This window comes from Pteronotus mesoamericanus, unplaced genomic scaffold, assembly GCF_021234165.1.
Source record: "Pteronotus mesoamericanus isolate MK-2021 breed Mesoamerican mustached bat unplaced genomic scaffold, CSHL_Meso_final scaffold_507, whole genome shotgun sequence".
Taxonomy (NCBI): Eukaryota; Metazoa; Chordata; class Mammalia; order Chiroptera; family Mormoopidae; genus Pteronotus; species Pteronotus mesoamericanus.
Genome location: NW_026555319.1, coordinates 12,480,327 through 12,588,676, shown reverse-complemented (window position 1 = coordinate 12,588,676; position 108,350 = coordinate 12,480,327). Strand labels below are relative to the sequence as shown.

General features: G+C 52.0%; 2 protein-coding genes across 3 annotated transcripts; one reads left to right on the top strand and one right to left on the bottom strand.

The window, feature by feature from the left end:
- Nucleotides 1-31,734: 31,734 nt before the first annotated feature.
- Nucleotides 31,735-35,329, top strand: LHFPL7 (LHFPL tetraspan subfamily member 7). The gene is made up of 3 exons (XM_054594092.1): nt 31,735-31,935; nt 32,741-32,882; nt 35,062-35,329. Exons 1-3 carry the CDS (start codon nt 31,735-31,737, stop codon nt 35,325-35,327), a joined length of 609 nt encoding a protein of 202 aa, XP_054450067.1. The 3' UTR covers nt 35,328-35,329.
- Nucleotides 35,330-36,329: 1,000 nt separating this feature from the next.
- On the bottom strand, nt 36,330-103,098 carry SGSM1 (small G protein signaling modulator 1). 2 transcript variants are annotated; one of them, XM_054594020.1, is made up of 25 exons: nt 103,015-103,098; nt 102,876-102,919; nt 84,877-84,952; nt 82,970-83,132; nt 80,734-80,886; nt 77,975-78,042; nt 77,543-77,697; nt 77,288-77,419; nt 74,562-74,686; nt 70,017-70,084; nt 68,760-68,923; nt 68,455-68,587; nt 64,173-64,311; nt 62,599-62,663; nt 60,623-60,768; nt 56,837-56,965; nt 54,091-54,273; nt 52,751-52,819; nt 50,510-51,100; nt 48,442-48,566; nt 47,849-47,931; nt 43,192-43,301; nt 41,878-41,974; nt 40,632-40,799; nt 36,330-38,379 (listed from the first exon to the last, which is right to left on the bottom strand). In XM_054594020.1, exons 1-25 carry the CDS (start codon nt 103,031-103,033, stop codon nt 38,291-38,293), a joined length of 3,294 nt encoding a protein of 1,097 aa, XP_054449995.1. In that variant the 5' UTR covers nt 103,034-103,098; the 3' UTR covers nt 36,330-38,290. The 2 variants fall into 2 exon arrangements, with proteins under 2 accessions (XP_054449995.1, XP_054449997.1); XM_054594022.1 differs by having other exon boundaries at nt 77,552-77,697.
- Nucleotides 103,099-108,350: the final 5,252 nt, after the last annotated feature.

Genomic DNA, 108,350 nt, shown 5'->3' with positions numbered 1-108,350 from the left:
TCCAGACACCTAAAAATAGACCCTAGGTTACAGCAGCAAATGGCAGTTACGTGCCAACCCTTGTCCTCAGGGAGCTCACAGACTAGACTAAGGGGAGATGCGGCAGAAGTCAAAGAGAAATGCAAGAAAGGTTTCAAAACAAACTGTGAACAGATTGGGGGGGGGGCAGCAGAACAGCCCGTGCAAAGGCCCTGAGGCAGGGGGCCTGTGGAGGACCTGGAAGTGCACAGCGTCCTGGGGCGGAGGACAGCAGGGCCACACGGCTGGAGAGAAGGCCCGGAACTGTGAAACAGTCTAAGAGTCCAATGACCAGGGGCCGTGTCAACAGGCCGTAGCACGCTGCTGTGGCAGTGCGACACACTTGTCCCTAAAGAAGTTCACAAACACGGGTGATGGGAGGAACCGTCAATGGCATGATGTTGAATGAAAAGAGGAAACTGCAAAGCTACATACATCTGGGGTTTTGCTCTCCCCACCCCACAAAAAAAGAAAAAAAGAAAAAAAGAAAGAAAAGTGATCAGCATAATCCATCTTCATGAAAAACAAACGCCTGTCCCCCCATACAGGCCCCTTCCCCTGCCAGCATTTCACTGCGCTCCTCCAAGGGGTGCAGGCTTCTGGAGGGTATTTCTTCTTCCTGCAGTCGGGCATTAATAACGTTTAATCAAGAATTTTATTTTATTTTTTTGATACTTAACAAAGACTGAGAAAGGCTCCCTGCCCTCTTCTGTCCGGATCCCCACGCCCTAATGAGTTTTCTGGAACTGCAGTTTTAAGACAGGCTTTCTTTTTTTTTTTTTTTTCTTTTTGTTCAAATCTCAAATAAACAAAAGCCCATTTGGCAGAGGTCCCGGTTGGGGGACGTTCACCCCACACCCTCCCGGCACCACTGCTGCAGCTAAGACAACAGCAAGTGTTTTCTCGGGGGGCCGTGGGGAGGGGGCTCTGGAGCCCTTGCTAAGCCTCGGGAGCTGGTCCCAGATAGTTTCCTCCCCACCCAGGGACCCTCCCTTCCTGTGGCTCAGAGTCAGCCCTCCTCCCACACTCCAGCTTCGAGCCAGGGCGTCCCCCCCACCCCGAGCCCGGACCAGCCCTGAATTCCTGGGGCCTGGAAGTCCAGAATCTTCCAGAAAGACCACGCAGCCCAAACTCCCAAGTTACACCCATTAGAAGGGACTGAGCCCAGAGAGAGAGGCCCTGAGTTGCCCGGGGGTGTCCAGGGAGCAGGCAAGGCCCGCACTTGAACTTCGACCTTCTCACCAGGACCATTCACTTGACAAATACGCCTTAATGTAGCCTCTGGGAGGTGCCGGCACTGCTCTAAGCACTGGGGACACGGCCACGAAGCAAACTGACAGTGTCTCTGCTCTGGGAGGTAGAGCTTTCAGTAAAGGACAGGATGGAACAGTTTCTGAGCCAACCAGGTGTGCGAAGGCAATAAAGCAAGATGCATGGGGAGCAGGAGTCAGGACTGGGAGGCGGGGAGGGCGCCCCGAGGGGGTGATGTCTGAGCTGAGGAAGAATGTCCCAGAACAGAAGTCACTGCAGGGCTTTAGCAGCACTGTGACCTGTCTGGAATCGCCCAGGGGAGAGTCAACAAGCTGGAGGGCAGAAGTGGAGGCGCCTGCTGCTTCCCAGGCGGGGGACAGAGGTGCCCCGGGCCAGCGAGGAGGCACCCAAGGGACTCCAAATAAGATCAATTCAAAATGCCCACCAAGCAGAAGTGGTAAGCGAGCCGGTTGGCCTGCTAATTCAAGCGCAGAGGGTCAGAGGCGTGGGTTCAAATCTAGGCTTCACCACTTCCTAGTTGCATGACCTTGGACCGGTCGGTGTTCCTCCCAGCCTCAGTTTTCCTTGCCTGTAAAATGGGTGGAACAATGCTGGGCCCAGATGCGCAGGGAAGGCCCCAGTGCACGCGGGTGCACGGCAGTCATCCCTTCCCCTTCCCCTCTCTGTCTTCGGGTGGGATCCCCAAGGGCCCTTCTCATGCGAGTTCAATTGCCCCAAAGCCTGTTTTTGAAGAACTAATATGAATAGTGACTTTCTTCCCACAGTGCCATAGGAAGCAGAAATGGGAATCCTTCCCACCGAAGGGAGGTCAGGACAGAGACACCCTTAAAATAACAAGTATGCACCCAGTTCCAGGACTGGGGCCGCCTGGGAGCCTCCGCAATCCTGAGACCTGCAGCTGGAACTTGGCAGGGCAGGGACAGCCTGGGACACCTGCCTCTGGCTGCAGCATGTCCCCCGCACAATCATACGTGTCCTTGTAAGAGGGAGGCAAAGGGACTACAGAAGAAAAGAGGCAAGGCGACAGCCTCAGCAGAGAGACACTGGAAGAGCTAAGCACCGAAGGTGGAGGAAGGGGCGTGGGAACGTGCGCAGCCTCCAGAAGCTGGAAAAGCCAAGGAAACGGATTCTCCCCGCAGAGCCCAGCAGGGCCCGGCACCTTGGCCGCTGCTCTGTGAAACTGATTTCAGACTCTGACCTCCAGGACTGCGAGAGAATGCACGGCTGCTGTTTGAAGCCACCGGGTCTGTGACAGTGTTACATCAGCCACAGGAAACTAACACAGAGGTCTTTGCCATTCCAAGCCGGAAGGCGCGGATCGATACTACAGCCAGATGCAGTGCTGGACTGAATGAGAATTTCTGCAGGTGGAAGCCAGGCGTGGGCGTTTTTTAAGAACTCGCAGGGAGATCATCCTGGAGTGAGAAGCATGGGTCTGGGAGCCAGAGGGGCTCTACTGCACAGCCTCCTGTACGCGGCCTCCTGGCACTCACCCCCTGGGCCACGGACACCTGTCACTCGCTCCCTGTCCCCCAGGACCGTCCCCCAGGACCGTCCCCCCTGACTGCCCCTAACTCATTGTCACCGGATATTGCCTCAGCACCCACTACGCACCAAGTCCTGCGGATACAGACCTGAACAAGACGCGGTCCCCACCCAGAGCCAGGAGGAATTACAGCAGGAAGACCTACAGGACTCGGATGGGGGTCCACCCAGGGGGGCTGCGGGAGATCAGAGGCTGCAGGAGGCACGTGGGGAAGGCTCCAGCAGCGGAGACACCGGAGCCAGGTTTGGCAGAAGGTACAAAACCCCAGTGCGACAGACACTCTCCGTGCCCCACCCACCATCCTGCACACTCCAATCGTTTCCGAAATACCTCCCCCCCGCCCCCACCTCTTGAGGAGTGAGTTCTGTACCGTCTGAGAGGCCCCCGTGGGGCGCAGCCCATGGTCCGCAGAGGCAGCCTGGTTATGCACACACCCAGCGGCGGCCTCCTCCCTCCCCTGTCCCACCATCCCCCTCCCAGAGCCGCCTTCCCTGGGACCACCTCCCACCCAAACTACCCACACTCCAAACACTGCCTCCGGGTGCGCCCGGGAGCCCACGCCCCAGCAGGGGACGGGTTCCAGGCGGAAGGCACAGAGGGAGGGGAGGCCCATGACACAAGAGAAGGATGTCACCATGACCCCCCACATCACTTGTCACCGCTCACATCATGCGTCAGACGCTGCCTTAAGTCACCTCTGTGTTACCTTGTAAGGTGCTGGCATCATCCCTTTTTTACAAAAGGGGAAACTGAGGCACAGAGCGGGGAAGTCATCCTAAAAATTTAAAGTGGCTTGTGTTCCGCCCCTGGCTGGGTAGCTCGGTTGTTTAGAGCATCATCCCAACACACCAAGGTCGTGGGTTCCATCCCCAGCCAGGGCACATGCAAGAATCAATGAACAAATGCATCATTAAGTGGAACAACAAATCAGTGTTTCTCTCAAATCAATAAACAATAAATTAAAAAAATAAAATAAAATGACCCTTCTCATCTCTGGGACCTCACCGCCCATCCCTCTCCACTTCGCTGATTGTGCTTCCGCCACACAAGCCCTTCTGTTCCTTGAACTGGCTGATGCCTGCCACCCCCCCGCCCTCGTCCACCACAGCGACGTTCTACCCCAGGACCTTTATCAGGGCTGTTCTCCTGCCTGGGAAGAGCGGTTGCCACCTCTTCCTCCCTCAGTTCCCTGTTCAAATGTCATTTCTTCCAAGGGGCTTTCTCTGAACACCCAACAGCAGTGCCCTGTCTCACTGCTCTGCCACACTTGCACTCTCTGCGTGACCCTTTTCACGGACTGAAATGATCTACTTTATCGGTGTACTTACTTTATTATCTGTCTGGAACAGAGGCTGGCAAACTTTGGGCCACAGGCCACGACTGGCCCACCACCGATATTTATATGGCCTGTGATCCAAGGGTGGCTTTTGCGTTTTTCAAATCATTGTGGGGGACTTGAGACAATAATATTTCATGACACAGGAAAATCAAATTCCGGTGTCCATAAATAAAGCTGGGTGGGGGCGCAGCCGCACCCGCTCGGTTCGCTGCTGTCGCCGCCCGCGGGTGCCGTTAAGGGAGGCCAGCAGTTGTGATGCGGTCACTACATCCAAAAATATTTACTATCAGGCCCTTTATGGCTGACCCTCCCCTAGGGTGAGGGCTGTGTCCGTCGCTTCCATGGGCAAGTCCCGCCAAGACAGGCGCTCAAACAGCAAAGGGGGTGGATGATGAACACAAGGACCCACGCCCGGTAGGGGCCTGGGCCTCACCTCAGTTTGCAGTGGGAAGAAAGGGAGGAAGGAAGGAAGGAAGGGAGGAAGGAAGGAAGGAAGGGAGGGAGGGAGGGAGGCAGGGAAGGAGGGAGGGAGGAAGCTCAAAGGGGAGCCACCGGCCCCATCCCTTCGATTCCTCCAGGGCCCTCCACAGAGGAAGGGTCTGACATTGCCTGGGCAGGCGTCTCACCAACAGCACCAGCCTGGCCTTGACATTCACTCTGTGAGCCCAGAACTCTAAAGAGAGGACGTGATTCATTCCAAAGGAAGGAAACCAGCCCTCAGATCCGCAACCAAATTTAACTCCTCTCCTCCCTGCACCTCCCCCCAAACACACACAGGCACACGCACACATGCACGCACCAGCGCGCAGCATCTCTCCACCTTGCTGCGGGAGGAGGTAGGGAGCCCAGCCCAGCAGCCCGGGTGGGGGAGGCCATCGACAGTTCCCAGCTCAGCTTTGTCCTTCAGGAGCACCCACAGCTCTCTCAAAACACAGAAAATCCCCCATGGGAAGGCAGAGTTTTAGAAAATTCTCCCCCCCTCTTCCTCCCCTTTCTCCCTCACCCTCTGTGTCTGCGCACGGAGACAAAGAGCGAACTAAAGGAACAAGAGGTTGAGCAGGAAGTGGGGACCTTGCCCTGCACTGGGAATTTCTGATCCAGCAAATAAGCTGGTCTCTTAGGAGGATAATAGCGTCCTTGACACCTGGGAGATGGCACCTAATTTATGCCTTAATTCCCAGCAGGGGGGTGGAAATTGATATGCTCACACTCTGGAATGTGTCGTCTGAATAGTCAGGTGTTTTTATTTCCCAAGATGAATGTTCTCTTCCAGGTGCACGTACATCCCAAAAGTCCAAGAAACAGCAGCTCAAAGGTTCTAACACAGTCGTGATTCTTCCGCCACAGCCTCTGGGTCTCAGCCCACGACTTTTTATCACCACCCTCCAAAAGGCTCCTGGGTAAAGAGGCCAGTGTTTCCTGCTCTTTGCCTGCTCCTTCTCTGCTGCAGCTCCGTTCTGAATGGGAAGGACCCCAGAAGCTCGTGTACAAGGCAACCAAGGCCGCACTCACGAAGTTGCTCAACCTACCCCGTGCGTGCGTGCCTGTCCCGCAGCTAACCTTCCCTTGGCCTAGCAAACCACACACACAGGCAGGGGTTAAATCAGTGCTCCCTGCTCAGCTGTCTCTGAAGGTGGACCCTAAAGATCCAAGGACCTTCCCCTCCAGGGGCATCAGAGGTTCCCAAGACAGAAGACAGCGGCGAGGGCCCTGAGCGCTCTTCATCCTAGCCATGAGCTCCTGGGAAAAGTGCGTCACCCGCCTACGCCCCCAGTTCCTCAGGGGATACTGGGACTGCCCTACCTACCTGCCTGAGCTCTGAAGATGGAAACGCTCCAGGGAAGTCAATGTGCTTGGGGTTAAGCCTTGATGCCTGTGCCCTGTTAGTCATGGCCACGCCCCTTCCCTGACTATCGTTAGAATGACCTTTTTCCCAAAAGGGACTCCCATCACATCATGCCCCTGTTTAAACCCCCCAGAGGCACTTAGAATGAAATCCATCCCCTTTCCGTGGCTCTGTGTCCCGGCCTCCCTTGCGTCTTCTGCTCCCGTCACACTAGCCTCCGCTGTGCTCCCACCAGAAAGCCTTCGCACCTGCTGTTCCCTCTGCCTGGAACGACCCTCCCCACCCCCCAACCTCCACCCCCCACACATCTTTTAGGTCGCAGCTTTAATGGCCCTTCCTCAGTGTAGTGGGTTGAATAATGTCCCCCTAAAAGTCATGTCCAGCTGGACTCCTGGAATGTGACCTTATTTGGTCTTTGCAGATGTAATTAACTAGGTCTCAGCGAGGTCACACTGGATTAGGGTGGGCCCTAATCCAAGGACTAGTGTCCTTGTACGAAAAGGAGAAGTCGCAGATTCACAGGTTCAAGCCAAGGAGCACCAAGGATTGCCAGCAGCTGGAGGAAAGAAAGGGAAGGTTCTCCCCTTCGGCCTTCAAGGGAGTGGGGCCCTGCTGAGGCCTTGGTTTTGAACTTCGAGCCTCAAGACGGAGTACCTGTCCATTGTTTCGAGCCACTCGGGTTCTGGTTACTTGTCAGAGTCCACTCCGAAAAGCCCATCACCAGCCGAAATCCATCCTCCAGGCCTTCAAAGTCTCCTGCTCCTCTTGCATCACTGCAATGTCCACATCCCCTCCAGGCACAAACTCCCAGACAGAAGGGTCACCGCCTGCTGGCAGCTCGGGGCCTGGCTCACAGCAGGCACTGACAGGATTTTCCAAATGGATTAACCTGACAGAAGCACCTAGGGAAGCTCAGAGGCTGAGAGGATCCCTGAGGGCCACACACCAGGAAGAGGCAGGTACCAGCCTGCCGACCACCAGCTTCCACACGGCGGGGCGGGGGAGCCACATGCGGACACCCACCCTGCAGGCGGTTGGTCCCTGCAGGCGAGCCTCCTTCTCCCGCTTGACTCCCAGCTGCCAGCCCGTGCCCTCTGTCTGGGCTCTATACCTGCTCAGGAACCTGACCTTGGCAGAGACCTGTCTCAGCACAGTGAACCCACAGATAAAGCCTCTTCGCTCCTCTGAGGTTCTGGGGCCACTGTGGGGCAAGGGGTGCACTGGACCACCCTCCCTCTCACCCCCACCCCGACTCCACCCCCACACACCCTCATTGCCTGGCTCTGCATTCAGGAAGCATTTATGAAGGCACACAGTCCAAGGGCTGGGCGTGAAACAGCGCTGACGCATGGAAGACAAGCAGTCCCGGGCGGAGGACATCGCTGCTGGGCCCCAGCCTGCCCTTCACACTCTGCAAGGCTTGCTAATCACCCCAGTTTACCCGCGTGAGAGCCCAGTGGGGGTCAAGTCCGCAGGGCCAGCAGCATTTATGTGGCGGGAACCTGATGACACCGTTTGACTTCCTTGGTTTGTATTGCTAAAGGAAATTTCTACTTATGGTCAGAGGTGCTGATTTTTCCCATTTATAGTAATGATACATAGGTCTGTATTAAAGTATTAGGTGAATAATAACATAGGAGGCATATAGACCTGGCAAGAATCAGAAAGATGGTGTGAATGACGAGCTTGGGGACTCTGCATTCATTCATTCATTCATTCATTCATTCGCTTACCCACTCACCCACTCACTCCAGCTAAGAGGCACAAACACACCCTTGGGTGGTTCTGTAATAAATTCCTCAGTTTCAGCCAGAATTGAGTAATATGTTGTATGGCTGGGCCTCTTGGCCAGGGGCCCTTCAGAATCATCTGGGGAGATTTCTTTTTTAATACTGATGTTTAGGCCCCCACCCCAAACCCGGTGAGTCTGAGCCTCCAGACAGTGGTCCCAGCACCTGTATTTTCTGAAAGCTCCTGGGAGGTTTGTTCTGAGCAGCCAAGTCCCAGGGACTCAGCTGCTGACACCTCCCCCGTGAGTGGGGAGCTGGGTGCATGGTGTCCTGAGAGCATCCTGGAAGAATTAGACCCAGGCCTGAAGTGTTTTCCCAAAAGGACACATGCCAGGGCATGCCCTGGGCCAGTGAGAAGTGGTTCTTTAGTATTTCGTTAGCATCTCAGGCAGGCCAGCCCTCTGCAGGGCCCTGGGGTATGTCCTGAGAAAGTTCACAGGCGGGCGAGGGAGGCTGAAATAGTTCCAGAAAACACACCGTGATGCAACAGATGTTCTAACAGGAGCAGAAGCCAACAAATACAGACCCTAAGAATCTCCCATAAAAATTAGCTTTGGCCAGGTAGCTCAGCTGGTTAGAGCACCGTCCCGATACACCAAAGTTGTGGGTTCAATTCCTGGTCACAGCACATACAAGAATCAGCTAACAAATGCATACATAAGTGGAACCAACAAATCAGTCTCTCTCTCTCTCAAATCAGTAAATAAAAATTAAAAAAAAAATCTCCCCTAAAAATTAAGCTCCAGCCACACCTGAGGATGGCTGGTATCAAAAAAACAGAAAATAACAAGTGCTGGTGGCCACGTGGAGAAACTGGAGCCCTTGTCCTCTCGAGATGGATGGTGGGAATGTAAAATGGTACAGCTGCTGTGGAAAAGTCTGGTGGTTCCCGAAATAATTAAAAATAGAACGATATCATCCAGCAATTCTAGAGTCTATAAAAGAATAGAAATCAGAGCTATCCGTGCAGCCATGTTCATAGCAGCATCATTTGGCAGAGCAGCTATAACGTGAAAGCAACCCATGTCCATTAACAGACGAACGGGTCAACAAAATGTGCTATCTCCGTACAATGGAATATTACTCAGCCTTAAAGAGCAGGGAAATTCTGACACATGCTACGACATGGGTAATACCATGCTAAGTGAAACAAGCCATGCCCTGGCTGGTGCGGCTCGGCTGGTTGGGCGTCATCCTGTAAACCGAAAGGCCGTGGGTTCAATTTCTAGTCAGGACACATGCCTGTTTTGTGGGTTCAGTCCCTGGTTGGGGTGCATGCAAGAGGAAACCAGTCAATGTTTCTCTCTCACATCGCTGTTTCTCTTCCTCTCTCTCTCCCTCCCTTCCACTCTCTAAAAATAAATAAATGAAATCTTAAAAATATATATATTTTAAAAAAAGGAAATAAGCCAATCACAGGAAGACAGATACTACCTGATTCCACTTACATGAGGTACATAAAGCAGTCAAACCCAGAGAGAGGAGGTAGAATGGGCGTTGCCTGGGGCGGGGGGAGGGGAGTTCGTGTTTAATGTGGACAGAGAGCTTCAGTTGTGCAAAAAATTTCTGGAGATGGATGGTGGCAATGGTAGCCCAGCAATGTGAATGCACTTAATGCCACTTTTACACTTAAAAGTAGTTAAGATGATAAATGTATATTATGTATATTTCACCACAATTTAAAAATAAATAATTTTTTCCCATTCATTTTTTTTTTTTTTTAAATAGGGCTTAGACCCAGCCACCTGGGTACAAATCCCAATGCCACCATGTGCTAGTTAGGTGGCCTTAGGCAAGTTCCTTCACCCTTCTGTACCTCAGTTTCCTCCTCTATAAAAAGGGTGTAAAAAGTAACAGTACCTGCCGCATCGGGCCACTGGGAGGATGAAGAGCGTTCAAAGGATGAAACAATGTGCTCATTTAGCAGAGTGCCCGGTTCACATACGTGTTCATTGTGTTACCAGCTCCGTTACTGGGGTGGTGGTTACCATTATCATGCTCCTCCACATCCTGCTGGGGCTCTGAAGTTGGGGAGGACACCCACCTGAATATGTGGGCCCAAGGGGATGGATTTTGGCCTTGTGGTTTGTTTAACACCAGGTGTCACTGATGAGTAAGGAGCAGAGACTTCCCACATGCAGGGAAGTGGAGAAATTAAGCCCATTGAGGACAGAGGCTAATTCAGCCATAAATAAGGTGGCCCTGCTCAGAGCCAGGGCCAGAGGCCCTCTGTCCTCGGCTTGCTGGCCGGCGCAGGCCAGGACCCCGCCGCCTCTGGGCTTCAGTGACCCCTGCTCCCCCGTGAATCTACGGGTGAGAAGCCAGTCCACGGCCCCCACTATCAACACATCAGGCCCCGGGGCCCCACCAGAACCCCAGGGGCGGGCTGAGGGGAAGCAGATATCCCCAGGTGGCCACAGGGTCCAAGGGTCTCCGACACACTCAGGCTCTTCCGCTCTTGACCCACAGGCAGCTCGGTGAGGCCAGACCCGGGAAATGCTCCCCGGGGGGGAAGGTGGGGTAGAGCCTGCCCACCATCCACCACGCGCCTCCCCAGGCCACCGTTTAGTGAGTGCCCAGAGCAGGCAGGGTCCCTGGCCTTGGACCGCACATTTTTTCAGGATCCCAGGACCGGAAGGGCTCCCAAGGGATCACGTTGCCCGCCCACCTGCCTTCGCTGCCCTGCCGGCTTCCGTTTTTTAAAGAAACACTCTCCCAATGTCACAAGGTTATCCCATAAACATGGACGGAGATGCCTGATGTCGACACGGGAAGATATCACTATTACCTTAATAATAATCATGATAATAGGTGCCAAAGACAAGCCTAGGGCTGAGCTACCAAGAACTGCAGCCTCGGTTAGTCCTCTCCTGCGGTTCTGCTGTTGTTCCCACGAAACAGAAAGGGAAGCGAAGGCTGAGGGCGGAACTCGCCCCGAGTCACACGAGCAGCAAGTGGCGACGCCAACAGCCTGAACCCGGGTTTTCCCGACAGAAGCGGCACCCTGCTCGGGTCTAGCCTCTCTCCCGTAACAGGGCTGTGCACTGAGCACCCACTACGTGCCCAGCCCTGACGAGTCCTTCGAAAGGGCACCACTGTTACACCTGTTTTGCGGATAAACTGAAGTAAGAGGTGATTGATGTGACTTGTCCAGGGGCAAGACGGGAACTCGGGTCTGTCTCTTTGTGGAGCCCGGTCATCCTCACTGGGCTGAGACTTCAGAGGGTCCCCTTGGCCCATTCTGCCATCCCCACCTCTGACTGGCAGGGTCCCCATGAGGCTTTGTCCACCCAGGGAGTGGCATTTCTCCTGCAGAGCCCAGCAGACTTAGGCCCAGGCAGCGGCAGGTGGCCCACGGGCTGAGCCAGGGCGGGGGTTGAGGGGGGGTCCAGCATGTGGGAATGAGCAGAAAAAGGGCCCAAACCTGTTCCTCCACCCACTGGGGTGCTGGGTGCTGGGGCATCTTCATGTCACAACCTGCCCTGTGGGCTCTGTGTCACCCATGGGAGTGCCTGGCAGGTGGCCAAAGGGTATTTGTGCTCCACCCAGAGCGCCCACATCCCCAAGCCAGCTCGTATCTGCTTGGGAGGTGGTGCAGCGAGGACAGGTCCCTCCAAGGGGAAGGGGGAGCATGTCACGGGGGAAGAGGCACGAATTAGGAAGCAGGAATCCAGCTCCCAGCTGGCTGTGTGACCTTGAATGAAACACTCACCCTCTCCAAGCTTTTGTTCCCTTCCCTGGAAAGGAAAGCTTCCAAAGGAGAGGCACAGACATCCAGACAGCCTGGTGAGGGCCAGGATCCAATGCCCACCCCTGGGGAATCTGCCGCCTTGCTCCATAGACAGGGAACTGCCCGGTGTGAAGCAATCCTCCCCAGGGGCGTGCGCCTGGCTCAGTGTTCCTGTGGCAGCAGGGCCAAGAGCCCCAAGCCTCTGGCGCAGGACAAGGGGAGGGAGCCCAGGCTGTCAAGGGCCCCCGAGACCAGCGATTAGTGAGCTTGCTCAGGCCCCAGCCAGGTGCCTCACCACGCGGCCGCCTCCCACGAGGCAGGCTGTGCGGTGAGCCCACTCCGACTCCAGGGGAGCGGATGCTGCCGTGAAGCCATCCCCACTGCTGAACAAATATGCCAGAGCTCCCAACCTCTGCCGGTGAGTCAGCAGTGTAAATGCCAAGTGCCAAGGGACATCAGAGGCCAGATGAAAAGAGCAGGGACTTTGGATCCCAGCTCTCCCTGTCCTGCCTGCATTTCCTGGTTCACTGCCCTCTTCCGAGGCTCAGTGTGCTCATCCGGAAAAAGGACTCAATGCTGCCTACTCAGTGGGGTCATCCGGAGGCGATACCAAGTGGAAGTACAATATCCTACCATCGTTGACCGACAAAGACAGCAGTTCCCCATGTTTCAACCCAGTGGGTGGATGGGTGTGGCATCCAGCAGGGGGGCAATAAATGCCAGTCAAAGCTGAGTGCAATGGCCAGATTACTGTGCGCAAGAGGCAGCAGGAGCAGAATCAAGGAGGGGCAGGTCTCTCTTCTGTTCTAGCAGAAGAGTGCGTTTCTCATTCACAGCACAGAATGCAAAACGCCTTGCTGCATACGCATCCGATACAACCACCACGCAACAAAGCAGTTCGCCTGGGGGCGGCCCGTTAGTTGACAAGGTAAGGTCCCCAGTCCGCCAGGGCACGGGGTGCGTGTGCCGTGGTGGAACACTGATAACTGGGTATTATAAGCGGTGCATGTCCCTGTGCATTAATCAAACATAACCAGCCCACTGACCATCTGCTAAGATGTTTTTTTAAGTTTTAAGAGATGAGTCCTATGTGGTCTGTCCCTACAACGGAATATTATTCAGCCAGGAAAAAGAATGCAGTCCTGACACACATTATGACACGGATGAACCTTGAAAACATGATGCTAAGTGAAAGAAGTCAGTCACAAAAGACCGCACACTATGTGAGTCCATTCCGATAAAATGCCCAGAACAACCCATAGAGACAGGAAGGAGGTTAGTGGTTCCCAACGTCTGGCATAATCAGAAGGAAGGGGGAATGAGAGCTAATGACCACATCAGTCTGGGGTCATAAGAACACTCTAAAATCAACTGCGGCGAAGGCTGCAGAGCTCTGTGAATATACCGAAAACCACTGGATTGTACACTTTTCTAAAAATGTACAATTTTTTTATTGAACACATTTATTGCGCACTTCTAAAAGTGTACAAATTTTTTATTCCAGTGTAATTGACATATGACATTATGTTAGTTTCAGGTGTACAACATAACGATTCAATATTTGTAAACATTACGAAACGGTCACCACAATAAGCCTATTTAACACCAGCCACCATACGTAGTTCCCCAAAAATATTTTTCTTGCAGTGAGAATTTTTAAGATTTACTATCTCAGCAACTTCAAATATGTAAGACAGTATTATCATCATCACCATACTGTGCATCACATCTGAAGACATTTGTAACTAAAAGTTTGTACCCCCTTTACCCACCTCTCCGACCCCCACTCCCCACTTCTTCCAACCACCTATCTGTTCTGTGTACCTAGGAGCTTTTCTAAAAAATTCTACATATAAGTGAGATCACACTGTATTCTTTCTCTGGCTTAATTTAGCATAATACCTTCTAGGTCCATCATACCGTTGCAAACGGCAGGAGTTCATTCTTTCTCATGGCCGAGTAACATTCCTTTGTACGTCTGTGCCACGTCTTCATCCATCGATGGATACTTAGGTTGTATCTGTATCTGGGCTATTATAAATAACGATGCAATGACCATGGGGGTACTTATATCTTTCTAACTTATTGTTTTCATTTTCTTTGGCTAAATACCCAGAAGTAGAATTGCTGGGACATGTGGGAGTTTTAGTTTCCATTGTAAATTGAACTGTATACTTTAAATGGATAAATTGTAGGATATGCAAATTGTATCTCAATAAAACTGTTATTTTTAAAAAGCGAGTCAAGTTCAAGGAAAAGGTTAACTGAAGAACAATGCAGGGGGTACACGAGTATGAAAAATGTTCAAGGTGACACACGAGCAAAGGGAGTTTGGGAAATGCCGAACTGGTGTGTTAGACCCTCAAAGCGCAGGCTCTCTGTGGAGTCGACTGCACGCCCTCCATGGCCGCAAGGCAGCGACTTTACCTCTGTGGACCTCAGAGGTACCCCACATCACCCCTCACATCAGCCAGATGGCTCATCCCCAAATTTGGGAGAGACATTCAGGGTACACCACGTTGTGGTACAGCCTACAGCCTGGCGGACCCCAGGGGTACCCCAAGAGCTGAAACAGATGAACAGGGTGTTCTGGGGGCCCCCTCACGGGGGGTGATCTGGCACAGCATCGGTGCCACGGGACGAGCAGCGGTTTTCAAGGTCAGCCCCGGGAGAAGACTCGCAGGCAGACGCTCCCGATTACGGGGGCTGGGCTGGCGAGGGGGCTGCTTCTCGTAAGGACAGCTCTGTGTAGCACCAGCAAAAATAAGACTAGTTACCATGGTGGCTGCCTTTCCTTGATCACCTACTGTGTGCTGAGTGTTTCATCACACACTCAAGCATGAAGTCATGGTTAAACATGCTCGCAAGCAACGCGGAATCAGACAGCAAGACAAAAGTGTTATTAATAGCAACTATGATGTATTACGAGGATTCTACAAGATGACGCAAAGCAAGTAGTGAGCATAGGGTCTGCTCAGTCAGTGTTATCATAAACGAGTGGAGGAGGAGGAGGGGGACGGGGGAGGAGGGGGCAGAGGCCCTGGTTATGTGTCTGCGTGTGCTAGGAGCCTTTATGTGCTGTGCCACAACACCCTCATAAGATGAAGCCTACTGTTGAGGCCCCGTTGTAAGGAAACTGAGGAGGGATGAGGTTGTATAACTTATCCACGGTCACGGAGCTAATTAAAGGCAGTATCACTGCCCCCACAGATGTCACCAACCCCAGACTCACTTCTGAAAACCAGGTTCCATGAACCCCTTCCTCTCTCTGGCAGCTCCAGGTCCCCACTGGAGTCCTGGTGACTTCCTAGTTTACAGACCTTCCTCGTGGTGGCCGGCTGACCCGCCACTCTTCCCAGGTGTGGCTGAGACTCCTGGAGCCACTGCTGCAGCCAAGCGGGGAGGAGGGGGGCGCCCCATGGGCTCACCTTACAGGGGCCATCTCCAGCCCGCTGGGCCCTGTGCGGCTTTACCTTGGAGAACACCCAGGCCTCAGCAGGGACAGGAAGCATCTGCGAGCGATAAAGATCAGGACTTGCGCACGCAGAGTGCTTGGTGTGGGCCCAGCTACCTGACCAAACCCCTGTTCTGAGCAGCCCGCACCCCTGAAACAAAAGTGAGCAGCTTCAGGCCCTGCCCCGAGAAGGTGGTCCGGGTCCCCCCCAGCCTAACATCTGCCTCCACCAGTTGTAAGTTACAGCAATTCCCAGAAAGGGGCTCATCACTCAAAACGAGAAAAATGACACAGATGCATAAAACGCTGGTAAGACTTAAGCATCTGCTGCGTGCCTGGCACCTCTCCAAGCACTTCGCTAATTTTAACTCATTCGACCCTTACAACAACCTCATTTCACAGAGGGGAAACTGAGGCTCAGACAGGGGGAGGACCTGCCCAAGGTCACACAGCTAGAAGTTACGGAGCCAGGATCTGAATCCAAGCCCCCTGAGGATACAGCCCAAGAGGCAGGGCTGGCATCTCTCAATCACATGCATGGTGGATTGACAGCTCTAAAAATCATATTCCAAAATATGAGCACTGGTTATCTTTACAAATGGGATCATGAGACATTTATCTCCCCCTTTCTGTTTACCTATATGTCTACATGTTCAACAATGGAAATGTATTATCATGTGAATGCACTGCAATGAGGATAAAAGGAGAATAAAACTATTAATTAGGAAAAGGAAAGGAGTCAAAATGTGCCGGGCGTGGAAGTGCCAGTGGCTAAAGCGGGAGGGCTCATCAAGTGCACACAATGCACACAGTGGGGGCTTTACCCCACATCGCCACGCCATTCGCCCCAACATTCACTCCTGTAACCTCGGCCAGGCTGGCCGGCAGGCATCAGCACCCCCAGTCCGCAGGTGTGACCCCCGAGGCAGAGGGGAAGCCAGCCCCACGGCTGGGGAGAAAACGGAGGCAGGACACGCTCCCAGGGCTGCCGGCTTCAAACCCAGACTTCAGCAGCTGGCAGCTGCTATGGGCCACAGAAGATCCACCTTCCTAGCGGTGACTCAGGACTCACTCAGAACAGGAACTGGATGACACCCAGAGAGCCCCTGAGGACACCAAGCTGACCCCAACTAAAGCCAGGGTAGATGGCTCACACTTGCTCTGCTGGGTCAGCCAGCAGGCTGGGCATTCCAGAAATTCCTCCAAAGCTTTCTGATGCCTCCAACCATCCCCTCTTCCTCTTAATGAACTAAAAGAAGTAAAGGCCATGCTTGGAATCATGATCGCTTCCTTTCTGGCGTTCCATCCGACAGCAACCAGGCACCTCTCGCCTCCCCAGGAAGAAGGGAGTCTGCCGGCTGCCAAAGCTTCCAGTCTCATCCAAATCCTGGGCGTGGCAAGGGAAGCGGTTTGCTTCCAGGCTGGCAGAAGGCGGAACCTGGAGAGCTTGGTCCCACCCCAGTGCCCCCTGCATCACAGCCCTGGGCCCGCTGCTCAGTATCCCCTGCCATCTCTCTCCATGAGGGCACGAGCTGCGTCCCAGGCAGCTCTGACACCGGGGCCAGGCTCAGGCCCTGGTACACAGTAGGTGCTTAATGAATAACAAAAATGAACATGATCGATGAACCCAAGAGAGGAAAGAACACGCTGCACGGGAAGTTCTGTGCGGGGAGAGTATTTCTGGGTGAGTTGGGAGGAAGAGAACTGACTGTGTGAGTTACCACCAGGAGGTCTAGGTCGGCATGAGGCAGACCCAAGTTCAAGTCCAACCGCCGCCACTTCTTCCCTCAAGCTGAGTGGCAGGAGGAGGGCTTTCTGTCTCTGAGCCTCGGTTTGCTTGTCTGTAAAGGGCGTTAGTAACAACTGTCTGAGGATTGACGAGAGGATGTGCACACAATACCTCCCTAGAAAGGACCTGGCACACAGTAGGCCCTTGGAGAACGGTGGTTTTCTTGCCCTATCTTTTAAAGGGCTGACTCTGATTCTTTCCAGAAGCGGTAGGCAGCAGGAACAAGAGGCTCTAGGACCCACTCATCCAGTTCTCCTCCCCCTGTGGAAAGGGCGCAGAGCGGGGAGGGGGCTTGCCCAGGGACACAGCAGAGAAGCCGGACCCAGCACTCAGCAGTCAGGACTTCCGGTCCAGACCCGCTCTGATACCCTCTACGTTCTCTCCCCATGGCCCCTTCGCGTGTCCAGCACAGTCCCTGCAGGCAGGCGACAGGTCTAGAATCGGAGACAAGACGTTTCCAGCGCTAGGGCCTAAGTGAAAGGGAGACACACACTTGGCCAGCTTCCTAGGCCAAAGGGCCCTGGGAGTTCCCCAACCAAGTCACTCCCCGGCCCAGCCCAGGGCACTGGGCAGGGCTGGGCGGGCACTGGGCCCGCCGAGGCCCAGGCTTCGCGTCCAGGCAGGAGGGGCTGTGTGAGCTCACACAGCGACCTCGGTGTACCCCGGGCACCCGCTGGCCCCCCCTCAGCTGGGAGGCCCCGCACACTCCGAGCTTCCTTCCCCCTGCCAGAGCCTCAGCATGCCACACCACGGGTAAACAGGACGGTCCCCAGAAAGGGCTTTTGTCACTGAGGAAGGAAAACAAAAAAGAAAAGAAATATCAACACAATCGGCTGGGAGCCTCAGCCCTGACCTGGAGCCTTTGAAAATACAGCTGTGTCTCCAACAGGCAGGACTCACGCCCAAGGGCCCCCGGGCTCCCTGCCTGTCACTAGCTGATAAGTTGGGCAGTCAATGCCTTTGACCTTTTGGGGCCTCAGTTTCCTCATTTGTAAAATGGAAACAACACTAGCACCTGTCTTTATAGGATGAAGAAAGGATTTGATAAAGGATTGGAGCAAATGAATTAACCCGCGTGTCAAGGGAGCTACAATATAAGAAGCAGTTTCTCAATGCAAATTATTATTATTTTTAATTACTGCCACTATTTCTGCTGGTACTGCAAACAAGAAAGATTTATACTGTGATTTATAGAGCGATTCCTTGGCATAACTCACACATTTTTTTTTAAACACTAAGCTGACCTTTTTACGAAGATGGGCTCAGGGAGCTTCGTATGCTGTTCACTCACCTCATCCCACAAAGACCCCACAGACAAAAACCTCAGCATCGTCTTTCTGCAGATGAGGACTGAGGCTCAGAGGGGCAAAGTCACTTGCCCTGAGTCGCACAGCAATGGCACAGTGGAGATGGGACGCAGTAGAGGAGAGCCCGGCTCTGCCGGCTTCGCTGCCAGGGAGAGAGACTCAGGGCACCGGCGCTGCAGTCGGGCTGCATGGTCCACACCCCCTTCCCGGTTGCAGCCCTGGGCTCACAACTCCCTCCCTGAGCCTCGGTTTGCTCATCTGTAAAATGGGGACAAGAGAATCAAGTAAAATAATGATGGGCACAGCACCTAGGACAGAACGAACACTCTCCATGTGTAATGTTTATCTGTCACGGAGATCAAAAGGAAACGCTCGGGGAGGGGCAGCGGTGGCCCCGGGCTCACAGGGGACCGCCACACCTGTGCTGCTCCACACTCCCAACCTCCCGACTCAGCTTCCCAGAAACCAACCCCTGACGTCCTGCAGCATCCGTTTCCCCACAACCAGCACAGGGTGTACCGCGTCGGCACAGGATAATCTGCTGTCAGACGAATGAATGAAGGCGTGAGCAACTTCTAACCCTGTGCCCAGGTCGGAGGGCGTCCAGCAGATTCTCATAACCATGGGCCCCCTGAAGCCTGCTGGGTGCTTCCACCTCGGAGCAGTGTGCATGGTCCTTAAACGCAGAGCTCCCCTGACTCGGCCTGACCGGCCTGGAGCAGCTTTAGGTTCAAGGGTGCGGAGTGGTTGGTTGAGGCCCTTTGTCCCTCCCTGGCTAGCAGGCTTGCTCTGGGAAGAGAATCAGGAAGACAGTGACCCGTTAGGAGACGGGCCCTCCAGTCACAGCAGAGGGGAAAAGTACCTGCTCTAAAAGCACCTGGCTCTGTCCTGGCCAAGTGGCTCAGGTGGCTGGAGCGTCATCCCGTACAGCAGAAGGCTGCAGGTTCGACTCCCGGTCGGGGCACACACTTTGGTTGTGGGTTCAGTCCCAGGTCCGGATGGAGATGGGAGGCAAGTGGTCGATGTTTCTATCTCACATCGATGTTTCTCTCTACCTCTCTCTCTTTCTCTGTCCTTCTCTCTCCTTTTCTCTCTCTCACAGCCTTTGTGGGAGTGCAAAAGGCACAACCACTCTGGAGGGAAACTGGGCAGGTTAGATCAACATTCTCAACAGGCTTCATCCCATCCTGAAACCTGTCCTCCAATCGACCGCAATGAGCGTGCAAAGATGCAAACGGGAAAGTTTATTGCAGCACTACGTGTCGTAGCACAACAAAACAAAACAAAAAAACAAGACAAAACTCAATGTCAGCCAACAGGGGATCTGTGTAATAGCTAACAGCACCTTCATGCTTCGGAGCTTTTTTAAAAGGGCGGGGTGAGCCAACACATCCTGAAATGGGAACGTGTCCAAATCTATTTTTAACTTATATGTCAAATTTATTGTTTTACGATTGTTATTAAAAGTCTTTGTCTACCTATGTTGATTCATGTGTTTATTCCATCGCTATTATGGAGGAAACGGCAGTGAAGACAGACAGGGTCTCCGCCTTTTGGAGCATAAAGTCCAGAGGGGAGAGAGGCAACAGTAGCAACCCCACTAAGGCCACGCCAAGTTAACAGGGATAACAACACCTACACGCACATCCTGAGCGCCAACCACGTACCAGTCCCCTCCCATTTACTCCTCCCAGCAGCCCTCGGAGTTAGGGTTCCTTATTATCCCCATTCACTGACAAGGAGACTGTGGCTCAGAGAGGTTAAGCCACCTGCACAAACTCACACAGCCGGTAAGGGGTGGAACCCAGATTCAATTCCTTCTGTCCGGCTCCAGAGCAGATGCAAAACTAATTCGGACAATTAGCAGAAGGTGATAAGGGCTGGGTTGGGAAACTCCCTTTTCACTTAATACAGTATCATTTTGCCATCTTTGAAGTGTTTGGTATGTTACATATTATTTTCACAGTGTGTGTGTACATCTCTGACTCGGTGATGTAAACATCCCAAGTTCACGCTTTGGGGACATAGTACATACTATTTTCATAATATAAGATAGATAGACAGACACTGTGTGTGTGTGTCACATCTGACTCAGCCATGTAAACACCCAAAGATCATACTTTGGGAATGTATTTGATATTCTTAATGGAGATGAGGCCTTAGAACATTTCAAAGGTCGTTTCACTGAGCAATTAACAAAGGCAGCCATGATAACTACTTCCCAGAGGTCACGTGTAATCCACTGCAAACTCTCGCACTCCGCCTTCCCCCTCCCTTCCTCCCTCCGATCGGCCAGAGTCCTGAGGAGAGGGTTCCTGAGGACAGGGGCCCTTTTGACTTGCCCAGGTAAGATGTTCAATCAAATATTCATCACACCAAGGAAAACCACGCGAGTGTGTGTGTGTGTCCCTCAGTTCAGCCTGTTAGCTTCCTTTTCAATGACCACCGTTTGAGTGGTGTAGCGGGAGCAAGAAGACCACTTGAAGCCTCGGTTTCATAAGCTGCAAAATCAAGGGTCCCAAAAGCAGGTATCACCTGGGTTTGTCATGAAGAATTTTTAAAAGAACAAAATGTAATAAATAAATACAATTTTCGAAAGCGCTTCAGCTGCAGCTGGGTACACATAAAGGGTTCAGTGAAAAGTGGCTGTTCTGCTATATTACGCGCTTTACCCATATCCTCTCCAATCCTTCCATTTTACGGAAGAAGAAACTGAGGCTCCAAGAGGGAAGTGGCTCATCTGGGGTCACACTGCCCACATCTGGACGGGTGAGTGTGGGACGGAACGTGACCTCCTGGACAAGAATCCTCCTCCTGTCCTCCTCTCTGTCCCAAGCCGGCAACAGCCCTCCTGCCTGGGAATTTAGGGAAGGGTAGGGGGGGACAGGGGTGTGTATAGAGAGTTCTGGGTAGACCAATTAACATGCAAGTCTCCAAATGGGCCCTGCCTCTGCCTGTGCTGCTCCTTCTGCCTGGAATGTTCCTTCTCCCCTCTTTGCCTCCTCCTCCTCCTCCTCCTCCTTTAAGACTCAGGTCAAGTGTCCCTTGTGGTCATCCCTCCCTCCACCCAACACACACACACCAGGTTGGAAGAGGTTCCACCTGCCTGAAACACATCCTGAAGACAGGCTATAATAATCATCATACCCATCACTTAGTGAACACAGACCGGTGCAGACACTGCGCCTGTTATTTCCAGGCACCGGCTCACTGAGCTCACAGAACAAGCCTTTGAGGGAGAGGAGTATCCTACCCTGAGCCCATTTTACAGATTTGAAAACCGAGTCTCAAACCAAGTACCATCCCCAAGACCAGAGCCCACGTTTGGCCCCAAATCTGCCTGGTTGGCTCCTCCTCCTTTGCGCCCCTGCTTTCTCCTGGAAGCCTCCCTGGGTTTATCTCTGCTGCCACCACACCCTCACCACCCTTGTGGCTTCACTACTCAACCTCACAGACTCCAAATATCTGCAAGCTGCAAATTGGAAGAGAGTTCAAACCCCTTCTCTGCCGCTGCTGGCTGGCAAAGACCTCCCATACCACTAAGCCCGGCTCTGTGAATCCCAAGGAGCCCCACCCCCACACTCAGGAAGTGTGGAGTCCCTGAGGGTCTGGAGGTTTGTGACCCTCCCTGGGCAGGCAGACAATGGTGCTTAGGAAGGTTTGCTGAATGGAATAAAATACTAACACTGACAATAATTAAGCTACTTCCCCTGGGGGGTTTCCCAGACAAAAGGCTAGGCCTCCAAGGGCTCTTCAACTGAGTGGCTCTCTAAACAGAACACTGACCCAGGTCTCTACCCAAGTCCAGTCCACCATCAGGTCTCCTGGATTTTCCCAGCAGCCTCCTCACTCGCCTCTCAGCTTCCTTTCATACCCCATCCCGTCCAGCCTCCCACAAGCGCAGGGCAAGTTTCCCAGAACACGAATCCGACCTCACCTCCCTCCTGCAGAAAACCTTCGACAACACCCACCCCACTGCCCTGGAACAAAGTCCAAGCCTCCAAGAACGGCTGGCCTGGCCCCTGTCAGCATCTCCTGCCGACACCCCCGCTCCCGCCTATGTCCAGGCCGGCCTGGCTCCCTTCCTGCCCAGACCACCACCTCTCTCCAGGACAAGCTCCAAGAAACGAACCCCCTGACCTCTTCCCTCCCCAGGCCACCAGGAGTCAGCCCCTCTCGCCATTACAACTCTCCCCATGGAGACAATTGCCTCTTCTCACAAAGGCATGACCCCTCCCTTAAGGATGTGATTACCAGTGTCTTGAAATACTTGAATGAATGAATGAGTGCATGAATGAATGAATGAACATTTAAACTATTCTTCAGTGGCTCTTTTTCTCAGTTGGCTGGAGATGTATTCAGGTGATGCTTACAGGGAAGAAATGCTCAGGGCCAGACAGCGGGCTGCTCCAATCTCCTGCCGAGGTCAGTCAGGAATAAGCCAGCCTCCTCCAGCACCTCCAGGGGGAACGAGGCCCCTCCAGCCTCAGAATCTGTGGTGAGAGCTGCACCCCTACGTGAAAATCCAGCACAGCTGCCTCACGGGACAGCTGATTGCTCCATAGCTAGAATGTAATGGCAGGAAGACAGGTCTTCCACTGCCTTGGCCATTTCTCTAGTGCCAGCCATGTAGTAGGGGACACACACGCGCGCGCGCGCGCACACACACACACACACACACAGAGTGACTCAATAAGCCAGGTCACGTGCCCAGTGAAAACATGTGCCCAGACACTGTACTGAAACCCAGCACCTCTCTCAGGTAATTGCACCCTTGTCAAGCATGCAAATCCTTTAAAAAGGATTCCCCCTAAAAGCAGCAAGACGGGCGTTAGTGTTTGCCCTGCTTCCCGGGAACTGTCCCAGGGCTGAGATGCCAGTGTCTGGGGGCAAATGCATGTTTGTCCAGGAGCCTCAATGGATGTGCAAAGGGAAATTTGGGCCAAGGGAAAAGCCTGGTCCGAATGCCCTGGTTACTGATTAGCCAAGCCCCAGAGCCTCTCTCTGCAAGGAGCCGGGGTGGGGGTGCAGAAGAACAATTAACCCCTTTGGAAGGAAGACAAAGTTAAACCTCTCCCTAATCCTGCAGTAAAAAGGCAGTGGGTTCCTGGAGCCTTCCCTCAGATGCTGCGGGGGAAGGACAAGGGCTGGCATGTGGGAAAGGAGGGGCCACAAAGGAGGGCCCACTAGTATTTGCAGAGCTCCTACCTGCTCCATACCCAGCATGCCTCCTAGTCTCGCCAGCCAAATAAGAGGGTGGGTTGTGACCCCCACCCTCACCCCACTTTGCCCAGAGGGGAGACCCGGGCTCAGAGAGGTTAAATGTTTTGCCCAAGGTCACAAAGAAGCTGCAAAGAAAAAGCTTTCTCTTTGTGCAACAGGTATAGCCCTTTCCTTTCCAAAAGGTAATGGCTGCTCCCGGCTAGAGAAAAGTTCAGTGCTGCGGCAAGAAGCCCTGACCACCTAGGCGGCTGGCGGAGGTCACACGCTCCACAGAGCACTCAGCGCAGGGTATCAGGGTGCGGAGCCCCAGCTCCTAAGCTAGAGCTTAGCAGGAGGGTGTGGAAAGGTCAGGTTCGGGTGGGGGTCAACGCGGCGCTTCCCCTCCCAAGCTCCCCGCCTGTAGCCCCAGGCGGCGCCACCAGCAGGGTGGGGACAAACCAAGCTCGCCTGGGAGCCGGGAAGACTGAGCCCTAAACCCATCAAGGTGCCTCCACCCTGGGAAGGCGTGTGGAGCGGAGCACAGGCCAGGCGGGGCGGGCGCGCCCACAGACCGGGTGCCCCGGGGCCCAGCGCGCAGTTCTCTCCAGCACCCCCGCTGGCCACAGGAATCCCTTCGCCCGGGGCTCCGCTTTGCTCGGCACCCCGCTCCCCAATGTCTACCTCCGGGGCCTCCAACTCGCACCGACATCCAGATCCTAGCAGCTCCAGGCTAGGAACTCCGGATCTCCAGCTATTCCCCCAGCTCCCGACCACCAGATTTCCTCTTGGGCCAGCGTAGGGGTTAGAAAGAGATACTAGCTCCTAGTCTCCAATCACCGTCCACCGTCACCCCCAGGCTGGGAACGAGTGGGACCCCAGGCCGCCGGCGCCCGATCGCCTCCTGGGATCTTCAGCCGGGCGGCGCGGGATCTTCCCGCGGGATCCACTCCTAAGTCTCGGGAGACCGATTTCCCGGCTCCAAATTCGGGATTCCCCCCTCCCCGCAGACCCCGCGCCCGGGGAGATCCCCGCCTCTTCTCCGGCTAACTTTGCCAACTTTTCTCACGGGGCCTCAGTCTAGCAAAAACTTGGCGGCCATCGCCGGCCACCGCCTCCCCAGCCCCTTCGAGAGCCCGGGACAGGGGGTACACGGCCGGTCCCCACCCCCCGCGGCCGCCGCGCAACCTACCCTTGAGCCGCCGTCAACGCCGGCCCGCGCCGCGCCGCGCCGCCACCTGCCCGCAGCCCGCCGCACCTGCCCTCGCCGCCCGCGGCCCCGCGCAGCCTAGCCTGCTGGGGGCGGGGCCTCGGGCGGGGAAGCGCCCCCCGTCGCCATGGGAACCGCGGCTGGCAGCGCCTGCGCGGAGAGCCCCGGGGCGGAGCGCGGCTATTCGGACCCGCGCTCGCCTGGGGGCTCAGGGGCCGCGAGGAGGTCGGGAGGGTCAGAGGTCGCGAGTCCTCCCGGGACACTCCTCCCCGAAGCCCCCAATCCGGTCCCAGACCCCTGAAAGTGCCATGCCCAACTTGGGATATTGTCCACGGTCCCCGTCCGCGTTCCTCAGGCGATCCCCAGATCCCGGGCCGGATCCCCCGCAACGGACACCGACCCGCCGACGGGTCTGCGCCCCCGAGAGCCTAAAGCAGCCGGGGACGTTGGAAGGCGCTCGGTAAAGTCTCACCCATTGAACTGCTGGAGCTGCAGGCGCCTCTCTGCGAGCGAGAGAGGCCGGCGTGGTGCGCTGGCGCGCCCTTGCGGCGAGCAGGGGAACTGCACCTAGGGCCCGGTGCCTGGCCCCACCGAGTTCCCCATGCTGGGTCGCCTGCTGTATGCCAATCTCTGCCATTGTGTCGAGGTGGGGGCGCTGAGCGGCGAGGCGTGTAGACTTTTGAACAAGTTGAGAGACTCAGAGGAAGTAGCTCTTGAACGGAAAATACCTGTGTTGTCGTCCTTTACTCATTTCATTCCATAGATCTTTATTAAGCACCTACTCTTTGCTGGGTGCTGGGGACACAGAGGTGAAGCAGCCTGCAAGGATCAGGCTCTGGTGGAGGTTACACACATTGTAAACAATAACTGCAAAGATAAGTTTAACTGCATTTGTGACACATGTTCCTAGGGAAATACACGGAGCGTGAATAACTAATTGAAGGACCTAAAATCATGTATGTGCATTTATTGTCACACCTCAGTAAAGTTAGAGAAGGGGAGAAAACATCACATTGTGTGGCTACAGGAGAATTGACAGGGGGCTCTCTTACCTCCTGTGTGAGCGCGTGTGGGGGTGTTAGTAGAAAGAGAACTGTTACAGGAGATACACTCTGTATCCATTGTTTCATTTAATCTGCACAGCCATCCTTTTGAAGTTACAGTCACCACCCCCTTTCACTGTGAAGTGTCTCCCTAAGAGACTTGCCAGAAATGGTGAGCTTGAGGCGCCCTGAGGTCTTATGTCAGGATATCCTCCTTCACCATCTGGATGGCTTGAGCACAGTGATCAATAACAGGACCCAACTCAGTGGCTTTTAAACACAACTTCCCCCTCCAGGGAGACATCTGTGTGGCAGGAGACAGAGAATGGTGGGGTTGAAAGTCAGACTCCCTCTAGCTCCACCTTTAAGCTGGGCAAAGGCCGGTCGAGTCGTTGTTTACTGTCAACTGCCCTCTCTAGGGCGCCTGTATTCACAGTGCCCAGCACAGGGCTTGGCACGTAGTAAGCACTCACTGAACACTGAGCACAGAAAAATATCGGCTTAAACACATGAATGACCAACAGCTCATAGAGTCCCATCTGCCACCCCTCTCCCTAACCTTATGGGGGCCTCCTGTCTTTCCTGGGCAAATCCCAATCAACCTGAATGTGTGGGCTGAGGGTTCTGTTTAACTGAATGTTCCATGTCTCTCAGCTCCGCATCCAACCTAGCCTTTCACTTCGGCATCTCCAGTGTATCCCAGAATTTAAGCATGGAAGGGGAATAGGAAGCCTTCCTCCTGCCATTCCCTGTAGAAACCCCAAACTCAGATGTGTTCCCAGCCCTGACCAGCCCTGTCCCCGCAACCCCACAACATGCCTAGGCCCAGTGTCAACCTACCCCGTCAAGCTTTGAGGGCTACCAAACTACAACTCCCAGAGTCCTACTGGCCCCAGAAGAGGCGGGACTTCCCAGCTCAGTCCCACCTTCGGTGATTTCCCTGGCATTCCTGTGTCCTCCCTCCCAGGTGTGAGGCTCCCGGCCAGCATACGCCCAGAGGTTATACTCTGACCAAAGCGGTATCAGATTGTACATTGTTTCCAGAGCCAACACCCCACCCCCATTCCCAGCCCTGGCTTCTCTCTTCCTAAGGATAGAGAACAGTGCCCCTCAGGGACTTTCCCAGAGCCACTTCTCTGCCATCTTTTACCCCCTCCTCCAGGATGTCTGTCCTGATTTGGCTGCCTGTTCTCCGACTCCCCGGCAGCTCTGTCCAACAGAACTTTGTGTGGTGACGGAGATGCTTTACATCTGCACTGTAACATTAGCCACAGATGACTACTGAGCATTTGAAATGCGGCCAATGTGGCTGAGGAACTGAATTTTAAATTTCATTTCATTTTAATTAGTTTAAATCTACATAGCCATACGTGGCTATGGTTACCATATTGAACAGTATAGCTCTAGAACCCACACGCTCCTTGACGTAGACCATATTTGTGCATTTTGGATAAAAACAGCCAATATAATCTCTGGAAAGTTTTTTCCTCAGCCCCGGACTTTTGCCTGTGCCATGCGCTCTGTCTGGAACACTTCGCCCTCCACTGGCCCGTCATCTGTCACAACTACATATCCTTCAGATCTTAGCTTGGATGTCAGCTCCCCTGAGAAGCCATCTCCTACCATTCCTGACCACCACGCGGCAGCCACTGAATCTTCCAAAGTACCGTTAATGCTGTAGTATCATTGCCCAATTATGCCTCTGTCTCACTTTCGAGACTGTGAGCAACTTGGGAGCAGAGACTAGCACAGAACCTGAAACAGAGTTGACACTCAATAAATGTTCATGAAATTCAACGGTGAATAAATGTTTGCACATGATACAATCCAGCATCTGGTTGCAGTAAAGATACGATGAAAGCTGTCGTTTATTGAGCCGAGAACAATACTTCACCTGTGATGCCTCATTAAATGCCACAACAATCTTCTAATAGATGCTTCTATTATTATCTCCCTTTTAGAAATGAGAGAGCTGAAGCTCAGAGAGGTTATGTAAATTGCTCAGGGCCACACAGCCTGGGTTCCCCTGGAAAACAGAGCTTGAGATGAAACTTCTATGCCGATGCTTTATTGGAGATGTAATTGGGCCCAATAAATAATGCAGGAAAAGGGACTGCGAGGCAAGGAAAAGGAAAGCAAATTCAAAACACGCTTACGTCTTTTGGCCACAACGTCTCAAAAAAAAAAGGCGGGGGTGGGGGTGGAAGTTCCGTCACTCAGGTGTCTCCGCAGAAGCCACTTTTTGAGAAACATTGCAGATGAAGGGCAAGAACTTCATCTGCAGCACGTCCCATCTCCTGCGAGCTATTTGTCACAGTCGGGCCCAACCGCTCCTCTCTTCTGGGTTGTGATACCTGAGACTTGGGGCAGCCGCGAGGGAAGACAGCTTCTTCTCCGGAGTCTGGAAGAGGAGGCGCCAGAGGTTCCCCCCTCCCCCCACCAAGCGTCCGATCCGGGTGGCTGGGATAACCGCTGAGGATGTCGGGAGACCGGGTCACAACTCAAGCCATGTCTCCGCAGCCTGAGCTGGCGTGGGGCTGCAGCAACTGACCCAGGCCGCCTGCAGGGGGAGGCAAGCGGAGGCCGCACAGCGCCACAGAGGACAGAGCTGGGCACAGCTGAGAAAGGGCATCACCCAGGCCTGATGCAGCCAGTCGCGCTGAGCTGGGATTCAGACCCAGTTCGAGCTGACTCCAAAGCCCCTGCACAAATATGCACTGAAAGGAAACAACACTTAAATGAGTGATTGAATGAATGAGGAAGACCCCTGGCAATCACCGATTCCGGGCGTCCTCCTTTTATAGGTGGAGAAACTGAGGCCCAGAGAGGCCGCGATGCCCTCACCAAGGCCACACTGAGTGCAGCTGGCAGAGCTGGGGCTGGAACCTCCGGCTTGGGCTTCACCGGGCCCGATTCTCACAGCACCAACCGGTGTGTGCTCGTTGGTCACGCCAGCATTCCTAGCATGATAGTGACACCTCTTGTTCTCACCTGCCCAGCATCCATTCCCCATCCTCTGCTAAAAGCACCTCGGTTTTCCTTCTAGAAACTCTCCCCCCGCCCCCCCACATTCACTCCATACAGTTCCAGTGGCGTGAACCTCCAGATATCCTTACCCTCAACCCCCAATCCCAGGCTGCAGGACCTAAGTCTGACCAATCAGAACTTCCCATTTCCCCGGCCACCGTGATTGGTTCATGGGTGGGCACGTGACCCAAGTTTGCCCATTGAGAATTCACCGCAATATTTGCAGCCACTGTGTGCAGAGAAAGAGGAGCTTCTCCCCCAGCCCACATCTGGGGTTGCTAAGCCTCAGCAGGTGAGCTTGGGGCCACCAGCAGCCAACACTGAGAGAGAATGTGCCTGAGAATGAAGCCAACCCAGCAGAAAACGGCTGAGAGACGGAGAGGGCGTGTGGGCGGGGCGGGGATCCTTAGACATTGCTTGTGCACCTGTGCCTGAAGCTGTGCCATAAGATTTTCAGTTATGTAACCCAATGCATTTCCACTTGAGCCAGTCGGGAGTTGCACTTCCATCACATACAGCAAAAGACAAAACAAGCACCCACTCGGTGCAAAGTCTTACGCTGGATGCTGGGATAGACATTTCAGATCCAGTGCCTATCACTTTCTGGAAGTTCACAGCCTGCAGGGAGTATCCTCTGGAGCCAGAGAAACATGCAAATCTGTTCCCAGGCAGAAAGGTAGAGAGCCCGGTGGCCAGAAGGGCAACACCTAGGGTTGCATTGCAGCCCGGTAATCTCTACTCAAACCTTCTCCTACCCCGGAAACACCACACCCTCAGCCCTTCGTGATCTGGGGCTGGCTCTTTCCTCTGCCCAGCTTGTTGACTTAAGGAACTGGGGAGAAATACACGCACACAGAGCCTATCAGGCACCTGGGCTTTGCTCACCAACCTGCGTGTCTCCTTCAAAGGGAAGGAGGCATCTTAGGAGAGCACAGACTTATGTCCGGCACTGGAGCCTGAGCAGAAGAGGCCACATGAGAGGGTCCAGACCTGCGGTGTGGTGAGTCTGGAAGGAGGAGTTTTCAGAGGTCAGGAGCGGGGAGAGAGGAAAGTACTAACTAGGGGCCATAATGGGCCCCTGAAATTACATTCACTGTAGTGTGTGCACGGCTGCGGCTGTGGGAGGGGTGGCTACCCAGGCAGCCCTAGGAAACCGCTGGGGTATTTGACTTTTAACCTAACCCTTTAATATCACCTTGGGCTTAGGGCCCAGGCAGGAGCCCGATTCCCTGAGTTTAAGTCCCTCGCCTACCACTCACTTTGACAGGTGTAAAATTAGCCTTTGTTTTGTCACCTGTAAAATGGGACCTATGATGACAGGACTTAACATCCAGCAGCCGTGAGGCTTATATGGAACAAGGTGCTCCAAGTGTTTAGCATGGCACTTGGTGAGTGCTCAGGAATTGCTGACTGCCATTCGCAGTGAATGCTGAGCTGGAGGAGCAAACACCCAGCCCCTTGCAAGCTCCGCTTAGCTGGATTCCAGCTAATTGGGGCCTGGCCGGATGTGGTTTTGGGTTATAATGCCTCATTTAGCTTTCTGGGCACCTGGACAGTCAGCGTGATTTTCCCAGGTGACATTGAGCACATTATCTGGAGAACAAAACTCCTTTCAAGGTCAGAAACGCCCCGAGAGCCACTGGGGCGGCCGGAGAGAGGCAAAACCACGGGCTTCGGTCGGCTCTGGGCTCCCCAGCTTCCTGGCTGGAATTACACCCCTTGGGATCCTGCCAAACCCCAAGGAGAGGCTGATTTGGGTAGAGGAAGGAAAAAAAATCCATCTTCCCTCATTCAAAGGGCCACATCTCACTTGCTGGATAGCAGCCGTGAGGTTATTTTCATCCTGGGAATAAAAAGTCTATGCTATGCAACCCTGACCTACCTGCCCAGGCTTCTCTCGCCCTCCCCCCTGCGCCCCACACGTGATTTTACCCTCTTTACCCTTCACAACCACCCCACCCCCATTTTCCAGAGAGCCGAGGGGACACTCCCAAGGTTGTAGAGCTGGGAAGGAGAGGGTGTGGTCTGTCTGCTTCTCGCTACCACATAACCCTACTCAGTGACTGAACCCAATGCCACCTGCCCCTTGGGATTTCTGATCTGCTTTCAGGTGGAGAAACTGAGGCTCAGAGGAATGGGGCAACTTGCCGCAGCCACGCGGCTGGGGAACGGTAGAGTGAATGGCTGGCCTCAGAGCCCAGGATTCCTGCCATGTTTAACGTGCCGGCCAGCCTTTGCGTCCCAAAGTGAAACCAAGGTTGCAAAGGACTGACTGGTCCTGGGAAATCTGTGTAGGTGCCATGGGCTTGGCTGGCAGCTCAGCTGCTTTTGAACTTGGGTGCCCTTGGGTAGGCTCAACCCTCTGGGCTCACTCCTGGCTACCAGTGACAGCGTGGGCACACCACCGTCCTATCACCTCCATTACTATGGGGGCAAACCTTTAAATTTTGATTCACTTTTTCATTAAAATAAATTTTCATTGTACATGGGCAACCAGTATCGTGCCAAAAACAAATCCACCACAGCGAACACAAGGAAAATCCAGCTGCATCCTCAGACTCTCACTTGACTCTGTTCTCTGCTCAAGGGTCCCCGTCCTTTATAAAGGGAGAGATTGGCAAATGCTTGAGATGTGTTTAAGGCCCACGTCTTCCACAGAGACTTTGTCTTTGACGTGAAGAGAGGGACTGACGGAGAATTGAGAGCTAATTCTGGCATCCTATGATGGAGTGACATTGAAAGCTGGGTCCAGGCACCCCCGAGTGTCTCCCTCAAGGACCACCCGAGGCGCCATGGCATCCGCCTTCTGCATCTGGAAAACTCCAGAGCAGTTGCTCTTAACCATGGCCCTTGCAGTGCTACGCTCTGTCCTAAACGCTTTGTGTTGGGTGACGTGTGTGTCGGAGGGGCTGTGTGTGGGAGGAGGGCTCCGAGGTTTGGGGTTTCTGCTTCCAGAACTTGTTCAGGCGAACCCCTCCTCCACTCCAGTTGTTGGCCTCTCCCGCTGCTTCCCGTTGAAGGGAGGCTGAGGACCTGGGGCAGGAACAGGGGACCAGGTCCCCGACTGGGGGTGGGGCGCCTTTGAAGCATCCGTTTCCCTGCTTGCCCCGGAAGTCTCTGCCACTCACCTTGCTCCGTGACCCCCAGGTCACCGATGGTCCACGATGGGGGCCAGCATGTGGGCAGCTCTGGGACTCTCCCTGACCGGCATCTCAGCCCTTAGCCTCGTCTCCCCGGCCTGGTTCCAGACTCCCACCTTCTCCTTTGGCGTCCTCACCTACTGCTCCTGGCCTCAGGGTGACAGCTGGAACCAGAGCTGTGGGACCTTCGGGTCCCTGGATGACATTCCTGACTTCGCCTGGAAGGTGAGTCCTCAGCTCATCAATTCACTGGGACCTTGGGGGCACTATTGAACCCAGACAGCGAAGCGAGGCCAAGTTCAGAACCACTCCCTGCCAACTGCCCAACCCCAGCCTGAGCTCCTGACTCTGCAGGTGTGGGGTGGGGTCTGGCTATCTGCATTTTAGCAAGCACCCAGGATGGTTGTAAAAGCAGCTGTCAACTCATATAGCACCTTTATACAAATTTAGAAAAGGTGCCCCTTCTTCAGGACACTATACTGCCATCTGCTGGAGAATTACTGTAATCAACATGCAAATCTATGACAATCTCAAAACATCTCTTAAGAGCTGGGCAGTGTATAACGTGCACACTCCTCCCTGGCCACCCTTTAAGCACTGTGAGGTTGGAAAACCTCAGCTAAGGTGTTGAAAGTTTCTGTTAATGAGGCATATTACCAAATTTGACCATGGGGACAATGGGCCAGGACTCCCAGTTCAATACCTCTAAGGAAGATTTTACAGCCTTCAAATCTGGTAGTTTCACAGGTGCCTCCCCTGGTGATCCCGCCATTTAGCAGGGCGCCACTATAGGGAGGGTGTGGTGGTTGTAGATCTAGATCTTAATCCTGGCTCTCCCTCTTAATTAGCAGTGCACCCTGAAGCAAACGACTCTACCTCCTTGGATCTCCTTATGTTTATGTGTAAAATAGGGGTAGTAATAGCACAGGCCTCCTGGGGTTTTCGGAACCCAGTAGCTGGTCAGTGAGCAGAGGGCGCATCTCCCGCCCCCACCCCACTCAACACGCTCTCTCCTCTCTCTTCCTGCAAGGCCTCAGCCGCGCTTCTCCTCGGAGGCTGGCTCCTCCTGGCCTTTAATGCAATTCTCCTCCTGGCCTGGGCCCTGGCCCCCACAGAGCTGCTGCGCCCAAGGAGGTGCAGCGGCAAAACGCCGGGGGTGCAGGCAGCTGCAGGTAAATGTACTGTCCCCCAGCGCACATTCCAGACGTGCTTGTGGAGCGAATGAGCGATGAATGAAAGGTGGGGGGGAACACCTGTGAGCAGAGTCTGGCCTCCTGGGTCCAATCTCAGAGATAAACCCGAGGACTGTGGACTGTTCCTGGTCCTTTAGCGAGCCAGAAATGGGGGGAGAGAGCGAATGGTATCTCTAACATCACCCTCGCCCGCCCTAAGCTAAACCCAGTCCTAACAGTCTGTCCCTCTTCCTTTCTCTCCTATGCATCCACTTTGCATCATCTTTCCGTGGACCACAACACTCAGCCGGGCGGGCACTGCCCGAGGGTGCCCAGCTGAGGGCTGCTGTGCTGACGTCCAGCCTCCGCTCCCCTTCCTAGGCTGGGAGGCTGCTTCTCTCTAATTCACACCCAGTCTCTGGATGACCAAGCCCAGGCGTTGACGGCAAAGCATCTCCCAGTTAATTCCCCACCCTCTCTCACCTGGACTGGAACAATACCCCCCCCCCCCCCCCCGCCCCGGTCTCCCTGCTGCCACCTTTGCCCCTTAGAGTCTGTTTGCCACACCCTGGCCAAACGGGTCCCATTAAAGCTGAAATCCGATCCTGCCACTCAAGACAGGTTTGTCCTCCCTTCACTGACTTCCTGTCACACTCAGAGCAGAATCCAAACTGCTTACCTGTGAGGCGCCACCTGATCAACCCCCCTTCGCTCGCCAACCTCATCTCGTACCCTCTCTGCCAGGCTGTGTGCTCCAGCCCCCCTAGCTTGCTTTCTGTGGTTCATTTACACCAAGCTTGTTCCCTCTGCCTGGAATTCTCCGTTCTCAGGTCTTCTCATATCTTGCTTCCCCATTTCATTAAGGGCTCTGCTCAGCTATCTCAGCCTCAGCAAGCTCCTCCGTGGCCTTGAGGTGAGGGAGCTCCCCTCTCAGACTCTCCTGTTTACCTCGCTTTAAGCCTTGCACAGCACTTACTACCCAGAGTCTCCTATGTGCTTTCCTGATTCTTGTCCATCACTCTCTACTAGGACATCAGCTCCATGAGGGCGAAGATATGTCTGTCTTGATATCACCGGCACTTACCACAGTGCTTTGCACATCACAGATACTCACTAAGTATTTGTTGATTCAGTGGATGGAGATACAGACCTTATCCAAGGCTTGCACAGTGCACAGTGGTGATGAAGTACAACAGGCATTTACAACTCAATGGCGATTTTGCCCAAGAGGGATAAGCACAGGGTACAGGGAGAAATCCCAGGAGGGCGGGGGATGTTAAGGAAGGCTTCCAGGAGGAGACATCACCTGAGCTGAGTCTGGGAGGACACGTGGGAGTTAGGCAAATGTAGAAGGGCATTTCAGGTAACGGGAACACCAGGGGCAAGGGCATGGAGACAAGAGAGCAAGGCATGCGCAGGGAACTGCAGGTAGACCAGTGTGGCCGGCGAGCAGCGGAGGCTGAGGGTGTGTCTGATTCTCCTGCACTGGGAGTGCCTAAGGCGGGGGGGTACCTGGTCCATTTCCTCCATATCATCAGTGTCCTCTTGTTTTGATGAATGAATGGGTGGATTGGTGAATGAATAAGTGGGTGGGTGAGTGGATGAACTGAGAGATGGATGATGGGTATATTAGTGGATAGAGGGATAAGAAGATGGGTAGACTGGGATATGGTTGGCCAAATGAAGGATGCAGGGGGATGGATGGATGGATGGATGGATGGATGGATGGTTATGGGGGACAGGTGGCTAAGTGGGCAGGCGAATGGATGTTTGAGTGAATGGACAGGCAGATAGAGGAAGCAAATGAGTGGATGAGAATACATCTGAATGGAAGGATAAGGTGCAAGCCTAGGATGGGAGGATAAAGGAAAGATGAGTTATTACGATATTAAATTTGCATGATGACAGATGGGTACTAGTCTTAATTGTGGTGATCACATCGTAAGGTATATAAATGTCAAATCACTATGTTGTACACCTGAAACTAATATATTGCATGTGAACTACACTTTAATAAACAAAAATTGTTAAGGATAGATGAGTTGGCAAATAAGTGAATGAATAGATGAATGGGTGGGTGGGTGGGTGGCGGGAAGGAGGGTAAGTTAGTGAGTCTCAGGGCAGAACGTGAGCCCAGAGCCCTGAGCGACACACTGGTTTTCCTCCTTGTTCCCTCCAGTAACTGCCACCATTGTGGGCCTGCTGGTTTTCCCCATCAGCCTGGCCTCCCCATTTGCCAAGGAAGCCTGTGGAACCTCCTCCGTGTACCGCAGTGGACAGTGCCGGCTGGGCTGGGGCTACGTGACCGCCATCCTCAGCACAGTCCTGGCCAGCCTGCTGCCCATGATCCGGTGGCCACGCAGCGTGACCCAGGTACAGGGCAGGACCATCCGCTTCTCCAGCAACACTGGGAAAATCATCGTGATGCCAGAAGCAAGCAAATAAAACTACCCCAGGAGGAGCAGAAAGAGCCTGTGTTATGGCTCAATGAGACCACCACACACCCAGGCTCAAACCCCACCTCTGCTGCTTCCTCGTGACTCAGGCAAGCCACTTCCCCTCTCCGGACCTCGGTAAATGGGGGGTGAAATGTTGCCTACCTCATCTGGTTGTTGTGATGGGAACTCAGGGAAACTGAGGTCACAGCTAGGAAATCATTCTCATCTGGGGACCCGTCTTGCGCAGGGACCTTGGTGTACGTGGTATACCCTGTTTGCAAAGTGGCCTCACTGATTCTGCTGCCTGTATCCACCCCCTTTCCAAAGCCCCCCACCCAGCGGTGGAATCTGTTTCTCCATTCTCTGAATCGGAGCTTGGCCATAAGATTTGCTCTGACCAAGAGAATATGGTAGAAATGATGCCAATTCCAAGCCTAGGCCTCAGGAGGCCTTGCACACTTCCTGCTCTCTTGGAACCTGCCGCCACAGCCGTGTGAACAAGCCTGGGCTTGCCTGATGGAGGGTGGACATGTGGCCCAGCCTCCCCCGCTGCCCCAGCCGACAGCCAGCCGGGTGTCGGAAGCCACGTTGCCCAGCTGACCATCAGCTGATCCAGACACACGAAGAAGCCCAGCCAAGACCAGAAGAACCTTCCAGCTGAACTCAGCCCATGTTGTTGACACACACAATCGCAGGCTAAATAAATGTCTATTGTACGCCACTAGATTTGGTTGGGGTGGTTTGTTACGCAGCGTTATTCTTGGGAACAGCCAAGATACAAGGGATAAAAAGTGATTCATCTGCCTTGAACTTTGTGGGGACAGACCAGGCAGCTACTGTGAGAATCTGCCCCCTCCGCGCGTGAGACGCTGCGGTGGGCGTGGGAGGACAGTCTCAGAAACAAACATTTCTTTCTTTCAAATGAAGGAAATTCCCCTCAACAGAGACACAAAAACAACCCAGCTTCACGCGTTTCTCTGTTTATATATATTTTCTCTCCATATAGACACAACTTTTCAGTAAACAGTTACGAGATATGCTGGTAACACTGAGAAAGGGAGGGCGCTCCAAGGACAGGACGACCCCCACACGCTCGATTCCAGGACACAGGGACACGCGCGACATACGGAGACCTGAATAAGCACAGTAAGCTGGATAAATAGGAGTTACTCTGAACCACGACCACAGACGTTTCTCTGGAACACCACGAGAGAAGGCAGAGGAGAAATCTTGTGCTGTGCTGTGTGACTAGTCTGTCAGAAAACGGGGATCAGGAGATTGAGGACCCACGCCTTGCTAACCCAACGTCCCCTGTAATGAACAGCTTTGTGGCAAAATATACTTTCCTCTGGAGGGGACTTTTGCACAGTTGTCCCCATCTGGGCAGGCTGGGGGACCAGAGTGAGAAGACGTACAGTCCTCGGAAGCGAGGGCCACGGGGCCTCATCGGTCCTGCCCAAGGGGCCCCGCGCGGGGGAAGGTGGGGATTCGGACGCAGCTGCAGGCGCTGACGGAGGGAAGAGCCTTCGCCGACACGCAGGGCAGGGGCTTCCCCGGTCCTGGTTTGCTCGGGGCGGCAGGACTAGTGCACCCCTTGTGCGAACGCCGCCATGTGCTTTATTTGTCTCGTCCACTTGCCACAACCCTACCTGCCACCCTTGGGAAGGGCAGCCCTCCCCGACTGTTTCTCCCGATTCTGGTGCATTCTCAGAATAGAGTTGGCAGGACCGCTTTCCTGAAGGACAGGCGGGCAGGTGAACTACCTCCCTCAGGATCTGTTTGTGGACTGGCGACGCTTTGTGAAAAGACACGGTGGGGACCGCTGCCAGACCTAGCCACCGTGGAAAACACACACACACATCTACCCTGGCTGACCTCTGTCTTCCTCCTTCGTCCTGAGTGAGCAAGGGCACTTGGGGAAAAGCTGGCCTCCCTGACCACATGGCTTGCACCAACACACGTCCCGAGCTTCTGAAGCACCAGGCCCAGCGTGCTGGAGAGGCAAGGTCTTTCCTGCAGGGAGGGGGAGGGGCTGAGGACTCTGCCCTGCCCAGGGGGGCTCGGGGCCAGTCTCAGAAAAGCCCCTGACCTTCTCATGGCTGCACACACTTCTCTGATTCCAAAGACACCTTTCCTGACAAGAAGAAGTCTCTCCTGGGGCAAAGCGGAGGAGAAAAATGAGAGAATACAACAAATGGAACCGCAGCCCTCCCAGGGGGATGTGAGCAGGGCTCCGTGTGCTTTTCCTAAGAGGGAGGGAGCCTCCGGACACAGGCGGCCTAGGTCGAAAGAGAAGGGGTTGGGGGACGCATTGGTGGCCCCTCCTCTGAGCCAGTAGGTCCCACGTGAGGACATCTGGTCACATCGGGGGACATTCTGGGTTGTCACAACTCGGGGGGCGGGGGGAGGGTGCTGCCGCCATCTAGCCGGTCGGCGCCGGGATGCTCCTCAGCACCCTACAGTGCACGGGATGCCCCACCGGCCCCAGGGAATGAGCCAGCCCACGTGTCAGCGGTGCTGAGGTGCAGAAACCGTGCTCTGGCACATCTCCGAAGGCCCCTGTCAGAGGCTAGAGGTGGCCCCACAGACACCTCCTACACCAGTTTCTAGAACAGTTCCATTCCCAAGGCTCATCTGACAAGACAGTTTGGAGGGGTGGGAGAAGGAGAGAGAGGAGGCCATCCCGGAGGCCTCGAACAGGGACAATCCCTCCGTCCACCGACAACTCCCCGCGAAGGAGAAATCCCAGACATGGGCGATCTTTGGTCAAACAGGAAAGCGTAAGGCTGAACTCAAGGGACCACCCCTTGACCCCACCTGCCCGGCGGCCAACGTCGGGGCGGCTTCTCTTTGCACAGAAGTCCATGCTCACGAACAGACCCAGGGGCTCGCTCCCGGGGCGGCCGGGAGGAAGAGTGGGCAGGACAGGCAGGCGGCAGCTTGGCCAACGCTGCCCGGGCGAGACGGCCCTCACTTGTTCTCAATCAGGGTCTGCACCTTGTACACGAGGTCCCGGGCCAGCTTCAGGACCTGCTTGGTGTTGTGTCGCTCGGCCATTTCTGAAAGAGCAGAAGGCAACATCCCATGAGCCTCCCTCTGTGCCCATCCTCAGGGCACACTTCCAGCACCTAGAGGGGACTGCAGGGCGTCCCCATCATTGTCATCTGGTGTCAAAGCCAGAGGGGCTTTGAAAGCAGGGTCAGCACCTCTGGACCTCAGTTTCCTCGTCTGTAAAATGGGGATTGTAACAGTACTTGCTCCACAAGATGATGCTGGTTCAGCATGTGCTTACAGATGTTAGTTAGGTCTTCCCGTCCCCTTCCTAAAATTCAGTAACTGGGAACTACTTTAGAAAGCAGTGCTCGGCACATGGTATGTGTTTACAAGTATAAAAGGAAGGAAGCAACAGAAGGGGAAGGGAGGACAGAAAGTAAAAATAGTAATTTTATCAACAGCCACACAAAATGATCCAATCTTTAAGGCAGAATAACCCTAACCTAAGATACATGTCATAAAGAAGTCATTTAGTGAAGGAAAAAGACAGTAAGCCCATGGCTCCGGAACTGGGTGCCACAGTCCCTCATGGCGCCACTGTGAACTCAGAAAAATTTTGAGGGAAACACAGCGATGGCGCACCTCGGTTGAACATGAGGCGTGAGTTCACAAACTACATCACATTCCCACCGATGACTTTACAGCTTGGCACAGCCAGGTTTTCAGCGAGCGGTTGCTGCGATAAATGGCAAGGACTGTGTGGAAACCACTGAGGCACAGGAAATGAAGGTGGGGGTGTCCAGCCTGATGCCAAGGCCTGAGACGCTGTGAGGAGCCCAACGGATGCACACATCCCATGAGGAACTGTACTTCTTTAACAATGAACTAAACATTCTATTTTCTTTTGAGTTTTATGTATTATTTTTTCAAATGGCTACTAAGTTGTCAGGGTGTAAATACTTAAGTGGTGTGGACCTAACTACTGGCCAAGTGGAGGTCCCGGCCTGAGGGGCCAGGCACTGCAGTGGCGTGGGAGCCCCTACGGCAAGTCACGACTCGCTGTGTGTTCTCGATCCCACCTGCAGACTGACGGCAGCCCAGCTGCCCAGCAACAGGGGCGGGGTGAGTTAGGCAGTCACTTGAGGTATATTCTGCAGTCTTAAAAGTGGTTGTAAAGAAGACAGTTTTAAAATGATTAAGTGGGGAAACAAACTAGATATAACTGGATTCCATGATGGTAATAACGTAAAAATATCCATGACTGTGGAAAAGTCTGAATGGGAAATGTTAAAAAAAAAGAAACAAACAAAACCTACTAAATGTAACCTGGTTTCCCAGCTTGGCTCTTGGAGCGGGAGAGGAAATGGAGTAAAAACTAGGTGAAATCAAACAAAGTCCAAAGTTTAGCTCCTAGTAACGAATCAGTGTTAACTTCCTAGTCAGGACAAGTATCCTAGCGTCAGCTAACACGCCAACATTAGGGGAGGCTGGGTGAAGGGTATCAGGGACACTTTGTACTATATTTGCAACTTTTCTGTAAGTCCACAATTATTCTAAAACAAAAAGCTTAATTAAAAAAATGTTTCCAGGGGAAGGTCACAGATAGCTTATTTTCTTCTTTCGCTTTTTCCAAAACCTTTAGTTAAAAAAAAACCCCAAACATTACCAATAATAATAGCAACAACAGCTTCTAGCAATGGCGCCCCTCAAATGGGCCGGGTATCACACGACCGGCTTTATTCACGTCCTATTTAATGCTCCTGACAACTCTCTGATTGAGGTCTTAGCAGCATTTTTATACCCCAGGAAGCACCATCCCAGAGACATGGAGTCCTGTGCCCGAGATCCCCCAACTCCCAGGTGGCCGAACTGGAATCAGAATCCACATCTTACTGGATTTCCAAGGTCTGCCTCTCCCACATCACTTCAGCTGCCTTCCTTGGCCTGCTTTTCCTGCAGCTGCCAACCCCCTGACGCAGACAGACACTGCTACCCCATTTTACAGAGGAGAAAGCAGATGTTGAGCGAGAGGACAAGTGACTTGTCCATGGGCACAGCTGGTCAGTGGCAGAGCCAGGGTTTGCCCTGAGCTTGATTCCAACACCTGACTCCTTCCGCCAGGTCCCTGAGAGAAACACACCCTCAGCATTGCAAGATGTCAACTCACCCATTTGGGAAGAGACACAAGAAGTGAACAGAACCCCCCTCCATCCCCTTCACTGTGTGTTAATTTCAGTACATCTTCCCTCCCAAAGCCCCAGGAAGGGGTCCTCTAGAAGCCCACACCCCTCAGAAGGGGCCCTGGCCGCAGGGGTACCATTAAAGAATTTGATGATGTCTGTGAAATCCATGTTGTTCTCCAGGATGATGTCGCGGTAGACCTCCACCAGAGCCAGCGCGATGAACAGGACGTAGTGGGCGGATGAGACATGTTTGGCTGCCCAGATGGTCTCCCAGACGGAGAAGACATCATCATAGACAAGTTCTGTCAAGACACCAATGTGCACACACACGGGGTTGGGGCGGGGGGGAGGGTGTCAGTCACAGAGCTCACGGTGCTGCCCGCCCTCTGGGAAAGTCCCAGGCCTGGTGTGCCCTGAGCTTCTGTCCTGGTGCAGCAGACAGAGCTCAGGCCAGGGACTAGGGGACCTGGACTCTGACATTTGACCCTCAGAAGCCTCAGTTTTCCGTATCTGGAGGATAGGCAAAGCAAATCAAGTGTGTTTTTAAGTTTCTAGCTCTAACATCCTGCAAATGGAGGAACAGAGCATGTACATGTTTAACGCTGACCTGTCCCTGTTCTGCCCCTTGACCAGTGTCCCCTTCTTTCCCTGTACCCTCCTCCAGCTCCTCTAACACCCATGGGGTATCTCCCCTTCCACCTGCACACACAACTGACTGCTGCCTCTGGGTCTAGCGAAGAGATGGAAGGGAGCAATGGTTAAGAGCAAGGCTTTCTGTATCCCACAGACACAGTCTGAATCCTCGCTCCATCACTTACTAGCAAGGTCACCTTGCTCTAGTTACTCTCTCTCCTCATCTCTCACATGGTGATGCTGACAGTAGTAAAAGACTAACGAGATAATACACAGAAATGGCCCAGCACCGCGCCTGGCTCTTAATAAACCCCTCCCTATGTGTCAGCGTTATTCTTAGCATCACCCCAAATTTGCACAATAGCAATGTACTGTGATAGACATGATTTCCAAGTCCCGTGTAAAACATGCTCCATGGGTGTCAGAGTTCTTGGTCTCTGACGAGCAGCATGATAGAGGGGAAGGGAACTGGCCTTAGGAGACACACAGAGTGGGGCTCAGATCCTGGCTCTATGCCTCCTAGCTCTGAACTCAATTTTTCTCAGCCTTAGCTTCCTCATCTGTAGAATGGGGACTGTAACAATGCCCGCTGCATGGTGTCACTGCTAGATAAGGCAGGTGAACCGATAATCAGAACTCGATACATGGGTGCTACTCTCTTCCACTAGCTTTTGCTCAGTGGTGTCTTTCCCCGTGAGGTTCTGCTACAGAGAGTCTGGGAACAAGGCCCCGGTTTGAGGCCTGTACCTCGCTTGAAGTCCAGCAGGAACCAGCGGTAGCAGAAGTAGAAGTGAGTGTAGTCCCCATTCTGATGCATTAGCTCAAAGAGCTCTGAGTCCAGGATCTGTCAGAGGAAGCAAAGGTGGGCATCAGCCTCCTGGGAAAAGGCCAGACCAGACACTGAATAAATGATGCTCTGTCCTCATACTGGACACCGTACAGTCCTTACCAACCACTTGGAGTTAAAAAAAATGGACAAAGGATTTGAAGTGGAAGTCAACCTAGCTCAACCTAACACAGTTGTTTCTCCAAAACTGATATGCAAATGGCCAATAAGCACACGAGAAACATGCAATGTCATGAGTCATTAGAAAGGCGCAAGTTAAAACCCTAATGAGATGCCACTTCATACCCACTAGGATGGCTATAATAAAAATGACAAGACAGCAAAGTGCTGGTGAGGATGCAGAGGAATCTGGAACCCTCAAATGTTGCTGGTAGGAATGCAAAATGGTGTGGCTGCAATTCCACTCCCAGGTATATCCCCAAAAGGATGTCTGAAAACATACATCCACACAAAAACTTGTACATGAATGTACATTATTCGTAATAGCCAAAAAGTGTAAACAAACCAATATCCATCAACAGATGAATGGATTAACAAAATACGGTCCATCCACTCAATGGAATATTACTCAGCTAGAAAAACGAATGATGTACTGACACATGCTCAGTGTGCGTGAACTGTGAAAACATTATGGTGAATGACATGAAAGCCACGCATTGCATAGACTAGTGGTTTCCAGGAGCTGGGGAGAGGGACTGATGTTACTGGATACGGAGTTTCTTTTGGGGACGATGAACGTGTTCAGAAATTAGGTAGTGATGGTGGCTTTGCAACTGTGAATATTATAAAAAAGCCACTGAATCAAACACTTATAAAGGTTACATTTTATGGCATGTGAATTACATCTCAATAAAGCTGTGAGTGTCTGTATGCATGAACTAGACCCAAACATTACTTAGAAGAAAAGGACTGATACCATCCAACATCCTTTGAAGGGCCAGGGTGATGTCTCATTCATTGTGTGGTCATAGTGCCCGGGATAAATAGTGAGAATGAATCTGCTAGAACTGATTGGAATTGTTGAGCTGAACTAAGTTTTTTAGTTCAACTCAGAGTTAAGTTGAATTGAGTTTTTGAGTTCAACTCCTTCAGCGGGGCTGAATTGAGTTAGGCAGGACCGAGTTACTGGGTTGAGTTAAACTAGGTGTGACTATTAAGTTGACCATTGGGTTGAGTTTGAATGAGTTATGTTATTGAGTAGGACTGAATCATACCTGAATTAGCGACCTCATGTTGGCAAAATGTGTGTCCATGGCGCCTCCATGGGGGAAGTTCTGGTTCATTCTCTTCATGAGCTCTGTGAAGCAGCTGAAGGCCAGGGCCTCTGGGGAAAGAGTGCAGGGGAAACCATCAGCCCCGCCACCACCCAGAGAACTGGAGGTCCCAGGGGACAGGCTAAGTCCCAGAGCTGGTTCTCAAGGTCTACAGACAAATGAGAAACACAGGGACAATGGAGGGCTAGTGTGTTCCATTTCAAGGCATGCTCTCCAATCTTTTTTTGGGGAGGAAAGTCACTGACACCTTTATTGCTTTGGGCAGGGTAGGGGGTGGACGACGCTCAAGAGCTCTTGGTCAGGCAGGCCTGCTTCCTCTTCATCACAGGCCTTGCGGATGGCGGCCATGTGCGCATCCAGGTGGTACATGTTCTTGCAGATCATGTGCTGGATGCTGCTCAGGGTGGCCAGGGCATTCTTGTTGATGGTGGTCTACATGTAGGAGGTGGCTGGCTTTCTCTGACCAGATCTCCACTTCATGATGACCACACCTCTGCCATCAACTGTGGGCTCCACGCCTACTGTCTTACGGTGGATCAGCCCATTGTAGCAAAAGGATTTGAGGGCTGTCAGGTTGGGTTTGGTGCCGCACATCCGCATGCTCCTCTTGATCAGGAAGCTCGACTATTCTGCCCCACCGTCCACTGCAGGTGGGCAGACATGGCGGCTGCTCCTCTCCGACCTTGATTACCTACCCCCTGCCTTGGAGGCAGGACAGTAATTTTTTCTTTTAGAAAATGATGGAGACAGCAAATGCTCTGTTTTAAAGATCTCTATTTGTTATAATAAAAACATGACAATGTTTTGTTGATCCCAAACACTTTTTTTCTTTTTGAAATTCTACAGGGTTCATGAAGCTCTTAAGTCTGGGACCTTCTGTATTAAAACAGCAAATGTCAATAATGAGAGGGCGTTTACATGCATTATGCAAAGAAATGGTAAACTAACGCTGAGAAAGCTGCTTTGAGAGTTACTACACATATTAAGAAAAGGCTCTGAGAAGTCCAGCAATAAAGAAATGTTTCACATTGTTTAACCCAGGGTTTAAAAAATTTATTGGAAAAGGGGACCTTTTTTTCTCTTAACACATGTTAGTGTTAGGGAAAATTGAGAGGTTTTCCCAAGGCATGGTAGGATTTCATTCATTTTTTAAAAGACTTTATTTTTTTTTAGAATGGTTTAGATTTACAGAACTGAAAAGGGAGTAGAGAGAATTTCCATATGCCCCACACACTCAGTTTCCTCTACTACTAACATCTTAGTAAGTATGGTACAGTTGTTACAACTGATAGCCCACTGATTATATTAACTAAAGTCCATAGTTTGTTGGGGTTTTTTTTTAACCTGGTGCCCTCCTTCTGTTCCAAGAACTCATCTAGGGTAACACACTGCGTGTAGTTGTCATGTCTCCTTAGGTGCCACCTGGCTATGAGAGTTTCTCAGGCTTTCCTTGTTTCCGATGACCTTGACTGTTTTGATGCCTCTCTACCGAAATCTATCTCATATTTTTATCAATGATAAGGCTGGGAATAGGGTTTCCTGGGGGAAAGACCCCATAGGTCACGTGCCATTCTAATCACATTATCATCAAAGGTCAACACGATACATGATTATGAATGTTGACCGTGGCCACCTGGCCGGGGCAGGGTTTGTCAGGTTTCTCCGCTGTCCAGTTTCTCACCTCCACCCCTCCTATACTGAACTTTTGGAAGGAGGTCACGATGTGCAGTCCATGTCCGAAGAAGCGGGGAGTTGTGCTCCCCATTTTTTAACAGCCTTATTGAGAATCAGATACCATAAATTTACCTATTAAATGTAGTTTTCAGTGGCTGTAATATTCTCACAGTGTTGTGCAACCACCAACACTAATTTCAGGACATTTTTTTATCGTCCTAAAGATACCCCGTATATATCAGCAGTCATTACCCATTTCCCTCTCCTCCTGTTTTGATTGTCAACCACAACTCTACTTTCTGTCTCTACAGACTTATCTATTCTGGGCATTTCCTATGAATGGAATCATATAATACGTGGTGTTTTGTGACTGGCTTCTTTCACTTGGCATAGCATTTTCAAGGTTCATTCACATGGTAGCATGTATCAGCTCATTTTTTCCCCAAAATAATACTCCATTGTGTGGCTACAGCACATTTTCTTTATGCATTCATCTGTTGATGAACATTTGGGTTGTTTTCACTTTTTGGCTATTCTGAATAATGCTGCTGTGTACATTCATGTATGAGTGTCTGTGTGAACATGTGTTTTGGGGGTATATCTATGAATGGAATTGCTAGGTCATAGGGTAACTCTATTATGAGGAGCTGCTCAGCTGTTTTCCAAAGTGGTGCAACTGTTTTACAACCCACTAGCTAATATGGGTGGGCTTCAATTTCTCCATATCCGCACCAACACTTGTTTTGTGTTGTTTTTATTCTAACCATCTTAAGTGGGTATGAAGCAGATCTCATTGGTGTCTGGATCTGCATTTCCCTAATGCTTAAAGATTTTGAGCATCTTTTCATGTGCTGAATGTTCACTTGCACATCTTCTATGCTATGGAGAAATGTCTATTCAAATCCTTTGATCATTTTAATTGGGTTATCATATTATTGTTGAGTTGTTAAGAGTCCTTTATATATTTTCGGTACAAGCCCCTTAACATACATATGATTTGTAAATATTTTCTTCCATTCTTTGGGTTCTCTTCATTTCCTCATGATATCCTGTGAAGCACAGAAGTTTTTAACTTTGATGAAATCTAATTTACCCATTTTTTGTTTTGTAGTTTTATGCTTTTGGTGTCATATCTAAGAAACCATTGCCTAACCCAAGGTCACAAAGACTTACATCATTTTTTTAAATAATATTATATAGTTTCAGCTCTTACACTTAGGTTTATGATACATTTTGAGTTAGTGTTTTTGTACACTGTGTGGAGTAGGAGTCCAACTTCAATCTTCGGCGTGTGGATATTGAGCGTTTTCAGCATCATATGTTGAAAAGATGATTCTTTCCTCACTGAGTTGAAATGTCTGGCATGTTGTCAAAATCAATTGACCCTAAATGTGAAGGCTGATTTCTAGATTCTCAGTTCTCTTCCATTGAGCTACATGTCTCTCCTTATGGAAGTACTACACTGTCCTGATTACTATAATGTTGTAGTGAGTTTTGAAATTGTGTGTGTCCTCTAACCCTTTCTTTTTCCAAAGTGATTTCACTATTCTTGGTCTCTTGAGTTCCCATATGAATTTTAGGGTCAGCTTGTCAATTTTTGAAAAAAAAAAAAAAAAGGGCAGGTGGGACGTGGAGAGACATGGCATGGACTGTAGATCAACTTGGAGAGCATTGCCATCTTATCAACAACAGTTATCTCATCCAAGAACATGAGATATTTCCATTTATTTAGATTTTTAAGTTCTTTCAATAATGTTTTATAGTTTTCAGAGTACAAATCTTACATTTCTTAAGTTAAATTTATTCACATATATTTTCTTCTTTTAGAAGCTATTGCAAATGGAATTGCTTTCCTAATTTTATTTTTGAATTGTTCATTGCAATTGCATAGAACTACAAGTGACTTTTGTATGCAGATCTTGTATCCCACAACCTTACTTAACTTGTTTATTTGTTCTAATGTATTCTTATGACTCCTTAGGATTTTCTATATGCAAGATGTCATCTGCAAATACATGGTTTCAGTTTCTAATTTCTTTTTTCTCCATAACTGCCCTTGCTAGACTCTTTAGTGAAAAAAGTGGACATCCTTGTCTTACTCCTGATCTTAGGGGGGAAGCAATCAGTCTTTCATAGTTGAATGTAAATTAGCTGTACGTTTTTCATATATATCTTTTGTCATATTAACGAAATTTCCTTTTATTCCTGGTTCGTTGAGTGTTTTTGAAATGGGTGTTAAATTTTGCCAAATGCTATTTCTTTGCCAACTGAGATAATCCGATGGCTTTTGTCCTTTATTCTCTGAAGAGGGTGAATTACACTGATCGATTTTCATACATTGAGCTGGCCTTGCATTCCTGAGAATGAACCTCATTTGGTCATGGTACATAAGCCTTTTTATATCTTGCTGGATTCAGTTCGCTAGTATTTTGTTGAGGATTTTTGCCTTTATAGTCATAAAGGATATTGGTCTGTAGTTTCCTTTTCTTCTGATGTTCTTATCTTGTTCTGGTACCAGGGCACCAATGGGTCCTAGTATAACTGGTCTCATAGAATGAGCTGAGGAGTATTCCCTCCTGTTCTACTTTTTTGGGAAGAGTTCGGGAAGAACTGGTATAATTTCTTCTTTAAGTGTGTGATAGGTATCACCAGGGAAGCCATCTGGGCCTAGGTTTTTCCTTGTTCTCATCCCTGCTCGTACAATCAGTCTAGTTGGGTGTTGGGCACTTGGCATTAAGCACTGGCCATCATGGAACAAGAGGGTGTCTTTTTTTTTTTACAAGGACCTTGATGAGTTCACCAGACAGGTCTTCTGAGCACTGGCACTGACCCCTTCCATGGACTGACAAAGTGAAGTTACCCCCCCTTCCTCCACAGTAAGGACACCGCACCCCCCGCCCCGGGGTGGGGAGAACACACTCACCGTCATCCAGAATGACCAGCAGTGGAGCCAGGAGGTCACACATGCCCTGGACATAGCCGATCTCAATGTGCTGCCAGATGTAGCTGCAAGCAAGACACAGGGGCTCAGTGCAGATACCTGCCGCCTGCCTCTCCAACCCACTCTTCCTCTGCCTCCTCTGTGCTTCGGTCCCTCGTCCCTCACCTGGACCACTTCCTCAGCCTCCTGCCTACACCCCCAAACCCAGTCTCACACTCTTCAGACACCACATGCCCAGCCGCCAGGATGACCCAGCTGAAGTCCTGCGTGCTCAAACACCCTCACAGGCATGCCCCGTGTGACAGGGCAGTGTACACACTCCTTAGCTGGGAGGCGTAGAAGGCACTTACAGTCTCTTCCCACCCCATCTTCTCAGTCTCACCCATCACTTCCCAGTACTTCCTCCTCTGCCATGTAGCGACTTACCTTCGCACAGATAAAGCCCATGTTCACGTCCCTGTGCTCCTGCCCTAGCAGTTCCCTCTGTCTGGAATTCCCATCTGCCCCGGGACAACAATAGCTCGTATTTACTGAGCATTTCTCTACAGATCCAGCCCTGCCCCTGCTCCAGCTACCTGCACATGATGTTGCGCAGCTTCTCCAGGTTGGCGGGCGTGAAGTACCAGTAGTTACGGTCGCACCTCTGCACGTCCTTCTCGATGCGGTGCAGGTTCACTGTGTACAGGTCCAGCAGCTCCGGCTGCCGACCCGCAGGAAGGGAGGGAAAGAACAGTTACACCCCCGCTCCTCACAGGGGCTGTCTCATTGAAGAGGCCCCCCTCCCCCTCCTCACCCTCTCCTGACGTCACTGAAACCAGCATCCTCTACCTGGGCCAGGCAGGTGTTTGATTTGGTTTTTGTTGTTGCTGTTTTCTAAGAAAACCTCTTTCATTTTGGATGATGAACAGTCTTTTAAATTTTTCCCTTGGATAAAACACTCCTGTAAGGTGCACGGATTTAGTATCCGCATCGTCTAGGTGAAGAAACTAAGAGAGAGTTGTAACTGCAGTGGGAAGGAGGTCGCTCTGCTGAAAACTGGTTAAGAAGAATGAAGAACTGAACACGAGTCCAGTTCTGGAGATGCACCGGACCTGGTGCCTTGACCCAACAATCCTGGGGAAACGGCAAGACAAAAAGGACACTTAAAGGCCAAACATTAACCCAAAAAGGCAAGAAAATCCCAAAGCGGGCTTCTTCCTTGAGGGAACCTGCCAAATCACGAAAATTTAAGCTTGGATTTAAGGGTATTGTGGTCCCACCCACCCTCAAGGTAGGAATCTAGTAAGAGGTCTCACCACATTAAGGCAGGACCCCAAAGAGCCATGGCCCCAGTGAGGGAAAACATCCTGGGGTCTCAAGGACACCTGCCCATATAGATCATAGGGGCCAAATCAGGTGTAAAAGATGTCTCCCTGGATAACCAACAGACTCAAATCAGGGCTATACCTTACGCGAGTTGATACCCCACATCTCCATGCCCAGGCCGTCTGAACCAGCGAAGGACTGAATTTACAGTGGCCTCGGGCTGGTTCTGCTCCTGGGCACCAAGAAGCAGCTAAAGAACACCCTCTCTGGAGGAATCTACCGTCCCCATAGGCCTCAAACACTGTAAGAGACACAAGCTCCAAGAATGTTTCAGAACAGACCTAGGAAACTGGCAAAGAAACTGGGGGAGGGGGTGAATTATATAAATAAATGAATATTAGGTAAAAATATATATGTAGCAAACTAAGAAAAAGAAAGAGACTAGAAAATGAAAACATTTAAGTAGATCACAATTTTTTGCAGAAAAAAAACGCAGGTGACAAAATGGTGCCTACCTTATATTATTATAATAACATAAACTCCTGATTAGTCATTAATAGATGATATAATGTAACATACAGTATGTGACTATATTGGACAGCAGGGAATGGGAAAGGTTCCACTTATGTGGCGAGGACTTGGGGGTGGGGAAGGAAGGGGGCTAAACTCTCTTCTTCCATAGTTGGGAGTCAACAGATAATGTCTAAAACTGAAGAAAGACTAAAAGAAGATCAAGACATAGCATCAAGTGTGTTATTTACAGGCACGAGGGTAAACACCAGATAATTTGGGCAGAATGAGTAACTTCTCTTGCCTCTGGGGAGGGCTCTCTGGGGGCAGGTGGGACAGACAACTTCCAGTGTGTTTGCACCCAGCCTCATCTGAGCGTCTGACTCTTCCAGCTACTGGCATGTGTATCTTTGACAGAAGTAACAAGTTCTTTAAAGGAAAACGCACACACAGTGCTCACAAAACTCTCCTGCACTTGACCTCCTCTGGCTCAGACCTGAGTGTAAGTCAAGATGCTCATCATGAACGCTGCTATTGACAGAGGATACGACTCAGTACTTTTGAAAACTCAAGAAGACAGGGAAACTGAGGCTCAGAACTATAAAGTGGCCTAAGCTGGCCACTTAGAGCCCAGGACTATTTGAATGCAAAGCCCGTGTTCTTTAAGTATTATATCACCTTCTCCCCCAGATGGGTTTCCACAGAGACCCTCTGTGTTTGGGAAAATGTAATGAACCAGGGGTCATCTGGATAACTGAGATGTGGCGGTACCCTCCCTCCTCTCCACAGCAGCAGGAAGTGGAGTGGAGGAGAATTCTAGACACTTACAGAGTAGGTGACACCGCTGGAAGACACAGGGGACGCCTCGTTGTTGACGGAAGTGCTCACGGCCAGGGAGGCCAAGGCAGGGAAGAGACTCTCCATCTCAGGCTCCTCTGAGAGGTTGTCCTCGCTGTCTGCCTGGCTACGCTTCTCCGCCTCGCCGCCCCCCCAGCCCTCCATCGGGGGGCCCTCCTTTTCAGGCAGAGCCACGTCCATGCTGCCTGGGATGGACATGAACTCGTCCATGCTCTCATTAGCGAGGAGGTCGCTCTCCAGGCTGTCCTGCACGGCCAGCTCCTCACGGGGAGCCTCGTCCCGGGACGTGGTGGCCTCGCTGCTCTGCCCCTCGTCGATGCTGCTGTCCCCAGGCCGAAGCGCCAGGGAGGCGTTCCGCTGGGCGTCCATGACGCTGTCTTCTGTGCTCAGGCTGGGTTCTGAGTGCTCCGAGAGGCCGGAGGAGAAATTGTGGGAGGAGGGATGACCGGAGTCTGGGGAACAGGTGCCATTCACCAGGTTCCCATTGGGGATCTTGGGCTGTTTCTCCTCCAACTTGCCTTCTGCCTCCACCTGCTCCACTTCGTCCACAGACTCGAAAACCTGAAGACAAGGTACGCAAAGACAGATGGACTAGGATGGACCCTGGTGCAGCTTCTAGCAGTAACCTAAATACTCATCAACAGGGGACTGGTTCAAACATGGAACATACACGTAAATGGAATACTACACAGTCAGTAAAAAGGAGCAAAGCAGAACAAGGTGTAATACATACTCCCATTTGTGAAGAATAAAAAAGTGGCCTATATGCATGAAAATGCATAGAACAATCCAGAAAGAAACAAGGAAGCATGCAGTTGACTCTGGGGGGGGGGGGTTACTAAGGAATTTAAATGGAAGGAGAATACCTTTCATCATACAAACTTATGTGCACATAATTTAAATAAAGCATTAGTTAACAACATAAGGATCAGGCTAAACAGCGCATATCATATCCATGGAGTCGACTATAATGGATCGATTTTCAGAAGTAGTTCGATACACAGATGACCTTGAACAATGTCGGAGTTAGGAGTATCGACCACTTGCACAAACATCCACATGTAACTTTCAACTCTCCAAAAACGTAATTAACAGTCTACTGTTGACCTGAAGCCTTACCGATAACATAAACAGGCGATTAACACATTTTTATGTTATATGTATTGAATACTGAATTCTTACAATAAAGTAAGCTATAGAAAAGAAAATTTTAAGACAATCATAAGAGAAAATATATTTACAGTACTGTACATATTTATTTAAAAAATCCACATATAAGTGGACCTGCACAATTCAAACCCATGTTGTTCAAGGGTCAACTATACATAAAATGCTATGGGAAAATCTCCAGAATAAATCCAAAGATTCGTGTTTCTTTGTGTCCTATGACTATATTTCATCAAGGATGGACCATGTAAGACCAAGTCATTTGAAATATTCCTTCTCTGTTTAGTTGTGTCACTAACTTGATTTACTGTTAAGTTTCAAATGTATCTTTTTAAATTTCTTTTGACTAAATTGCTCTAAATTGAGTAAAAAAAAATTTACCTAACTCCAAAGTTAAAACTAAAAAACAAGGTATATTCAGGGAAATGTAGCTTCTTTTCCTACCCCCACATCTGTAGGTAACTATTTGACTTGTTTTTGGTTTATCCTTCCATTGCTTTTGAAAACAGATGCAAATACCTGCACATATTAATATTTCTTATCTTTACACAAAAAGTGGCATAGTATGCACATTTTTTGCACTTGTCTTTTCTCTTTAACACTGAGTAACACGGAATTAACATGAAGTAGAAAGTTGTTGAAGAATAAATAAGCATAATAGTGTTGATGTGGAAATTTTAAGACTACCAATCACTGCAATATCTTGTCTACACACTGTCTACACATTTCTGTGTATGTAAAGTCTTACAGAGGGTCTGAAGGAGACACAGCGAGCTGAGAGCAGTGTTATTTCTCTGGAGGGCAAGTGGGGATTAAGGATGGTCAAAGCCAAAGCGAGCTTTCACTGCAGTATTTTAATTACTTTTACAGGGAGATTAGGTGCGTACGTTACTTGTGTAATTAAAAACTCAATCTTTAATGTTAGTATAAAAGCTAAAACAAATAAACCAAAAGTGACCCACAGACTATGGCAATCCTAGTCCATTGCCCCAGGCTGGAGGGAGGGGCAACGGCAGGGATGGGGCGTGGCCCCGGGAAGGTCACCTGTGTGCTGCTGCTGGAGTCGCTCTGCAGGCGGACGTTCTGGCGGCCAGAACTGCAGCTCTGGGAGGACTGAGAGGAAAGAGGCGGAGGGCAGGTGGGTGAGGCTGCGTCCCCCTGGCCCAGGGTCCCTGCACTGAGCTCAGGACGGGCTGCTGGGCTGGGGGTCAGGAAGTCTAGTTCTATCTCTATTCCTGACTTGAGCAAGTCCCCTCGCACGGCCTCAGGTTCCTATCTGTAAAGCGACAGAGGGTGGGGGCTCTCACTTCCTGGTCCCTGGAGCCTCCTTGGAGGGCGCAGCAGCCTCTGGGCCTCCACTTCCCACCCCTGCAACCAGAAGACCCCATCTTTAATCGTCCTGTACTTGAGACTGCTGGCTAATGTTTTAGTTCAACACAGGAACTTGCTGTTTGAATGGCCCGATTTTTTTACTCCCTCTTCATATAAGTAAATGCTTTTTGCCCTTACAACTTCTAGTTCCTGCCTCCTCTGATGCTAGGCTTGGCCACGTGACCTGATTTAGCCAATGGGATGCTAGCAAAGTCCATAGAGTAGAAGCTTAAAAAGTGCCTGTGTACCCGTATGTCTGTCTTTAACATGCCCAGGTTAGCCGGTTGGGGAATGAAACAGAGCCGAGTCAACCAGGGCATGTGAAGATCAACTAAGCATGTCAAGGTCAACTTTTAATTGACCTTCAGAGTTCAGAACTGCCCTGCTGACCCACAGACTCAAAAGTGAATGTAAACGTGTGTTGCTGGAAGTCGTTGACCTTTGGGGGTTGTTGGTTATACTGTGTGGCAATTGACGGCTGATACATCGCCAGTGAACAGAATTAACTTTCTTCTCAGCTCCTGCTTTGGGCCACGAAACTGGAGATTCTGTGACAACAGATATGTCTGAGTTGGTCACTGAAGTGTTCCTGATATCCCAAAACATTCCTGACAGCACCTGGCACATGGTAGGCACTCAATAAGCATTTGTTGAATAAAAGAAAGCCTAGCACTATGGTAGGTGCTTTATATACACTATCTTCTTTAAGCTGCACAAAACCTCCCCTGATAAATAGTTATTCCCATTGACAGATGAGGAAACTGAGGCCCAGAAGTATGGGTGCTTGCCTGCATCCCCAGAGCTAGGAAATGGTGGGGCTGGAGTTCAAATTCAGGTCTGTCAGACTCCATAGTCACCTTCCACCCAGAAACTGGGGGGGAAGCTCTGTCCCAAGGTCCCAGACACCAGCCCGCACCATTCCTACCGCAGCCTGATGGAGGGGATCCTGGCTTTCCCACCTTCACACCCCACCCCCACCCCACCCCCACTCCCTGAGGTAACCCGCCCATCACCTCGTTGCTGATGGTGGAGTCCCGGTGCATCATCCGGTGCAGGTGACTATCCAGGCTGGCCCCTGAGGAGCATTTGGCCAGGGCAGCCGCGTGGGACTCCCGCTCCCTCTGCCGCACAATTGCCTCGCAGCCCAGCCACTCGGCCATGGTCTGTGCGTAGCAGGCGTGAATCTGCTCGTCCACCTGCCAGGGCAGATGCAAGGTCACCTGAAGAGCTGGGACCCCTGGGGAGAGCCAACCCCACCAGGAACACCAGGTGGCTCTGACCTGGAATCCTGAGCCCTGGGAACACCCATCCAACATTCATGGCAAACATCGAACTGACATTAACTGAGTGCCTACTATGTGCCAGGTACTAGCTAGGCCCAAGGGATACAGAACAGTGAGCAAGGCTACTCCTTTCTTTCAATCCTTCCTCCCTTCCTTCCTATCTCATTAATAACGTTTCTATTGCTACATGCTGAAATGCCAACATAGGGTTAAATAAAGTATATTATTAAAATTAATGTCACTTTGATGAAAAGGCACACACATGAGCCACACACACATGAGCAGATGCAAAAATTGGAGAAAGTACTAGTAGGGTGTGTATCCTAATTAGTGGTACTCTGTTGATATTAATGTCCTGGTCTGATAATGCACTATAGCTATGTTTTCACTGGGGAAAGCCAGGTCATGGGTACACAGAACTTCTGTATTATTATTTATTTACCCTTAGAGAGAGGGGGAGGGAAAAAGAGAGGGAAAGAAACATTGATGTGTGAGACAAACATTGATCAGTTGCCTCTTGCACACCCCCAGCTGGGAACCTGGCCCACAATCCAGGCATGTGCCCTGACTGGGAATCAAACTGGAGAGTCCTTGGTCTGCAGGACTATGCCCAACCAACTAAGCCACACCAGTCAGGGCATTATTATTAATAATAATATTAGTATTATTGCAATGTCTTGTGAACTTACAATTATTTCAAAATAAGTGTTGAAGTATTAATTACATTTGTTTCTTTTTACTTTTAAAATTGTAATTACTAAAACATTTAAAATTACAGTGTGGTGTTAGCTGAAGATTTCTAATTATAGGGTAGTATATATCAATGGAACAGAATGGAGAACCCAGAAGTAAACCCACACTCATATGCCCCACTGATTTCTGACAAAGACGCAAAAGCAACTCAATGAAGAAAGAATAGCTTCTCAACATCCTCGACCTAAATAACACATTGTATACAAAAATGAACTCAAAACTGATCACAGACTTAAATGCAAAAACTAAAACTATAAAAAATTTAAAAAAAAAACCCCATAGGAGATCTTCAGGATCTAGGGCAAAAAAAATTCTTAGGATTGGACACCAAAACCACAATCTATCAAGAATAAAGTCTATAAATCATACCTCATCAAAAATTTTAAAATCTGTTATGCAAAAAGAACCTGTTAAGATGAAAAGACAAAATACAAACTGGGAGAAAACACTTGCAAGCCACAAATCCAAAACCGAATTTGCACCTAGAGTAAAGAACTCTCAAATTCAAGAGTAAAAAAACCAAACAATTCGATTAGAAAACGGACAGAAGACATTAACTGACACTGCACCAAAGATACACAGATGGCAAGCAACCATGTGCAAAGACGTTCAATGTCACTAGCCATTTGGGAAGATGAGACACCAATTTGCACACCTGTCTGAGTGGCTACCATAAAAAACAGTAACAACACTATGCCCTGGTGAGGATGCTGGTATGGGTAACTCATTTACTGCTGGTGGAAATATAGAATGGTACAGCCACTGCAAAAGTTTGCCCATTTCCTATAAAACTAGGCGGGCAAAGCTAAGCATTCATAAGTTTCTCATAACACTAACCACAGGACCCAGTAACTGCCCTCCTGAGCACTTCTCCCAGAGAAATGACAATTTGTGCTCGCGTGAAAACCCATACATGAATGCTCACTGCGGCTTTATTTGTAACAGCCAAAGAACTGGACACAACCCACCTCTCCACCAACAGGTGGAGAGGTAAACACGCCGTGGGGCGCCCAGACCACGGAGCACTACTCAGCCATGAAACAGAATCAACTGCTGATACACGCAACTTGGACGGACTGCCAGAGAATCATGCTTGGTGCAAAGGCAATCCAAAAAGGTATATACTGTATGATGGCACTTACACAACATCCTTGGAATGACAAAATTATAGAAATGGAGAATACGTTACTGGTAGCCAGGGGTTAGGGATGGGGTGAGTGGGAGGCACGAGGACCCTCGTAGCACCAGAATGTTCAGTATATTGACTGTGTGGTGGCACATGAACCGACGTGTGTGATAAAACTACAGAAAACTAAATACGCACAGATACACACACAGAGACAAATGGGTACCCGTAAACCAGGAAGCCTGAATAAGAGTGGTATAGTGCACCCGCGTCAATACCCTGGGTGTGATATTGTACTATATAGTTTTGCAAGATGTTACTATTGGGGGAAATTGGATAAAGGATACGTTGCATCTCTCTGCATTATTTCTTATAACTGCATGCGGATCTACAATGACCTCAAAATAAAAAGCTTATTTAAAAAGTTGACGTCTGTGGTTTGTGCCATATTTCTATCAGACAGCGTTGCCCTCCAGCTTCTGGGCTCCGCCATCTTCCGGCCCCGCCTCAGTCCGATGGGGGACCAAGCTCCTCAGCACCACGGTACTTGGCTCCCTTTGTTGCCTGAGACCCCACTGCCCATGGTGGGTCACTAACCTCCTTTCTTTCTGTTTCTGTCATCCCGAACTGGTAGTGGCCCAGCAGGAAGGGCCACACGGCCTTGCGGATCTCGGGCTGGATACCCCCATAGTAGACAAGGCGCAGCAGCTCCTGCTCCTCGTAACTCTGCGGTGGGGGGAGGGAGGAGAGCAAAGGGTTTGGTCAACAGAGAAGCAGGGGCAGGGTCTGCGATGCAGCAGGGCTGTTTTTCAGGCCTAGTTCTCAGAGATCCAGGCATGAACGAGTACAGCCCTAGGTACCCAATAGTCACTATATGATATGAAAGAACAAACTCTGGGATCCCCCCAACTGCCCACTGACAGGAAAACAGTGCACCCCTAACACGGGCATATCACAGAGTCAAAGGGGCCGGAGGTGCGTCTATGAGCACCCACACAAAAAAGATGTTAATGTCTATTGTTAGGTGGGGAAAAACAAGATGGTCATGTCTAGTGTGAACTCATTTTTGTTAAACCAAAAGGACAGTGTACAATGAATTTATTATTTCTACTTAATTTTCAGTCAATTCTGTATACTGTGCTTATTTGGGAATACTGTCTTGGAGTTTTTAATCTAAATTCTAAGAAAATTGTTTTAAAGCAAATTAACCCACAATGAACCCCAGCACCTGGCTCTGCATACCTTAATAACTTGGGCGCGCGCTAGGGTGACTTCAACGACTGTCTGTTCTGTTGTGGAGCAGATTTTTCTCTGCTAGTTTTAAAAATTCCCTTTCAGGCAAAGGTTTTGCTGTTGCAGTTAGTGAAGCCAAAGGGCCAGCAGGCGGTCCTACCTGTGCGTGTGTGTGAAGTGCCAATGACCGCTGCGGGGCTGCTCTGAAGGGCACGGGGATCCTGTTTCCTCTCACCGCTTTACTTCACATTCCAAAATTAAAAGCATTATTTCACATCTTAATGCTAGTCTTAGATGTATCCAACCACAAGGGAAAATACAGTCATTCTTTTGTCCCCACTGGGAATTTTGGTTCAAATTATGTAGATGGCCTTGTCAAAGCTGTATAAAAACCAGAGTACTAATTTGTGGCTGAGACTGTGAATACTTCATCAAAAATCCACCTCCCTTCCTCCTGGAGTTCATAGCTGGACTCCATTTCCCAGCCTCCCTTGCAGGCAGGTGCAGTCACGTGACTGGATTCTGACCAATGGGATGTGAGAGGAAGTGCTGTGAGCTATTTCCAGGCCAGGGCTTTGAAGAAGCAAGTGTATTCCCCTCAAACTCTCCATTTCCCCTCTGCTGCCAGGAGGCAGATGACCATGAGTCCCTGAGGGCAGCGGGGCCGCAGGACTGACAGCCCCCTCTGGAGGGCGGAGAGGTGCCCACTCAGCAGAACACCCGCCCAGGAATGTTAAGTGAGCAAGAAATGTACCCCTGTGATATCAATCAACTGAAATAGCAAGCTATTTATTACTGCAGTTCAGTCTGCCCTGATACAACAATGAAACCCAGAACAGGGAAAACATGGCCAAATAGGCTGTAAAAGGATTGCAAAAACATTCGATGAAAAATATTTGTTTTTGACTAATTTATTATTTTAACCAATTTGCCCTCAGATTAGTGCTCCTCAACAGGGGAGATCATTAGAAGCGTTTGGGGAACTTTCAGAACAACGTAAACTCTTGGGCTCCACTTCCAGAGATGCTCAATCAGCAAAGCTGGAGCGGAGCCCAGAAGCGTATAAATCTTTTAAACTCCTCAGGAAATGTGTACTCTAGTAGACTGCAGGGATGATGAACAGCGTGACCTTTTGAGGAAGCAAGCTGGCACATCTATTTAAATTTTAAATGCACATGAATCAATTTTATTTCTAGGAACCTACTCTCAAAATAAAAGCACGAGTACATAAAGGATTATGCTTATAAAGATGTCAACTATAGCATTGTTTGAAATGATTTTTTAAAAACGGAGAGACCGGAAGTCTATCATTAGGGAAGAATTAGAATTAATTGCGGTCCACCCATATACAAGGTGCTACAGTTCTAACATTCAGTATTTCACCAAGAGATTTGAAAGCACATCTTTAACAAAGAAGTAAGTTGGTTACATAAAATACAAATATGTCACCTCATTTAAAAAAATAAGAGTAACAGATATATCTATGGGTGTATAAGCAGAGAAAATGTATGAGAAGGTCTACACCAAACTAGTCCTATTCGGTGAGTCAGGGGATCTGAACTAGAGAAATATAGCAGGGATATTGTTTTAACTGTATCGTGAGAGACTCTCGCTCAGAGTCAAACTTCAGACAGGCTCCTCCGAGCCCTCGTTTTGCCTAGGCCTCGTCCTTGGCCCCTGTCCTCCCCCTGCCTGGCCCAGGTGTGGCCAGGATCCTGTTGTTAGGCTACTGAGAATCTCCGCCTTGATGTCTGACCAAGATCCTCATCCCTGCCCTTCATGCACAACTGCTGGCCTGTCTTAGCAAGAACCCCTACCCGTGATGCCTGCTGTTAGTAATTTGTCACCCACTGCCCCTCCCACTCTGCTCATTGGCCATAAGTCAACATCTGTCTTGACTGTATTTGGAATTGAGCTAAGTTCTATTCTGATGTCTCTTTCTCCTCTTGCAATAGTACTGAACAAGATCTGTCTTCACAGCCAAAAAGTAAAAATAAAGATAAAAATTTAAAAGTAAAAAGTTTGTATTCTATATATAAAATCTGCATTCTTCATTCTCCAAATTGTCCCAGTAAATAGGCATTCCTCCTGTCATTTAGAACAACCACCGTTTTTTGGCAAAAATGTAAAACCAAAACTGTAAAACCACTGTCTGTCGAGATTTGGGAACTAGTTTGTCTTCCTCACCAAGTCCCCCAGCAAGCCCAGATCAATACACAGAACAGCACCTTCTGCCAATGTAGGGAAGCAGCCGACACCAGCGCTCACCAGCTTGGCCTCCCCAGGGCCGGTGGGGGAAGGCACCCAGCTGCCTGAGCCACTAGGTTTATCAAGCGTGGAGGAAATGACTACGTCCTCCAAATGCCTACTCTTGGCAGCAGTGAAACCAGTGTTTTTCAAAGTGGACTCCACCCTCCACAAGCCATGGGAGGTACTTGTCTAACAAAGGCTTCTGTGGCCAAATACATCTGAGGGAGTGTTCCATGTGCCCTCCCATGCGCCCCCGATTTCTTGCAAGTGACAAGCACAATAGCATAGTCGAGGCTCAAAGAAGTCCTTCGGGATACTGTTTAATCCTATTTCCCAAACTATTTGGCCACGACACTTTTTTTTAAACATACACATTTTCCTTTCAGGGACATGTGTATTCTAATAAGAAAACCTCAGAAATCTATCTCCACGTGAAATGTCCAAACGGTAGAATCTCAGGCGCTAACACGGAGGTGGGAGAAAGAGTTTCGAACAGAGGGGTCCAGCTGTCTCCCTTTAACTTAGCTAATGCATCATTCTCAGTAGATTCAACTGGATTATAAATTCCTTCTCACTGGGGACTCGCAGCACCTTGTGCAGGATTGAGCATACAGCTCACGCTGAATAAGTGCTTAGTGACGGATTGATTTTTACTCCTCCTAGACAAGCGTGTGGATTTTCCATCCTCCCTGACCCTCACCTCCATGGGCAGAAGCAGGCCACGGATCTTGGAACTCTCAAGGAAAGGAGGGTGCCTTCAATCTGGGTGTGCAGACCTCGAAGCTATCACAGCACCCTTGAGTCCCCACAAGCAGGTGGGTCTATTCCTCAGACGGCAAGAGGCCCCCCGACCCCCTGCTGTCTCTGCCCCACCGCAGGCTAAGCCGGGCCACGCCTTACTGTGCTGTCCTGAAGGTACTGCTCCCAGATCCTGGCCGTCAGCCCACGCCCAGCATCACAGGGCAAGTCTGCAGACACAATCCTGTGATTGACCAGGGCTGACAGGTGGGTCCTCACGGTGGACAGGTGTCTGCAGTAGGCAAGCCCTGCAGGGGCACAGAGGGAAAAGGTCATCACCCACCATCCAGCCCTTCTTGCCTTGTGACATGGAGTCTCCCAAGTGCTGTCCAGTCTTACTGAACCCTTGTGACCCAACCAATTCTCGCCATCCCCCTTTCCCAGGTAAGGAAGGTCAGGCTTGGAGGGGCAGTCACTTGCTGGCTTGACTGCTTAACAGACCTGGGACCCTGGATACGTCCTATCAAATTTCTCGACCTTGGTCAGGGAGACGCCACCTCCCCTGCTGGAATGCAAGGCACTGAATGCCCAGGCTAGGGCAGAGGAGCAGCAGGCAGGAGGGGCTCGTGACCTGCGGGCTCATTGCGCCCCTGGGTGCCTCACCGAGAGAGAGAGAGAACGGGAGCGGTGGGGCTGGATCAAGAGGTCCTGGCAGGTGATAACCGAGAAGATGCTGAGGGTTCCAGTTCGCTTTCAAAGGTGGCCCTGCCTGCCAACCTGCCAGCCCTCACCCAGTCCGTCCCGGGCCCCTGGAGGGCACGGAGCCTGCTACACAAGAGGCGCTCGGCAATGGCTAGCCTGTGTTTGCTCGGACTGCGTACGCTCCTGCTGGCCCTGCCCCACTGTCTCACCCTCAACTCCCAGAGGGCACCCTGCACCTTCCAGAGCCTGACGACTTGCCCCCACCAACAACGGGGGTGACCGTGACGATGATGGTGATGACGATATAATGGCCAACCCTCACTGAGCACACTCTGCGCCAGGGAGCTGTCCCCGGAGCGTGCATAACTTAACTCACTTCACTCCCAGCACAGCAGGTATCCTTATTATCCCCGTGTTACAGATGAGGAAACTGAGGCACAGGCTGCTTTCCTCACTTGCTCAGGTCACACTGCTAGGAGATATAGAGCTGGGACTTGAACCCAAACTGCCTGGCTCCAGATCCTGGGCTCTCAACCACCGTCAGGGATGAGCCACATTGTGTGATGCCTTTATTCAAGGTCCCTCTCCCCTCTCTCCCCTCCCTCCAGGAAGCTGTCCCCTTTGGGTCCCATAAATACTCACCCAATGCCGGCTCCGCACCAGGCCCTGCATGGGGCACCGGGGGTGGGCAGTAACGGAACAGGCAAAAACCTTAACCTTGGAGAGCTCATGCTCTCTCGGCCTCGCCAGGCACGCTGGGATGGGACCTGCAAGGCTATTTCACAGGCCAGTGCAGGATGTGCTAACGCTTTTCTAGAATTTATATGGGAGAGTAGAAAAAACACAGCCTTTGCAGCCAGGCAGTCCTGGGTTTGAGTCCCACCTCTGTTGATTAGCTATGCAACCTTGGGCTGGTCTCTTAGCCTCTCTGTGCCTTAGCTTCCTCATTTGATTAAAATGAAATAATCACAGTACTTCTATTATGAATTTAATTTTTAAGTTATTGGGCAGGGATCAGGCCACCTTTCCCTTCTGCTTCTGCCTACAGGAGAAGGGAACAGTTACAGAGCCCCCATGATGGGCAATGCTAGGTGCTGGGGGCTTTATACCTGCTTCTCATTCAGCCTTGAAAACAAACACTCTAAGGTGGGCACTGGGAACGCAATGGTGATTAAACCAAACCCCTGCCACCAAGGAACCCCACTGTTCACTGCCCTCTCTTAGGCCCCAAGGGTAATATTTATCCCCAATCCGTAGAAGAGGAAATTGAGGCTCAGAGAAGTTAACATAACTTCACCCAAACCAGGCATCTAGGAACTAGAGGAGCAGAGGTCCAAACCCCAGGGCCAGCTCCTTCCCCTGATATTGCTGGCACACAGAAGGCACTCAATGAAAGCTCCCTGGAGACCACAATGGCAAATGAGGTCAATACGCACATCCATAGAAGGCTCTGGAAAGAATCTGGTACTTCATATTGTCACAGAGAAGCTTCAGGGGAGCCCTGCAGGTGGAGGAAAAAGGAGGCCCTTAGAACAGATCCACGCACAGCCCTGGCGTCCTGGAGAGGAGCACAACTCGTTGTCTCCAGGAGCAGATTAAAGCAAACCGATCAAGGGAACTGCGGGGGTACTGTTCCACCCAGACAGCGTCACTGCCCCTTCTGCGGGCAGTTTGGGAGTCACTGCCCGATTCCGTCCCTATAGTTTGGGTGGGGCCGATTCTACTCAGTACTTGACCCGGGCTGGAGTCACAGTGATTTGGTCAGAGGTAGTCACATGATCCAACCTAGGCCAATGAGAACCAGCCACGAGACTTTTGTTGGAACTGGGACACGGACAGTTTTCCCTGATGGAGTTCCTAAGCCGATGGCATGTGGGGCAGTGGCAGCCGGGATCCATTTTTGCTACTGCATAGAAGGGCCTTCCTGAGAATGAAACCGTGATCAGGGCAAACAGAGGCAAGAGCTAAAAAAAGAGAGGTTCCTGTTTCGGGCCTCTGGACCCAGCCACACCTGAAGCCCCTACACCTGTGGACTTCTCATTTCTGTCAGCAGATTTTCCTTTTTACTTGAACCAGTTTGAAGTTGGTCCTGACACCTTCAGAAAGAGTTCTGACTTCTAAAGTGGCCCCGCTGACCCAAAAAGAGCCAGACGGGGGTTCAGAGTCTGGCTGACTGCAAACAGGTGATGCCTCAGAAATTTCCTTTGCATGGGAATTGGGAGGGGGGTGCTTTTTGGCTGAAAGGGGAGAAAGGAATAAGGCCCCAGCATTGTTGGGGAAAAAAGACAAGGACTGCTGAAGGGAGTGTTGTGCATTCTTGCAAAGAACAGAGTAGAGCAGTGTCTGCATATTTATCCTCAAGCCATCCAGGGGCCACCCAGCGAAATCCAGGAGGCTGCGGAGGTGGCATGGCTGAAGCCCTCCAGTTATACCTGGGGGCATTAAACTTTAAAGTCACCCTCTTGGTGCCCTCAGGTTGGCAAGGCTCAGGCTTGCTCAGGTTACACGAGAACAGCATCTCACTGACAGCTGTCCCACAGCATACTTGGCTATCTGCGAGGTGGTGAGCTCCCTGTCACTAGAGGTGTGTAAGCAGATACCATGACAGGGGTTACTAGGTTAGAGCAGCATTTTCCAGTGGTCCGTGGACCACCAGCCCATAATCACTTGGACTTTCTCCTACGCAAGCAGGACCTCTAGGAAGTAGTCCAGGAATCAGTAGGGTTTGCTGCTTCTCCCAAATGATTCTGATGCACATTAAAATGTAAGATTCTCCAGTTATATTGGCACTTCTCAAACTTAAAAGTACATATGTGATCTTGGGATCTTGTTAAGTGTGATATGATACACGTTAGGAAGCTCAAACAGGCAGGACTTTACAAGAGTACGATTCAACCTAGACTTGGATGATTCCATAGTTTCTAAAGTCAGTGCACGGCAAGTAACGGGTATCTCCAGATCTTTGGTAAATCCTTCCATTTCCTCCATCCACCGCTCAAGCCCCTCATACCTCTCATGGTTGCAGCCATTGGTTGAGCTTCCATCAGCCGAGCCACTCTGTGAACAGGATGAGCAAGAGGATTTGCGGGGACTGGGCTGCCACAGGGATGGCAGATTGCTCACGGAGACATCCATCAGGTCCTGGGGCACTGCAGAGGGGGGAAGAGACAGAGGGAGGGCCCTGGCTGAGCCTGTGCGGGTTACAGAAACCCCACCCCCAAACAAGCAGCTCACTGCTAGGCCAGCACAGGGATAGAAAGAGCCCCTGAATGTCACAGTAGGAAACCGCGACCCCAATCACTGTCTGACCCAAGTCCTTGTCCCCACATGATCCAATGAAAGCCACCACCAAGATTTGGGACTCCCAGAAAATGGGAAGAGCTGATGACAGTGAAGAGAGAGAGGAAGAGGACACAGAGAGAGACCAGAGCCAAGGAAACAAGCCCCATTCCAGAGCAGGAGGCCAAGCCTCACACCATGTTGTCATTCAGCTATCCTCACAGGAGGCAGACACGAAGGAAGGGAGCCCGCTGGGGGCTTCTGAGGGAGGCAGGTGGCCTCCAGTTCCTGGAGGCAGACTCACTGGGTGAGAGAGTCTCTGCTGGCAAGACAGAGGGAGCCTGCCTCGCTGAGGAGACAGGGCCCGCCCACGAGGGCAAGAACCAGGGGAGTCCTCCATGGCGACGGCACCTGCACTGTCCATGGTGCTGAGCCGTATAGTCGCTCCCCAAACTGGGTCTCAGCCAGCGTGGTGATCCCCCACAATCATGTAGGAAGCTTGTTAAAAAGCCATAAGCCTCTATCTCACTCCTAACCTACTGAATTAAAATCTGGTGACACAGCCCTTGAGTCTATATTTCAAAGACCATTCTGATACAGCAGCCGCCTTTGAGAACCACAAAGGCATGACTGCTCTCCCAACTCCAGGACTTTGGTGATTCCTGCCTAACTGCTCCCAGGACACAGCACTGGCAGTTGCCCTTACTGCTGCTTCGCCAGCTGCATGAAAACCGCGGCAGCTGCAGTGCCGCAGAACAAACATACTGGTGACGTATACATTGTAATTTCTATAGTTAACTTGTTGACCTCTTGGGAGACTGAGACAGGTGCAAAAAAATTATTTTCTCTAGATGGGGCTCAGGAAATATTTTCTGCAAAGGGCCAGGAAAAAAACACTTTTGGATTTGTGAGCTCTCTGGTTGCTATCATAACGACTCAACTGTGCAGTCATAGTGCACATGTAGCCATAAACAAATGAGTGTGGGCGTATTCTAATAAAACTTTAATTATGAGCACTGAAACGTGAGTTTCCTACCATTTACACCTGACACAAAATATATTCTGCTTTTGATTTTTTCCCAGTTATTAAAAAATGTAAAAGCTGTTCTCAGCTCATGGCTGCCCAGATGCGGCTGAACCCGGCCTGCAGGCCGGTGGGCCAAGTGCTGCCCTGGGAAGTCAGGACGGTGCACGTTTGCCCCACAGGCCATGCGTCCTCAAAGACGGTTGGCAGTGCCTGGCCTCTCCCTGCTGGCTCCAAGGGGAGGGCGTGTTGTGGACTCAGCTCCACTTGTCACCAGGGCTCGTGGTTGACAGGGTCAGCCTTTACCTAATGACATAGTAAAAAGCTGCCTCCAAAATGAGGTTTTGGGGGTCACCAATGTGGCTTGTTACACTACTCCCCCAAGGAGACTCAGCAATGAGCTTGCAGAGAAAGACCAGCAAGCTCTGTATGTTTTAGAAAAACAGCCCCAGTTCTTAGTCTCAGGGAAGCGTCAATCAGCTGTGCCCGCGTGTGGCAAGCAGCTCTGCCCCCTACCCTGCCCAGGCTGCGGACATCACCAACGGGCCCCTCCCCTACCGAGCCCACAGCGCCCCAAGCTGCAGCCTGCGGGCACAGGCAGGGCAGCAGGAGGGCATCGGTTTATCTTTTGCCTCCATCTCCACTGGGACCAACACTCAAATGACAACATGGCAGAGGTGGCCGGCGCCCAGCCCCAGGAGTGGGGGGATCCAGACATTACTGGGGGGCTGCTGCTTCAAGCTCGGCGTGGGGAGGGTGGTGTCCCATCTGGTTTGCGCCCACTGACTGTCCCTGGCCACCACCAGCATGGACCGGCCCACAGGAACCACCATCCAGGCAGGGCCCATGGAGACGGGGGACGCGCTGCCCAAGGGGTCGGGAACAACTTGAGACACAAAACAAAAAGCATCAGTGAAACAGAAGGTGTGCGGTGGGCGGAACTCTGGAACGACTAGAAGAAACCATTCCTGGGACCTTGAACCTCGCCCCCGCCCGCCCCCGCACATCTCCCAGGTACTGCGTGCACTAGAGGAGGGGAGAATGGTGAAACTTATAAAGCGCCTCCCCTGTGCCGGGGCGATGCTAGGCGGAGGGGTGCCTTGTCGTCTCTAATGACCCAGCAAGGGATGCGTTTCTTCTCCCTTGTTGTTGAAGGGGAAACTGAGCCTCAGGATGACAACAAAATTGCCATCCAAGGTGCCCCAGGCAGTAACTGGCATAGCTGGTCTTTTTGACTAAAGCCCCCTCTCTTTCCACTAACAACAGCTACCACTTATTGAGCACAAGTATTACCCGTTATAGATTAGGAAACTGAGGCCCAGAGTATGTAAGCAGCGTGCCCACGACCACCTAGCTGATAAGTGGTGGAGCCAAGACTCCAACCCAGGGGACGAGACCCCAAGATCCTACCCAGTGGGCACCAGGGCTTGGTCTCCTAGGGGAGCTCTGGGAGGCGGTCACGACACACATTTCAGTTTTCTCCATGGGCGCACCGCCTCCTACCGGTCACTGGGGGCACTGATGCCCTGATGTTGCTTTGGGCCCCAGCCAGGGGTAGACGGACCTTGGTGGCCAGAGAAACCCCTCAGGCAAAGAGACCTTGAGCCTGGGAGCTGGCAGCAGGGTGGCGTGCACAGAAGGGCACAGCTGGCATCTCACCCGTGGGTATGTGCAGGGCCGCAGAGGCTAACACTGATCTTCCCCAAATAAGGGCTATCCGGCATCCAGCCTGGCTTCCGGCAAGAGCCTCTGAGTAATTCATCGGAGGGTAAGGCCCCAAGGAGAGAGTTTTCTGGGAAGGTGGCCACAGGGCCATCTGGTCCTCACAAAGGCATCAGCCCTCTGGTGGGGCTGCAAGTCACGGAGAACCTGGGACCGCTCCAGACCCTGACCCGGGGCAGGAATGGACAGGTGGTGGACACTCTGTGGCTCTTAATGATGCAGCAACACGAGACACTGCTCACCACTGGCCACGAATGAAAACACACCAACCCGGCCACGTAGGGCCTTACTACCCCACGCCCCAGTCCACCTCAGTGATGGGTGAGAGCGGAGCACTGAGCGGCCAGCACAGTTGGTTCAGCCTTGCCGGGAAGGACGTCTGCTTTCAAAAGAGCCTCTCGCTGCCTGGCCGAGGTCACTTAATCAAAGCGGGGCTCAGAGTCATCATCCATCAGATGGGATCAATGAGGCCACAGAGGGTTAAAGAAAATGAGGTTAACAGAAAGAACCTATAACTTAATACTGATTTGTTTAAGAGACATCCACACAGTGCTTAATAAATGTCCGCTTCCTTCCAAGAACTTTTTAAATATTAATTCACTTAATCCTAACAATAGCCCATAGTAACAATTGCCTTAATAGCCATAGTCTCCATTCACCAGGCATCTGTTTCGCAGTGGTCACCAGGCAAATTGTTGGGATATATTAACATATTATCATTTCCTGTGCTACTGCCGAGTGCTTTGCTTCCCCTCTGCTGCTCTATCATTTATTGAGTGCCTACTGTGTGCAAGGCCTAATTCTATGGACTTTACACTGATTACCTCAGTATCTCATTGAACCCTTACAACAGTATGTTGAAATACAATAACTTAATAGCAGCTAACATTTGAGTGTTCGGTGTCCAGCGCCTTATCTCATTTAATCCCCTCAAAAGCCCTATGAAAATAGGTGCTATCAACATCCCCATTTTACAGATGATGACCCTGAGGCACAGGGTTAACGTGACTTGCCCAAGTTCAACCAGGATTCCAGACCCCATGCCACCTCCTGGCCAGCGGCCTCGTCATCGGCTACGTAAAGGGTGGTGACCTGTTCTCATTTAGGGGAAAACTGATGCCGCCAAGATATACATTTCCTAATTCCAGGTCCCGCTGCTGGTCCCAGAATCCAGACCTCTTATCCTCTGTTTCCAGATGATGATGTTCTCAGTCATTTTCAGGACCAGCCAACAGGCGGCTGCCTGGGCCCAGGAGCGGCAGCTTACCGAACTCGGACTGCAGGCTGGGGTAGATGATCCGGAACACGTAATCCGTGGCCTCATCGTCTTCCTTGTCTGAAGACGTGGACTCGGCGGAACCCTGAGGGCTTCGCTTCCGCAGTTTAGGAAATACTTTGCCCTGAAAGAACATGTCCCCATGCACAGTCCCTGGGGTGCACCCGTCCCCAGGCTGCACGGCCTGAGGGTCTGGATGGGGTGTGCATGAGCCCATAAAGCCACAGAAGGACCCACGGGCAAGGATGACCACTGCCCGTGGCTGACCCCCACCCCAGGCTCCCACGACCACTCACCTTCCCCCTCTGAGACCAGAGTGGTGGGTCCAGCTGCCCGTGGGGGAGCAGCCCGTTCTCCAGGCACGAGAGGAACTGCAGGAGGTGCCCGCCCTTGGGGAAGTGGAAGGGCGGCCTCTGGATCCCATCCTGGCTGACCAGCACCACCGTCCCGCCGCTGTCCACTGCCACCGTGACCCGGCCACAGAAAACCCAGCAGGAAGTCACTACGAGGCGTGGTGACGGGGCCCTCGCGGCCAGCACCCCCTCAGGCATGCCAAGCCAGGCCCGTGGGCCTGTTCTGAGGCTCCGGGGAAAGGCCGGGGCAGGTTTACCTCCCCGGAGTCCCTTTCGCCCTACCTACCATCATTGCTGACTGGGGACTGTAGGACACGGTCAAGAAGAGTGTGGCTGGCCTCCCTTCAGCCACCCCCAAAAGAAAAGGATGCCCCCAAACACCTCACACCCCTCGAGCACCCTCTACAAATCGACCTGCCCTATTTCTGTGTGGAGGCTTCAGACCTACCCCTTCTCAGGGCAGTGGTTAACTGTCGCTAGCATGTACTGAGCACTTCCTGTATATAAGCACATCACGTTAAAGGCGCCACCTTCTTGTAGTACTCAAAACGTAACACATGTTAGCGTCTATTTTACAAATGATAGAACCGAGGCTCAGAGAGATTATGTATCCTGCCAAGAGTCACACAACTAGTACGTGGCAGGGCCTGGATTCAAACCCAGGTCTATCTCATTAAATAAGCTTAAGTATTTTATGCCTTGGTGAGCTACAGATCCCTTGTTTTCCAGAGCAGGGTGACTCTCTGCTTGTTATGCATAGGCCTTCTCTGAGCTTTAAAGGGGAACTCTAGTTATTAATCCCAGATCTGCAGAGCACTGACTCGAGTGACAAAGACTTGGGTTCAAGTCCAGGCTGTGGAACTTACAGGCTGTGTGTCTCTGTGCCATGCTACTTCCTCACCTGTGAACTGGGAATGACAGAACCCTTATCATTGGGTTATTGTGATTAAATGACAAGCATGAACATTTTCAGAACCATGCTGGGCACATCATGAGCACTGAGCATTAGCAACTAACACCATGGATTGGACATCGAGCCCTTATGCACATCACTTGATCCTCACAGTAACCCCACTGAGAGGAAACTGAGGCGCAGAGAGAAGTCACTTGCTGGAGGTCTGCACAGGCAATGAGAGGGCAAGGTAGGCGGGGACCCAGGTGGGACCCCCCCAGCCCTGAGCTCCCTGCCGCGGCCCCTACCTTGCTGGTGGCAGTGCAGATAGACAATCTCCTCCAGGCGGATGGTCATGGCGTAGTCCCAGTAGACACTGAAAGGGGAGGAAGGGTTAGGCCTGCAGGATGTCTGCCCACTTCACGATGGGGAAGGGCCCAGGAGGCCAGAAGACCACACCCATGGGCTCCTCTGCCCTTCTCACCAGGACCCACTTGTCCCCAACATCTGGATCAGTCTTCCTGGACTCTACCTTCTCTTCTTCAGTCCCAATTTTCTAAAGAATCCCTCTTCCCCTGCCCACAGTCCACGTGGCTGAGGCCAACCTCACCCACCCTCCACCCCCAAACTCCAGGAACCGGCCACCTAACAGAGGCCTGACCAATCAGCATATTCCACTGCTTTGGCTACAGTGATTGGTTCAGGGATGGCCCCAGGACACAAGCAGAACCAATGAGATTCAATTACTGGATTTATGTTAGAATTACTGGTGAAGAGATGCTCCTTTCTGCTGGGAGAGCAATGGCAAGGATGCTGGAAGTCTGGAGATGTGAGGGACCATGACGAGAAAACGCCTGCCTAAGAATGGAGCCAACAGTCAGCGAGGCAGAGGCAAGAGATGGAAAGGGTCGGGTCTTCCTCATTAAGTCCCCAGATCCAGCCCTGCCTGAAGCCACTGCCCCAGGATTTCTCAGGTCACGTGCGCGAATGCTGAAGTCAGCTTGAGTTTGGGTTCTGTCACTGGTATCCGAGTCTTGACTAACTCTGACCCTAACTCCAGGCCATCCTATGTCCACGGGCAGGAGTCAGAACAGCCACTCAACAGCCTTGACGTCACGGGTCACTGTGACTTGAAGGCGTCTATGCTCCAGTTTCCTCCTCTGAAAATGGGGATGATAATAATATCTACTGCATAATGTTGCTGTGAAGAGTCAATGGAATCACGTGTTTGAAAAGGGTCACCACAGCACTGATGCCTTAAAAAAGTACTTGGCTAATGGTCCCTGTGATTTACTTAAGGTTTGCCATTTTCAGCTCCAAGCCAACTACTGTCTTGAAATAGACTGCTTTTCCCCTCTGAACACAATGGGAGGTGGGGCCGTCGGAACTCAGGCTCGGTGGCAGCCACAGGAAGGCACTGCTCAGGTCTTCTCCACGAGACCTCGCTGTGGGGAGCGGAGCTGACCAACAGCTTTGCGGCTGCCCCTCTGGATGCACCAGCAGGTTTGTGCCAAGGCCACACTTCCTCTCGGCTGGGTCTGAGGCGCCGAGGGGCCAGGGTCGGCCTGCCCTTGTGGGACAGCGGACTCCTAGTCGATCTGGCTAAACGTCCTTAGAGCTGCACTGTGCCTGACCCTTCCTGCCTGGCCCCCCAGCACCCACACAGGGCCAGGGCAGCTCTGCAGTCTAAGCGCTCTCCCCGCCCCTCCTGCCCCTCCTGCCTCCCACCCATCTCATCCCGGCTTGGCGCCTGCTTCTTGGGAGACCCCCACTCACATGGGCTTCACAGTCAGATGGGGTTCAAATCCTGCTTCTGACACCTCCACTGAACCAGGCCCTCCTCCTCTCCGAGCCTCAGTCTCCCCAGCTGTGACATCGGGAAGCTGGAGTATGAGCTCTCTAGAGGCTTCCTGCACTGGTCCGTGCCAGAACCAGCCTCATCGGGGTCCGTGGAGTGATGTCCTCAGAGCACGGTCAAGCACACAAGCGTTTTTAGGGTAGCAGCCTGTGCCAAGCCCCTCCCAGCCCAGGCTTGGCCAGGTCCCTCCCTGGGCTCCCACATCGTGCCCAGCACAGCGGGCGGTGATGACCTGTTTCCTCTTTTGCCTCCCTGGGGGGACTGTGTTTTATTCACTTCTGCAAGATGCTCAGAGAATGTTCACGCTCAGAGTGAGTGGTAGATGCCAGGCCCTGGGATGCCTAGTAAGCAAAGCAACTTCCCAACTACCACCAACAGCAGTGAGAAGGAACTCTGTGGCCAACAAGAGTCTCCGCGATAGAGAGGCGTTTCCAGGTGCTGGGCTTCCTGGGTTTCCAGGTGCTAAGGGCTCTGCATGCATTTTCCTCCCTGACTCCTCCCCACGTGCCCTTTCGGAGGTTCCATGACCATGTCACCATTTTACAGATGAACAAACTGAAGCTCAGGCATGTAAAGGTGATTGTCCCAGGTCACTCAGCTGGGAAGGAGCAAGAGTGGAGTTTTTGTTTTACATGTTTTCACAGTTTCCTTTATATGGTGAGGGCATGTTAAAGAAACTTCCAAACGGGCTTGTAAGGTGGTCGTCCCATCAGCAGCATGTGAGGGTTCCAGCTGCTCCATGTGGCACGGCTGAGATCTGTGCAAAGCCCACCAGGCCCCAGAGCGCAAATATCCACCTCTTTGGTGATTTCTCCTCTCGAACGTTAGGAAACCCAGAAGGGAGGTTACGATGCCCATTGTGCAAGAGGGAGTGCTCACTGGGAAAAGAGAGGGCGCTCTTGAACCTCTTTAGACAAGGAACACACCCCTTATCTTCATTGTCCCGTGGTCCCCAAAGAGATGCTGAATCCCCTGGGCACCCCCATTTCCACAAGGCTGACACCCACGTTTCTGACCTGACCGTTTCTCTTCCCTGAGCTCCAGGTGCCAAAGAGGGGACCGAGGCGAGATGGGGGCTCAGAGCCCAGGGCTGGCGAAGACCCCCGTCCTATCGGCAGCGACCTTGAAAGTGCAGGTTCAGCCGGGACTACCTGTGGAAGGGCCTGCCACGAGCTTGTTCACGGAGGAAAAGGTGACGCAGACACATGGGGTCCTGGATGGTTCGGGCAGGGAAGGGGGAGGGGCTCGGCAGTCATTTGGTCCAAGGCCTCTCCTAAAACAATGGCATCAGAAGCTTCCTGCCCGCACAGTCCTGGGCTTTAGTCCAATCTACAAACAAGGTCCTCGGGCTCTGAAGCCGGCAGACACCTCAGTGTTTGAGGAGGCCCTGCCAACCCTTTGGGAACCCTCCAGTTCTGGGAAGACCATCTTTTCCAGCCGATTTGATAGAAGGGGGAAACTGAGGCTCAAAGACGGGGAGTGCTCTATCTACCCCTGGTCACCCAGAGAGGTGAGGACTAAGCAAAAACTTGGTCCCATAACATACAGTTATCCATTCACTCATTTGTTGTCTCTTTCAGTATAATGTAAATACAATGTAAGCTCTGGGAAGGTAAAGATTTTCCCTTCCTTTTTTGCAACTCCTATCTCTCTTGTATATAGCTCAGTACCTAGCACGTAGTAGGCGCTCAGTTAGTATTTAATGAATGAATCTAGGGGCCCTGACTTCCCCGCCTTGTTTCACAAAGATGATCTGCACACCTGCTACAACCTACGGCAGGTGCTGGGGAGAAGACAAAGGCAGGACTGTCTTTGCTTCCACAGAGCTGAGGTCTGGCAGGTGCGGCAGTCGGTATATAGAGGGGCACAGAGTTAGTATGTGACTATGATTCTGTAAATGCCACAAAGGAGATTCGGTGCTCCTTGCGGCCTGATACCCAGGTTTAAGGTGAAAAAGCGGAGATAAGGTTCCAGGCCAGGAGCACCTCCTCGGCCCCACACTGCGGGTTCTGGCTGGAGCTGAGTGACATGGCCCAGCCCAGGACCAACTGCATCTGCTCCTGACCCTCTCTGAGGACAGACAGCGACCTCTGTCCAGGGAGTGACCAGCTTAGAGAATAGCACGCACCACGGCAAGGCCCAGGGTTACTCACACTGAAGCGTAATGGTGAACAGAACACGAGAACGACGTCACGGTTAGGCTCCCTGGCAAGAGTGTGCGCTGTATTTAGAAGCAGGTTTCCAGAGGGAACCCCGCGACCTGGACGTGCTGCTGCAGGGCGACAGGCCCGCAGGAGGGGGAGGGCTGCTGGGGCTGGCTGTCCAGTCCTCAAGTCTTACCTACTTTTAGGCTGTAAATTCTCATAATCAAATGTTTTTAAGAAAGCAAGACAATGTAAAAGAACAATAGGCTTAGATGTGGACTCAGAGCAGCAAACACCACCACTCTCCTCCCTACCAGCTGCCAAGGCTCCTCAAGCTGAACTAATCAGGCCACCGTGCCTTTGCCCGGTGGCTTCCCTTCGTCCTTCCCAAAACTGTCCCTAATTGTGCTGGGACACAGGGCACTGCAGCAGGGAATTCCCAGTCCCATGATTCTCTGAGCAGGACTCCAAAGCCTTGGCTGGATGCTATAAATCCAGGATATCAGAGGAGACACAGACGCCCACCAGCTGACACGTCCCGCCTCCCCCTTCCACTGAGTGATGGGCAAGTCGGCAGCCGACTGTGGAGTAACTGCCATTTGTGGGCTTATGAAATCTTTGTTAAGATATTTCTGGACTGTCTTTTGGCCAGGGCTCTGCCTAACTCCCACACCCTGAGATCCTTCCAGTTAGTTTCCGGAGAGTCCCCGCCCCTGAGTTACCCATGAGGCCACCGCCACAGGCAGGCTGGGCCCAGCGGCTGTAACTACCCAATGGAGCAGCCGGCAGGTGGCAGGGTCGGGGCACAAGCGTCCCTGGGCCAAGTGGAGGGGAGGGCCCTGGCGCCCTACCTCTTCTCATAGTCCAGATCTCCCACAGACCCATTCATCAGCTGGTTGGGCGTCCACTTCAAGGTCATGACGTCAGCTGTCTGGTGCAAGGACAGGTACCCCGGCACCGCCTCCATGTCATCCCTCTGTAGAGAGAGAAGGACTCAGGCCTGGTTGTAGTGTCAGCGTCAACAGCGAACATAACCGGAACCCAGGGGCTGGGGCACTCCCTCCAAGTGATGGCACCTGGAAGACTCTAGGCCTCCTTCTAAGTGGCCACGCTAAGCACAGTCGTTCGCAGCCAACCAGCCGGGATGGGGCTCCATAGATCCACCTGTGAAAGCTGCCCACGCGCACCACTCTGACCCTCACGCTTCCCTTCTGAGGTCAGGGGCCCTGCTGCAAGGGTGGGGTTGGGGGGGGGTCTTCAGAACCAGGGAGGAGCTTTCTCCCTCCCAACATCACCCTTTCTGAAGCAGAGAACATTTACCCACCTCATTTTAGCCAGTCTTAAGGGAGGAAAAAATGGCAGCTGAGATCTGTGTCCCATCCCCTGGGCATTACCCAGAAGCCCCCTCCCCAAATATCCCCGCCACACTCCCCGCCCAGCAGCCCGACCTCCATCTCCCCGATCTGCCCGCAGAGTTTCTCGCCTGCTCTGTTGTATCCCAAGCGGAGGCTGGTGGAGAGGGGAGTCTCCCAGCCTCACCCACAGAGGTGACAGCCCCTCTACCAAATTCACCTCAACGACACTGGCGACAACATTTACTGAGCAGCTGGTCTGTGCCCAGCTTGGTTCAGGGGCGCACACGCTGTCTCATTTCGGTCAAGTGCAACCCCCACAGGGAGCACGCTGCCGTCTTTCATCCATTCTAAGACGCACACTGTTCTTTCACATTTTAATGTATCTCAAGTGAGGATGCATCTTATAATCGGCAGCATCTCACCACTGTCATGCTGTCATCGTCTGATCTCATGCAAACAGGGTCACAACTATTCATATCGCCGCTTCATTTAAGTTTTGTGCATGGTGGTCACTGCACATGTGCAGGACAGGTGCCACTTAAAATGTCCTTTAAAAGATTACACTGCAATTCAGCTTTGAATCAAAAAGTTACTGTGTGCGTAGAAAGGCCGGGAACTGCAGGGATGCCCACAATACGAGACTTTTTTGAACATCAGCCACCAAGTGCAATGCTTGCAAGAGATGCTGCACCTCCTGTGCTCCGGATCAGAGGTCAGCAAACTTCTTCTGTAAAGGGCCAGACAGGGAAAGTTTTTGGCTTTGCGAGCAATACCGGCTGAGATGCAACCACTCAACGCTGCCACTGCAGTGTGAAAGCAGCCATACATCATATGTAAACTAGTGGATGCGGCTGTGTTCCAATAAAACTTTATAAAAACAGGTGGAGGGCTATCGCTTGTTGCCCCTTTCTCTTGATGGAACAGAAAATGACACTTGGTGGAAAAATAAGGACAATGACTCTAAGTCAGTAAGTGGTACAAAAACTGGACCCTGAAATGTAAGTAGTTTTAGGACTGTCTTAACTAATGTATTTAATTATATTTCCCCTTGTGTATTCTTATGAGAGTAATGTTATTATTTTTAAAAATATCCAAATAAATCTCAAAGAGCTCTTCCAAAAAACTGTAATACAAAATTTTTAAGTAGTGAGAATAACGCTGTATATAACTTAATCCAATTCTAATTGCCTTTTAATTTAACAATTAAAAAATGTTGTATCTTAAATTCATGGCTCCTTAGGTCTCAGGAAATAGGGTCTTATACCCATTATGATACAGTCACTGGGGCTCAGACAGAGAAGTGACTTTCTCAGGGTCACCCAGTGACAACTGTGACCACAGAGCTGAAGTGGCAGACAGCTCTCCCTCTACTTCCTCTCAGTTGAGCCCAAACACTGCACGGACCCCGATGTTCCTGGGTAGGGGACAGCAGAGGAGATATCCCCTGAGGGTGGAGGCTTCATGTGCCTTGCTCATCACCCATCCCTGGTGCCTGTCCCCGTGCAGGGGGATAGAGGCTGACTGGTAAGGGGCACAGACTCTGGCACTAGCCAGCCTCAAATAAAAAGTCTGTCCCTTACTCCACCTGTATGAGCTCAGTGTTACTTATGATAACAGCACCTTCCTAAAGTGGCTGTGGTGAGGTTTAAATGAGTTGATACAATTAAAAGCACTTAGCACAGTGCCTGACACAGAAAGTGCTTAATAAATATCAATTATGAAGATGTTTATCTTGATATCCTGAGCACCTAGCCCTTGGCAGGTTCCATATAAATGTTTGCTGAATGAGTAAGTAATAACAAAAGAGAATGAATGGATAGGTAGCTGCATAAACAGGGAGATGGACAGATGGACTGGGAAATAAATGGACAAATGGGTGGATGGGTAAATGGATATAAATACAGGCAGAGGGATGAAGGACTGCTGGGAAATGCGGGAACAGGGGGATGGTGGATACTGAGACCGGGAGAGTAGTGGCTGGCTGGCTGGAGACACTGGTGGATGGATGGACGCATGGGCGGATTCGATAGGAGGAGACATGGGCATATGGATGAATGAATGGGTAGAGGGGGTATTGGCAGGTGAACGAATAGATGGGAGAGTAGGTGGATGGATGGATGAATGAATGAGCAACGTGGAGCCATTCATTCTCTAAAGGGAACTTCTCTACAACACGGAGCCAGACCCCCAGTGGAAGATCTGGGCCCAAGGCGAACTCTCACCGGCTGAACGAGAACGTTGTTCTTGCCATACAGCAGGGTGGCCCGGGAGTTCTGGTGCAGGGACTCCACATAGTCGCGGGCAGAGAGAGATGGGCGATCATCCATGCTGCCGCTCGAATGCCTCTTCTGGATCTGGCACGGGGAGCAGAGGCAGAGAGTGAGGCCCGGAGCGGCCTTCAGGGTCCCCCTCCATTCCCTGCCCCCACGCCAGGTCGGGAACTCAGGCTGACTCCCACACAGGGTCCCACTGCCTACCCCACTCACACAGAGGGCCGGACGCTTGGTGGGCGAGTCCTGCCGCAGGTGCGAACTGTGGATGCGGTGCCTCTGGACAAGCTCGTCGGCGGAGGGGTCGGTCCAGAAGTGATCCGCCGTCTTCATCTTGGTGTATTCCAGCGCACAAGGGCCCACTGCAGGTCAGACGGGCGCTGGCCATCCTCAGCCCCAGGGGGTCCCCTCCCGTCTCCCCCTGGATGGGCCACTCATTTCACTCCCCTGCCCTCCAGCCAGCTAGCATGCCCCAGGGTCCTGCTAAGGAGAAGCCAGCACAAGGCCCTGGGAGCAAGAGACAGGGAACAGGTACGTTTTGATGGGGGAGTCTGGAGGGAGGTGAGAGAGGCCCTTAGGAGGTGCGCCGTGAGTCAAAATTAGAAATTTAAACGGAGTTCAGAGGACCAGACCACTTACCCAATAAAGATGCGAGGATGGGGCCATCCACGGGGTCCATCAGGAGCGCTTCCTTTTCGTAGTATTTACTAGCAAGAGAGGAAAGAGCATGCAGGTTTGGATGGTGACCAGCAGAAGGTGCACAATCCACTACGGCTCGGCCAGGTAGTTAAGAGCAGACAGCCTGGGTTCATACCCATTCTTGTCACGTGGTTACCTCTGTAAGCTTCAGCTGCCGCATCTGTAAAATGTGGGTAATAATATATCTCACGGGGTTGTTGGAAGTCCTTTTGAGGGAGACGACAGATGTGAGGTGCGTAGTTCAGCATGGGCTGTAACGAAAGCCTTACTAGGTAACAGGAATAATCATTACACAAGGCTGCCGAGGCCTGGCTGCTCTTCTCCACTTCCACTACATCTTCCATTTCAGACAGGAAGTCGTTCAGAGGCACAGATGGTATCTACCCTTCTAATGTTATTGAGGCAATAAAATGCTCTTAAGCTGCGGTTATCCCAAAGGCTGTATTAACAGGCCTTCCTGTCTGGATAACTAGCGTGGACAACGCTGGTCTGGCACACCCAGAAACGCCCCCCCGGCCTCTGACTCTTCAAAACAGCATGTAAAGCCATCAATACTACCATGTTTGGGCGGGATGTTTTCGGATTTTGTTTGAGTTGTTGTATAGTGGTTTCTAAGTCTCAGTTTAGGGATGAACAGAATTTCAGCATTGGAAAGGACCTGGTTCCGGCCCCCTGAGGGATCTCCGCTCAGAGAAGGTAAGCAACTTGCCGGAGGCCACCCAGCAGGTGGGTGCAGGCATGGGCTACCACCAGCAGGCCTGCCTCTTCCCCTCCTACAGCTGAGGGTGAAAGACAAAGGATCTGGAGTCCGGCTGCCTGAATGGGAGCCCAGCCGGGCACTGCCTCCCTCGCAGCTGTGTGTCCCCGGGCACGACGAGCCGCTGTGAGCTTCAGTGCAAAACGGGAAGAAGGGCAGAGCTTGCCCGCCCAGCTGCTGGGAGGGGTAAATGCTAACCTGCTTGTGTGGCCGCAGCACAGACTCTGACACCAGGAAGGTCTTGCTAAATGGCTGCAATGTCACTGCCATTTTACTTTGGTGTCAGATCCGAATATGATACTTTGAGACACTTTCCACTCCATCATTCCGTGTCCCTTCCAAAAATCAGAAGTTATGTGACTGTAAACCTTGTAAATCCTGCCTTAAAAATAGCAGGAAGGGTGGGGAGCAAGATGTGACTATAAAGGTAACTGAGGGAGTTTCTCTGGGGTGATGGGTTTCGTTGAAACGGTTCTGCATCCTGAGTGTGTTGTTTACATGAAACAATACATATATTAACATTTCATAGAACTATATAGCAACAAAGATGAATATATGTAAAGACTGGTGAAATCCAAAAGAAGTTAATAGCTTAGATAACAGTGCTGTACTAACGGCAAGTCCTTGCTTTGAGGCTTGTACTCTGGTTACGTAGAATGTTACCACTGGGGAGAGGCAAGGACTCCCTGAACGACTACTCCAACCTCTGTGTGAATTTAAAACTCAAAGTAAAAACTTTAAAGAAGCAGCAGGAGGTTGGCATTGCTGCTCAAATAATTACTAATTCCTTTTGACTGACTTACTCAGTAGGAAAACACAAGGTCACACACCAAAGGCAATAGCGTCAGAGGCCCCAGGCCTATAGAGGGCAGGGGTCAGAGACATGTTACGATTTACAAGAAAGGGAAGAGAATGACCGGAGCCCTGGAGCCTAGACTTCTTGCAGTTCCCCACCGCCTCAGGGCCTCTGCACAGGCCGTTCCCGGCGGGATCACTCTTCCCCACCCCCTTCACCAGGCTAATGCCTGTGCACCCTTCCCCTGGCTGCCCAACCGTCATGCCTTCCAGGACACTTGCTGTGACCACCTGGAGGAGATCAGACACCAACCATCGGTCTTTAGAGCAATTACTATTTGACTGCTTTCCCTGCTACAATGTCAGCTTCACAAGGGAAGGGCCTTGCTCTGTCCTGTCAGAGATATTTTGCTGGCAAACAGGCAAAAAGAATAAAAGATAACAGTACCTACTGTGTGTCAAGATGTAGTTAAATAGACACTTCCGTATACCAAAAGATGGGGAGACTCTCTCCTACGTTTCTCTCTCTTTCTCTCTGGCTGAAAGAAGTGCTGGCCGGGAGGAATCTCCGGTTTTGATTCTTTAGGGGCTCCCCTCTGCTCCTGGCAGAGCGTTACAGGTGAGACCAATGCATCCCCAGCATCTAGGTTAGTGCCTGGCTCCCAGTATTGCAGCTGCTCGTTACACACTGACTAGATGAACACAAGGTCGAGAGCTTGCCAACAGGGCTCATACTATAAAACCTTTACATCAGGTCATTCTAAGCCAGGAGAGAAAGAGTAGAGAGTCACTCTGCACTTCCTAGATGCTGTGCACTGGCTAACTCCTCTTCTCGCCTTTCTCTGGAGTGGCGGCAACTCCTATCCTATTCACCAAAAGAGGAAACAGAGGTGCAAGGAGACTAAGTGATTTCCCTACGGCCACACGGTTAGTGAGAAGACTGTGGGCGTAGTTCACCGGAGAAGGAAGATCGCCAAGATCTCAAGATTCTCATGCCCCACACCAAATGTGAAGCCCCATCGTTGCTATTAAACCCCTGAATACTCCCAAGGGTCTTAGCTAGGCTAGTTCAGATTCAAGTATTTATGCGCAAGAGGTGCAATTCCCAAGGCTACCAGCAGGTGGAGGCAGCGTGCACCCAGCTCACCTGCTGTTTTCCACAAGGTAATGCACAATTTTGTCCAAGACCTTCTCAAACAAGGCTGTGCGGATCCACAGGTGCTTGATGGCAAGTGGGGACAGGTTGGGCAGCTTGGGCAGCTTCCGCACATTCTCCTGGAGGCCCTGGATCTGGTTTCGCCTTTGAGATAAATAAAGGAAAAAGGATATTCACAAAATGGAAAATCCAACAAGACCAATATGCAAATGGAAAAATGTCCAGCCTCTCTAGGAAATAAAGAAATGGCAATGAAAACAAACTATATTGCTCCTGGTAAACGAGTAAAAAGTTGAAAAAAAATAATACCCAGTGAACGTGAAGGTGTGGTAAAACAGACAAATTTCATACACTATTAGTGGGTAAGCCAGAATCTCATACTGTTATTTCTCTCTCAGTATCTGTCTACTTATCTACCTACCTCTGCTGGAAAGGAGTGCTGCCACGAAGATTCTTGGATTACAGATCCTTCAGTGGCTCCTGACTGCCCTTGAGAAGCAAGCTTAACGACCATAGGCAGGGCACTCGGTGACCCTTCTCCTGTTCACCTCCATCCATCCCCTATCGCCCTCCTCTCTGACCTCACGATCCAGCCAGACGTAGGGTCCTACAGATCCCTGAGGCCATCAGGCTCTCATCTGAGGACCTGCCCTGAGCTTCTGCTTCTCCCTGCGTTCCCCCACACCCCTTCTCACTCTTTAGGTCTGAGCGGGACATCCCCTCCCGCAGGAAGTCCTCTCAGACCAGTCTGGGGGAGGGGCGCCTCCCCGGAGCCCCCTCAGACTCTGAAGCATAACTTCCTGCTCACCTTTCTGTCTTCCCCTCCCCATGTGACCCTAAAGGCAAGGACTAAGCGATCCAATTATTTTTAAAAATATAACACTTCCTGAGAGTCTACCACTCTCAGGGCAGGAAGGGTTCCTCTTCATGTCTGCATCTCAGGGCCAGGCAGAGTGCCTCACACATACAAGGGGCTCAATGTGTACATTCATAAATGCGTGACTGCATGCGTGGACGCATGGCTCTCCCATCCCACCTGGCATGGGTATCTCTAATCCTCTCTTACCAAGTCTCTCCCGATAGTAGTATGGAAGGCCCATGGAAACCCCTCCCTATAAGAAGTTAATCAACACCACCTGGGAATTTAGCAGATGGACTGGAAGGCACCTAAAGACCAGGTGGCTGCGGATTCAGATACCAGGTTGGGGCTGGCTATGCCCAGTCCAGAGCCCTGCCCACTGTGTGGCTCCGGCCAGCAGCCCTGGGCAGGCAGAGGCTGAAGGAGGAGGAAAGCGCTGTGTCTCATCCAGTGAGAAGCAGCGATCACCCATGGCAGAGATGGGAAACACGTGGCACACATGCCTCCTGCCCTTTCCTTGTAACAGATGTGGTTAATCAATCCATGCACTCTTTCCCAAGGAGCCCAATCCCAGCTTCTGAATTCCTCACAGCACCGTCCTCCAGGCAGCCACTGACACGAACTGGAGTTGAAACCTGTCTGCTGTCCCTGACCAGGCTCCAGGCTGGGGCTTCAGCGGCGCCGTCAGTACTCTGGGAGGGACTCAGGTGGGAGGTGCTTCCGCACAACCTCTCAGGCCAGGAGCCTGCCCCCAACACACATAATCAGGCCTCAAGATGAGTGAGTGGAGCCACCTCTCCCCTTTAGACGCTGCCTTGAGGTGCGTTTTCATGGGAGGCCCGCGTGAAGAGGCCACACTGGTTCTGTGAAACTCAGGTCTGGCTGCGCTCAGCACAGGGCCTGGCTCACAACAGGCACTCACTCATTCAGCACTCGTTTCTTGGGCATTTACCAGGTGCTAGGCTCTCCCCGACACTGGGGACAAAATGGGGAATAACACAGATGTAGCCGCCTGTCCTCATGGCGTTCAGTCAACACGGGGAGACAGACAACAATCAAATAAATAGGAAACAAATAAATGAATGATTATAGATGGTGAGAACTGGGAAGAAAGTAAACAAGGTGATAAGAAAGAGAAATGGGGTGAGGGTTGGAATTTACCCCTCGCCAGGGGAAGGCCAGAATGATGACAAGGAACCAGCTGTGGAAGATGAGGGATGTGACCCGGGTGGGGGACATGGCATGAGCAAAGGCCCCGGAGTGGCCTGAGGAGCAGGACGGAGCGGAGAGAGTGCTGGGCCTCACAGAGCCCCGGGGAGCAAGGCATGCCTGGGGGCTGCCCCTGCCTGCCCTGCGCTCTGCACTCACGCGGTCTCAATGAGCTGCTCCAGGTCCTGGACCTTGCGGCTCAGCTCCTCGGCGGGCGGGAAGGTCTTGCCCACCTTCATGAAGAGAGCCGCGATCTTGTTGCTGCGCAGGAAGCCAGCCGCCCGCCGCCGCAGCCCGTGCAGGACGCAGGCCTCCACGGCCGCTGCGGGGACAAAGTGGTCAGCGCGCCCTGCCCTGCCCACGCTCCCTGCCATGCAGCTTGGCTAGCGTTTCAGTGACGTGGGCACTTTGGAGAGCCCCAAATCACAGCCTCGTGATGGCATCACAGGGCAAAGCGTGTGTGCCCTCCACCTCCCGCCCCCAGGAAGGGGGAGAGCATGCTCAGTGGCAGATCCCACTCACAGCCCAAGGGCAGACCTCCTCTCCTCACATCCTCTCCCGACGCCTACCCCCGCTGTGTGGCGGCGCAGTGGCTGCCCCTCCCTGAGCCTACTTCCTCCTCTGAACAGTGGGGACGGCCTGAGCGTTAAGCTCATCAGGCTGCTGTTAGGATAAGGTGAAAATGCACAGGAGGCACTCAGCATAGGCCCAGTAGGCAGTGAGTCTTCACGGCTGTTCCCTGCGCCTCCTGCTGACGGCGGAGGGGACCCTGGACCACAGGACTGTTGAGCTTTCAAACTTGTGATCCCGGGAACAGATGCCATGATGAAGCTCCTTCAAGCCCCACCCCAGTCAGGGACAACAACCCCCACTTCTCAGATGTGGAAACGGAAGTTTGAGAGGTGAACTGAATTGCCCAGACAGGTATGTTAGCAATTCCTGAAATGGACATGCATACTATTTGCAAATAAAATTGTCCAGGTGAAAAAAAAAGTTGTGTTTGTGTGTGTGTGTGTATATGTGTATACTTATAGCACATCACTGTCATATGCGTGTGTGTGTGTATATATACACGTATATATATTTGTATATACCTATGTATCTATATATACACACATACATATATATATTTAAATAAACATATTTCACTTAAAAAATAAGATCTTGTCAAATTCATCAACAGAAAAGTGGCAGAGGTGGGACCTGAATCCAGGTCTCCCCGACTGCGAAGGGGCTGAACTGACATCAGTGGGCTCCGGGTCATGGTGTGTGCTGAGGATGTCACAGACCCATGGGAGGTGTCCCCAGGCACCTGGACGGAAGCTGGCGGGCCTCTCCATGCGGCCAAGGTCATGAGGGAAATTACAGCATGTCCTTCATTACGGGACACTCAGTCATGAAATCGCTAGCTTCCGAAGGAGAGAGAAGAAACACTCCCACTTATATGTCGACACCAACTAGGAGCTGAATCCTGACTTCAGGGACACGCAAAACACGTGTCTCCCAAGCCATCAGAATGTACAGCAAGAGCCTGGCAGTGCAGTTACTTCTGCCCTTGTAAGTGTGGCCGGTTCAAGGGCGGAAGCCTGAGTCACGCTCTGAGCCCTGGTCCTGCCTCCTTTGCTGAGCCAGCTGGACACGTCCCTCAGGATATGTCAACAGCTCTTAATTCCGTGGTTTTTTTTAAGTCCCCATCCATCCCCTTCCTTCACTTGGCAAAAGCCATAGGCAGAGCGATGAAAGGGCGGGGCCCATTTCTCAGACGCAAGACCGTGTCCCTCGGGGCAGGGTCTGCAGGAACTGGGCCCACAGGAGGGGAGGCGGGCCTCCCACGGCAACCACAATTGCTTCTTCGTGGGGTCCAGAGCTCGTGCTTAATTTCTCCTCTAGACTTTTCTGTATTTTCCAGCTCCCTATTAAAGTCCCTTTGGAATCTGGAAATAACTTCAGAGTTACAGAGCAAAAAAAAGACGTGCGACCCTTGCTCAAACACGCCACACGCCACTTCCCTAAAGCAGCCCACAGAGCGGGCAGCCACTTTTCAAGGCCATGGGCCCCGGACTCACCACAGAAGGAGATGATGTGGCTGCTGTCTTCGTGGACAAACTTCCGTGTGACGGCCTCCTCCATGATCTGCTTCACCTGGAAGGCAGCGGCAGCTGGAGGGGATGCCCTGCTGCCACCTGGGGCGCAGACACCCCTGCCCCCAGGGCCTGCCCAGGCCGTCTGGGGCGTTCTGACACCTGCTTTCCTTCCATACCGCTCTCACCATGTCTTCTGAAGGTCCGAGGCCTGTGGCCTGGGACGGCGCCACACTTCACGCTGTACCGCGTTACTCGTTCAGGCTCTTTGCACGGCGCGCTTCTTGGCGCCTATCGCACAAAATGTCACCTCCTGTCCTGATCACGTTACCTAAGGCAGCGGTCCCCTCCCCCGACCCCTGTCTCTATCCCCCACTGTTAGAGCCCCTCTGGTACAGAATACTTACACCAGTCCTGTCCTCTGTGTGTTTGCTGTCTCCCTCCCTCTTCTGGCCTACACAGTCCCTGAGGACGAGGCCTCGTCTGCCTTGTTCACTGCTGTATCCATGGAGCCTAGCACAGGGCCTGGTGCACAGTAAGTGCTCAATAAAGATTTTCTAAATGAGCGGGTGAATGAGTGAATCAGTGAATGAATGAGTGAAACAGGTATATAAAAGAATCAGGAGGGTCGTGTGAAAATTCAGCCCTGGAACCCAGCAGACCTGGTTTCAGATCCCTGCTGGATCTGGGATCTTATTTTCGGAAACAGAGGCTCAGGGCAGTGATGCGACTTGCCCAGAGCAGTGGAGCTGGCTCAGAGTGGAGACGTGGCCCAGAATTCCAGCCTGGGTCCGACTCCCAGGCTCCGTGGTTTTCCTGCTAGAGGCTGTCACTCAGCAAACACTTCTCGAGCACCTCTGAGGTGCCAGACACAGGGCCCAGGCCTGAGAGGGCAGCCGTGCCCCTGCTCACAAAGGTGGCACTACGGAGGCCTGAACACCCTCCTGCTCTGGTGGATTCTGGGCCCAGGGTCACAGTGGGGCTTTAGCAAAGTGACTCTTCTCTGGGCCTGTTTCCCCACCTTGAGGCTGAGGTCAGAAGAGACCCTCTCAACGGGTGGTCCCAGCCCTCGATCACAGCGGCTGGGATGCAGGGAGGGAAGGGAGCAAGGCCTGAATCCCCAACACCACGCCGCCGCCCAGCGGGCCCCGCCTCCTTCCCGGACGCTCTGTGGCCCATCCCGACGCAGCTGGGCCGGCGCGCCAACGCACCCACGCGAGGGCCCTCTTAGGCTCTCTGAGCCTCTCCCCTGCCTTCTGCTTCTCCTCTTTCCTGGAGCGGGAGATAGGCCTCAGAGCACCCCTGGTCACATTCGCCAGAGAAACACGCGGCGGTGCCACCGCAGAGCCGGCACACCACCCCCGCTGCACACAATCGAGTCGGCCCCTCCCGCGAACAGCTGCCGACCTCCGGGCGCAGCAAGCTCCAAGCTGGGCTTGGCCGGCAGCACTTCTAAACCCGAAAGCTATCCAGCCGGGCCTGTGGAATTGGTCCTATTTACAGATGTGGAAATGGAGGCTCAAGGAGGCAACCTGGCCCACCCAAGTCTGCAGAGCCACAGGGCAACACCTAGAATCCCATCCTGGAGGTTTTCCCATCTTGGCCCCGCCTGCCGCCGCCGGCCCTCTGGCTCCCAGCTGAGCTTCCTCAGGCAAATCGCATCACCTCTCGGAGCCTGGGTTTTCTTCTTGGGTAAAGGGCTGACAGGGGCGGGGCTTCTCTCAAGGGGCCTTGGAGGCCCAAACAAGGTGACGCAAAAAAAAAAAAAACACCGCATGCTGTGCACAGAGCAGGGCGCACAGCGTGCGTGCAGTGCGTGCCAGCTGCACGCCCAAGTCACCTGCCTAGGACCTCGCCTGGCCTCCTTCACGGCTACTCTGGTCTTGGCTGAAACATCACCTGCGCAAGAGGCTAAAATCGCCTGGTTCCCACTGCGGCTGCTTCTGTGACACCCATCAGATTGATAATGACGTCATCAACACCTGCCCTCCCTGCTGGGCCGCAGACCTGTGAGGGCGGCCCGTCTCCCTGTTTCACAGCCTTCCTTGCCTCGGGCACACTGCAGGTGCTCAATGACGTTCTCTCCGAGGAATGAATGGCTTGAAGGTCACGGTGAAATTCTGCTTTGGTAAAATATTTTAACTGAAGAATGCCTTCTTGTCACCAGAACTGTGGGGAAAGAGCAGTGGCACTGTTCTAGCTGTTTGTCACGGGAGGAAGCAGAGGCACAGGGAGGCGGCGGAGCCTGCCCGGGGTCACACAGCCGCTGAGGTGCAGAGGCGGGGCTCGGGCCCAGGGCTGCCTGACTCCAGGGGCTGAGCTCCCCCTACAACCTGCCATTAAACCCACAAGGTCTCAGAGCCTTTGCCCACCTCTCCCCCAGGCCCCAAGTACTGCCCCCCACTTTCTTTGCTCCCCTGAGGCAGGATACAGTGGTGCTGGCCTGTAATCTAGTGTCTGAGAACCTGCCAGAAGGGGCCTGCCAGAAGGGGCCTGCTAGGTACCCCAACCTCGGCATCCTCTGGAAATACAGGGACAGAGAGTGAGTTCAGGCTCAGCGGCAGGTGCAGCGGACTGTGTGGGGCATGGTGGGAGCGGGGTGTGCCCAGGCACCCGAGCTGGAGTATTTTCAGGAAACCTGAGTCACCTGGATCTGACTGTGCCAACCACTTCCTGTGGGGGCCTGTCAGGAGCAGGGGTCCGCAATGGTCAAGATGGTCAGGAAGCTTCTACGCCTGCCTGGCAGCCATTCTCAGGGTTCCCCCAGCAGCGGCTCTCACTCCTTCCACAATGGGGCCCTCACCCCTTTTGGAACTGGGTTAGCTCCAGGGACAGGGTGTCAGGAGGCAGCAGAGAGGGGCTGAGAGCCCGGAGTGGGGAGTCGCTGACCGGGGTCAGATCCTTGGCCCTCGCTGCCTGCTTGGTGCTGGACCAGTTACCCATCTGCACAGCGGAGCGGATGGTCGTAGCAGCCCTACCTCACAAGGCTAACGGGAGGCTTGAGAGAGACTGTGGAGAGGCACCTGCACCAGGTCACCAACAGTAGCGACTCCTGAGCTGATAGCAACTATTCAGTTCCCTGCCTGGCCCGCAGTGGACGCTCAAGCCAGGGCCTCGTTCACCCTGGGGGCTGGCCAGGCCCCAGCCCTCCAGCTCAGGCCTCAGAGTACCAGCTGATCAGACCTCAGGCCCCACGCCACAAACCTTCCGGAAACCAGCCCTGCCCTCCCGCCACCCCTCCCTCTACCTGCAAATATTTAAACAACGTAAAAGGAGGATTAATCTCAGAAGGGAGTCAGGCTGGGAAATCCTAGCCTATCTGCAAAGCCACAAGGGGCGCTCCTGGGGCTCCCAGGCCTGCCCCGTCTAACCCGCTCCTCACACCTGCCACCTGCCCACACCCAGGCTTCCTCAAGCTGCCCACCTCAGACCTGCCAGGTTCCAAATCAACTTGCCACTCTTCCCTGCCTCCCCGCACTGCGCTGCGTTCACGTCCTCTAAGCTGAGAGAGAAGGGACCAGGACCCAGTGCTCGGGGTGATCGGAAGGATTATGGGAAACGCAGGCAAAGGGCAGGGCCCAGCACGCAGCTGGCGGCACGTAAAGGGCGGCACTAGTGCACCGGGTAAGAACACGAGCTTGAAAGCTACTGGGCCCCGGCCAACCTCCAGCTCTGCTATGAGCTGGGTGACTCCAGGCTTCAGTGTCCTCGTCTGTGAAACGGGGGTGACGCCGCACCACCTTGCAGGGCTGCTATGTGAGGATTCCATAAAAACGTGCAGAGCTCCAATAAGGGGCAAGGGCTCAGAACGCCCTGTCTGAAATAGGGCACCTGCTTGTCCTTAGAACTTACCACGGCCTTTCGCTCTAAGCCTGCGGGTTTATCCGTTCTGTGCCCGCCTGCCCCAGTAGGTCCTGAGCCCCTAGGGCACTGCCCAGCTGTGCCGAAGGCATTAGTTTGGTGGTCATTCTGATCATGCTAATGCCGCTGGGGCCAGCAGCTAACGCTCGCGGTGCGCAGTTCCGGGCAGTGGCCCGAGCCCCTCAGACGCCCGATCTCATCGGCTCTGCACGTAAGGCTGCGGTTGGCGGACTTTCTCCCTGAAGGGGCAGACAGCAGCCACTTCAGGCCATGGGCTAGGGCTGCCAGAGGAGGCATGGGTGCCCACTGAAACCTACATTTCGGATTTTTTTTTTTTTTTTTTTTAGTGTAAGTACAGACCAAATGTTGCAAAGAACACACACGAAAAGACTATTTATTGTTTTTCTGAAATGCAAATTTAACCGGGCACTCTGAATTTTTATTTGCTACATAAATCTGGCAAACCTATCTTCAGGCCATGTACAGTCTTGTGTCGCTTAGCCTCCTGTTTTGCACCCCCCTAAGAATGTAAGACCCAGTCTCAGCTCAGGGGCCTGCACAAGCAGGCCGGATTTGGCCCCAGGGCCCCGGTTTGAAGTGCCCGGCATAGGGCCTGTGGCACAGAGCAGCCCTAAATAAGCATCCCAAGGCTGCTGCCTGCTCCGCAGAGGCCTGCGACTCAGACCTGACTCAGAACGCCCCTGCCTGCCAGGGTCTCAGGTGGGGGTGTCTGGTGGTGCAGGCGGGTGAGTAATGCGGACGTAACACTGGCCCACGAGGCGGAGGCCGCAGGCACTCTTGACTCTTACATCTGTTAAGAAGTTGGGCAGCGGAGAGAATGTTAAATTAGGATGCCTGGAGCAAGCACCCTGGGTGGCTTTAAAAATAACTCTCAGCATGTGAGAGAAGCAGGAAAAAAAAGGGGGTGACGCAAAGGCCCCTCGACAACCCCTGGGGCAGGAGGGGTGAGCCGAGGACAGCTGTGCCGCTCCACAGGCGCTCCAGCTTCTGGGAACAAGAAGCACCCACCTCAGCAGCCCGCATCCCCAGCCCTTCAAATCACTGGCCCCTGAACACAGGTCCCCGAAGGTGGTGCCATGGGCTCACCTCCTTCCTCACATTCCGCCAGGTGCTCCTCCGCGTGCGCTCCAGCTGGCTAACTGCAAGTCAGGCTTCGGTCAGGTGTCACCTCTTCCTGGGAGCCTTCCTAGACTATCTGTATCCCAAGCAGGAACAAGTATGCCTCTCCCACATTCCATTAACACCTGCCTTTCCAGCATTTATCACATGAACCGCAACTGCTGCTCATTCATTTAACATGTGTCAGCGCCTCCTCTGTGCCTGGCACCAGGTGGCAATCAGAGAGAGTCCCTGTCCTCATGGAGGTCACAGGCCAGCAAAACGTAAAGATATTAAGTCAGTCACGCGAGTGGGGAATATTTGCAAAATGAGACCAGTTTTCTGCAGCAAAAGAACCTGGTTCTGTGAAAACAAGTAACAATGAAACTGAGTGGGTAGGAAGGTCATGGGGCGGGGAGGGGGGGCTTCCTGGAGGAGATGATACCCCAGATCTGATGCACAAGTGAAAATGAACTCTCTGGGTCTCGGGTTCTCCAACTCTAAAGCAGAGGGAAAGACTCTCCCCTGCGCCTGCCCCCAAAGAGCTGCCCTGGAGCTCACAGGAAGGAACAGATGTGAGGACAATGGGGCAGGGAAAGGCACTTCGTGGAAATAGCTGTCGGCTTTTTTTTAAATTTGTTATGGGCAAGGCCTGCAGGAGGTGAGAGTTGGGAGGGGCTGGAGCAGGGCTGATGGGGGCGGGGGACACAGGAACACTGCAGGAAGCTCCAAGGCACAGACACACAGACACGGTCGTGGGCGGGGCGGGGGGAGGGCCGGAGGGGTGGTGCCACCCTGCAAACTGTGACTGTTTCCACATTCTGGCCCAGTCTTCCGTTCCTGCCAAATCCTGTCCCTTCCTCTTCCCATATCCATTCCGTCTGGGTGACCCACATGATACCCCCACCTGGCTTTTGCTTGCGGCCTCCTCCACCTGATTTTCCCACCCATTCCGACCTCCAGCTCCAGCTCTGGGAAAATGGCCCAGCCCTTAGGACCCAGTGGCCTTCCCTCCAATCCCTCCGCAGGCCTCCAAAGCTGCTGTGATCCCTCCTCTTCCCAGCTCCTAGAGTAACGCCCACTGCCCAACTCTGAGCATCGGGGTCTGGAGTCCGACTTCAGGAGTTCAAACCCCAGCTCTTGCTCTCATGATCTCGGGCAAATCACGTTCCTTCTCTGAGCCTCAGCATTCTCATCAGTAAAACAGGCGATACGGTAGGAGCATGTGCCTCACAGGTGTAAGGTAATACACCGAAAGCATTAAACACAATACCAGCCTGATAGTACAAAATTAGTACCCTTGTTTTGTGTAATGACAACCAGCATTTATTTATAAAGTGTTCACTGCCTGCTGGCCCCGCGCTTAGGGGGCGTTATTTCACCTGCTCTGCAGGGTAATTAGGAGAGATGGGGACAGTTACCCTCCACCTTCAACAGATAAGGAAACAGAGTCTTGGTATTCGCCCAAGACCACCTGGCTTCCAAGCTGCAGGATGGAGATTCAAACCCGCGATTGTCTGCACAGAGCCTGGCACATCGCAGGTTCATCCCTTCACTTAACGGAATCTAGAAGTTCTTCCCATAAGCCAAGTGGGAGCTTTACATGCATGAGCCCAATGGATCAAAACGACCGTGCACCAGGGGTGCCATCGCTGTTACTCCCACTTTCCGGCAGAGGCAGCTGATGTGGGAGGGGCCAAGGTCATCTGGCCTGCGAAGAGGCTGGGATGGGAATCCCCGTCTCCTGCTCCACTATCCCAGGTCAAGGTGGGGACCCAAGCAGCCCGGCGGCCTATGCAGCTGCTCCCTTAGCCCAGTTCAGTCCTGCTCCAGGAGCCCGGCTCCAGCGGCGCCTGCCCGCCCCACCTCTGCCCCTGCCATCACCCGTCACCACCTTCCACCATCTCTCCCAGGACACCCTGTGTGTCCCGGCTCCCTCTTCCTGTCACACGACGTGGTTAAAAAAAAAGTCCAACCTGAAATACTTGTTACAAAGTGAAAGCTGCCCATCTGAAAAGACTCCATGCTGTGTGGTTCCATGCATGTGATGTTCTAAAAAAGGCAAAACTGTGGAGACAGTAAGAAGACCCGTGGCTGCCAGGGGCTGGGGGGACAGAAGAACGGGCAGAGCTCGGAGGATGTTAGGGCACTGAAGCTATTCTGTGATATCACAGTGGTGGATACGTGTCGCTATCGGTTCATCAAAACCCACAGAATAGGTACCCCCAGGAGTGCGACCAAATTTAACCATGGACTTCGCGTGATAATGATGTGTTCAGGTAAGTTCAGGAGCTAAACAAATGACCCATTCTGGTACAGGGTGTAGACAGGGAGGCTGTGTGTGTGGAGACGGGGTGTATGAGAAATCTGTCTTTACCACTCCATTTTTAGTAAGAACCTAAAACTGCTCTAAAAAGTAAAAAAAAAAAAAAAGTGTCCTTTCCTCACTCTGCCCCTGATGGAGGATGTCAGCAGGGATCTCAGCCTTCCAGCAGACAGGCTAAAGGCCTCCTTCCAGCTGGGCACCTCTGCATCCTCGGCCTGCCGTGGCCCGCCAGGGGCTTGGGGGCCTTCACAGAGAGGGGCCCGAAGGTGCCTGGTTCGTGTGATGTCACAGGAGTTCAGCAACCACTGGCGAACGGCTCAAAACCTCCTTGGGGGGGGGATTGTTTCTCTCACTCAGCTCCAGGACAGCCTCGCCCCACCCCTCCGACCCCGCCCGCACACTCCATCCTGCCCGCCACATCCACCCAGATGACAGGGCAAAGCCACAAGTGGCCTCTGGTAGGTGCATCCCTGTGATGGGAGTGAGCTGGGAGGGGAGAGGACGCCAACGATAAAGCAGCGGCACGTGGATCTTCATCAGAGCATCAGAAAACTCCCCCCTGCTTAGCCTGCCCTAAACACGGCTGTGGCTGCAGGCTGGCAGGAGACAGGGACGCTGCTCGCTCAGCTGCTGCCAGCCTGGCCCCAGTTAATCATTTACTGGCAGTGCTATAAACCGGCGCCAGGCACTGGGCCTCACAGTGTCAGGGCTGGCTAACCTGCCCCAACCGGGACGGAGGGCTGCTCTGCGGCTGAGACTGGGGTTCCCATAAACAGGCCTCCCCTTGCTGCCCTGCACAGGTGCCTCAGACTCCCCTTGACGAGGGGGCTCCCCCGGTGCCTGATTTGGGGCATTCACCTGGGGGCACCTTGGCAAAGGTCCTTCTGGCCAACACCATCACGCACAGTCACTGCTGGAGGCGACGGGGCCGTGAAGACTCCTGGCCACACACCGCCCCCCCCGCCCCCCCCCAGCTCCCAGAGAAAACAGCCAGCGTGTTTCACGTTCCCAGCCCACACCCTGGAGACCGGCCAGCTTCCTCCCGGGTGCGCTGCCCACTGCGTGTGGCGGCTCCCTTGGCAACACGCCCCACTTCCGCAGACCCACGCGCCTCACGCACGAGGAACACACACACTGGCTCTCAGGCGTGCCTAGGTTCTCGGGAAGGCTGCCCAGACTTGGGGGTCGGGCAGCTACAGGAAAGTAAGAAATGAAATTTCTCAACCGTCATTTAAAACACACACAGCACAAACCAGAAAACCTCCACCTGGGAGGACGAGCAGTTGAATGGTCTAAAGGCTGGATTAGAATCTTGGCTCTGCCTCCGAAAAGCCATGTGACTTCGGGCAAGGGACTGCACCGCCCTGTGCTTTGCTTTACTCACCTGTACAAAGGGATAATATAGGATCTACCCTCCAAAGCTTTATTTTTTTAAGATTAAATATGTTAATGAGTGTAAAGCACTTAGCACAATGTCTAGTACAAGGTAGAACCTTCTGGAAATGCGCTAACCCTGTGTTGTCCAACAGTATCACTAACCACACATGGCTACTGAGTACTTGAAACACGGATGGTGTGACTGAGTATTTTAAATTTAATTCTATGTAATTTACATATAAGCAGGCACATGTGATTCATCGCTCACATTGGACAGTGGGGGTCTGGAACACAGTAGGTGCCCAATAAATGCTTGTTACGATCATTATTAGGGGCTGTTGTGATTAGAAGGCTCACTGGAGGAGGAGCACGGAGGCGCCACTGCCCTCCCGAGCGCAACGCTGCACTGCGCGAACCGGTGCATCGTAGCATCTTGCAGGGTGGTTCTGAACTGTTATTTAGTATCTGGGTTGTGGCTGACACAAAGGTACTGCTGAGAGCTGAGAGTAGCCTCTCCCCACAGCAAGGACAAAGTGTTCGTACAATTTCAGGGCTTTGTACGTGCCCGGAGTAGAAGTCTCTCATCCGTAGACACGTGGCCCACACCGGGTGTCCAGGCAGCACCGGGATCACAGCCGGGCACAGAGCGTGCGAGTGGACCCTGCTGCGGCCAGAGGCTGAGCCCCAAGGACAGGCGCGCTCCCTCCTTTGGGATGGACGTTTATGGCTTGTCTGCCTGCCTTCCGCCTCCCTGTCTGGCCCTTTCACCTTGATTCTGCTCTGGGGCCCCTCCTTTGCTCTCAGAGAGCTGCCTCCACTTAGTCCCTCAGGCTGGACCAGTGAGAGCGCTCCATCCCGCGGTCACTGGCACAAAGGAAGTATATGACCCAGGCTGGTCCAATGAGGCCTAATCCTAAGGCTTCTGCTAGAACCATGGGAAGGGGAAGCTCTCTTTCTGCTGTGATGCCAAGCTGGCAGATTGTGCCCTAGAGCTGCTGGGAAACATTCTGCCTCCCCACTGGGACAGGCAGAGCACAGAACCAGCACAGAGAAAGGGAGCACGGAGACATGGAAAGAGACGGGGGTCCTAACGATGGCACTGGACCCCCTGGATGTAGCCGCACCTGACGGACTCACTCCAAACTTCCCAAACCCCTGAACCAGTAAGTCCCATTTTTAGTGTCTCTTTTCCTTTTCACTTTATGTTGACATATTCACTTATTTGTCTAGCTGGTTTTATGAGCAAGTTATTCTTCAACTTGAAATGCATGGAGCTCACTAAAATATCCTGTTCTGCTGCTTCTCAGCTATGCGATCTTGGTCCAGTTTCTTAACCTGTCTGAATTTCAACTTCCTCATCAGTAAAAAGGAGTTGCTATTTGTACCTACTCTATAGAAAAACTGCTTTGGGGATTAAATAAGATAAAGCAAAGCACTTACAGCAGTGTTTAGTAAATGGCAGTTGCCATAATTCTAGCTTACTAATTAAACATGATTTACTAAATAATAATAACTAAAGAAGAATTCATTCAGTGCCCAAGTACCACCAAGTCTCTTGAACTCTTGGGAGTTCGGTTATTTGATTCTTAAACGGGGCCTTACTGTGAAAGCACCTGTTACTGTCCTACATTAACACCCACGATCTGAGTGCCTTCCAGGTTTTGCAAAGAAAAGCCACACAAACCTATTCCCCTCCTGTCTTCTTGGACTGCCGAGAGAAAGAAAGACACACCGCCTCTCACTGGAGCGCAGCGCCTTAGCCACCTCCCCAGGGGCTCCCCGCGGCTGGAGGCCGAGCCAGCCTGAGGGCTCCCGAGGGGCCTGAGCTCCTTTGGCTGAGGGACTACCTCCAAGGGGCCGATGAGCAACCGGGCCCAGAACGGAGACCCAGCTGCCCACCCAGGGCGGCCACACAGCCAGTCAAGGCTCAGCTCTCCTGATTCTTACTCAAGGGCTCATCCCTTTGGGCTCCACAACCCCTTCCCAGTCCACAGCATGGCTACTGTGGCCAGGGTGTCCCAGCCCAGGGTCTGCCCAGGGAGAACGAGATTCTGCGCGGAGGGCACCTGCAACTTCAGATGGGACCGGAAGGCGCGGCCCAATGTCCTTACGGAGCTGAGTCTATCTGGGGCACAGCGCGGGGCTCACCACAGGTGCCGCGGAGTGCCTGGCCAGCGGCGGCGCCACACCAGCACTGCTGTGTGGCAGGTGACACCCTCCGCCGCCCGCTACACAAGGCACCGGAGCCCGAGAGTTTCACACAGCTACTAATGACAGGCCTACGACCTGAACTCAGGACTGTCCAGCTCAAGAGGCTGGCCCCTCCTCCCGACCCCTCTCTTGGCCTGGCTCGTAACCACTGCAGGTCACTGATTTGGGCTCCAGGACAACGCAAAGCAGGGTCCTGGAGCCAGACCCCCAAGCTGTGCCACTGACAGTGTCTGTACCCTTAAGCAAGTTACATGCCACCTCGGTGCCTCACTTTCCCTATCTGTAAGGAGAGTGCTGACTCACCTCGAGAGGCGAGAGGCGTTAGAATAATTAAACGATGCCATCCATATGAAACACTCAATGAATGCTGTTTAAAAAAAACAAATCCTTATCCCATTAGAATGGCCTTAGTGGAGGCCTTTGTTGCCTTAAGTGGAGTAAAGGCTCCCAAAAAAGTCTTATCGGCTGTAAAGTTTTAATAAGTCTTAAACACAGACTTGGCAAATTCAGAAGACAGCAAATATCAGGGAATCTTGGCTCTCAGAGAGGGATGTCAGCCAAATTAGAGACTCGAGGTTCTCAGGATCCTGGAGCCTGCCCAACCTCGTCACTTAGAAAGCAGGCAATGAGACAGGGGGCACAGTTGGGACAAGGAGCCGGGTGTCCTCATTTCTCATGGTGATGACAGAGGCGTCCTTCCTACCTGCCAACCAGCAGCAAATGCTCCCACCCTCTCCCGGAGGCCCAGCCAGGCTGCACAGGGGCCAGAATGAAGCAGGGAAGCCGGGCCCCTGCCGCCACATGGGGCGGGGGCTACAGCCCAAGCCATCCATCGTCAGAAGCTCCTGGGAGCTGCATTGTCAGTGACCTGAAAAAAGCACCAAAACGCACCGCCAGCCACGGCTGCATTATTCATGAGGAGAAGTTCTGCCATTTTAAGCCTGAAAGCATGACACACAGAAACTGTTTTGGTCAACCCAGCCAGCATCAGACAGCTCCAAAATATCCCATGAGGATGTCTGGATTCACTCTGCAAGCATTTTTGGAACCCCTACTTGTCCCAGCAGGGGCGTAAAGCGGGGAGCTGTGATTCCCAGCGCAAGAATGGAAAGCTCAAAGAACAGAAGTTTCCTCTCTCGCCTAACAACTTTGTGCCCCCGCTCATGTGTCAGCTATGCTTATTGCTTGCCCTGCAGCCTCAGCAGCCAAATTCACGTGCCTGCTTTGCTCAAACCCCTCTCACTCAGAGTAAAAGCCAAAGCTTCCAAGGCTGACCAGCCTCTTGCTCCCACGTCCTTGTTCACTTCTGTCCAGCCTCACTGGCCTCCTCGCCATTTACGAGCCTGACTCCGGGCTCGTAAATGCCATTCCCTCGGTCAGGAACACCCTTCCTGCAGCCATCCGCACGGCTCCCTCCTTGCGTTCAGGTCTCTGCTCAAATGCCACCCCATCAGAAGGGCCACCCCTGACTGACCTCTGGATGGTCAGCCCTCCCACTACTCTCCGGCCCTGTCCAGCTTTGTTTTCCTCATAGCACTCGTCACTCCCGATGGGTGTTTATTGCTTATCTATCTGTCCGCCCATGAGGCTGCATGCTTCACGAGAGCATATGAGCAGGGACGTTGCTTTGCTCACTTCTCCATCTGCAGTTCCTAAAACAGCGCCTGGCACAAAGTAGATGCTCAATAAATGTGGGAGGAAAAAAAGGAAAGGAGAGAGGGAGAGAGGGGACCAGGGGAGGGAAAGAAGAGGGAAAGGAAAGGAGGAAGAAAGAAGAGGGGAAGTTTCCTTCTAAGAACCGTCAGAAAGGGTCCATCCCGGCCCCCCACCATCAGCTGGAACTTCCTGAAGTAGTTCCCAACAAGACCCTCCTTGCTCATAAATCCTCCACGCTCCCCACTGCCCGATGGAGCAAACGTTGCAGCCTGGCAATCGGCGTCCTGCACAAGCTAGAACAGATGGAATTCTCCTGCCTCCTCTCCTTCCCCTACACACAACTGACCCCCACGGCCTCTGCGGAAGCTCAGGGCTCCCTACCACTGCCCTCTGGGAATCCGGGTCACGAAGCCATCCTTCAGAGCCTGACAGAGGGGGATCAAATCCTGACTTCTCCGCGGACTGCCTGTGTAACAGGAAAGTGAGCTGCTTGACATCTTGGGCCTTTGGATCTTCGTCAATCCCCTGAAGGAGACGATCATTCTCCTTCTTAGGGCTGTCCTCAGATCATTCTCCTTCTTAGGGCTGTCCTCAGAGCGGAGGAGGACATGCCTGGGGAGCCCTGGGGCAGTGCTCAACACAAAGGCTCCTCCCCCTCTGGCTACTTCTCTGTGGTGAGGCCGTCCATGCGCTGCAGGAGGCGGAGCAGCATCGCTGGTCTCTCCCTACTAGATGCCGGTGGTAACCACAGTTGTGACAACCAAAAATGTCTCTAGACGTTGCCAAGTGTCCCCTGGGATAAAGGTGCCAGACTCAGCAATACATATTTACACTAAAAATGACTCATTTTCTGAAATTCAAATGTAATTGTGTGACCTATATGTTATTTGGCGACCCTATCTGGGGGGGACGGGCAAAGTTAAGAACCTTCATTAAGAACCACTGGGGACCCAGCAGTAACATCAGTTGTGTCTATCACCTTCCTCCAGACTTCTTAGCGTGTGCAGCCGGCTTCCCAATCCCATTGCCTTCCACGCAGGGCTGGGAGGCTCGGCTGCCCAAACAAGCCCAGCTCAGCCCTTGGGATAATGCCCCCTCGATAGCCCTCCCACCAGCTCCAGTCTGCAGAGCTCCTGTGGCTTCCTCTCCAGCACCCACGTCAACCCCTTGCCTCCTCACTGGGCTCTGTCCTCACCAGCAAGCCCCCTCACCCCCCCTCGCCTTGTCCCCTCCAATTAACAGGCCTCCTAGGCCCAGCCTAGAGGCAAGAAAACAAGTCAGTTAGTCACTTTGCTTCCCTTATCAACTCAAGTCACGTGGCTGGCTCCTTTAATGGATGTTGTCATGGCAACGGGAAGCCAGTGCCTGCTCTCTCTGGAAACCAAAACAAAATTAAGTGGTGGAGGTGGGGAGGGAAAAGGAGGGGAGGGTAAAGGGAGTCAGGAAGGAGCCTGGATAGAGATGGCCGGATTTAACCGGAGGGAACCATGTGTGGCCACCCTGACTGCAGCTTTCCCTTGGTGGCACCAGGGAGACAGAAAGATGCCTGCGCTGGTGACGCTCCGGCTAACATGGTGGGTGTTTTCACATTGTTTATCCTGACAGTTGAGTAATTTTCATCCCCATTATGAATAAACTGAAACCCAGGCACTTGTGAAGGTAAAGAGGGTTGCTCATCCAAGATTGTGCAATTTACAAGCAATCAATTTCGGCTCCTGTCTCTTGCTTTCCTACTCCTGAGGTCCCCCTCACTCCTTCCCCTCTGCTTGTGTAGGAGAACCAGGTGCTCTATCCCCAGGGTACCCAGCGCTGCTCTCCTCTCTCTCGGAACGGCCTCCTGCTCCCGCTGCTCCCAACCCTCAATCAAGTTCACGGTGCTGCCTGCCGCCACAGTGTTCATACAGACGCGGTTCTCACTGCCAGGAACGTCTTCCTCCATCTCGCCCCACCTCATACCTTCATCTAAAAGGTCTCCTCCTCCATCCCGTACCTTCTCACACAGGAGATACGTTTCCGATACACAACGGCATGCAGTTGCTTCTCTGAGTTCTTATGCTGCAAAGAGCCTCTCCTTCAGACCCTGGGGCACAGCCTGTAATTATCTTTTTAATTACACTCCGAATGTCTGTCTCCCGCACTGGAATGTCAGCCCCAAGAGGGCAGGGCCTAACTTGTCCACTGCTCCATCCACAGAGCCCGGTCCAGCCTCTGGCACACAGGTGCCCCTCATCAAGTAAATGCACCGGCATTTGAACTCAGCTCTGATTGATCCCAAAACTCCTTCTTGACCTGCTTCGCGGTGCTGAGTCACAGAGGCTCCCTGAGTCAGCCCTGGACAGAGCTTCCAGCCCCACGACCCCCGCTGGCCTTGTGGCCTCCGTTGCTCAGGCCAAGCCTGTAGACCTGCCTGGCTTAAATACTGAAACCGGCTGGTCAGCCGCCTCTGTCAGAAAGAAGGCTGTGAGGGGCCCCCGGGTCGGCTGTGACAAGCAGGGGCGCGGCTCCTCCGAACCCAGGTGGCAAGGAGAAGGAACACTGATCTGACCCCCCGATTTTCACGCACTCCACTGGAGACTGGCTCTCTGATGCACAGGGGAGGCGATCCCCGAAGAGGAAGGAGAGAAAGCTGCTTTGGAGGGAACAAGCTTATCACTTTGCCCTTATGGGGCACCCATGCCGAACAGGACGGGTCACAGTCAGAAGACTTGAACTTGTTCCCCTTCACTTGTCTGTACCCTTGAAACAACGCTTACTCTTTCTGGGCCAGTTTTCTCATCTGTACCACAGAAATTACACCACCCACAGATGCCACAATGATGGCGCTGTGTAGATGGGGATGGGCATGTTTGTGGTGTGGCAGGGAAGAGCCTGGCTCTTGTCAGACAGTCCTGGGGGGTAACTCCCCAACTGTGTCGCTTCTCGGCTGTGTGCTCTTGATCGACTCACTCTTCCCGCGTAAGCCTGTTTCCTTGTCTGTAAATGGGGACTTCACTCACCTCACGAAGTTCCTGTGCACACAGAATAGGGCACAGAGCGTGCCCTAGTAAATGGAAGCTCGGATTACTGAAACGATGTGCCCTAACAAGTGCAAAATTTAGATACAGCCACCATCTTGGGACTGCGAAGCCTTGCCTTCTGCTTGCAGATCCAGGAGCAATGGGTACTTGAGGCCCTTTGTCCACACTTGCAAGGTTCTGCCCCTGCCCCCCGTCAGGTACCAAGCAGGGCACCCAGGGGTTACCTTTGATCAGATGGCCTTGCCCAGAGCCACGCAGGAAGCTCATTCCTACCCCTAACCTGGCCCCTCCCAGGAGAGAGAGGATGCAGGCCAGTCGGCTGGCCACCAGGGACAACGTGTTCCCCAGCCTGGCCAACAACCCAGGCTAGACAGGTGGGGTGGGACTGCCAAGGGCACCGAAGCTTCCCTCTCCACATGTGAAAACAGAGTCCTGGAGACGGGAAGGGATGTGTTCTGGGCATCCAGGGAGCTGGTGGCAGAGCTGGGAACAGGGCCCTGCCCAGAGGCCTTGCTGACATATTCTTCTGCCTGCTGCCGCCCCCCCAGCGGAACCAGCCAGCTGTCCCCTTAGAAACACAGCCATTCCAGGTGAAAACATCTGGGGAGCACAGATCACATCCAGATTTGGGTAAACAATGAACAAAAAGACTGCAGGTTTTTAACCCAAAGGCTTTAGCAGGGTCGGGGGTTGGGGGGACTTATATATACACACTCTCCCCCAAAATAGTCATCAGAAAGTGGGTTTTGTTGGAAAGAGGGTCTAGATGGGGTTTTCTTCAGATCCCCACAGGGGTCTCTACAAAGGCTGAGCTGAAAAGTTCTGGGCCTTTCCGAGGGATTCCATGTATCAGGTACGTTTCCTTGTGCAGAAAGGACAGAATGTGCAACCAGGCCTGGAGCTGATCCTTGAAACAACATGGGCACATCACACACACACACATGTACACACACACACACCCACACACACCCAAGCTCCCTGAGGTGGGTGGGGCAGCAAGAAGTCACAGCCTCGAGGCTGCCCTTGATGGCTGTCTGCCACCAAGCGGGGAGGGGCTTCTTGATGTTCAGAGCAGACACCAGGTCCTGACACCCCCCCCCCCGACACAGATGCACAGTGATCAGGCCAGCCCCCAGGTCTGCAGGCTAAGGACTCAAGGTGCACCAGTGACGCCGGCTCAGCAGCAGCGGGGTCCGGGCTGAGGGACGTGGGTGACCTGAGGAGAGCAATACACACACAGTCACAGCCTCACTCACTCACACATTCACTCATCACGCACACGGACACATGGAGTCACAGCCTCACTCACTCACACATTCACACATCACGCACACGGACACATGGAGTCACAGCCTCACTCACTCACACATTCACACATCACACACACGGACACAGAGTCACAGCCTCACTCACTCACACTTTCACACACACAGATACACACACAGTCACAGCCTCACTCATTCACACATTCACACACACGGATACACACACAGTTACACACACAGTCACAGCCTCACTCATGCACACAGATTCCTGCATCACACAGATACCCATCATAACACAGAGACACACAGACACCTGTACACACAATACACAGAGAGAACACTGAGATATCTCCAGACAGATGTGCAGACATCCTCAGATGCACACACTCACAACCACATGCCCTCACCCACACAGGCATTCACACACACATGCACAGAGCCCAGGCACCTAAATGCTTCTCCAGATGCCCATCCCTGTAGGTTCTCCCCTCTACAGGAAATCATGGGCTATTACCTGTAAAGCCTAGACTGGGCTCCCTGCTGGCCCCAGGGAGAGAGGCCCCACCAGCCAAGAGAGTGCGGGCACACGCTCACAATTGGTGTAACCCACTGACCAGGGACTCTGAGGAACGCAGTTCCCTGGCTCCTGGGGTGGCTCCAAGGGCTGAGAATTCGGAAGGGGGGCGCGTGGGGATGTGTGGGGGTAGGCTTTATTTTCCTAAAGGGTTATCTTTCCTCTTTCCTGAAGTCCAGTCCTCCTGCAGCCCCATCCCGGTTCCCCCCTCCACACCGTATCGGCCCCCCCCACCCCCGGTGCTTGTCTCAATGTAGTGAGTCCCACCCACCGGCTGCTGCAGGAGAGGGGGTCCTACCCAGACACAGGGAGGAGTGCCCCGCAGCTGGAGGGCCCTCATGCTGCACCCCCTCTGGCATGCAGCAGAAAAATATCCAGAGCCTGCACCCCCAAACTCACCAGCCTCAGTTCTGTCGGTGGTGAGTATCCACCCAGGTGAGACCCGCAACCAAGGTGGCTGCCCGCTTCCACCAGTGACCACCCCCACCTCTGAGGCTCTTTCCTGGGGTGGGGGAGCCACGACTGTCCCCTCCCCCAGAGGTTGCGACCCCCGCCCCCTCCCCCACCTCACCACCTACCTCCTTCTTGACGGTGCGCAGCAGCCTCTGCCGGGTCTCCGCCCCTGTGGGACCAGACGGGAAAGCGGCTATTAAGCCGCGGGCTGGGGCAGGGATCGGGGCTGCCCTCCCGCCGCCCCCGTGCCCCGCGCCCCCTCACCCGCAGGGCCCGAAGCCATGGCTGTGCGCGCGGTGTTCCGAGTTCCCGGCGGCAGCGGTGGCGGCGGCGCCTGCTCTCCTGGCTCCCGAGCTTCGGCCGCGGTGGGGCGGGGCCGGGCGCCGAGTGACGTAAAGACCTGTCCGCGCTTGGCCCCGCCCCCCGGAAACACACTGCCCGGCCTTCCAAGTTCCCGGCACCAAGATCCTCCTCGCTAGGAGATCCAATGCACGCCCTCTCTGCCTTACCTCCTCCGCCCCGACCTCCCAAAGACCCCCACCTTCCTGCCCAACGCCAATGCCCTACCCCCCTTATGTGGGGCTGGAAGGACAGTGTCACTTATTCGATGTCTGCTATGTGCCAGGCTCAAGGAAGTGGCCGGAGATGATGGGGCACACTCTCCGAACCTCAGCTTTCTCATCTTTACCATGGGTATAATATGATTACCTCATGGGAATGATACGAGACCTAAATGCGATTTTGAAGGTAAAACGCTTGACACAGACCCAGGGAAAAGAAGTCCAGAGCCTGTAAAAGGTCATTGCACGTTCTTTGGCTCATCCCTTCTTCTTTCATCCAGTCCGCCCACCCTACTCCCCCTAGCAGCTGTCGGATGATTCCACGTGCCCATGGCTCTGTTTCTATTTTGTTCCTCAGTTTATTTTGTTCAGTAGATTCCAAATATAAGTGAGATCTTCTGTTATTTGTCCTCTGACTGGCCTATTTTGCTTAGCATGGTAATTTCCAGGTCCATTTAGTCTATGGCAAAACATAAGATTTTCTTTTTTAATGGTCATATAGTATTCCATTGTGTAAACGTACCACAGCTTTTTAATCCGCTCATCTACTGATGGGCACTTGGCTGTTTCCAGACCTTGGCAGTAGCTCAGGTGTTTGAGTGACTGAATGAGTGTGTGTCATCTGTGTGTGTAGGGGGTGTCCAGGGGACCCTTGGGCTTCTACTGTGCTGTGGGGATGCCTGGTAAGTGAGAAGAACCCCGTATACACCTGGCTCATACGAGCAAGCACTCTGACCCACAGTGTCTTGTGTATGTATGTGGGGAAAAGAATGAAAATTCGCAATTTTCTTAGATTTCTATGAATATTTCCCCCCGTCCCCTGTGGTTTACTCTCAGACAATTTTGACAATCTTGTTGGTGCTATTGGAAAACGTGTAGTTAGTAATCTGATGCCTTATTTGAAGTCATAATTTTAAAAAAGTGACCAGACGACTACACAGAGATGTCCACTGTAACTATTCTTTAAGGGCCTCTCCCCTTCAGGGCCCTCGCCTTGAGGACAGCAATGAGTGGCGGGGCCAGGACTTGAGCCCGTGGCAGAGCACTCGGTTGTTGCCCCCCAAACCTGCGGCACCTGTACCCTCTGCACTGGCGAGCACTGTAACACTTATTGTTTCCTTTATGCAAAAGATTCTCCTTAAAAATATTTTATTGACTGATTTTTTTTCTTTTGAGAGACAGAAACATCAATTTGTTGTTCACTTATTTATTCATTCATTGGTTGCTTCTTGCATGTGCCCTGACCAGGGAACAAACCTGCGTCTTTGGCTTATCTAACCAACTGATATGCAAAAGGTTATGCAAAAGGTTCTGCCTCTGCTGAAATTAGAATCTGTTGTTGAGCGCATATAGCTCAGGCATAGAGCCCTCTCCTGATGACAGAGTTAATAAATTCCATGAGAAAAGTCATTCTACGGATGCCAACACGGGTAGGCATTCTGTACAGAGATAGCCTTGCTCCTCTACTGCTTCCCTTCACATATGCAAAAAAGACATACTTTTAACTTCAAGAGGAAGGAAAACCTTCTAAATTTCTTGGCCTCAGCCAAGGACTCCTCTTTGGGAGTAACTTCAGCGTAGGCACAGGCCACCTTGTTCTTCCTTGGACATTTTTACCTGACAAACTTGGCTCTCTCTCACCTTCACCTATGGCTCATGTAACCTCGTTAACTCACTCATCCCTTCAAGTCTTAGATTCTCATTGAGACGCTGCTTTGTCCCTCATTCATTAATGCTACCTTCCCCCTCACACCCCGCCTTCCCAGTAATTCCCAAATTTCCTTACTTTGCTATTTTTTTCTGCATTTCCCTAGTAATTACCACGCTATAGCTATATACAAGATTTGTTATTTTTTATTTTATGTCACCAGAATGTGAACTTTTCAAGGAAAGATCCTTTGCTTTATGCCCAGATGTTATCTGGCACGTGGCAGGCATACAGTAATTTTTGAATGACAAATGAACATAGAGATAAAACTACTGCTTATTTCTGCCTCCAAAAACATGCAGACCCAGCCACCTGGTCAAACCCAGCCTGAGCTCCAGCCACTGCAAGTGGAAAGCCAAGCAGCTGAGTCTGAGCACCCAAGAGGAGCAGAAGGATCATCACAGTCTCCTGGTGCCAGAGGGGAGCAGGAGGACACAGTGAAGGGCAGGGGCCGCCTGATATGGGAGTGAATGCCACAGCAATAAAGTCCTAGACAGATACCCTCAGCATTCACATAGATTTGGCAGCATAGGAAGAGTGTACAGCTTGCAAGTATTTCTTTTCCTGCGGTGAATTTTCTGGCTATCAATGTTTTATGTCCCCTATGTTTTAGGCTTACGGAAAAAGAAAGGGAGATCATTATTCATTAGTCAAGTCAATGTAATTGCTTTTCCAATTTAGACAACGCAGTTGTATACAGCAGCTCTAAGTGAACTGGGAACTCTAGGAACATTGTCTTGGGTGGGTACATCGCTGCACTGAAAGGTAGAGCAGCTCCTTGGACATCGCGATGCCACCTCCATTGCCTTGTCCTCACAGGTTATCACCACACAGGCGCACACGTTGTCATTTGCCAAGAACTGCTTAAGGCCACTAAATCTCAGATCTGATTCTCCAACTGGCTTTTTTTGGTTGGTTAATTTTTAAATTTCTATTCATTGTGCTAAGAGCAGTTAACATGATATCTACCTTCATCATGTCCTTTTTTTTTGTTTTAATCCTCACCCAAGGATGGATATGTTTATTGATTTTGGGCAGGGGGCGGGGAGAAAGAGAGAGAAACATCAATAAGAGAGACATCTATCGGTTGCCTCCCCTACATGTTCCAACCAGGGACTGAACCTACAACCTAGGTGTGTGCCCTGACTGGCAATGAAACCCACAACCTTTTGGTGCACGGGACAATGCTCCAACCAACTGAGCCGCCTGCCCAGGGCTTAACATACTTGAACCCATCTTGCTTCACTGAAGCTTTATATCTCTTAGTTAGCAACTCTCCATGTCCTCATCCCTCCTGAAAACCACCATTCTGTTCTCAGCTCCTACGGGTGGGACTATTTTAGATATCTCCTATAAGTGGAATTATGCAGTATTTCCTCCTGTGACTGGCTTATTTCACTTAGCATAATGTCCTTAAGGTCATTCATGTTGTCGCATATTGCAGGACTCCCTTTTACAGGCTGACTAACATTCCATTGTATGTACATAAACTATATTAACTTTATCCATTAATCTTGTCAATGGACATTTAGATTGTTTCCATGGTTTGGCTGTTTTTAATAGTGTTAATATCGCTTTGATATCCTCATTTCAATTCTTTTGGACTGATACCCAGAAGTGGGATTGCTGAATCATATGGTAGTTCTATTTTTAATTTTTTGAGGAATATCCATACTGTTTGCCATAGCAACTGCATCATTTTGCATTCCTACCAAAGTATATGTTCAAATTTCTCCACATCTTCACCAACACTTACTGTTGATAATAGTTATCCTTAGATATGAAATTATATCTCATTGTGGTTTTGATTTACATTACCCTGATGATTTACTAATGTGGCCTAAAGCATCTTTTCATATACCTTCTGGCCATTGTGTGTCTTCTTTGGAGAAATGTCTATTGAGGTCCTTCCCCTTTCTTAAAGTGGGTTATTACTTTTTTCTTTTTCTTTTCTTTTCTTTCTTCCTTTTTTCTTTCTTTCTTTCTTTGCTATTAAGTTGTATTTCTTTATATATTTTGGAAACTAACCCCTTATCAGATACATAGGTTGCAAATATTTTCTCTCATTCTGTAAGTTGCCTTTTCCCTCTTGTTGATTGTTTCCTTTGAGGTGCAGAAACTTTTTAGTTTGATGAATTCCCATGCATCTATTTTGGTTTTGTAGGCTGTGCTTTTGATATCGTATCCATGGAATGATCACCAAGATCAATGTCATGAAGATTTTGCCCTATGTTTACTTCTAGGAGTTGTACAGTTTAGGGGCTTACATTTAAATCTTAAATCCATTTTGAGTTGGTTTCGTCTATGGTGTAAGATAGGGTCCAATTTCATTCTTTTGAATGTGGATATTGAAATTTCCCATCATCATTTATTCAAGAGACACCCTCTCTTCATTCTGTAGTTTTGGACCCGTGCTGAAGAGTACTTTGGCTATTTGCATTTATTTCTGGGCTCTCTATTCTCCACTGATGTGTCTTTAGACAAGTACCATACCGTTTTGATTATTTAGCTTAAAATGTATTTTGAAATAAGTAAATGTGATGCCTCTAGCTTTGTTCTTTGTTTTGGCTATTCAGGGTCCTCCATGGTCCCATACAAATCTGCGCTGTCATTCAATTATTGCCCTTGTAAACTATTAAATCTGTATTAACCTTAAAATGTCATATAATAGTGTGAGAGCCTTTCCCAGTTGCTGTTAGTAAAAAGAATAGATCAGTGCTTCTGAATGAAAAGAAAAGCTCGTTTCGTGGAATTTTTCATGGATTGTTCCGTCAGTCAGCATTTTGATGCCCTCTAGAGGGCAGAAAGTGTAGCGCAGGGTGGTAAGCCTATAAAAACGTAGGCAGATGGAACAAGGTTCCTGCTTTGAAGAATCTTGTAATCTCAATAGATAACTGATGAACTGGGATCAAGCTACCAGAGTAGGGATGAATGAGGCGCTAGGGTAACCGCTGATAGGGACTCGCCAGGAAAGGCTCCTGGGTAACTTGCCCCTTTTATTGCCACCCATTACTAAAAGAATGTTGTTTGGGTACTTCCGACATCTTTTCTTGACAGTTTTACTTAATAACTGGGGTTTAATATTAACCTTTCTAGTTACATTTCTCTTTTTGCTGTATACATTCATGGCTTTCACATTTTTTTATACCTAGAACTTTAGCTCTCAACCAGGTTACAGTGTCGCGAAAACGGCGGAAGGGTCACTGTGGAGTTTGTTGAGACCGTGTGGCGAATTTCTCGGCAGTACTTGGACCCTGTGAGAAAGTGAGCGGCAAGTGTGCTGGCCATTAAACAATCCAGTTCTATGGAGTTGCTCATTTTTAACCTCTTGA

Bases quoted from the DNA above. Each gene is read 5' to 3' on its own strand.
- LHFPL7 (XM_054594092.1), top strand. From the start codon at position 31,735: ATGGGGGCCAGCATGTGGGCAGCTCTGGGACTCTCCCTGACCGGCATC. The intron at 31,936-32,740 runs GTGAGTCCTCAG...TCTTCCTGCAAG, and splicing joins TTCCTGACTTCGCCTGGAAG to GCCTCAGCCGCGCTTCTCCT. The intron at 32,883-35,061 runs GTAAATGTACTG...TGTTCCCTCCAG, and splicing joins GGGGGTGCAGGCAGCTGCAG to TAACTGCCACCATTGTGGGC.
- SGSM1 (XM_054594020.1), bottom strand. The intron at 52,820-54,090 runs GTGATGGGCGGG...CTTTCCTCTCAG, and splicing joins ACTCCACCATCAGCAACGAG to TCCTCCCAGAGCTGCAGTTC. The intron at 47,932-48,441 runs GTAGCTGGAGCA...TCTTGCTTGCAG, and splicing joins CTGCGCAACATCATGTGCAG to CTACATCTGGCAGCACATTG.